Source organism: Saccostrea echinata, unplaced genomic scaffold (assembly GCF_033153115.1).
Source record: "Saccostrea echinata isolate AGI-Se365-2 ecotype Australia unplaced genomic scaffold, CSIRO_AGI_Sech_v1 ptg000022l, whole genome shotgun sequence".
Taxonomy (NCBI): domain Eukaryota; kingdom Metazoa; phylum Mollusca; class Bivalvia; order Ostreida; family Ostreidae; genus Saccostrea; species Saccostrea echinata.
The window spans coordinates 3,539,752-3,668,862 of record NW_026889771.1 but is presented as its reverse complement, the minus strand read 5'-3'; the positions used below and the strand labels follow the sequence as shown (position 1 = coordinate 3,668,862).

The 129,111-nt window shown below is 33.0% G+C and overlaps 6 protein-coding genes and 2 long non-coding RNA genes across 8 annotated transcripts in view; 3 read left to right on the top strand and 5 right to left on the bottom strand.

Annotated features, from left to right (window-relative positions):
* Positions 1-26,476: 26,476 nt before the first annotated feature.
* Positions 26,477-28,218, top strand: LOC133190644 (putative nuclease HARBI1). The gene is made up of 2 exons (XM_061326336.1): positions 26,477-27,201; positions 27,900-28,218. The coding sequence occupies exons 1-2, from the start codon at positions 26,477-26,479 to the stop codon at positions 28,216-28,218; spliced, it is 1,044 nt and encodes a 347-aa protein (XP_061182320.1).
* A 307-nt stretch (positions 28,219-28,525) lies between these two features.
* Positions 28,526-31,525, bottom strand: LOC133190795 (uncharacterized). The gene is made up of 3 exons (XR_009721615.1): positions 31,274-31,525; positions 30,137-30,281; positions 28,526-29,593 (listed from the first exon to the last, which is right to left on the bottom strand). It is a non-coding gene; the product is annotated as an uncharacterized LOC133190795 (long non-coding RNA).
* A 957-nt stretch (positions 31,526-32,482) lies between these two features.
* Positions 32,483-33,871, bottom strand: LOC133190643 (uncharacterized). The gene is made up of 5 exons (XM_061326335.1): positions 33,780-33,871; positions 33,488-33,578; positions 33,036-33,168; positions 32,871-32,940; positions 32,483-32,773 (listed from the first exon to the last, which is right to left on the bottom strand). Exons 1-5 carry the CDS (start codon positions 33,869-33,871, stop codon positions 32,638-32,640), a joined length of 522 nt encoding a protein of 173 aa, XP_061182319.1. The 3' UTR covers positions 32,483-32,637.
* A 2,663-nt stretch (positions 33,872-36,534) lies between these two features.
* LOC133190642 (uncharacterized) lies at positions 36,535-40,137 on the top strand. Its single transcript, XM_061326334.1, has 4 exons — positions 36,535-36,769; positions 36,867-37,037; positions 37,203-37,277; positions 39,833-40,137. The coding sequence occupies exons 1-4, from the start codon at positions 36,535-36,537 to the stop codon at positions 40,135-40,137; spliced, it is 786 nt and encodes a 261-aa protein (XP_061182318.1).
* A 121-nt stretch (positions 40,138-40,258) lies between these two features.
* LOC133190794 (ribosome production factor 1-like) lies at positions 40,259-46,029 on the bottom strand. The gene is made up of 9 exons (XM_061326482.1): positions 45,864-46,029; positions 44,079-44,135; positions 43,698-43,778; positions 43,438-43,533; positions 43,175-43,328; positions 42,869-42,951; positions 42,297-42,475; positions 42,041-42,167; positions 40,259-40,347 (listed from the first exon to the last, which is right to left on the bottom strand). Exons 1-9 carry the CDS (start codon positions 46,026-46,028, stop codon positions 40,306-40,308), a joined length of 984 nt encoding a protein of 327 aa, XP_061182466.1. The 5' UTR covers position 46,029; the 3' UTR covers positions 40,259-40,305.
* A 325-nt stretch (positions 46,030-46,354) lies between these two features.
* LOC133190233 (target of EGR1 protein 1-like) lies at positions 46,355-66,668 on the top strand. Its single transcript, XM_061325744.1, has 8 exons — positions 46,355-46,545; positions 47,154-47,284; positions 47,403-47,443; positions 47,571-47,895; positions 48,342-48,604; positions 51,313-51,499; positions 65,846-66,380; positions 66,444-66,668. Exons 2-7 carry the CDS (start codon positions 47,168-47,170, stop codon positions 66,335-66,337), a joined length of 1,425 nt encoding a protein of 474 aa, XP_061181728.1. The 5' UTR covers positions 46,355-46,545; positions 47,154-47,167; the 3' UTR covers positions 66,338-66,380; positions 66,444-66,668.
* Positions 66,669-69,965: 3,297 nt separating this feature from the next.
* On the bottom strand, positions 69,966-80,526 carry LOC133190232 (midnolin-A-like). The gene is made up of 7 exons (XM_061325743.1): positions 80,001-80,526; positions 75,830-75,917; positions 75,614-75,670; positions 74,618-74,878; positions 73,760-73,877; positions 73,373-73,534; positions 69,966-72,218 (listed from the first exon to the last, which is right to left on the bottom strand). Exons 1-7 carry the CDS (start codon positions 80,150-80,152, stop codon positions 71,959-71,961), a joined length of 1,098 nt encoding a protein of 365 aa, XP_061181727.1. The 5' UTR covers positions 80,153-80,526; the 3' UTR covers positions 69,966-71,958.
* Positions 80,527-126,820: 46,294 nt separating this feature from the next.
* Positions 126,821-129,111, bottom strand: part of LOC133190242 (uncharacterized) — an 11,431-nt gene continuing 9,140 nt past the window's right edge. The window contains exon 3 of the long non-coding RNA XR_009721582.1: positions 126,821-126,955. This is a non-coding gene — a long non-coding RNA (uncharacterized LOC133190242). The remainder of the gene's footprint in view (positions 126,956-129,111) is intronic.

The window sequence follows — 129,111 nt, the reverse complement described above, 5'->3', positions numbered from 1 at the left end:
TCAGAGATTTGTCTTTCCATCATTGTTTTATCAAGGATATGTCGACCACGTGATACCGTTAGCTCAAATACAGCTCCATTATCTCATGACGGGAAAAGGATCGAGATTGTTTAGTCGGCCACCCGTATTATGGCGACAATCGATGGTTTGTTTCAAAGTATAAATTATTTGTTCTTTTTTTCGTGGACAGCTTTCGATCTATTCATCTTTATAATCAGATATACACAAAAGCCCGGTAATTCAAGCTCCGAAACATTAGGACAGGCGCTCGCATTAATTGCCAATTAGTAGAACTGATACAATATCCACCGGAATATCGATCCGACCACGGCCATGTGGCTCCATTCGATTGGCTGCTTTCAGAAGTTTGCTGTTTTGAATAAACAAATGAAAGCATTTCTAATCGATAAAACATGTAATGAGTTAATGAAAATTTTAAAATTTTGTCTTCATTGTTTGTTCATATCTTATTGTTATTCTATTGATTTTGTTTTCTGCAATGGCATTTTATTTTCTTTCGCCCAACGGATGAACTGGGGTGTGAATTTTTATCTTTTATCTGCTAATGCGTGTGTTTAACTGTTTAAGGTTTATGTTGAGTCAAATTCGAACTCTGTTCCAAATATCGTAACAAACAATAATATACAAATAAGATTTAATGAAAAAAATATGTATTAAGTATATTTATTGTATCGTTAAATACAAAGTTTTTTGATAAATAATAAGAGACAAAAAGTGTACTGTGAATGTAAAAGCAAACGGAGACTATGTTTGATACAGACTTGTTTTTTAAGCATCATAAAAGGATATCATTTCGTATCAATAGGTATCAATAGCATGTCTGTTGTTCTGTTGTGGGACTCTTGGTGCTGAATTTGCTTACAGTCAACACTGTCACTTGACAGAATAAAGTTATTCAGTCTTAGAAATTCCGAGCGTGTGTGTTTATTTTATTTTACGCCATTTTCCAGCATATACTAGTAACAAATAAACTTTTTTTATTGAAGATATTGATAGAAAAATGTCGCACAACATAATTAATTCATGGTGATTTCGACAATTATGTATTATTATTCATGAGGTCTACAAGACTCCTGGAAATAGTTCTATAAATAATCGATTTAAAAAATCGTGAATTTGTAAAACTTCAGTGCTATAAAAACTCTCATTCGTTTGCCGTAAACCAGTCATTGCAAGGCAAGATACCCGATACCCATATCAAAGTTTCTGCACCGGTAAAAACCTTACAAACAAAATATTTAAATCCTGAATTATATGATCTTTAAATTTTTTCTTCAGAAAATTGACTTTAAACAGCATCCAAATGAAATATCAACTACATATGTATTTAAATAATTTTCCGTTTTTTTTCGTGGGAATATTGTAAAGAAAGTACAACTTGTACTCATTCGCATACAGTACAAGAACAGACTCTAGGATCATGGAAATAGTACGATATACAAGAACAAATGAGAAAATAAAGAGAGAGGGAGATGGAGAAAGAAACGTATAATTTACAGTCCATTAAATTAGGTGCACCGTGTAGTGTACTCCTGATATAACAAAGGTCGCTAATTAATTTTCATAGTACGTTTATTATCTGACCTTAACATGACCAGGTTTATGAAATGAAATAAAATCTCTTTCACCAGGTGTATTGAAATAAAATCCTACTGACCAGGATATCACAGTGATATAAAATCTAATGACCGGGATTTATGTAATGAGATAATTCCCTCCTGATCAGGATATCACTGTGATATAAAGTCTATTGAACAGGTTTATGTAATGAGATAAAATCCAATGACCAGGATTTATGTATTGAGAAAAAATCCTACTGATCAGGAATTATGTAACGAGATAAAATCCTACTGATCAGGAATTATGTAACGAGATAAAATCCTACTGATCATGCAGGAATTATGTAACGAGATAAAATCCTACTGATCAGGAATTATGTAATGAGATAAAATCCTACTGATCATGCAGGAATTATGTAACGAGATAAAATCCTACTGATCAGGATTTATGTAATGAGATAAAATCCTACTGATCAGGAATTATGCAATGAGATAAAATCCTACTGATCAGGAATTATGTAATGAGATAAAATCCTACTGATCAGGAATTATGTAATGAGATAAAATCCTACTGATCAGGAATTATGTAATGAGATAAAATCCTACTGATCAGGAATTATGTAATGAGATAAAATCCTACTGATCAGGAATTATGTAATGAGATAAAATCCTACTGATCAGGAATTATGTAATGAGATAAAATCCTACTGATCAGGAATTATGTAATGAGATAAAATCCTACTGATCAGGAATTATGTAATGAGATAAAATCCTACTGATCAGGATTTATGTAATGAGATAAAATCCTACTGATCAGGAATTATGCAATGAGATAAAATCCTACTGATCAGGATTTATGTAATGAGATAAAATCCTACTGATCAGGAATTATGTAATGAGATAAAATCCTTCTGATCAGGAATTATGTAATGAGATAAAATCCTTCTGATCAGGAATTATGTAATGAGATAAAATCCTACTGATCAGGAATTATGTAATGAGATAAAATCCCACTGATCAGGAATTATGTAATGAGATAAAATCCTACTGATCAGGAATTATGTAATGAGATAAAATCCCACTGATCAGGAATTATGTAATGAGATAAAATCCTACTGATCAGGAATTATGTAATGAGATAAAATCCTTCTGATCAGGAATTATGTAATGAGATAAAATCCTTCTGATCAGGAATTATGTAATGAGATAAAATCCTACTGATCATGCAGGAATTATGCAATGAGATAAAATCCTACTGATCAGGAATTATGCAATGAGATAAAATCCTACTGATCAGGAATTATGCAATGAGATAAAATCCTACTGATCAGGATATCACAGTGATATAAAATCTATTGGGATTTATGCAATGAGATAAAATCCTACTGACCAGGAAATATGTAATGAGATAAATCCCTCCTGATCAGGATATCACAGTGATATAAAATCCATTGATCAGGTTTATATATAATGAGACGAAATCCATTTGACCAGATAAATACAGTGAGATAAAATTCCCTCTTGATCAAGTTTACACAGAGAGGTAAATCACTTGTGCCAGATTTATGCAGTGAGAAAAAATCCCTCTTGTTCAATATAATTATCCACAGTGAGATAAAATCTCATTGACCAGATTTATGCAGCGAGAAAAAATCCCTCTTGTTCAATATAATTTTCCACAGTGAGATAAAATCTCATTGACCAGATTTATGCAGTGAGAAAAATCCCTCTTCAGGCTCTTGTTCAATTTTCCATAGTGAGATAAAATCTCTTTGATCAGATTTATGTAGTGAGATAAATCCCTCTTCAGGCTCTTGTTCAATTTTCCATGGTGAGATAAAATCTCTTTGATCAGATTTATGTAGTGAGATAAATCCCTCTTCTGGCTCTTGTTCAATTTTCCATGGTGAGATAAAATCTCTTTGATCAGATTTATGTAGTGAGATAAAATCTCTTTCACCAGAATTTTGTAATGAGATAAAAGCCCTCTTGAACATGTTCACACTTAATGAGATAAAATTCCTTTGAACAAGTTTATGTAGTGAGATAAATTTCCTCTTGTTCAATTTTCCATACTGAGATAAAATTTCCTTTGAACAGGTTTAGTAATCAGACAAAATCCCTTGATCAAGTTTACATTATGAAATAACATCCCTTCGACCATATTATTTAGCGATATAAAAGACCCCTTGACCAAATTTACATTTTGAGGTATAATCCCTTTGACCATATTCATGTAAGCGAGATAAAATCCCTCTTGATCAACTTTACTTAGTGAAATGAAATCCTTTGACCAGATTTACAAGGTGAGCTAAAAGATCGCGTCGAGTCACTTGAGACACAGTAATCCCTGAAAAATGTGACATCCCCTAGCTATTACAGAGTACGCAGAACAAAATGAAATCCTCTCGTGAGTATCTACCCTTGCAAACTGCAAGATAGTATCCCAGAATATTTCCTTTTACAATGTGCGATGAAAAATACAGAACTGAGACAATCCATTCGACAGTTCTCTTTACAATGTGGTAAAAAAATCCTTCCAGGCGATCCTTCATGAATTGAGATAAAAAAAAAACTTTGAGGCACTCCTTATAAAATGGGAGATGGAATGTTTCCTTGCATAATATGAAATAGTGTACCCCTACTAGGTACTCCCTATATATATATAATGTAAAATAGTAAACTTGTACCGGGTACCACCTATTAATTCCGAGATATAATATTCTTATCTGACACTCCTTATAAAATGTGAGATAGGATACTCTCCTATCCGATACATTTACATGTACAGGTACATATTTTGACAGAAAATATTCCTACCGATACTTCCTAGTAGGATAATCCTATTGGATATTCCATGTATTATGTGAGATGGAATACTCCTACAGGGTAACCGATCAGGTAACCTAGTAGTAGGGCGTTCGCTTTGTGATCGGGAGGCCAGCGTTCGATTCTCGTTCACCAAAGACGTAAACATATGTAGTGACTGTTCCTTCGCCAAGCGTTAGGAAGTGAAAGTCACAGATCGAGGTCCCTCGTCACGGAAGCGTTGGCACGATAAAGAACCCCTAATTGCTCAATGGTCCTGTTTCCCTTAACAACATAGGAGTCTGAGTGAATTTAAAAACGGGGCAAAATTGTTTGCAAGTGTGGAAGGGCGAAAATAACACGGGGCGAAAATAACGCTGTATACAGTATGTGAAATAGGATAATCCTATCCTTGCTTGTCAGATTTTGGGGGGAAGTTGCCCCCCCCCCCCCCTTTTGAAATCATCGCTACAGACCTGAATATGAGATAGGATATTCCTACATGTATTAAGAACTACCTACATAATATGAGATAGGATACTCCTACCAAGTACTCCTTATATAATGTGAAATCGGATACTCCTGATAGATACACCCTATATAATGTGGCATGATATACTCCTATCGGGTTCTACCTATATAATATGAGATGAGATACTCCTACGGGGTACTCCCTATATAGTGTGAGATAGGATACTCCTACCGGGTAGTCCCTATATAGTGTGAGATAGGATACTTCTACCGGGTACTCCCTATATAGTGTGAGATAGGATACTCCTACCGGTTAGTCCCCATATAGTGTGAGATAGGATACTCCTAACGGTTATTCCCTATATAGTGTGAGATAGGATACTCCTACCGGTTATTCCCTATATAGTGTGAGATAGGATACTCCTACCGGTTATTCCCTATATAGTGTGAGATAGGATACTCCTACTGGGTACTCCCTATATAGTGTGAGATAGGATACTCCTACTGGGTACTCCCTATATAGTGTGAGATAGGATACTCCTACTGGGTACTCCCTATATAGTGTGAGATGCGCATGATACACATAACGGGTACTCATTATGTAGTGTAAGATAAGGTATTCATACCCGGTATATCCTTTATAATGTGAGATGGATATTCCTACCTGATAATCTCTACATGTATTTAATGTTCGATAGGATTCCCCTACTGGGTATTCCTTATGTAATGTGAGATAGGATATTCCTAGACGGTACTCTTTATCACAGTCACTTGTTCCAGTAATAAGTTTTTTAACCCATGTAATAATAGCTATTACTGTTATTATTACACTCTCTGGGTTAAAATTTTATTACCGAATCAAGTGCCTGTACTCCCTATATAGTGTGAGATAGGACAATCCTATGTACAAGTACACATTATGATATAAAAGTCGTATTGAATAGTATTGAATATTTCTACCGGATATTTCTGATCTATCCCAAGCTTAAGAATCTCTATCGATTATAAATGTGAGTTGTATTTAGTAATGCCAGGTACCTCAAACAAATACTAGTAGTTTGAAACTTATGTTGTTTAAATTAGTGTTCCGACAATCATGTACCTTCTGTGCAACATTTTTACCGACAGGTTCACCTAAAACACTTGCAAATTACAATAGTGGAACAAATCAAACAACCATTAAATGAGCACGTGTCCTACCTCAAATGGCACACGTCTAAATTAGAAACAGTCTATAAGACACATCAACCAGAGGAAAATCACCTAGGAGTGAATCATAGAATCTCATGTCAAAAGGTTTAAGATTTTTGTTGGAATTTAATTTTATTGTGTATCTTTTTTTTACAACTGCAACAAACAAATAGAAAAATGGACACTTGAACAATTAGTACATGGCCGTAGGAACCGGGGCGGGGGGGGGGGGTTGCCCCCCCCCTAATTTTGCCGATATATAGATTGCTATAGAAAACGTAGCTACTATATGCTTGGGCCCCGTCAATAAAAACGTCTGATGACCTTTTGTTTTTTGCTAGTTAAGGAATTTTTGGTAGTTGATAGTGCCCCCCCCCCCCCCAACTGGAAATATATGGCTGTGCCCCCCCCCCCCCCCAACTGAAATTGCTTCTTATGGGCCTGTAGTATTTGGTGGTATATGCATATGTAATGATATTATCCGTATATTTACTATTTACATACAATATACCTGCTATAATGCGTAGATTTCAAGCATTTCTCTTTTTCGTTTTACATAGTGATGCAATGTTGGTATACCTCATTTGAACATTGGAGCTAAACAAGCAGATAGCAATCAAATCATAATGGCGCCAAGTAACGGTTAACTAACAGGAATAAAAACCTATTGAGACGACCGAGATGTCCCAACAATCACACAGTATTATTTAATGGAATTATTGATATAATGTAAAATGAAAATATTGACCCGATCCCCCATCATCCCCCCTCTCTCTCTAATTTACTAAATGGAAAAACCTTGGATGGTGGATGGTGTCTACCTTGCTACGGTCTTGCAATGTTTGCATTTTCTAAAAGCACATTGGTTTTCGATCGGGATTTTTTTTTTCAGAAATGGAATTTGAGATGGCAAGAATTTTTGCTTCCCCAATATCATGTATGATAACAGTGAAACAATACGCATTCGCATTTCCCGTGTTAAATATTTCACGCGTGCCCAGCCTACCCGGAGAGCCTTCATTATTATTATATTAGCTTTCTCGATCCTAGATAGGTTTATTTCTAGGCATAAAACTAGTCGTCCAGAAACCAACGATTTAAAATTCAGACGATTTGCTGTTGATTTCTCAGAGAGATGCTGCGGCTGAGTGGAACAGTACACCTATCGTCTCGCACCTGTCCCAGGTACAGCGTCAGGTACAGCGCTGTCACAGGGCAACACACCGACCTGTACACACAGCATGCGGAAGGAACTCCGTATCTTTGACATCGTAGTGAATTAAAGGACTAATTAACTTATTACAGGTAAGATATTAAATTCATCCCAATCAAACAACTGCACGTGTTCTAAAGTATATAACAGCTGCAGATTTTTTTTTTCTTCTCTCGATTGTCTTCAAGAGATTTGTTCACACCTTTTGGGATGCAGATTGCACAATTTTTGTGTAAGTTGTAACCTTGACAAGCTATTTACAAATTTGTTGCATTTCTGTGTGATGATAGAATGCAGTATATATTTACATTGTGGAAGCACCGCGCTGTTCCCTCTTTATAATTCCGACAATCAATACGAAGAAATAGACAGGTATTCGTAGATGGATTTCTACATGAAACATCCATATCACAACCAAGCTTTTATTACAAAGAGAAAATGGAATACATTTTACATTCGGAAGGAAACGGGGGGATCGGAATAACTTTTTCTAGTTCCGGTGTTTGTTTTATCTTTTTGTACCTGTTAATTGATCGTTCCTTTATATTACCATTTTTTCGTCTTGAACAAGGACTATATGAATTGTTTCCCGATAGCCGATAGCATCGTCCCAAAAAGCAATTCAAAAATTGTTCGTAAATTGAAATTAATTTGCTTGTTCGATTCACAAAAATTAAGCTCTTGTGGTTAAATGGTATAAAACGCCGATAAGTATCGAGTGTTTTAACAAATAGCTAAAATTATCAATAAGCAACAGGAAAACCTGTGATATTGAGCTCAAATGAGAAACTAACTGTGGGGCAAGAATTGACATTATGGCTTTTTTTGCCACGCACAACAGATGCTTGGCGGTGACATATGCTCTGAAAGATCAATCAATTTGTATCAAAGATGAATCACTAGAAACAATATCCCCTAAATTAACGTGCACTGAAATATACGCGTCCCGAATACCATGGAGAATGGCCCGTCCGAATTACTGATTAAAATGAGTGGGGATGTCTGTTCAAATTGTGGCTGAGCGAAAATGGAGCGATGTTAATATCGATACGCAAAATTTGCTAATGATACAAGTTGACAACGACCACTGCTGGGACGAATGTTTCCACTAATGGTGAATTAGCATCAATCACACAATTGGAGGTGTACCATTTTTTTCACCTCTGCACAATTTAAAAAATTCGATTTATCCGGTAATTATCGATAATGAAAAAAAAATATGGTCAATACGACAACTTCTGTTGCATAGGTTCGATTAAAAAACTGCAGAGTTAGTTGTTACAAGACTTGAGTATAGATATCTTATTGGGGGGTTGAACACACTCTTTGTTGTTTCCCGTGTGTATATACTCATATATATATATATAAATATCCTTCAGCAAAAATTAATTTATAGTTCAAATAAAAATAAAAATGATTTGAATAATCCATAAATGAATCAGATAATTGATTTTTTAATGGGCTAAGAGCAATTTTCCGAACAACTGTTTAATCTTCTAAAATTAAGCGTTAAAAATCACCTTTCTTTGTCAAACAAGTAAGATATATACAAAGCTCTGGGAGTGCGCAATTTGCATATAAAAAGCCATCTTGCAAAATTTTTTTGGCTGTCAAAAGTAATTGTTAAAGCATTCCGCCGTTTTAGAGTACTTCTGGTTCAATTCACAAAGACACGTTTTCAATATCTACCTATGACGAATCAATGCACTCAGTCGATGGATGAACAAAAAGATCTTTACACGTAATTTACATTCAATTCATTGTCATTCTCAGCAACAGTCCTCTGATCCCCCTTTTTTCCATTTCAAACAATTAACAAATGAAAAATACACCTTGTTACATTTGAATTATACAGTAGAAGTAAATCTCATTAAAGAGTAGGCTATCGATCTAGGAATTTTCACTTACAACAGCCATATAGCACAAAAACGATAAATAAATTTAAAAAAAAAAAAAGTGAATTTGAGACCCTTAAACTAAGCTGAGAGAGAGAGAGAGAGAGAGAGAGAGAGAGAGAGAGAGAGGGAGGATCGTTAATAAATCCACAATTTGCGCATTTCGAAAGATGCAGTGGATTTTAGCACGGTATCCAAGGACAAATTAATGCCACTAAAGCCATTTCTGGTCTCCTTTACCTGAAAACTGTATTATTTCTTCTTCATGCTCACCTTTGATGTGACAGACCAACAAGAACAAGATCTTCTTGTCCACTGCTCAGCTATATTAACCAACATACCACGCAGCTGGAATTATTTTGTATTATCTTGTGTCCATCCTCGAGAATTTTAATTAACAAGAATAGAATTTTTTTTCTTTTTTGATCTAAATTAATCCACAATTAATAGACATTGCTTTAATGGAAAACAACGTGATTATATAAAAAAGAGGTCCATATTAGTTCCAGACCAAAACTTAACTATAAATCAGAGACACGTCATAAAGGGAAAATCATATTAAACCCTGTATTTCAAACGGAAAGAACCCCTTAATTCAAGACAATAAAAGTAATGGGATAATTGTCTAGCCGCTATCTTCGCATATCACATGTTAAAAATCGCACGACAATGAATTTAAAATGAACATTTACTGTATACAACATACAGAGAACTTCAACACATCTGATACGGCATTATGAATAATTGATTCATGATTTATTGAATGAATGTAACATGCCACCCCGATCAATAAAACACGAAGTGCTCTCCCGTCATTTGAAGTACAGTGTAACATGCTCTCCCGCTGTGAGTTCTTTTTCCCGCCACATTTGGACTCGTGTTTGGACTGCCTTGTGTTTTCTGCTACATTGCATTGTCACACACCGATACTCGAAATCAGCTTTCATTTTTGCATTCATTCAATACTGAATCTGGAGCTACTAGCATGCGCGGGCAATTAATTTCTTGCTGCGGATAAGTCGAAATCCTTTTGCTTTTATCCGATATACCTGGGACAAGTCACGTAACCCGGAAAAGGAATTTAGATTCAGTACTCGTATTGGTTTAAACCTAAGAAATATGTTCTCAATAAATATTTCAAAGAAAGAGTGTACTAGAGAAAAAACACAAAAGAATGGATGTCAGAACATAGTAATAATACATGTATAGAATTCTTAAATAAGTCAGGTGCCCGCAGTTAAATTGCGTAAAATATTGCAAAACGGTAATATGCTAATAGTATTTATGACTTTGAGCAATATTGGTACGTTTCTCTGTCAAACCTTTAAAAATTCCAGTAATAGTTTTCCAAAGTTAATACACATACGATATGTAATAATATGTATAATATATATATGCATACAAAGATGGTACAAAATTATTAACAAAGATTTTTTTTTTAATTTCAGATTTTACACATTAGAAATGATTTCGTCAGCATTTCATTTGGCACTTGTGGAATAATCGTAACTATTAAAAAGATTATACATTGGTGCCAAGTAATCTGTGTCGTTATAACAGCCAAGTACTCGCAGGAAACCGTCCTAAACAGAAGCACCATGTCTTCTACCAGGCCAGGGTAACACATACAACATGATCATAAACTTGATGCTTTATTGACAGAAAATCGTTGCTGAAACTGTAAGCAAAACTCACTACATACTATTTTTCAAAAATATAATAAATATAGGTATCTTCCACATTACTGTACATGTACGCATATAACCTTGTTAACATGTGCTTTGATCAATAAAAATATATCTGTCTAAGTAGATTATAAAAACATGCAAGGGATTTAATATATAATAATATGTTGTAATCAATGGTTTTAATTGCTATTGATATGAAAAGATTTAGGGCATCTTCGCCGATAGTTTGGAGTATTGGTGCTGCTGAGAAACAAGATGACGTCATCCTGACCTCTTGACAACAGAGAGTGCCATAAGCACCAGTTACATCCAATGAAATTTAAGAGAAATACAGATTCTGTGTCACTTTTTCACAGTTCGGTGCGACATGAGTATAAGCATGTTAACATCTACTGATTTACAAACATGTATCTAATTGCCCTGTGACCTTGACCTTTGAGGTGTGATCTTGGGTCAAGACAACAGACCTAGCTCTAGGTCAAGGGAAACATACATTTTACTCAGGATTGAATCTATTCTATTCAAAGTTTGTAGACTAACGCCTCGACACAATTTCAATTTCTTATTGCTAAGTTTGAGACATGACCTTGATTGAAGATCTGTTTTGCCATAAAATACATGCAATGAACATTAGCTTATTGAAGTTGGAATCTTATCCATTTCATGGCTTCAGAATTATTGGAGAAGACAATGTAGACATCTATTTCAATCTATTCTATTTTTATGGTATCGATGATCCATGTGTTGAAATTGTCTAACTTACTTAAATATTTTCCATTTGATAATCTGATTAAAGAGGTTTCTTTTTGTTTTTTTTAACGTATCTTAATTTCTTCTTTAGGTTTTGTTTCGTTTTATGCACGAAAAGAATTGCTTTCACGGAATTCTTGTATATTTCCGAGATCCTACCAAAACTATAGTAAACTGAAACAAGCTCATTCAGGGAAGTCAAATTGATTAAAGGTATAAAATTTCATTGCAAAACCTCGACATGAGTTATTACAAGGAATATAGAAGGAAACCATTTAATGGATATGAATTTTTGACCTTGACTTTTGAACCTGAAATTCAATATGATCTTCTTTATGACATTGGGAGTGTTGACATATAACTCCATTGAAAAAGCTTAAAGAAAACTAAAATTATCATCTGGAAACCATTTTTTTGTATTGTTTGGATTCCTGACCTTGAGGCCAAAAATAAAATTAGCTTTGTTTGGCGTTGCCGGCCGACTCACATAAATCGGTGCGGTCCGAAGAATTTTTTCAACAGATACTGATCATAATTTTTATTTCGTTATATTCATCCGGATTTAGGTGTTTGTACGTTTGTGTAATATAAACAGAATGGGAAAGAATCATGTAAACGCTTGATTGATCAAACAGTTTTCATTTATAAGCGTCTATGTGATGTTGAATTAATGCGTATCACGAATCCAAGCATGGCTGTCGAAAGCGGTAAAATGTAAACTCGGTATAACAGAAGTTGATGGCATGACTCTCTGTGGTAATGTGGTTTTAAAAGTAAACTGATGAATAAGATATACCACTTCGAAATAGAAATTTCATGGTACAATGTCCTGTCCAATTTGCTAGTCTAGCTGCCATGCTTGGATTCGTGCACATGATTCGAATTTACAAAAATTTAATGTCAGTGATTTTTAATACTACGTATAATAAAGGTTTAAATCTAATAGGGTTTGAAAATCAATGACAAATCTGAGAATCAATTCGGACTGTGGTTGTTGTTAAACTATCGGAAACCCACGGCGTTCGGATACTAACAACATGTACCATTTCTGAAATTTAAATAAAAAAAATATTTTCCCTACCTACCGACCCAAACGTATAAAGACTAAGTCGGCAACGCCAAACCAACAATATTTTAATTGTGGCCTGACATTGGACTTCAAAATCAGTATGGGTCTTCTTTAGGGAATAAGGAGTTGTGATATAAAATTTCATTTCAAAATCTCGATCAAAGCTTTTTGAGATATCCTCCGGAAACGAAAGTGTTACAAACAGAGAGTGACAGACGGACGAACACACGGACAGACCCAAATTAACATCTCCAACTTTCAATGAAAGCGGGAGACAAAGTAAAAGTTACTCTTCTTTTGCGATGGTAGAAAAATACAGCAAACATCTGAGCTTTTCTAAATTAAGCTAAGTTTAGAACAGGTAAGCTAAAACATGGTCACTCTGGTGAGCATTTAAACCCATGTTTTTTGTTTTTTTTTTAAATTTCTTATGTGCAAAAGAGAACGACACTTGATTTGCAATTTTCCTACGGAATGCTTATTTAAAGTTAAGTACATGTAAATAAAAAGTTACCAAAAATATACAAAGAATATACCTTGCAGTGTCAACAGTGGTCGGAGTTATTTCTCAACAAAACTTATTTTAAAAATGTGTATGAGGGGATCGTTTGCTCTATTGTTGTTGATACATGTCAGGATGTTCTGTGTTGTCTGGACATTTTCATTAGTATTTGACAAATTACAGGCCGACTCAAACCATTTTGACATTTTTCTTCCACATTCAATACTGTAGATGGGTCTGGAAATCCCAATACATATATTATTAACGACCTTGTTAGACAGTAGTATAATTCTAAAATGGTGACATAATATGCATATGCTCATGATAAAAGGTAAATGTGCACTAGTGTTTTTTTTAATGATTTTTTTTTAATAAAATGAGCACACTGGTTTTTGTACCGAGGTATATTTTGACTTGAAATCAGAATATATTTTTTTAATTATTAAAAGTATTTAAAAGAATTTGCTGAAACCTCGCCTTTATGAAGCTGCTTCAGGCCATCAGCGGGAACTGGAATAACCCAGACTAAGGTGGCTTTAAAGAGCATCGGAATACATTTATGCTAGAGGCATTTCATTTTGGAAACGCACAAGACTGTCCCTGCTCTGAACACCTGTGTGTGATGGCAAAACTATTTTTTTCCGGCTTTTCCTTCCACGAAATCGCTTTCTGTCTTGAATTTTAACTGAGAATAAGTTAAAAAAAACCATTTAGATGTCTACGGTCGCGACTCCGAATGATCTAAACATTTACTGCTGCAGAAGATAGAAACATCATTCAACATTAACGCTCGATGCAAGATTGATATTTGGCTATAGTTTTATTCACCGATTATTCAAAGTTTCCATGAATACAACATAGTCTTCGGGGAGCTGCTGTTTTATAGGAAGAACATCCTTTATCAAAGATGGGAATTTAAAAAGAATTTAAATTCGTTGCAGGATATTTACTTATTCAACAACATGTCTTGACCTTAATCCAGTATTGTGGACAACACACTGGGCAACAAGAGAATACCTCATGTTTCAAGTGTTGTTTTACACTTCCTTAGACAACAGTTTCCATGACCTTTCAAACAGTTATGTTTGGAATAAAATGGAACATCGTCTACGTAACTGATTAGTCCCACCTACGTACTGACTGAACAGCGCCAGGAGCTGGTCCAGATACGGGACAATGTTCCACACGCAAACCTCACTGAAAAGAAAATCATGACATCTTAAAGACGTCTTTATCAATATTCCATATTCAAAATACTAACTTTTAGAATCTTTAGAAGCACCCACACTTTCTAAGAAATTCGGGTATATTGTTGGTACTCTGGTCCGTCCGTCTGTCACACTTTCTTCTTCCTGATGCAATGTAAGCTGTAACTAATTTTATCGTTTGGAATATGAAAGTTGGTGTCCTGTAGGTGTGCAATAAGGTTTCGGAATTTTCATTTTCACCCTAGGGTTCAAACGGGGTAAAAAAAAAGACGTCTTTATTATACAGAAACCCCATTCCCAGAAATTCTCACGCATTTTACACAACAGCCAAATTATCTTATGAAAGGTTTTATTGGTGGTTACGAAAGCCGGATAGGCTCATTTTTGACAAGACAAAAAAAATATTTAACTCGTTATAACGAGATAATTATCTCGTAATAACGTGTTAGTATCTCGTTATAACGAGTTAGTATCTCGTTATAACAAGTTAATATCTCGTTATAACGAGTTAGTTATCTCGTTATAACGAGATAATTATCTCGTTATAACGAGTTAGTTATCTCGTTATAACGAGTTAGTATCTCGTTATAACGAGTTAGTTATCTCGCTATAACGAGTTAGTATCTCGTTATAACGAGTTAGTATCTCGTTATAACGAGTTAGTTATCTCGTTATAACGAGTTAGTTATCTCGTTATAACGAGTTAGTAATCTCGTTATAACGAGTTAGTTATCTCGTTATAACGAGTTAGTTATCTCGTTATAACGAGTTAGTTATCTCGTTATAACGAGGTAATTATCTCGTTATAACGAGATAAAAATTGATCTAGAATTGATATATTTAAGTGAAGAATAGACCATTATTTATAGGAAATATACAGAAGCAAGTCGATCAAATTTGTTTGAAGTGTGCGTGATAAAGATTCTATGGAACAGCATACTAGTTTTTTTTGTGTTATGCCTTTGATTAGTATTGTTTATTGGAAAGACCAAAGACAAATATACGGAAACTTGTGACCGCCTCATGTTGTTGTGTTGTACCTTAAAATTGCAAAATAGAATTAGTGTCATCTTCAAATGGAATGTATATAACATCAAAATTTTGTCAACTTGTACAAGGAGATCAGAAAAAAATGTTATACTCTGGCTGATTTAACTGCCCTGTTCAAGCTTTCTTGAATTTGCTAAAATTATAATAATGTTTGCGTAATATTTGTCGCAATAAAAAATGCATAGAAATAATCCCATTATTTTGAATATTCCGAATAAATCATGTGGATATGAAACCATTTGTTAGGCTTTAACGATCATATTTTGATAATTCCTTGCCTGTTAACAAGGAATACCAGTTCAATTTTATCGTCTTAAAGGGGCAAGATCAAAATTCAATGTCTGACAAAAAACTAAATTCACGTTGTTTTTATCATCAATCCCTCCTTCCCCTCAATAATAAATATGATGAATATCAAGAACTAATACTGTACTTATCACTTAATAATTTATATATTTCTTCTGTTTATTAAAAGAAAGAAACATTTTAATTTACCAATTTGGCATGGAATCTTAAATTACAATATGTAATTTTTGCGTTATTATCAATGTGGTAGAATTAAAAAAAACTTTCGGAGCTCTTTATTTAATATCTAAAGTTTACAATATGATAAGCATTACTTAAGGTGTATTTCAAGCATAAATTTTGCCAAGAAATGTGTATTGTATGTTGAGACAGGATTTTTGATATTTTCACTCGTGCTTCGCACTCATGAAAATATAAAAAAAAAATTCCTGTCCCACTCGTGAAATAAATTCCATATCAACTACAAAACATTGAATATCCTCTATTTATTACCCCCCCCCCAAAAAAAAAAAAAAATCATCAATCTCTTTTTGAAATAAAAATTATATGCTTGTAAAGTATACATAATAAATATTGTGATGAGGAAAATAATTAACGTCATTGCTTCAATGTTCTATTAATAATATAAATGTACATATGTAGCATTAGGCCTATTCGTTGATCAATCCTAAGTAAAAAGATTATAAAAGTAAACTGGCTTTGTAAACTCTGTAAACTTTTTTTTTGTTTTGTAAACTCTGGTTTGACGTTCTGACACTATGTGGTAAACATATAGGATCCGCCAAATAGACGTGAATCTCCAATAGGTCTCCGTGAATCTCCACAACTTGGCCCCTCCCCCCCCCCCTGCAAAATATATAAACAGTGAATCATGACAGAATATTAGATAAAATGTCAATATCAGCAGATCAGATTTAACGTCTTATTACTTTAAAAGGATGTAATATCATTTTTGCTTCACCATTCCTCATTATCGTGGACAATATGCATAAGTCACGAAGTTCAAAAGGGGGGGGGGGGGGGTAAACCAAGTAAAATATTTGACAAGTAAAAAGAAAAAAAGATATATTTGATATTCCAACTACGAGTATTCGCCATTATTTTCGGGAGATATATACTCAGGTAAAAAAATATGGAGGAAGGGGCACAAAGATACTCTTGACCGCCCCCTTTTCAAAAGTGGTGGTGTGGACATTAGCCCCTCTATTACTACGCCTATGATCTAACTGCTGATGTCTCACCATCCCCCTTCTTCAAAACATTTCTGAATCTCAGAAGTAACATATGTATAACACTGTAATCTATATACTATATGTTGCATAAACGATATGTTGCACTTATATTGTCTCTGATATTTAATTTTAGCGGTATAGAAATTGATATATGAAAGTGTATACCAGTAAGTCGTCCAAAACATATCGAAATAGTGTCATTCATCAGAAATAGTTGTCATAAATAAATTGCCAAAGTTTGAAGCAAGTATGTTTGGCAATATTATTTTAAGAAAATATCGCGTCCTAATGCAACAATATGAGGAGGACTTCACGAAAATGTGTAAATGTGTTCGCCTTAGAGTTGCTATGATTATTGACAGCGAGATAGTTCAAGATTTAATTATAAGTAAACCCCAGAACAAATTAAATTTTCAACCATTTATCAATTGTTCAAGTTAAATTTGACTGATAATTACTTGCTAAAAATTCAACGGCATTTAAAACTGCAGCCATTTTTATTCCTATATTGCTATTAAGTCTCGAAATAACAAAAAAACTGTCTCGTTATAACGACATAACTAACTCGTTATAACGAGATAATTATCTCGTTATAACGAGATAATTATCTCGTTATAACGAGATAATTATCTCGTTATAACGAGATAACTAACTCGTTATAACGAGATAACTAACTCGTTATAACGAGATACTAACTCGTTATAACGAGATAATTATCTCGTTATAACGAGATAACTAACTCGTTATAACGAGATAACTAACTCGTTATAACGAGATACTAACTCGTTATAACGCGATAATTATCTCGTTATAACGAGATACTGACTCGTTATAACGAGATAACTAACTCGTTATAACGAGATAACTAACTCGTTATAACGAGATACTAACTCGTTATAACGAGATAACTATCTCGTTATAACGAGTTAATTATTTTTTTATCTTGTCAAAAATGAGCCTATCCGGCTTTCGTAGGTGGTACCCGGTGTCCTGTAGAACCTTTCCAAGGAGGGGGCTAATTGAGGCAAATATAGCAGAAAAAACCGAGATGAATTGAATTGGAGATAAAAATATATTTGGGTGATTCCATAGTCATTCGAGGTCACCCTGGTGAGTTTGAAAAGCCCCCCCCCCCCCCCAACCCCCAATATACTGATATAAGTTTGAATGCATGAAATTCATTTTAAAAAAATATCATTTCTGTGTCTAAAATTTTCGATTTCATCAAATTGCCATGCTTTGAAAAATATTATTATCTGGTTGGACAACAAATTCATCAAGTTCCAATTTTGGGCCGATTTTGTTGCATTTTTTTAAACAGAAAAGCATTCTTTCTTAAAATCCCTCTTAGAATAAGAATTTCCTTCATTACAATCTTTCATATCAGAGCGTAATGAATTTATTATTTAAAATACTGAGAGTCTAGTGGTCCATATGATCTCCTGTACATTTTATGCTCAATTTGATAGAAGTATACAATTATAGAACAATTATTGTGGCTTTTTCGCAACCCTAGTACAAGCAAGTAGGTTACATTTAGAGAAAAACACTTAACGTGTGGGTATTACTGTCTTATGACAGCATCTAGTTCTATTTTTAGTGTTATAAAACAATTTATCTAAATAGAGATAGTTACATAACTTCAGTATCCAAATTATGAAGGGATTTTTATTATCCCCCCCCCCCCCTGAATATGGCCGATGTAAAGACAAATAATGAGCCCCGTAGAATAATGACCGGGGTTCATTTTTCGCCGTCGAAAAATGACTCCCGGGCATTATTCGACGTCAAAATTGACCCTGTTTATGCCCCCGTATCGAAGATTCGGGGGTATATAGTTTTTGCCCTGTCCGTCCCTTCAAAAACTGTCTGTCTAGCTGTTTGTCCGCAAAAACTTAAACCTTGCCCATAACTTTTGATTGGTTGGGGCTATGGTTATTATATTTCACATGTGTATTCCTTGTGACAAGACCTTGTTTTGGGTACCACCATATTTGACCTTGACCGTGGAGTTTTACCCAGTTTTGCAAAATTTTACCAAACTTTAACCTTGGCCATAACTTTTGAACAATTGATGCTAGGGCTTTCATACTTCACATGTGTAATTCTTGTGACAATATCTTCCTTTGGATACCAACAACTTTGACCTTTTAAACTTGACCTAGGAGTTTGACCTACTTTTGAAAAACTTTAACCTTGGCCATAACTTTTGAACGGTTGGAGCTAGGGCTTTCATACTTCACACGTGCAATCCTTGTGACAAGACCTTCCTTTGGATACAAACAACTTTGACCCTTTGACCTTGGAGTTTGACCTACTTATGGAAAACTTCAATCGTCGCCATAACTTTTAAACAGTAGGTGCTACGGCTTTCATACTTCACATATGTATTCCTTGTGACAAGACCTTCCTTTGGATATCAACGACTTTGACCTTTTGACATTGGAGTTTGACCTACTTTTGAAAACTTTAACCTTGGTCATAACTTTTGAACGGTTGGTGCTAGGGGTGTCTTACTTCACGTATGTAATATTTGTAACAAGACCTTTCTTTGGATACCAACAACTTTGACCCTTTGACCTTGGAGTTTGACATACTTTTGGAAAACTTTAACCTTGGTCATAACTTTTGAACGGTTGGTGCTTCGGCTTTCATATTTCACCTGTGTATTTTTGAGAGAAGGCCTTTCCTTGGGCACCATTAATTTTGACCATTTGACCTTGGCCTTGATGTTTGACATACTTTAAAAAAATTTAACCTTTTCCATATCTATTCAATGGTTGCTGCTAGGGCTTTCAAATAACACAGGTTTATTCCTCGAGACAAGACCTTACTTTGGGTACCAACATATTTGATTTGCATTTGAGAAAGTTTAACCTTTGCTATAAGTTGCCATACGGGGGCATCAGTGTTTCACAAATACACCTTGTTCTTGTTAAAAAAAAGGGCAAATTGCTCTTAAAATCTCCATACACATGAAGAAAAATGACCCCCTTTGGAATAGTGACCCTTTGTAGATTTTATTAGGGATATATATTTTCCTTTGGTTAAAAAGATTAAGAATCATAAATCAAGAGGCCCGTGGATCCAAATGCTCACCTGAGGTGAATTGGCGATGATCTGTTGTTCTCATTAAATCTTTCAATTGTCCTTTATGATGAATTGACAACTTAATCTATACTTCAATCTACACTTATGTGGAAATTCTTCCATATTGATTTGACTAATGTATCATTGTTTTTTTTTTTATTATTATTTTTATTTTTGCTTATATTAACCAGAGAGAGAGAGAGAGAGGGGAGAGAGAGAGTTGTTAATAACGTCTATCTACAAGATAATTAAGTAGCATCCAAGTGCCTGGTTTTTTTAAGTCAATGATTTAAACAGTGTACATACATGTAATTTTCGGACATATAACAAAAGTATCTCACAATTTGAATAAGATGTTTTAGAGACTTTCATACATTTTCATTAACCGAAAGAGTAAGCATTAATTAACTATCCAGATTATAAGGCAAACAAAAGTTGAGATGCAAGCAATTTTAACCTAAACTGCAAGAAAACTTCCAAGAAACCTTAGAAATCGCAAAAGAATGGAGTCAATAACACCCCACCCCCACCCCCCCACCCCCCAGATATCCATACCTCGTGGCTAACGTGCACTTGATGGACGTGTTTTATACATGTACAATCTTTGATTTTCTGGATGTTCTTCTTTATCGGAGAAAAATCTTGTCCAAAGAAACATCAAATCTGTTCGAACAAATATATAATTGGCTAAATTGTATATTGTAAATATCCAGTTTGTCCGAACAATTACGAACATAAACAATTTAATCTATTTTCTTCTGGCGTACGAGTATACTTAATTCGTCCGAACAAAGAACTTATTTATCCACACAAATATTTTGTTTGCCCCAACGAATAACTAACTTGTCAGAACTATTATCTTCTTTGTCAGAACAAATATCTAATTCGTCCGAACAATTATAATTCTTTTCCGAGCTTCAACGGCACCATATTTTTGCATTATATTCCGTATTTAGAAAAGTTATTGCCTTTCATGGATTTTTTTTTGTAAATTTGTTAAAGTAATCAATATTCTAAAATTAAAAATTGTATTTACTAACAAGGTCATTATAATGATCCATGAATTTTCGAAATGCCCAGTTTGATTGGGGCTGTTGAAAGCCTTGTAACGACAATTTATTCGTCAGTATCCCGCCTCTGTTTTAAAGTTGATTATTGTACTCAAACCATGCTCCGAATAAGTTGCGAGACATAAACACCATATGCAGCTGGCGATAGTGGAATATTGCCACATAAATACATGTTAGAAGCTGGCGATGGAAAAGCCGATTCTGAAGTCATCCCGTTTGTTAGTTGGCCATAAACATTTATAATCATTAATTAGTAAAATATCGAAATATGAAACAAATGATAAAAAAGATTAAGACTAGAATGTATGCTGTTGCAATCATAGACATACAAAATGATCCTTCCGGAAGAAAAAAAACCTCGAACTGTACATGTTATTTAACTCGCTCGTTGTGTGAAAAAGTTTGTCCAACTGTTTCCATGGCAATTAATGGATCAGTTTAAAAAATCGTAAATGTAAATGTGTATTGTGAATTTACAGAAAGACTGTACAAGCCAACCGTGAGAACATTCGTTGACAATTTTTCCCCATGGCAACGGTGCTGAGTTTACAAAAAATCAAAATATTTCATGAACATCTAGAGTTAATGATCCGCATTTCTGAAAAGTTTCATTAAGTTTATCCAAGTCATCTACGATTCGAACTTATTCATCATCTATTATTCGTCTTTACACCCACAGGCACTTGGGGTTTGGACACCCCCCCCCCCCTTTTCCATTTTTTTTCTTTTTAAATCTGGGTTCGAGTCACCTTTTTCCTATTTTTGTATTCTAATATGCACTATATGTTATCAATAATGTAACTCTTTTGTTTCTATAAAAGATTTTTTAAACTGACACATAAAAATTAAATGGAAATATGAAAAGGAAGAAGAAAGTGTAACAAATTTATTGACGTATGCATATTCCATGTGTTCTTATGCTTTAGATAAATAATCAGGCGAAGTTTAAGCGAGGTGAGGCAGACGACGAGAAAAGAGTTGCAAGCCTTCTCTCTTTTTATGTATCAGTCGAAAACGATATATTTAAAAACAGCTTATAGAAACAAAAGAGTTACATTATTGATAACATATAGTGCATATTAGAATACAATAATAGGAAAAAGGTGACTCGAACCCAGATTTAAAAAGAAAAAAATGGAAAAGGGGGGGGTGTCCATACCCCAAGTGCCTGTGTTCCGTCCTTCCATCCTTCCCTCTGTCACACATTGCGTTTGCTCAGTTTCAAAGAAACTAATCAAGATATGTTTATCAAACCTTTCATATCTGACATGTGCATTACCTGTGACAAAGCCTTTTTAAATATACTATGATTTTTAACCCCTTGACCTTGAAGTTTGACCTACTTTTCAAAAATTTTATTTTTGCTTATATCTTTTGATTGAGAAAAGATAGGGCTTTTATATTTGACATGTGCATTACCTGTGACAAGACGTTTCCGAGCATGTTATGATTTTTGACCCCTTGACCTTCATGTATGACCTTATTTTCAAAAATTTGAACTTTGGTCATTACTTTTAAATGTCATATGATAAGGGCGTTCATATTTGAGGAGTGCATTACTTGCGTCGAAATGTTTCAGAATGTGCTAGGATATTTGACTTCGTGACCTTGACTTTCAAATTTGACCTAATTTAGTGTGGCTAACTTTTGAAGGAGCGAAGATACGCATTCATATTTGACACGTGCATTTCCAAATGTACTATGATTTTTAACCCCATTACCTTGAAGTTTTAACCCCATTACCTTGAAGTTTGACCTAATTTTCAAAAATTTTAACATTGCTGATAATTTTTGAATTAGAGAAGATATGGCATTTACATATGACATGTGCATTACCTGTTTCAAGAACTTTCCGATTGTATACTCTGGTTTTTGATTTTATTTTTCACATGTGCATTACTTGTTTCGAGTTGTATTATATTTGACTTCATGACCTGGATCATGAAGTTTGATGTAGTTTTAAGAAGCTATAATCTTTGCAATACCTGTTATTAATTCAATAATTTATGTCTTTTGTATGATGAATAGACAATGCAGGACACACAAACAAGAAAGTTACAATATGGCATAAATAATGACATCCCATCCACTAAGACACCGAAAGCGGGGGACCACAATTCTTTGAATTTGCTTGTTGTGTTTAAAACTTAATTTCAAAGAAACTATTCAAGATATTTTCATCAAACTTCATAAACTAATAAAAATTGGTAAGAGCTATTCAAATGTGTCTTAACCTTTCCTGTGACCTTGACCTCACTTTTCCTCATTTACCCTAAACAAAGAAGCAAGGTGCTTTTCTTTTCATTTTGTATTATTAATAAACCCTGGGCGGGGCATTTATGTACTATGAACATATTTCTAGTTTTTTCTTTAAATTTATGATGGCTATTAACTCATCATTGATATCCTTTTCATGATAACATGATCCAATGTAATCGCATTTGGTTCTTCTGCTGAAATTCATCAAATAAACTTGACATTTCGTCATAAAAGAGATGACCATGAACTACAACATTAGTTTGATTCATATTTATCTAACTCGTATATGTTTATCTAATCCCCATATCACACAAACCCAGACCTTGGTCTTAATCCTAAACTCCAAAAACGGAATGCTTCAGATTTATTTGACAATTTATAGTCTTTTTTATTTTCTATATGAAAGTTTTAAGCCTGTTTTACGTTGAGTTGCTTCCATAAATAATCTGAAGAAAATCCTATTGGAATGTAAAAAAAAAATTATCAGATAACATAACTTACATATATAATCGTTATGGTTAATGTACGAGAGAAAATAATCCGCACATTAAAGATCGATAACTCGTGTTCGCCTTCCCGTACATTGTACCAAATAGCTTAAATCTCCTTATCTTTCAAATGCTATTTATTAAATGAATATAAATTCAAGTCGTTTAGATGTTTAGTCATTTGTTTAAATAAAATTGTGAAAAATAAGATAGTAAACTTACAAATGAGGTACTTGTGCATTCTGATTTTAAATATATACAAATGTGCACGTGTTTAAACGGCAACTCTCTCGGAATTTTGCCTTCCATAGTGTAAGTCATTAGGAAATTATATATTGATGCTGAGAAAGTATATCTAGTTTTACAAAAAGTGGTGTTCTAAATAAAAAAAAAGTTCTATTCATCAGTTTAGTTTAAACATATGACTTTTTAACAAATATATCGATACAGACTGTACTGACAGTGGAGAAAGTATATAGATTTTTCTGACTTAAACTATATTTATGGTGACCACATTTTCTTTTAGGTCATTGCTACTGTAAGCAAGGTAAACTTTGTCCAGTCCCAGTTGTGCTAAAATATCTGTGTTGAACTCGCCCACTGACGACGAGGTCGAAAGGGGTGTAAAAACAAAAAAACAAGCAAGCTAGGAAAAATTTCCCTGTATTCACAACGTCATCTTTCTGTGCGTCTGTTAATTTTAGAAACTATTAAGACTGTAGGGATGTCAATTTTGTCCATAATTCATATTCGAATATTCAATGAAAGTATTCGAATATATTCGAATATTCGATTAAATAAATAAAATCTGTTTTATTTTAAATATGCATCATCCTACTCTCATGAAAGGTTTAGCGTAGGTATACTTATAATGGAAGTAAAATTGTATGAAGACTTTTGTAGGTGTACAATAAGAAATTCCATTTGATATTTGTCAATGTTTGAAATAAATAATTGATTTAAATGTAGAAAAGTATAATTTTAACAAATGAAACGTGTATTTATAGTATCTCCAACTGAGAAACCAGTCGTCTTACATGTACAAAAGGCAAGATAGTCGTAACGGTATACTGTTCGGATTTCAATACGTGTAATAAATTACAATTATCTGCCTGATAAGAGATATTGTTTTAATCTTTGATACAATGTAAACAAATATTTCCATAGACAATTTTCCTAGGTAATTAACTAATTTCCCGATAATGAATATAAAATTCAGGATTATGTACAACCCGAGATAATCAAGTAATTTACACATTTATTCTGAAATTAAGCCCTTTACAATATTAATTACAGATTAATTCTATCTGACATTCATTCAATGATCAATTAATTTTATTTTGATAAGTATACTCTTCACGACTTTTAGACATTCTTAGATTTCATTTGTTGTCCTCGATTCTAGATACGATCGTATCTAACTAATAAAAACTATGAAAGTACGTTTTGTATTATACATAAAGTATTATTGTATAATTCTTTAACACCTTACTCAAAACAAAATACATGTAATTTAGTAGATTTATAAGATAAGAAATAAGTAGAAGAAATGAGGCGATCGAAATTGATCGCTAGTAAATTTCAGCACTGTTCTAATCAAAATTTAGTAATCACAGTACCTCTTCTTATGAAATCTGAAAATCACCGAATATTCGAATCTTAAATTCATATTCGAATATCAACTCATCGAATGAATATTCGAATGTTCGAATATTCGTTGCCATCCCTAATTAAGAGTCTTCTTTTAAACTATTGAACTAATTTCAATCAATTTTATATGGATAAGGAATGAATTGATACCGTTAAGGCCTAAGTTAAATCAAAACCTGAAAAGTTTAAATATTTTTATATCTATACTTCATTACTCTTGCGCATCTTGCAAACTGGTTGCATGATTAATTACAAAGCTCACCTCGACGAATGCTATATACACGTATCTATAGGTAAGAGTAAGCTTCACACCAAGCAAATGTTTTGATAAAGTGCATCCCTAGACACATGTGCACAAGTTGGGTCCAATTTTTAAAGTAGGATCAGTCTATAGTTACTTCAAATTAAAATGGACCAGTACCAAAAACTTTCACTGTATAATAACCTTGTAAATGTAGGTCAGATCCAGCTTCAAACGCATATCTGGTAGAGTGGTCATTCCTAGTAACATACATAATTAATGCAAGATCGGTCCAATAGGGTTGTAGTAACTTGGGAATGAACCTGCTTCACTAAATGTAGCTCAGATTCAGCATCCGAAGCAAGTCTGGTAGTGTGCATCCATAGATGCATCATCCACGCAAGTTTGTCCAGGTAGGGCTTACACTGCTCCAAAAAACTTTAGCGGGAATAATTTTAACACTGTCACTCATCTCTAAAATATAGGTCAGGGCTGGGATTCATAAAACTTCTAAGATTATTCTTAAGTGTAAGAAAATACTTAAGTTATAGATTTTTTACTTAAGTACTCTAAGTATTACTTAAATTTGTTAGAAATACTTAAGCGTGATTCATAAACTAACTTAGTGCTTAAGTATTCACTTAAAGTTAAGGGAAGTAAAGAGGTGTCTTAAGTATATAAGTATTTCTTAAGTTCTTTCTTAATTCTAAACAAAATGGCGGCTCAAAGAAGAAATTTCAGGGAAAGAAGAGATTATTTCAATGAATATTCAGACATGGAGTTGGTTAAAAGGTTCAGACTTGATTCTGCTGGAATAAACTTTGTTGAAGGGTTAATAGGAAATGAAATTAGATCTGCATCCATTAGGAATCATGCACTCACATCTACAGAAAAGGTTTTATTAACCCTAAGATTCCTAGCAACTGGCAAGATGCAGCTTTGTAATGGGGATGATATGGGAGTTTCTCAATCTTCTGTATCGAGAGCCGTGTCTTGCACCATAAGAAGTTTGTCATCAGACCGAATGGTGCGTAGATTTATTAAATTTCCAACATCACCCAATGCAATTCGACGAAATCAGGAACATTTTTTTCAGATCGCAGGGTTCCCTGGGATTGTTGGTGCCATAGATGGCACCCATGTTCAAATAATTGCTCCAAGAAACAATGAGAATGAGTTTGTCAATAGACATCATTACCATAGTTTGAATGTGCAAGTTGTCTTTGATACCCAATACAAACTAATTGACATTGTTGCAAAATGGCCCGGTTCCACCCATGATGCGCGCATATTAAATGAAAGTGGGCTTCGAGTCCTGTTCGAAAATGGCCACATTCCTGTTCACACACATTTGTTGGGTGACAGTGGCTACCCATCTCGTAGATGGCTACTAACACCATTTAGGATTCCTCAGCCTGGGCCACAGACAAATTACAACAAGTATGTATAATACATTGAATATATGAAAAAGCCAAGATAGGGTTAACAAAAACAAATCTTTAGTTTCTCGGGCCCCACAGCATTGGCACTGATCATTGTAAGGGGAATAACTCAATATGCCATTTTTATTTTAAAAGAAAAAAGTTATTTCCCTTGTCACCTATACATTCCCATTCTTGTTATACTTTTATTCGAGTTTTATGAGTAGGTGGAGTATAAAAATGTATAATATCATAACTTTTAACACAAAAAAAAGGAGAAAGCTCTTGTTAAAAAAAAAATTTCTGTCTCCCACATTTAATTTGGAAATTTTTGGCCTGAGACACTAGAGGTTTTTTTTTTCACCAAAAGGCACAATAATATTTATGAATTTAATAGCATAGGGATGCTATGATTGAGCCATAGACTACATTTCTATACACAGCAATATAAAGTAAATGTATAAACGAAGCTATAATTTATGGTTCCAAATTACATGTGTGACCAAATAAAAATTTGCTGTAGCATTCAAAGAAAAAATTTGGTAGTCCACCATTCTGTGTCGGTTTCTTCGTTGTAATCATTTAACATGACTTAAAACAGAGATGAATCAGTACTTAAAACATCGGTAATAAAAAAATACACATAATACATGTACAGTATATATGGCAACATATATCAAATCTCCTTGTGAGTTAAATAGCTTTAATTATTTATAGTGCACATAAAAGGACTAGGAGCATTGTTGAAAGGGGGATAGGCCAGTTAAAATGCCGCTTTCATGTTCTGCATGGAGAGATACGATTGTCGCCTCAGAAGGCATGTCAGGTTGTGATAGCATGCGCGGTCCTCCATAATATTTGTAAAGATCGACAAATTCCAATTCCTGCTGATGATGATGATGATGACAGCAATGATGAAGACGATAGTGATGATTATGCTCAGGATCACATGCAAGCAGGAAATGATGGTGCTGCTCGAGGCAACAACATTAATGGCACATTGTACAGACAGCAGTTTGCTGAAACTCACTTTTGACATCACAAATGAACAAAGTAAACTGTCAACAATTAATATTTAATATTCATGAACACACTTAACATGTGAAGAGCCATTATCTTGACTTATTTCAGGTCAAATATAAAATTTTATATCTTAATAAATATCATTTAAAATCTGATAGGTACAACAATAATATGCACAGTATTTAACAAGAGGCCCATGGGCCACATCACTCACCTGTGGACTTTGGCTAGAGAAAAGCAGAAATCGGTTATTGAATAGATCAAATATATAGTAGTCCAACCCTCACCCCCCCCCCCCCCCCCTTTTCAAAAAAGGGGGCTAGGGATGAGGCATGATTTGAACAAACTTGAATCTACACTATGAAATGAAACCTTCAATGAAGTCTTTTTTCTTCTTATTCTTTTATGGCCCAATGGTTCTTGAGAAGAAAATTTCAAAAAGATGCCTTTAATTTTTCACAAATTCTTAACTATCTCAACTTGAAAGAGGGTGTGCCACTTCACTTAAACAAACTTGAATCCCTTTCACCCATGGATGCTTTGTTGCAAGTTTGGTTGGAATTGGCCTTGTTGTTCTTGAGAAGGAGTCCAAAATGTGAAAAGTTTACAAATGACGGACAGATGCCGGACACTCTTCGATCAGAAACACTCTAGCCTTCAGCTCAAGTGAGATAAAAAGTATGTATAGATTTCTTTATATACTGGAATATAAGAAGGAATACCACACTTGGACTTGGCCCTTTATTTTAACAATTTAAGCTCCCTTTCAGGTAAGTATACTTTGTACCAAGTTTGGTTAAAATTGGCCCAGTGGTTCTTGAGAAGAAGTTGAAAATGTGAAAAGTTTACAGATGGACGGACGGACAGACGACGGACAACAGGTGATCAGAAAAGTTCACTTGAGCTTTCAGCTCAGGTGAGCTAAAATGGTTTGATTACATATAAGATATTTTTAAAATTTGAACCAATCCAGATTGAAATAAAACTGAATTAAAAAGAGAGATAGTGTCTTTAAAGATTCATTATATAACATTTTGGTTCAGTATTCCTCCTTTATTGTAAAAGGTCACTTCAAAATTTTCAATCCTCACTCTTCCAGTTTACGTTGGAGGGCCTTTACTTTCAAATTGAAATATTCTATCTCTAATTTTAGCTTCTTTACAGTCAACTCCTCAATCAAATCTTGCTTGCTTTGAGATGGCTTTCTTGACATTACTGGTGCTATTGTGCGGGGCATCAAAGGTGACTTTTGTGTCACCACAGGCAATGGCGAAGTTGATGTAGGAGTTGGTGATAACAAACCAGGGGATAGTGGCAGAATGCTAGTTGATGCTGATGCTACATGCTGATGATTGTTGGAACTTGCTTCTTGTAAAAACTGAATGGAACTGAAACAATTAAAAGACCATCAACTTTTATAATTATTCACATTGTTTATTTTTTTTTTAAGGAAAGTCTTATGTTCATTGAAAATAATGTTTATGACTTCCAAAACATTTTATTCCTTATTCTCCTAAAAATTTTTTTACCTTATATTCAATTCACAATTTATTTCCTAGAAGAAAGTTATCTTTCTTTCTGCTTTCCCAAACAACCCTAATTTATAACGCTGACCCTAATGTTTTTTACTGCTTTTTTCAGTGAAGATCTGAATTTAAGAAAGGTTTTAAAGAACTATTTCTTTTGTCATCAGTGCTACTTAGAAGTTTTGTTTTTGTAAAGAAGTCCTGGAAATATTTCTTAATTGATTTCCTACTCTTCATTACCATATATTTGTTTTTAGCCTGAAAGCAGAATCAAACACTTTTCTTCTAGACCCTTTTAAAATTTTTAATTTCTCATACCTGCATGCATACTGATCGAGTTGAGAAACTAAAATTGATTATACAATGTATAGTATATGGTAATGGAAGAACATTACTTTTATTTACCAAACATTTTCATCTGTAAAAAGATGTAGAACCTGTGAAGAGTCAATGCCTCCATCTATCCCACTTATTATAGAATTTGTTTCCCCAATTACCATTTGTACTGTCTCTGCTACAGCACTGAGAGGTTTTGAGGGAGGTCCTCCGCCTGTGGTAATACAGAAATTGATAAGCTAATCATGCAAATAACACATTGCCATGCATGTACATCTACAAAAAATATAAATTTATACCAATTGATCCAAATGCCAAGTAATAGTTATTGTATATTTATTATGGTGTATCCTGATTTATTTGGACGAAGGGCGGTGACGAGTGCGAAGCACGAGTCTCCGCCCCTTCGTCCAAATAAATCAGGATACACCATAATAAATATTCAATAACTTTCTTGTATCATGGCCAATCAAAACGTCAATAACTGTTCTGTCCCAAATTTTCAAGCATGATTTTTAATTACACCAATAAAAAAAATTTAGTTTTTGTCAGGTGACCGCATGGATATTCTCTCCTTCCCGCCAGTATTTTTTTTAATTTGCACATTTTATGTGCGTGTTCATGAGAAAGAACGTCGGATTGCAGCTCTCCAACTTAATATAAAAACAGATTGTTAATGAAATTCATAAGAAAACCTTCGGATTTCAAGGATGAAAAATTCAAAGTTGATGAAGGGAAATTCAGGTGTTAATTGAAAGTCAAGGAAAAAAAAGATACCCATTGATCATTTGACATATTCGAGAGCTGTGGCATGAGCAAAAACGCTGTAAAAACATTTTGTATTTTGGGATACATGTGCACTGTAATTTATAATGTGAAAGACCTTTATTTCATTTTCAGAAATTTTGTCTTTGTATATATCAAAGCCTATTTTATTCTGTATTTCTTCAAAATACATGTAGGCCTCATTTAAAATGTTGAAATCGCCTTGGTGTTCAATAATTTATTTACACGGCACAGTTTTGCTGGCTCCGTCCATAGGTGTATCTCCATTGTACACTTTACTTCAAAGGAAAAACACCACAGCCATGATACAAGGCACTTTACATACGTACATCTACACCACTATCTATTCATGTTATTGCGCTTCACATCTGCAAAGTTCGTCAATTAGGTCGAATCATATATAACTTGAATTAGTGTTACCTGTGGCAGTTGCCTCCTTTCTGTAAGAGGAAATCTCAGATTTGGCTGTTGACAAGATATTCTGCCATTTTTTTCCACTTCTTCGACGGTCCTCGGCGTACTTGACGACGCGTTGAGTTGCTCCGTCACCCTCTCCCAAGTGTCTTTTTTCATTTTAGATGTAAGGTTAGGCCCTAATTTGGAACGCAGAATGTGCTTCTTTTCATTTACTAAGGTGGCTAGAATCAAACATTCATCCTGTGTCCAGTTCGCTTTCCTCTTTTTTTCTCGTTTTTCATCGGACGCCATCTCTCGTCTGTATCTAGATCTATTTATAAACTGTATTTGACAAAAAATACCTCCCATCACATAAGAGCGCTCTTTTTTGTTCGGGAATTTCTATGCGTTGCTAGGGTGATTGAACTTAAGTGTTCTAATTTTCTTAGAATTCAAACTTAGCTAAGAATTGTACTTAGAACTTTTATGAATTGATACTTAAGATTTTTTCTTAGCTAAGATTTTTTTTAGTACTTAAGTGCAACTTTTAAGAATAATCTTAGAAGTTTTATGAATCCCAGCCCAGATCCAGCATCTGAAGCATGTCTAAAGCTCATTTACTTGCAGGTGTAAAATTTACATGTATGCAAATTTTATTCTTCGTGTGTAAATGTCATTTTTGCGAAGCATTCACATGCACTATCAACCTGTATGTAAATCAGTATTAAATTGGCAAAGCATGCACGGATCTAGAGGGGGCGGGGGGTCCGGAATCCCCCTGGAATTTGAAGAGTTATTAAATGTATATACTAAACCAACTAAAACTGACCTTGGATCCCCCCCTCGAAAACGCAGACCCCCTAGAAAACGCGGATCCGTGTTTAGTCGGTATGAAAATCAATGGATGAAGCTTTAGAAGACATCAACTAACAACCCCCCATACCATCCCCACGAAATAGGTTTTTCAGGTTTAGGAAAGGACTTTACTTTTTTGTTTTGTGTTTGTCTTTTGCTTTTCAAGATATTTCTTGGTTGGATTTTTTTTTACCGGGGTGACCCCCCCCCCCCCTTAGAAAAAATTTCTGGACCCGCACCTGGCCGCATTGAATAGATAACAAAATTGTCGTGGGCCCTTAAAAATTCTAAGGTTTGTCCTACACCTTCGACATGACATGGTAGTTAATGAGTTAAAGAAAACAAGTTTTCATATATGCAATTAAATTTATTCTTCTTAAATTATATCTAAATACTAGTATCAGCTTTGCTTTATGTTGTAAATAAATAAAAACTCGATAATAAATATCCCTTATACAGTTAACATCAAGATCAATAGATAATTACTTTTTAAATGCTAATACTGCAATAATATACATAACAAAGTCCATTATTTAACGACACCATTTGTTATAGGACAAAACGCACTCCATCTTCTTTTTTTCCGGGGAAAACACAAAAATCTCCTCGCGCAGATCTCCCTCTCTCATCACCATTATAATTTTCCTTTGTTCGTTGGCGTTACGGAAACTACGGGAAAAAATAAAATATTGGTAATCACGACACCCTCATGGTTAATATCATCTAGTTAATCCGATATATGAGACAAATGTTTGGGTATACTCACAAGAAATACTTGTAATTCGAAGAAGTCACCCGACAAGTGTCGGTGGTGGCCTTTTTAAATGGAACACGGTCTTCAGAAGACAAGAGAGAAAAATATCATTAAGATTTACAAGTGTTTATACTTAAAAAAATGCAGACTTAATTAAACATCCGTTACCATGCATACCTATCAGGTACTGGAAACCTCCCTTCATGGTCTGAGTTAGGCGTCCAAATAAAGATGTGGACCAGTACCACATCTTGGATATAGCGGTACAAGCAAGTATAGCCACAGAGGAAACTCCCATTTCTACGGCCATCTGTTTGAAAAATGTGAAAAATTTAATTATTTGAGAAAACATAAAAATGACCATTTAGTTGAAGGTCTGTGCTCGGAAAGGGTGCATGTTACCTAAATAATTTAATGAACTAAAACCTGTGATGCTCAGAAATGCATCAGGGGCTTTACTTTTTTTTAGGAAGGGTGGGTGGGTGTCGTCGATGGACTCCTATGCCATAAGACTGATTAATTTGAAGTCATCAAATATATTCATTTATAGTATGGTACCTATATAAATACGACTTAAATTGGTGCTATAATTCAATGAGTTGTAATTTTATAATTAACCCCATACTCACATTGTAGAGGTCCTCCTGCTCTGGACACGGCTTTGGCTCCTCCACAAAACCAAGCCAGATGCCAAACTTCTCATAAGTACTTATGGCTTTTCTTCACTATATCAATGAAAACGATGAATATAACAAACCAAATTTTGAAGGAAAAAATATTGCTTTAGAAAGGAGTGAAACATACTAGAGCTTATTCAACTCATAATCATTCTCCATCTTAAATATTAAATAGAACATACGTTTCGTCAGTTAAGACATGTGTATTTTTCCTTCTGTAATGCTTACTTACCAACAGAAATACTCTCTGTGCTTGACAGTTATGACGAGCATCACCAAAGCCAATACTGTCAGGATGTATTCTCTTTTAGTCCAGTTGAAGACAAAGAAAGCCATGATTCAATGCTTGAAATACAGTAACTATCAAACGAAATTCACTGTCGCAACTCGCAATGAAATGCCTCTATGCGTCTCTGAGACAATGCAATGACGTCATAGTTTTTAAAAGTTATTATTTCGTCACAATCATTATGATACATATAATATATTATATGTATGAAAAAAATCAATGAAAATGTTAAAATGGTGTTATAATTTATACAATAATGTAAGAATTTATTTTTTAATACAGGTTGTGGAGCACATAAATTGTATACAAAGGGATCATGTACAACATATCAATCTAAAGAATCCAATCACACAACTGTCTGCAAGATAATATAATTTTCTTTGGGTTTCCTTCGAAAAACATCTAAGTCCACTTATAAATGGAGAGTCATACACGCATTAGTTGAATCGATGTTTGACGCTTACTCCTCCTAGGCATCTGGTCTCATGCGCAGATCTAGAGGGGGGGGGGTCCGGACTCCCCCCTGGAATTTGCAGAGCTATTAAATGTATATACTAAACCAACTAAAACTGACCTTCGACCCCCCTCCCTCGAAAACGTGGACCCCCTAGAACCCCCCCCCCCCCCCAACGAAAAAGGTTTTTCGGGTTTTGGAAAGTTTCCGTTTTTTGTTTGCTTGTTTGTTTTTTTTTGTCAAGAAATTTCTCGGATTTTTTTTTTGGACTGGGGTGGACCCCCCCCCCCCCCCGAAAAAAATTCTGGATCCGCGCCTGCAAAGTACAGGTGTAGTATGTAAATACTTGTTTGGGCTTTCTAGTTCACATGACTGAAAATACATCAGGAGTAAATTTACTTAAAAAGTTAATTTGCACCTAGTTTTTTGCACTAGGAGTAAAAATACGTGCAAATCTTGCGTACCCTCGTTCACATGCGCCAAAATACACTCCGGTGCAAAATTTGCATATTAGTAAAATTTGCTCACCGTATGTAAATAGGTGCAAGTGAAGTGCAGGGCCTAAGAGTATCCCTCCTTTATTCCTGTAAGTTTGGTTATCAAATGACATATACAGTTACTTGGGAATGGACCTACTATATGAAAACTTACCCTGGTAACTCATCCAGAAAATGTAGGTCAGATCCAGCATCTAAAGCACATCCATAGATGCGCTGTATATAAAAATCTACATACACAGGGATAGAAATTTTTATAACATGTTTGTTTTAGGTAAATTTTCGAATTAATTTTATTGATTAAATCACAAATGTGTCTTTGAAAGATAATATATGAAAAAAAAATCGAAAAGACTCGAGGATCTATATCGGGAGAGGGTGGGTGGGGGGTCCTGTCCTCAAGCATCTGTGGATTTCCCACGTCGATGTAGCCTGTCCCGGTGCTTATATACCTTTGTTGTATAGAATTGGCACCATTATCAAAGATGTGTCAATAACACAATGTATAGAAAAAGATATATGCATTCCCAAAAATACACCCGGTACTAGTTCATTGTTAATCCTGGACGTACCCGCGATTACCGGAATCTGTCCTGTTGATTAATTACTGCCCAAGAGTTTCAGTAAGATTAACCCTGAGGCAATAAAGAACGCCTTTAGCTATCGTTAATGTAGTCATTAATCTACTGCTCCACAAAAGAATTTACTTAGCACCCGTTATAAGTCCTTAACAAACTAATACTCGATAAAGCTTCTGGCGACCTCCACATGAAGGGAGACAACTTTAAATACTTTATATAAAGACAAAATATAAATTCATAGATGCGAGAACAAAAGACTGACAGCAATGAGAAATAGGCTCTTATCGCATTGTGGAGAACACGTTTTGTATCCTAGAATTGGAGTGACCAAGGTGCTTTTTTAGGAGAAAGGTACATGGTATTTGTTTATTTATTATTTGGATATACAGCTGAATTAATAGCATTTCTATTTTCATGGAAGAATTTGCACTCAGTGATGCTCTTGGATTCTTAATAAAGTATGTGATATGTCTTTTCATTAAAGTAATAAATTAATGAGTACTTAAAGAATATTTGATTTCGTACTTGGTTATTTTTGCTTTTTTAATGCAAAAATCTGTATTTCTATTGTCTTTAATTCGCGGTTTGTATTCCTATACTTATTTATCTAACTTTTAAACTAGAATTTAATTAAATAATTCCACGAAGAAAATATCCAAATAAATAAATAAAAAATAAATACATAAATAAATGAAATAAAAATAGAAAAAAATGTCATGGAAAATAAAGCTGCATACAAAACATGTACAATTATTTATCATGTGACTAAATATTAACTGTGCCTAGTATGGGTGATAATCTACTAGTATTTCAATGAAATATAGTTGACTCCGTCAATTTGACTGTCAATTTTTATGCCCGAAAATCAAATCGGAAATTATTGTGAAGATATTTTGGAAGTCTAAATGTTGTTGGCAACGATGTCCAAGGTTGAAATCTTTTGTCCAGAATGCTAGTGGATTTTTTTCCCTAGCAGCTCTAAAAACTAATAATCAGAGTTAGATTGCAAACGGAAACCTGTTTACTAATTTTTTTTAAGATCATTATCACATTCTTGAAAAACGTTGGAATCTTGAAAATCTGCAACAGAGTCCCCCCCCCCCCTTTTTTTTTTTTTAGAATAAACTAAAACATTTCTTGTAACCAAGAAATTTGAATTTTTAGTGCATGAGAGAACCATGACACGGCATCGTTTTCAACATGTGATTCTTCTGCTCATTCTGATTGGTGGAGTCTCGAGCTGCTCTAACCCAGGAACGGTAAATCTTAACGATAAGACCCATTACTCTGACGTCATAGTTGCCGGTACTATCCAATCCAAGGTACGCGACGGGGTTTATTCAATAGAGGTAAACTGTGTTCTCAAAGACAGTGGGGCAGATATTCCAGTCTCTCTTAATATCACTGGGGTGGGTAAGTTTGAAAATCAATTTTACAGAAGAGCTTTTTTTAGAATCAAATAGAATCAAAGTCGAACACATCTATTTGTACAAGTTGTGTTTCTTTGCAGAGGAAGAAGAGGGTGGCTTGTGCTTTGTGAGCGAGATATCAGTTGGGAACAAGTTTGTGGTCTTCCTGTCCAGTTTCTATTCTATGAGATACAAAGAACAAAACTACGAAGACTACACTAACATAATAAATACAGCTTGTGATCTTGGAGTAAAAAGCAAAGAACCGCTAGGTATAAGTTCATTTTTTCATTATTTGTGATGTATTGTCAATATAATGAATATATCCATAAATAGGTAATGTTTTCTTGTCACAGCAAACCGAGGGCATTGTAACATCATTTATTGTTCAACGATTTGTTATTTGGTTGTATACAAGAAGATTAATTATATTTCAGGTGGTTCTACAGGGGTCTGTAAGGATGTGGTACAGAGAGCTTGTCCTACCACAACACCAGCAGTTCGAACAAAAAGTAAGCCTTAACAAAAAATCATCAAGTGGCATTCAGAAAGTTTCTAATTATTTTATAAAAGTTTTCGATCAGAGTACATAAAACAAACTAAAGTTGGCCTTGCTGTAAACCTTCTTGCAATCAAAAAAAAAAAAAAGATAAAAAAAAATCACCTCAACGATTGGCAATTTGGCCACATAAACTTAATTTTCAGGTTCTCGTCCATTGCTAAATAAAAACATTGAGCCTGTGGGATGATTTTATTTTATATTCTTTGAAATACCTATGTAATGATCATTTAACGAGGCCCAATCTAGTTGAAATTACGAAAACAGACTGGCAAGTATTTTTGAACTATTGACGTATATTTGTTTGTACCTTGCTAAGAAAAATTAGACTGAAATTTTGTTCTTTGCCTTGATTGTAGTGGAATGGGGGCAATTTCAAAATATGGACAATTTATCGTGGTTTTACACACAACTGTATGCTGTAAAAACAATGGAATTGATAAATTAAAAAAAAAAATAAATAAATAGTGAAATATATTGCTTCTCACATTTATTATGCAATATCCATTCCTCATTTAAATCAAAGGCCCGAAGGGCCTGAGAGTCGACTCGCTCGAGTTTATTGAGCTTTTTCATACAAAATGTCACCATGCCTTATATTCAGTTTTTATTGCATCTTAAAAAATTGAATGTCAGGTCTCCATGATTGGTTAAAAAATTGAGGGCTTCAATCCCATCTCACATGAGATTTTTTAAATTTATTTAAAGCTTGGGTTTGTAAATACACAAATAAGATTACATAATGTGACAAAAATAACAACATTTTGAATAGAAATCCAAATACAACTGTTTAAATTTGAACGGGTCTCAATTTACACCCCCCCCCCCCCAAAGTAAATAAGGGTTAAGGGTTTTAATAACTCCCACCTTTTTAAGTCAAATGAGTTCTTTAAAAACTTCTCTTCAGTATTTTTTAATTATAATTATCATAAATCTTACTAGATCTCAGTGTTCTATTAAGAAAAAAAATACAATAAAGTGAAATAAAAACAAGGGGAAAAGGGAAAATCATGTTAAAAAGGGAGAAAAAGTATCATGGAAAAAAATTAACATTTAAACGTAAGATAAATCACTTAAAAAACAACCTCCAGTAATGGAAAACAAACATTAGATATCTATGGGAAATTTTTTTTCAAGATCCGCCTAACTATATACATGCATTCACACAATTTTACTTTAATTAAGCATGATTATGTTTATGTTAAGTAACATATAATAATTTAATATAGCATTGTGGAAAGCAGCACTGCAAACCTGGATTCTAAAAATAAGTTAAGCACACTAGCTGCAGTGGTCTGTGTTATAAAGTAATTAGGTCAATGATTCACACTACAAACCTGGATTCTAAAAATAGATTTTTCAGGCACACTAGCTGCAGTGAATGAGAACAGCAGGTGTGTGTGTTAGGGAGTATTCTAGGTCAATGATAAATAAACTTAAAATGGGAAGATTAGATCTGCCTAACATGCTTGCACATACTAGTATATTCATATGCAGTATTTGTACTTGCATTGTACAGATATTTAATCGAATTTTTCTTTAAAAAAACTGAAGACATACATAAATAATGTTCCAATATGAAATTTTATACTGTTTATACCTCTTAAGTTTAAGCAATCACTCTAACAAAAGCATTTTTGCTAGAACTATCTTATTTGGTGTATGAATCACCTAGATGAATGGGTGATAATTTTTACACTTACAGCTGTGATACCTTTGAGTCGCTCTGCGAGCCGACTCAAAATAGAAAAGAAAAGTGGGGGTAGCCTTGTAGTAAAAAGGGGGCATATCAAAACACATAGGATTTTAAATCATATCTAAAATGCATTAAAAGTCGTGGTTGGTTTACATAATATCAAGAAATGATTGTTGTATTGTATATATTTCTAAAAATTAAATGGTCCTTACATTATGAAAGAATTTCCTCTCCAATCGTTATTTTGTCTAACACAAAACATTGTTTTTCGTGGAAAAAGAAAGGGGGGGGGGGGTAAAAAGGCAATAAAATTTCAGTTTAATATGTAGGAAATTTAAGTATTTCTTCTAGGTTGTACAAAAATGACTCGTAGATTTTCTTCTTTTTTTTTTTTTTTTTTTATAAAAAAGCCAATCTATTGCATGCAGAGTTAAGTTTTCAACAAAATTGGTAAATAAGCATTTTCAAGGAGAAACACTACATATATGTGTTTAAATTGCATTTTTTTTAACTCAAAAAATAAAATAAAATAAAACTTAAAAGTATCTATTAGAAATTCACAATATCTCCAAATAAATTATGTTACAAAGTTGTTTTTAATCAAAACATTTGTTTATTAAAACACATTTTGCATCAGGGTGGAACACTTTGAGAGGACTGTGTGGGGATAGGAATTCAAAACTAATAATTCAGTTTGGCGTAAGATCATAAAAATGAAAACAAAATCCAGTAAATCAGTATCACACACATAATCTGATTAGTAATGTGTTCATCTGTTTCAAATGGTATACATGTATCTTTGATATATATAGGAACAAAGAAGCCAAGGAAAACCACAACCACCACCTCTCTTAGATCCACCACCACCCCTCTTAGAACCACCACCCCTCTTAGATCCACCACCAACCCTCTTAGATCCACCACTACCATTGACAGATCAGGAAGTAGCTCTCCAGACAATGAATCCAAACCATTGGATAAAAATGGACTTGGCAAAATTGACAGTCAAACACAACAGAGGCCCCATACAGGAGGAATGGGGAGTAATAATGGGGGCTCTCATCCTGAATACAGCTATGTGATCCTTTTAGTTGCCACCCTATTTGTTCACTTCTAGACATAATGTTATAACCTAACAAGGAAATGTGCTGCTGAATTGCTTGTTTTCTGTTTGACAACTTGAACAGAATAAACACTACCTGTTCTGTGTGTCTATTTATGATATATCAGAAACAATACAACATTTGACTTTTTTTGTATAAAGAACAAAATATTAACAACCAATTTATAAAGAAAACTTCCTTCTGCTTGTGTCCATTTCTTTCCTCTGAAATCAAATTAAAAATCATAAGTATTTAAAAAAAAATAAAACACAGAATCAGTATCAAGTGTTAAGTATCAAAAAAATAAACACTGTAAGTATTAAAAGAAATCACTGGTTAACATTATATTGAAAACACAGGTACTTGTGGACAGGACCCCCCCCCCCCCCCCCTTCCAATATGCCCCACATGTCAAAAAATATTTTTATGTATTTTTTTCATAAATTATTCTTCTAGTACACATTTACAATGTATTCCATAAGAAAAATCCAAAAAATAACGCAGAATTAACGTTTTACTAAAAAATCATACCCGCGGTATTATAAAATAGAGAAGGTGAGTCACTTCCATTTGTTTACACTGGACCCCTCTTGGATATCAGGCCCGAAATATCATTTACCTAATACATGTCACCGAAATGTGTCATGATATCTTGTTTCGGTAGATATTTTTGTTTTTAATCGTGCTATTTAATTGCCCAGGCATCCCATAATAATCCGAGTATTCATCGTCAAACGTGAAAAATGCTACAAGATTTGGAAATGTCAGAGTAGAAATTACGGAAGTGATGCAAAAATGACACCTAGCGTGTAACTCTCAAGTTCCGAGTGTTATAGAACTAAGGGAAAAGTCAGAGGTCTACGAAAAAGTTCGGGAAAATTTTGATAAAGAAGTCGAAATTGATTCATTAGAATTAAATTCTGCTTAAGATTTTCGAGAAGAGCGAGGGTAGTCGTCAATATTCCCTTTAAAGGATGTTATCATTGATAACATCGGTTTAAAAATCGCTTAAACATTATAAACGTTATCAATTATAACATCCTTTAAAGGGAATATTGACGACTACCCTCGCTCTTCTCGAAAATCTTAAGCAGAATTTAATTCTAATGAATCAATTTCGACTTCTTTATCAAAATTTTCCCGAACTTTTTCGTAGACCTCTGACTTTTCCCTTAGTTCTATAACACTCGGAACTCGAGAGTTACACGCTAGGTGTCGTTTTTGCATCACTTCCGTAATTTCTACTCTGACATTTCCAAATCTTGTAGCATTTTTCACGTTTGACGATGAATACTCGGATTATTATGGGATGCCTGGGCAATTAAATAGCACGATTAAAAACAAAAATATCTACCGAAACAAGATATCATGACACATTTCGGTGACATGTATTAGGTAAATGATATTTCGGGCCTGATATCCAAGAGGGGTCCAGTGTAAACAAATGGAAGTGACTTACCTTCTCTATTTTATAATACCGCGGGTATGATTTTTTAGTAAAACGTTAATTCTGCGTTATTTTTTGGATTTTTCTTATGGAATACATTGTAAATGTGTACTAAAAGAATAATTTATGAAAAAAATACATAAAAATATTTTTTGACATGTGGGGCATATTGGAGGGGGGGGGGGGGGGTCCTGTCCACAAGTACCTGTGATTGAAAATTGAGAATCGTAAGTATTAAATAAGTAAACACCTTAAATATTAAAAAATTAAACATTTTAGTATTAAAAAATAAACACTATATGTAAAAAAAAATTAAACACTGAAAGTATAAAAAATGCACAGTTAAAATTCCTTGCTTTAATTTCCTTAAAAAAAAAATGCACAGTTAAAATTCCTTGCTTTAATTTCCTAAAAAAAAATGCCCAGTTAATATTCCTCTCTTTAATTTCCTACAGATAACCATTACTTACCTTATGAACCCATTCATACTCTCCAAACTTTGAATCAAAAGTTCCCTTCTGTAATGATCGTAACTTCAATGTAAATCTTGGTCCCAGCTCCTTTAATCCAACCTTTTTATTATTTCTAAACACATATCTGTGAAACAAAGCATAGATAACAATGGTGAAATGTAGTAAATAGCTTAATGTTTTATAGATATGACAACTGGTTTTCACTCTATTACTAAAATATTAAACTTTACTTAAAATTCATATTCAAACAAACCTGTGGTGTCTGAAGAAAATGAAGTCCCTTTGGTTATGAAGAGTAACCACACGTCGTCCATGGAATTGTGGGTCGTGAGGAAATAAGGAGGCAAATACCCTCCCTACTGAGTGACCAAGTCGTGTGTTGAAATTATTTAGGATCAGTTCTGGTTTATGTTTACTCATTTCTCCAACTCTCTTGAAAATGAAAAAATATACATGAGTATATTATATAAATGAAACCAACAGACTTTATATTCACTCCACATATGTGGTATCAAATCATATAAATCAGTTCATGCTATGTCTGCAAATCAAATACTTGAGCATTTTTAAATTGTAATTCAAAGTTTGATTCAGATTTATAGCTATATATTAAACATAATTTTCCTGATTGTCTGGAATAGGCATGATAGATATTACATGTATGTGTACAAACTTTATCTCTCAATGAATGAAAACTGATTTCTTATCCCAAACCAGATATCAGAACTAGTCTGTAATCAAAAATATCGGTCATGAAACTAAAAGAACATGAGGCAATAAAATGCAAGGAAAAAAATAAATTCAAGATTGAGAAATTTTCTGTACCTTAATTTCTGTGGTAAGCCTAACACTGCTGAGCTTGAAGTGAAGTGTGGGGCCCTCTGGAAGGTGAGTTATTACTAAACCATCTCACAATGTGTTAAAGAATCTAAGGGAGACAACTAATTTCTACACAACTGACAGAAAAAAACTAACAATTTATGCAGTGAAACTATTATATAAAATTTAAAAAGCCGATATAAATAATCTACAGCTATGAAAACAAAACAAAAAAAAACAAAAAACAAAACTTGGAATCAAGACTTGTTTCTTTTTTTTTTTAAGTATCTTTATATTTTTGAAGAAGGATACTGGGCTCTTTTCTGTCTTCATTCACAATAAGAATGTCTGTAAAGTCCCTTTCAATGGCTTGTGGAATAACCTTCTTTAGATCCAAACCTCTTCTATACTTAATTTCAGAATTTGGAATTGTTAATTTCAGTTCCTTACAAAATTTATTTGTCCTCTGAAAAGAATAAAATTACAAATTCATAGTAAAAAAATTCAAACTTGTATTTGTGTTGCTTTATTTTCTCCATAAAACTAGGTTATTAATATTTAGAAAATATACTTACAAGACATGGTCTATCACAGGTGGTTATTAAAATCTTAGGGGATGTTTCTCTGTTGAAATATGTTGCCATTTCATCCTGGGCTTCATCCATGATAACCTGGGGGTAAAGTTACAGTGACAAACATTTAATAGTAAATTATGTATGAATTTTACCAATCCATGAGCTCTTTATTATGACAAAGATTAAAAATAAGTTTCTGATATACATGTTTAAATGTAATTAAAAAGTATGACAAATTTGAACCAGATTTAACCCCTCACCTCTTCATCCTCAGGGTCAACCATTGTTTCATCCTTTACTCTCATGCTCTCTATTGTTTTGGGTACTTGCTTTGGTGCAGCCTTAAAAATTATTACACGCAATGTATTTAACACAAGAATCTCATTTAATATTTTGCTTATAGAATGAAAAAAAGTTCCGCTATAAATATTCATAGTACTCATAATAATTAATTTCTAATAATTCTTAGTCTATCAAATAAAGTATATCTTAATATAAAATTAAAAAACCAAAAAAAAAAAAAAAAAAAAAAAAAAATAGAAGTATTTGGTATTGCTTGATTTAATACACAAAAAAAGTCCACTCCTTGTAAGATGGTCTCACTTCTACACTCAAATTAAAAGAATCTAATGATGTAGTACCTCTTCTCCATTATCCTCTGCCTCTTTTTTCTTTCTCTGTTTCTCTTTCAGTTTAGCCTATAAAATAAATTTACAATAAAGTTATGTATACTCAATGAGAAAAATAAGGGCTTGAAATCACTTTTAACTTTGGAATATAAAACATTGTTGTCCCTCTCACAATAATTTATATTTTCATACATCATTATCATGGTCCTAAACAATCATTCTGAGAAATCTATTATAATTTGTTTTTAAAAAAATAAATGAGTCTGAAAAGGCATCTAAGGCTCATGTTTTTCAAATATTATATATTATGTAAAATACTGACCCTCTTTTGTGGCCCCACCCTAATCTTGAGGGTAATCTTATGATCAAACTTGAATCTAACTAATGAGGATGCTTGTATATCAAAATGACTCATTACAACCCTGTCATTATTGAGATTCAATTTTTTCCCTATATATTCACAAGTAAACTTTGACCCTCCCCCACCTCACAATTTCCGTCTCAACCTACCTACACCAGGGGCCATGATTTGGACAAAATTGAATCTACACTCAGTATAAAGGAAGGTTTCACAAAAGTTACTCTAAATCTTTTCCTGATCAGTGGTACTTGGGTTGATTTATTTGTAAATGACCCCTAAATATTACTTATTTTAATAGTGAGCACAGCGAGCGTTGCGAAGCTCCGCTAGTCACTGTGAGCTCTAAAAGCAAAACCTGGGCGAAAAGAAAATTCGGACTTTGCAGATTGATCCAAATAATTTTTTTTCCACAGTAACTGTAGTCCCATAATGCTTTGTGAATTGTATCTCGCCGCAGACTACGTTCTCGTGGTACCCAGAAGTCCCCCCCCCCAAAAAAATAATATAAACTCACCTTGATTTAATGAATATATAGCAGATAAATAGTAGATAAACGTTCTTTATCAAAATAAGCACTGTTCAGTCGCTGTTTTGGTAATACAACTTATACATACGATGTTATGTGACATCAGAGTCCAGACGTACCAAATGTCATGTGCGGTTTGAAGAGCCTGAACTAAATTAAAACTGAAAAGGTATCTGTGCTCGCCCTAATGGTCACACCATCAACATACTATTTAACGCGAGCGCAGCGAGCAGCGCAAAGCGCCGCTCGTCACTGCGAGCTCTAACGACAACGCCTGGGCGAAGAAAAAATTCGGACTACTGCACATTCATTCAATAGAATTTTTTTCCGCAGTAATTCTGACCCACAATGCATCGCTTCTTGTTCTCGCTGCTAACTTCATTCACGCGGTGACAACAACTAAAATTTCACAAAAAATAAACTCACCTTAATTTAATGGCTATTGCATGCAGATAGTAAATTAAATGTTCTTTGTTAAAATATTTGCACTTTTTAAACTATGGAAATGCAGCTAACATACGACGTCATGTGAAGTCACAGTTTAGACGTTCCAAATGTCTCGTGCGGTTTGAAGAGGTGGATCTTAAAATGAAGTGAACAAAGAGCTCGCCCCAACGGTTGCACCGTCAACATATTAGGTAAACATTACTACCAATCATGCTAACCAAAAATGAAAATAATTTTTAATTAATATTTTTCAGTCTTGGAGGAAGGCTCCTCCTGCTATATGTTAAAGGGATATCTAGTGAAACACTGCCATTCATCTTACGTTTTGGAATTTTTCGGCTTACACGCCCATCCACAAATCACAGACTAACCAAATCTTGCTAAGAATAAGATTTCATTACACTTGCATATCAGGCACTGTCATAACAATGATTGGTTCTATTTATAAAATGCCATAATTTACCTTCCTTTTCTCAAATTTGAGTTTTTTGTACATTTCATTTCGAAGTATTTTATTCTTTATACGCGAAATATTTGGTTTAGGAATTGTTTGTACAGGTTCAGAGACATCGTCTTGGTTTTCTTCTTCCACGTTTTCCACTTTCATCTTTTTCGTTTTAGGGGCCATTTTGTTAATTAGATAAACCATTCTTCAGACTATTCGCCATAATCAAAATGTACATATAGTATAGACTAACACTTTCATTTAACTTTTTATATCAATCATGATTATTAGAATAACCTTTTTGATTCAAATTGCAATTTATGAATTATGCAATAATAACAAAAAAAGTTTAACTTCTTTAACATGGTACGATCTACCAAAATTTCAAAACGCATGGTAAACTGGTTCTCATTAAACTTGTTTTTGGATGCTGAAAAAAAACTTGAAGATTTTCTTTTACGATTTGGCCATACCTCTGTATTTGATGACCACGGACAGACTGTATTTGATGATCACTGACAAACCGGGCAACCACATCTCATCATATTTTTGAGCTCTGATATTTAAAAAAAAAATTTTTACACAGATGAAACGTAAACAAAAAAGTTTGTTTATTGCTTGATGCCTTGTCAGCTTAGGTTTTAAGTTCATGTTGTGCAGAAGAAAAGAAGAGAGGAGCGGACAGTACTTCTTAGTGAAGGTATCAGTCTCGGTTTTAACAGCTGTTTACACAGGTTTCTTAATTAGACAAATCAGAGGTACTTGGGTCTTGGTTTATAAATATGTATGTACCTTATTGATATGTATTTTTTTTTTTACATATCAATAAGGTACATACATATTTATAAACCAAGACCCAAGTACCTGTGAGACAAATCACAGGAGTCAACAATTTTATCACTCAACTTATAAAAGTGAAAAATGAGAAACAGGCATGAATCCTACTGTCAAGAGGTCTTGATCTAGCTCACTCTCTACCATCGGCTCATACATTCACCTCTGTTGTTGGCTTTCATATATCAAGGTGATAAGCATGAGAAATAGTGCGTTTGTTTTAACACATTATAATTAAATGTCTGGGCTAATATTTGTCCTTTAAGACAGATATTTACTAAATAGATCTAGAACTATTAGTTTAATTTGAAATGATCCTTGGAATATCATGTTTTTACTTTATGTCAAAAATCTTGATGCGAGCCCATTGCAGAGGTGTCTGAGAGAGGAACTTACGACAACTCTGCAAAGGAGATTGGATCTAGCTATTTGGCCTGAAAAGTGAAGGGATGAACATTATGTGAAATTTTACAGGTTCCGTTGACAAGATGGCAGTCCGCTTTGAGTCCATTCCAGTCCTGGATGTGAATATTAATAACCTCCATCATCTCTGGCCATCATTGATGAAAGCAGTAGAGTCAGCCACATTTATTGCTATAGACACAGTAAGATGAAGAGGAAGTCTATAATGAAAAGAAATGTTTAAGATAATGCAATTCATAAAGGAGAATTTAGAAAATTCGGTTATTACTTCGTATTTATGATTTATCCTTTAATTTGTAGGAATTAAGTGGCATAGGAACCAGGAAAACTCTCATGGCTAAGTAAGTGAATAATGTAATTATGTATAGTCTGTGCCAACATAAAATATTAAAATTATGGATTATGAGTACCACTGTGATAAATACATCAGCTGTATGATAGAAAATACAGCCAACTTTTTTTTCACAGGTCTGTTGAAGATCGATACAAAGGAACAGCAGATAATGCCAAATCACGTTCAGTTGTCTCCCTTGGCCTATCATGTTTCCAGCTGACACATGTTGACACAAAGCCTAGAAAACACACTAGTGACATGTCAGATGATTCCTCAGTGGATGATGGCTCCGAGAGTTGTCATGTGTGGAATTTCTTAGTGCAGACCTACAATATCATGGCCCTGTGTCAGGAGGAATACATTGTGGAGCCAGCATCACTCAGATTTCTAGTAGAACATGGATTTGACTTTAACAAGCAGTATTCCTGTGGTGTTGGGTACTACAGGGGCAATGACAAGGTGTGTTTCATAGTTTTCTTGAAGAAATGAATTAAATTCAATTTTGTTTCAGAGTCCAGAAAAAAAAATTATAAAATAATAAAGTAAAAGAATATAAAAGAATAAAACAAGCTCATTAAAAAAAAAACAAAACAAACAAAACAAAAGAATAACTTTGTTAATACATGAAAAGATCTAAGATCCCCTTTCCTAAAATGTTGGAATTAGAGTTGTCTTTCTTTTCTTGTAAGAACCCATTTCATTCAATACTATAGGGACACTCACTCTGCAGTTATTTCTCTTTTCTTCATATCCCCAAAGTGCTGAGATTACAAATTTATGTCTACATTTGAGCACACATAGATCATTTTATAAAAATACATGTACCATTTTGAAATAATGCTATCATATATGGAATATTAACTATCTGATGAATGAGAGAATAGCATTACTATTTTTACTTATAGGTGGAATCTCCATCTGATAACATAAGTTTAAGGTCCCTCTTTACAAATATAGTAAGGAGCAGTAAACCAGTGGTATTTCACAATGCCCTGACAGATCTCGTGTACCTGTATCAAAATTTTTACGCCAACCTTCCAGCCACCATGTCATCATTTATCGCAGACCTGACCGAAATATTTCCTGGTGGTGTGTACGACACAAAGTACATCACAGACTACGTCCACAGAATGCCAGCATCTTACTTGGAATATGTGTTCAGAAAAAGGTAATGTGGAAGTCTTTGTTAGGAACTACTTCTACACATTAAGTTACAGGTATACAGGTAGGTTACAGGTATACAGGTAGGTTACAGGTATACAGGTAGGTTACAGGTATACAGGTAGGTTCCTTACCTTCTTGTTACTTCAGTCTATAAGCACCTAAAGTAATAATTTTAACCAAAATTGTCATAAACTGCACTGAAGTTTAATTGGTTTTTCTTGATGGACAAATGGTTTGGTATTTAAGCATTCATTTGTAATTGATCATTAATTCAATTGATTTGGTTATGAATGATGTTTCATACATCCATTTTGTTTGAGAGTTAATCAGGAAAGATTTGGGTCATTACATGTATTGTGTAATTTTTTGCATCATGCTGTGCAATAATTCACATTAGGTGTGCATACAAATTTTCAGTCACTATTATGTTTGTTGTTTAGTTTGTACATATATATACCAAAAAAATGATCATTCAATGCTTAAATAAATATGTATATATGTCCTAAGGCATGGGGAAGTTTTGTTATGTTTAGGGATGTCAAAATATTTATTTTCCTTAGTCGATTATTCGATTGCATTATTCGAACGATAGTCGAATATTCGGAACATTTTCTGAAAAAAAATATTTTCAAACTTCACTGCTACATGACATATTTATAACTCAAAAACCCTTTTACTTAAATATATCTAAAAAGTACCATCAAAAGTAATACAACGTATCGCGTGGATAGCATGATTATATGAAATAAATTTAGAAACCTAATTCTCCAAAATGTATGATTTCAGCAGAAATCAGTAATCGGTCTGTACAGTCATGCAGTCAGTTTTTATTTTAGTAAGCATTAAAAAATTGACAGCCAATATTTTTTAAAGCTTATTTTGAAATAAATGGGGGGGGGGGTTTAACCTCACACTTTTTACACGTCAGGTGCCTATGAAATTGTTAAACAGTTAGATACTGCTTATTCAATTATTCATTGCTCTGGCTATCAAAATGTCCTTAAACAGTTTAAAATGTAAGCGAATTGTTTTAATAATAATTGTAATAATTATCGAAGTGTCAAAACATGTCACAGCTATGGTTTATTCCTTGCATTTGAGCAATCTTAAGATAACAAAAGATAATTGGTACATGGTATACGTCCATATAATATTCTTACAAACAAAGCCCAGTATATTAGTAATTTATTACAAAAACAACACAGGCCGTTACTGGCAAATACTTCTCGCATTAGTGAAGCACTTATAAGTACATAACAGTATTTCTATACGTACAGGGAAAATCAACTGCTTTTTTGTTTAGAAAAATTATCTTATCGCCTGTCTCTGAGGAAAGACATTTTCTCACTTTTGTGATGAGAATTCCATTTTGATATTACTCATTTATTGCATTTATTGCTAGCGCTTGAGAGGGTTAGTCTATATTTCTGAAATACGCATGCTCGACTTCACCGTCATTCTGGGAAAACTACTGTAGATAGACTGTACGATAACAATTTTGTTTTGTCATACAAAAATAGAAATGATCCGAATTTACACTGGCCTTTCCTGTCTGATATGCACGATATACATTTCTTACGTTAGAGACAAACAATACCAGTCTAGATCCGGATTCTCAATTCTTTTTTAATTTATTGTCTAACCTACACATAAAAGTACAAGAAAAAATTTGGCCATATAATGCCAAGATTCTAGACATCTAGCTTTCCTTACAGTTTTACCATCTTAGTGGATAATTCCGGCAAGCTCGGAAAAAACAACAACAAAAACAAAAATCTTTTTCAGAGTATGTCGGAAAGACATGGCAATTTAGTGTTTATCATCTGAAAATACATATGATCTGAAGTTTCGTGTTCTGTTGTCTAACCTGCACGTAAATGAACAAAAAGTAACAGTAACTCGGGTTTATAAAACCAAGACTGTTATTTCTAAAGTTGTAATGAATACATAGCTTTTCTAATCTACCTTCATAGATCTTTCCGGCAAGCTCGAAAAACAGCGGCAACCTTGGATATGTTTTCCGAGCTTGCCGGAAAGGCCAGAAGGTGCTCATTGGTTCTACTGACCTTTTATTTTTCACAGTAAAATACAGAATGCTTAAAGCACAGTTAGGAGTTGTGCCATTGCCGACGTGAAGCACACTCTTAGATCCACCATTCTGAATTGTGACCCCCCCCCCAAACTCAACCACCAATCTGCCTTCCTATTAATAATTAATCGATTCAGCAAATTTAACAAATGGTTGGGATATCTTCTTCTGTATTTTATTATGCTTTTTAAAGGATAAGCTTGTTTAATTATAATAATATTCGAATGTCGTTTCATTATTCGATCGTCGGTCCATTCGACTGATGGTCTAATAGTCGACTATTCGTTGACATCCCTAGTTATGTTGGTTAGAATTGTTATCTACTAGGTCTTATCTATGAAAACTATTAAATATAGAATTGGGATTGGTCATTGGCATTTGTCTCATTAAGTTTAGTTAGTAATGTTTGTAAAAAAAAAATGTTAATCCTACTGATATTGATTTGTTTACATTTTAACAAATTCTGACTAGTGGTAAAAATACATGTACTAGTTGCTTCTTTCTTTAACATGGTTCCAACTTAAATTTATGATGTCTGTCTTTTTTCCCCAAGCACTAAATGAAATGTACCATGCACATTTACCATAAGACCTATGTAATGATCAAAATTTTAACTTTCCTAGTCAGAGAGACAATCTTCAGCGATATGAGTCAGACCAGTCTTCAGTGACCATAAACATCCTCCCCTACCCCCACAGTGAAACAGTTAACCAGTGTAGGTGTGGGCTTCCCCAGAAAACCCTACAGGACACTGACCCAGACCCAGATACATTCCAGGCCATCAAAGATCACATATGTCAGGGATTTGCTGTAAGATATTATTTATTACAGTTGAACTTCGTTATCTCAAACACGGATATCTCGAATACCATGGATATGTCAAATTCATTTTGAAGTCCCAACTACTTATTCCTTAAGTATTTTACACTGGATATCTCGTATCCTCGATTATCACGAATTATTTTCTCGGTCCCTTCAAGTTCGAGATAACGAGGTTTGACTGTATTTGTATTATTGCCTAGAGAGGACTCTTTAGTTTTTGTTACCAATTTTATTGGGACCCTACCTAATGGTTTCATGTAATCAGTCTGCAAATTCATTATCTTTTTGAGTTTTATTGTCTGTCTTTTTTTTCTGTTCTCTCTCACCCAATCTTGTGTCCAGCATGCAGATGGGAAGGGGATCATATGCAATGACCTTGAAGAAAGGTTCCAACAGAAATTTAAGTTTAAAAGTCACATTTGAGTGTCTGGCAATGTTATTAGAAATCTTTTAAAAAAAAAATTATACAAAAATTGACCTGCATACGTGCATATGAGTGCTCTTGATTTGTGTAATTAAACATGTCAGAAAGAAAAAAAGATATCAAGTAGACTGTGTATGTCATTGTCATTAACACCTTGCACTGTGGGTTATAACTAAGAGTACATTCTTGATTAATACCATGATAATTATCATGGTTTTTAATATATATGTACAAGTCACTGTGTTGCAAGGACATTTAATAACATGGACTTCATAAAAGTTATCGTCATTAACACCTGGCAATGTGGGAGATAAACATGAAGACTTATTTAATTAACACACATTTATGATTCAAATGCTTTATCAGTGACTGTGTCACCAGGACATTTTGTTTGTGTGTGGGAGAGGGTATTACACATATGTCAGTGTGTTAGTGTGTCAGAGAATAATATCGTTTGGAAATATTGAGTAATATGATCCAATCTGTAGAGAAATGTGTTAGGCATTGACACACTTTGTCTAGTCATTTGCGTACAATTCAGTTTTTAGCTCACCTCAACGAAGTTGGGGGAGCTTATGTAATACCCTCGGCGTCGGCGTCCCAGGTTAAGGTTTTTGGAGCAGTTTTCTTTTCAAGTACTTCTATGGCCTATATTAGTCAGACATGCATGGAGGATGCTTCTAGTGTGTTTCATTGTACCAGTCAAGGTTTCAGATCCTGCAATTTCAGCTAAAGAATGACCAGGTTAATGTTTTTGGAGCAGGTTAAAGTTTTTGGAGCAGGTTAAAGTTTTTGGAGCAGGTCTCATTTCCAAGTAACTATAAGCCCTATATTGACCAAACTTGCATGGATGATACATCTAAGGATGCACACTACTGAACTTGCTTCGGATGCTGGATCTGACCTACATTTTCCAGATGAGTGACTTGGTTAAGGTTTTTGGAGTAGATCTCATTTCCAAGTAACTATAAGCCCTATATTGACCAAACTTGAATGGATGATACATCTAAGGATGCACACTACTGGACTTGCTTCGGATGCTGGATCTGACCTATATTTTCCGGATGAGTGACCAGGTTAAGGTTTTTGGAGCAGATCTCATTTCCAAGTAACTAAAAGCCCTATATTGACCAAACTTGCATGGATGATACATTTAAGGATGCACACTACTGGACTTGCTTCAGATGCTGAATCTGACCTATATTTCCTGGATGAGTGACCAGGTTAAAGTTTTTGGAGCAGATGTCATTTCCAAGTATCTATAAGCCCTATATTGACCAAACTTGCATGGATGATACATATAAGGATGTACACTACTGGACTTGCTTCGGATGCTGGATCTGACCTACATTTTCCGGATGAGTAACCAGGTTAAAGTTTTTGGAGCAGATCTCATTTCCAAGTAACTATAAGCCCTATATTGACCAAACTTGCATGGATAATACATTTAAGGATGCACACTACTGGACTTGCTTCGGATGCTGGATCTGACCTATATTTTCCGGATGAGTGACCAGGTTAAAGTTTTTGAAGCAGATGTCATATCCAAGTAACTATAAACCCTGTATTGACCAAACTTGCATGGATGATACATCTAAGGATTCACACTACTGGACTTGCTTCGGATGCTGGATCTGACCTACATTTTCCGGATGAGTGACCAGATTAAAGTTTTTGGAGCAGATCTCATTTCCAAGTAACTATAAGGCCTATCTGAACCAAACTTGCATGGATGAACAAACTCAAAACTTGCTTCAGATGCTGGATTTGACTTACATTTTCTGAATGAGTGACTAGTTTTTCAGTTTTCAGATAAGTCCATTCCCAAGTAACTGCAAGCCCTATCAGACCAAAATTGCATAAATGTTGCATCTAGGGATGCACACTCCTAGATTATTAGTTTAGTGTGGGACTTTGCCTTACTTAAAGACAACATTCGTTGAGGTGAGCTCTGTAATCTCTGATTACCTATGTTTTTTTTTATCAATCTCCATCATTTAGCAGTATACAATATCTAGTGTTTTGCATGTGTTTTTTTAGTGCACCTGAGCTAAAGGCTCCTAAATGTTTCTTAAACTTTTCATGTTTTTGACTTTCAAGAACCACTAGGCCAATTTCAACCAAACTTGCCACAAAGCATCCTTAGGTGAAGGGGATTGAAGTTGTTTAAATGAAGACTCATGCCGTCTTTCAAGAGGAAATTAATACTTAAGAATCAGTGAAAGTTAAATGGCTTCTTTTAAAAATCTTCTTTTATATTAGATAATGTTCTTTACATAGGAATATAAAGGAAAAAACTTTAAAAATCTTCTTTTCAAGAACATGAAAGCCATGATTAATTATACTGTTGAACTTTGGTATCTCGAACACAGATATCTCAAATACCATGGATATGTGGAAGTGAATGGGAAGTCCTTACCATATATTTCTTAAGTATTTTACACTCGATATCTCGAACTCTCTGATATCTCGAAGTTTTTTCTCAGTCCCACTGAGTTCGAGATAAGGAGGTTTGACTGTAACAGTATTTGTATGAAAGCATCTTCAGGTAGTGTAGACTCACACTCATGACCTCTTGGGAAGAGTGGGGACATGATATATGATCATCAAAGTCATGTTTTAAATAATTTATTTGTGCCATAAATGAGACTTTTATATTTCTTGATTTTCTTTTGGATGCAATAAAGTTATGCTGTTTTTTGTACAACTGCATTTTGATAGGCAGGACTAGCTGTTTTATTTTATGATCTTTCCCATCTGTGCATCTGTCCATCTGTTAGGTTTTTCATATCTGGGTCATAATTTTTTCACAGGTAGGGGTCTAGGATTATGAAACTTTGTCAGTGGATGATTCCTTAGGGTAAAGTGGGTCATAACCCAAAAGTAGGTCACCATAGCTTAATTTTGGAATTTCATGATTATGCATAGTCAATTCATGTACAGGTCATATCTTGAACTCTGTGAGACCAAGAACCATCAGCTTGGTCAGTTGGTGAACCTTGGGAGGAAGGTGTGTCGTGACCCAGAAGTGGGTCAATGTGACTCATTTTGTAATTTAATAGCTATTTATAGTCAAATCATATCCAACTGGTCATATCTTTTACACAATGACAATGAATTTATTCTCATAAACTGACATTAAGTACAGTGTAGAGACAGATTACAAATATAGTTAAACATATGTGCACTGTGAAGCCTAGGACCACCAAACCATGAATTCTGTTTTTATCTTTCTTTTTATCTTTCAGTTGATAACAAATTAAATAAAAAAGCTCTTTTATGTTTTTCTATACATCTAGAGAATGTTACAATAATTTGTTGCAAATTGCAGGGTCACAGCTTGTGACTATGATTATGCATAAATAGATAGTCTGATATGCCTCATGTAGTTTCAGATGGGTGTATCATTACCCTAGTGGTGTACTTATAAGCACTACTTGTTGAAGACCAGAAAAGCTCATGCAATGGTAATGTGTCTTTTGGTTTACGTCTTCTGTGTTTTTATGTAAAAATTATGTAATAGGAAAGGAGAAAATGTATGTCTGGACTGGGAATCAAACCCTGAGACCCTGCATCACTAGTCAGCTGCTCTACCAACTGATGTACCCAATACCCAGGCCAACATCCATGGCCCAAACTATTACATTCCTCCCTCCTTAAATTGTCTTCACCATCAAAGCCACAACTCAAGTTTTTGTACCCCCTGGCTGGACTTTTCACCTGCAAGTCCATTTTTTTTTAAAAGGCAACTTTTCCTAAAGTTTTGGGCTGATTTCAATAAAAATTAATTGCTAATAAGTAGACTTTATAAAGATATATTATTTTCTGTATGGAATACATGTATTACCCTCAGTGTAAAGCACAGTTGTATTTGTTAAATAAATGAAACCTTTATTCAATTGGTCATACTTTTTCAACACTTCTTGACTTAAGTTATCATGGTTCAGTCAAGGTGTACAGGATTCGGCCTCAGGGTGTTTGGAGTGCAATTCGTGAAGCCAGCCACAGTCAATGTTTGTAAGAGTAGAATGCTTGAAAGTAAAAAAGAAATTTACCATTAATTTTATTAAAATTATAATAATACTTATATAGAGGTTTGGAGTTATGATGATTGTTTTCTTATATACTTTACTTAATGTATTTCATTTTTTTTTTTACTTTAGAGAGACAATCCATTGTGATGTCACTTTTTTTGTTAATTAATCAAACTAGTGTTACAAGTTACATAGGAAATAATACTTTTTACCCAGTCTCTTCAATGGCCTATCATTGAGGGCTTCTGTTTGTGAAAAATATTTTGTGCAATTGTTAGATTTATATGGAGAAAAAGTGGGGGAATTTAGAAATTATATTTTGTTGATCATTATAAATACATGTATTGTTAATAGATACAAGGTGTGCTCAGGTAAAGCCTGAGACGTGATTAATTGGGATGTGGTCAATAATCGTGGAGGTTGCATTAACACTTTGATGATGATCACATTATCAGAAGAATACCGGGAGACACTCTAACTGTAACATATTGTTGTTTTTTTAATTATCTCTGTTTCATTGTGGGAGTAAGCATGTCAGTGTGTTAGTATGTTGGTAAACAATGTGTGAGAAATGTTGTTTGTATTAATTAACTGTTAAGAATTAAGTCACTGACACAGTTACATAAGGAAAATATTGTGTTATCAATGGCGTACTTTAATGTAACTGATATTTTTTCAAGTGAACAAATAATCAGAAGTTAAATAAGAATACTTAACTTTGATTATAGGATTAAGCTATTTTTATCATTACGTAAGGAAAAAATTATTTTTACCCCCCCCCCCCCCCCCCCCCCCCCCCCCCCGTCCTCTAAAGGTCCCTAAAAAATGAATTTAGCATGATTGTTCTACAATATATGAAAATCCATTTAAAAAATGATAGCATTCAAGTGCTGCATTAATTATGTTATCATTTATGCTGAAAAACTAAGTACATTGTATGTGTATTAGGTACACGTTTAGACGTAAAAAGTACTGCATGAAGAACATTCTTTTAGAAAGATTCATTAAGAGGAGGTAAAGGAACTCAGCCCAAATATCTGCATTTCAATTTTTATTTTACTTGTAAATTATAAACCCCCATACATTTACATCATATGTTACCATCATGATGGTGTATTAGCAGTAAGAAATAATATACACATTAATAATTAATTTTCATGATATTTTTATATATTGATCAGAAATAGTCAATTGAATCAAAATAAACTACATGCATGTACATGTGTATTCATTGACAATATCAAGATGAATTTTTAGACATTCTTCAATCTGTTGATAGAAGCCATTTATGCAAGGTATCTGAAATGATAATGGAATAAGATTGAAAGGTTCTCAAATGGAATAAATGAGGACAATTTTTGGCATTTATCAATTTTGGAAGGTTAGCTTTCTGTCTAGCGGTCCGTCTGTAAAAGATTTCAAATTGTTACTCATGCTTAAATTTTTAGTCTGACTGCAGTAAAACTTGAACATAAGTAATCAAGATACACTATTGGTTTTAAATTCAAGGATCAGTCTTGCAGTTGTTACTTACTAAGAATAGAGTAATTTAAATCTTCCTATAGATCAGTCTGATTTCCACAAAATTCAATAGACAACTAAACAATATAAAAATGTAGAATTCTTTGAATCAGTGTGATAAAATATTTTCTGAGAAATTTCAATATGTTGCTACTATATTTTTCAATTTCCAATTCCAACAAAACCGAGATCAAGTGTTGACAACACATGTACAGAAAGACAGTTATGTTTGAGACAATTGTTGACTACAGGTGTACGGTAAGATAGTGATGTCTGAGAACAAGTGTTGACTACAGGTTTACAGTAAGATAGTGATGTCAGAAAACAAGTGTTGACTAAAGTGTACAGTAAGATAGTGAAGTCTAGATACATGTGTACAGTAAGATAGTGATGTCTATACATGTGTACAGTAAGACAGATGGTTATACATGTGTACAGTACATTAGTGATGTCTAAACATGTATACAGTAAGATTAATTGATTGATTGTGTGTTGTTTTATGTCTCATTTGGGAATTTTTCACTCAATGACATATAGGGACGTTACCATATACCGGTGAAGGGCTTCAAATTCAGACCTTTACTAAGGCACTCAGGTCCATTGAGCAGTGAGGGTTATTTATCATTCCAATGACACGGGGCCTTGGTTTTTTAAGGTCTCATCAGGAAGACCCGCAACTTTCACTCCAAAGTGCCGAGCACTTGGAGAAGGAACAGTTGCTACCTATTTTTTCGACTCAGGTCAGTTGCGGTCATGATTCGAACACACTACCTTCCGATCACGGAGCGAGCTCTCTACCAACTGAGCTTCTTTGATGGTTATACAGTAAAATAGTGATATCTATACATGTGTACAGTAAGGTAGTGATATCTATACATGTGTACAGTAAGGTAGTGATATCTATACATGTGTACAGTAAGGTAGTGATATCTATACATGTGTACAGTAAGGTAGTGATATCTATACATGTGTACAGTAAGGTAGTGATATCTATACATGTGTACAGTAAGGTAGTGATATCTATACATGTGTACAGTAAGTTAGTGATATCTATACATGTGTACAGTAAGGTAGTGATATCTATACATGTGTACAGTAAGATAGTGATATCTATACATGTGTACAGTAAGGTAGTGATATCTATACATGTGTACAGTAAGGTAGTGATATCTATACATGTGTATAGTAAGGTAGTGATATCTATACATGTGTACAGTAAGGTAGTGATATCTATACATGTGTACAGTAAGATAGTGATATCTGTGCATGTGTACATGATTTCATTATTTCCAGTTGCATTTTCTTGGACAGTATGTCATAAGCATCATGGTCTTTCTGGAAATGTAACAATGGATGAAGATTGCTATATAAACTCTGGTTGAGATTATTCCTATTGAGTATTGATTGTTTTTTTTTCAGTTTAATGAATGATGCATATGCCACTCCTACTATTAAATGTTTGAATCCAACGAAATATGTACAAATGGTATATAAATCTTTTTGTATGTGTGAATATAGCTCTACTCTACTGAAACGAGATGAGCTTATGCATTAATTGGTAAGGTGTCCATAATGTAAGCATTTCTTTCTCTGCAGACAATTTCAATGCCACTTCACAAAACATTTAACTCTTACTGTAGATTCCTTATTTTACGCGAGTACTTAATATCGCAAAATAGCCCAAGGGCGTCAAATCGCGAGAACAATAATTCGCAAATGGGTGATTTATCTACAGATTTTACATACATTAAAGAACCATAAAAATAAAAGCGAGTAATTTTATTTCGCGAGTAGTGCTTCTCGCGTAATTACGCGATAATTAATTCCTCGCGTATATTTAGGAATCTACAGTATTTTCTTGTGTTAGGAGTAACAAGACGAATGCTGCAAGTGATTTGTTTTAATTCAATCATTAGTCATATTTAGTAAATCAATTTACTAATTTACAAAGACAAATGAAAATCAAAGAAACATGTTTGTTAGTTTGAACAGCTGTAGTGAAGCAGGGCACATGTCAGGGCACAGGAAATTTCAAAACAAAATTTAAAAAAAGTTAAACATGAGTTTTAAATCATTTATCAAACAACTTTAAATGTGTGGTGGTGGTGGTGGTGGTGGTGGTGGTGGGGGGGGGGGGTTTACAAGTTGAAACAGTTGAGTATTCATGTACATGTATATGTATGTCAATTTTGTAGAAAGATTTAGGTTTTTTGTTACTGTGGTGTGCTGAAAATGAAGTGCATATTCAATTTTTTTAGCATCAAAACTTATGGAGAGAGAGAGAGAGAGAGAGAGAGAGAGAGGAGAGTGACTTTTGTTGAGTACAATATATGCCAGGTTTCAAGGTCATCTATGATGTTCATTGATTTCCTGTTTTCTTCAACATACTTATACTACTACGCCAATATAACAAGTGTATTTATGCAATTATATAAACCCTCAAGTGCAGAATATGTCGTAACAAAAAAAAAAACCCATGGCACTGGACTATCTACTACAGTAGAACTGCATGCAGGGCTAAGAAGTACACTATAGCCATTATTTTTATTAATCATTTTCTTGAGCATTGAACAGGGCCTTTTATCCAAACTGTTAAGGTATAATTGAGGTATAGAGGGTGAGGTATAAAATGAAGAGTATTTTCACAGCCATTGAGGACTTTTCAAAAGTGTCATTTTTACATGATGAAATTTTGCTTACTGTTAAGTTTTAAAAGAAATTAAGAACAAAGGGACTTTTTTTTAAAATGGTAGTTATATTTTTTATCCTCTGCAGTTGAGATTGAATTAACTGACAAAGAAAGGTTGCCAGTGTGCATATTTTATGAATTGTTCCCCAAGTATTCCTAATCTTTAAAGGTTATCTTAACAAGTTCAAAGGCAGGTGCAATATTTACTTGGGCTCCAAAACTACAACAGACGAGTCACTCTGAATATCCAATATATCCTACTGCCTTCTACATATGTAATCAGTATTTCTTATATAAGACTTGACATTTAACATTTTTTCTTCCTGGTGCACTGGATAGATTGATAACCTCTCAGATTTATGAAGTCAGACTTTTGTTTGGTACTGGCTATATTTTATCAAATAATAGCGTGTTTTATACCCCCTTAAATGAAGTTTTGGGGGTATATTGGAATAACCTTATCTGTCCCTCTGTCTGTAGACATTTATTGTCTGAGGATGATCTTTATTTTATAAAAATGAAAGTGTGTTTTTTTTTTACCTGCATAAACAATTTGGGGGGGGGGGGTCTATCAGTACATCTGTCTGTAAACATTTTTTTTGTTTCAGGATGATCTCTGAAAACTGCTTTATATTTTTTTTTTCACAGACTTTGTAGAATGTATTCCTTTTGAACTTATGAATCTCTAAGTTTTAGATTGATTTCTCAAAATTTAAAAGTTGTGACTTTTTTAAATCTTTCATCGTGCTGTTTTTTGACAGGAATAAGAGGAAATTCTTGTCTGGGCATAATTTTGTAATGGAGAAACCCCACAGGCTTATACAAAGGTAGCATGTGTCCAGAAATGTGCCGTGACCCAGTACCAATGTCATTTTGGACAAGGTTAAGGTCACAGGATGCAAAAGTATTATTATTGTGATAGCAACAATTTTGAAATGGAATATCAGTCAAAACTCATGCCTGAGGTAAAGGTTGTTTGTGACTCAAAGGTGTGTACTGGCCCTAACCCTGGGTAATTTGGACAAACCATGGTCACAGATTTTTAGATAACTTTGGTATGGATAAAAAAATGAGATGATTATGCTAGACTCAAAGGATGCTTGTGTCACTAAAGGTGTTTAACGCTTGCACCATGGTCATTCAGACAAGGTCAAGGTTATGGGATTGAAGTGAACAATTCTTATCCACAGCAGAACTGTTTAATGAAATAACTTGCAAAGATCATATTGCCCTAAAGGTTGATTATGATCAATATGAGGTCATGAAGAAAAAGTCAAGGTCACAGAGTTCAGAGAAGTGTATCAGAAATGCAAAATTCTGTAAGAAGAATTTTATTTTTAGCTGGAGGAGCATCAGTAGGTGATACTTGGTATACAGGTGATTGTGACTAAGAGGTCATCATGATTCTGTGCCATATTGGAGAGTGTATAAACTCTCTGTTACACAACTAAGAAGTTAAATGACATTTTGATACCTGTACTGTGGATTAAATTTTGTACTCAACAAAACCCTTTATCTTGACTAGAGGTATTAACAGTAGGGCTGGGTATTGCCTAGAGGTTTCATATTGCAATATTTCTAACTGTATTGTGATATGTATTGCAATATTTTCAACGAAAATTATAGGTTTCCTCTGAGTCTGTCTGTCCGTCTGTCTGTCCCTCTGTATGTCTGTCAGTCTGTCCCACTTGGTTTTCAGCACTTTTTTTCTAAACGCTTGCAGATATTGAGCTGATTTTTGGTATGTGAGTGTACCGGGTATCTTGAAGTTTGCATTTGGTTCCGCTTCAATGATTTTTGGCAAAATAACGACCTTTTCAATTTTTCAGGGCTTTCCGCAATTTTTTTCTAAACGCTTGCAGATATTGAGCTGATTTTTGGTATGTGACTTTACCTTGATGAGTTATAGATCAACTTTGCACTTCATTCCGCTTCATTGAATTTTGACGGAATTATGGCATTTTCAATTTTTAACGGGAACCAGATTACACTTGCCGGTAGGGGACTAGTATTGCTAATGCAATACTCTCAGAATGCTTATTCATTTTGTTTCACATAAAAAATCTGCATTTATATAGCATGTATATCTTTAATTGAAGGTAAATTCTTGTTTTTTATTTTTTAAGACATTTATGCCATAGTTGACCAACTGTCTGATCACCTGACTATGTGTGAGTCAGTTAGTCCTTCACAGATCATATCCAGCACAAATTTTGGAATAAATCTTGACTTCTGCTCATCTTTACTTTTGACCCAAGCTTTATAATTGACAGTCTTAGTATGCTGTTAGCTATGACTTTAAAATATGTCACGATCCTTATTGTCATATGAAAACGAAGGTCAAAGTCATTTGACATTGACGTGCTGAAACTATAGGTACAAGCTTTAAGCTTTGAAATCAGGGCTCTCACACCACTTTTTGGGACTGGGGTCGGGGCCGTAAAAATTGGGAAAATTAATTGAGTAATTTTGGGAAAAGCATAACTAGACATTATACGTTAAATTCATGATATACATGTATTGAGTTTCTGGCGGTTGTTATCAACTTAATTTCTGTTTTGTAATGCAGAGAAATATGAATCACAAGTTTAGTAGCTATATATCTTACTAAATGTTCTTTAATATTTGGGCAGATTGACAGATTGGGAAAATTAACACATTCAATTGGGAAAAAAGGTGCCTTTTTGAATTGGGAATGGGGCCTATGAACGGCCCCAAATATAGAGAATTGAGAGCCCTAGGCCTAGAAATTGATTGTCTCAGTGAATGTAAATACCATATGGTTTATTACCCATGATCCAAAGGAAGGTCATGACCTTGAGATAGGTCATGCTGAAACCATTTAACAAGTCTATAAAAATCTTATCAAGTAATACAATAATTTTGTAACTAATGATGAAAGGTTTTCCAAGCCTTTTGGAAATATAACTTCTTGAATCTAGGACATATCTATAAGATCAATTAGTGATGATCAAGAATAGGGTGAAGGGAAGAGAAAAACAAGTTTTTGTTTAAAAATTAAGTCATTGACCCTTTGATTGGAGAGACAACTTACTATATATGACCATTATTCCTTCAGAAAATTGTAAACTAAAAGGTTATTTTCTGTCCAATTTTACCCTGCAAGGTATGCTGAAATTAAGTGCATTTGAATAATTAATTTCTTTTAGGAAATCATTAGCATTTCAGCAAAATTTTATCTGACTGAACATATGGATGATGACCCTTAATTAATAGATACATTGTACATGAGTTATGAACTGACCTAGCTGACAACCCCCAGTTTATTTATATAGGTTAAACCCAGTAGGTTCAGTAAGGTTTTATTGGGTGAGTTCTGCGGTTTTAAGATTGGCGTGATGATCAGGTGTGAAGATCTCATTTTTCTGCGTGAACAACTAGGACGTGTGGCTAAGACCCATAGGTGAATGGTCTCACTCCTACAGTCGTTATATAGTGGTGCGTAGAGAAAGTACATCCTGATAGCTAATATTGCTGAACCCACACATGGCAATAGATTCTTTTATAATAATCACATGAAAATTATATTGTCATGGTTTTGTTAGAAATTATTATAAAAAGTTATTTGTGATCATTTTTAGATATTTGTTTTCTCTTGTTTTACTAAAGAGGAAGATGATTTGACATTGTAAAACTTGTTCTTGGTAGGTAATGATTACTTAAGAAACAATCTGTTGCTAGTTATTTTCGTCATTTGGTTACCAATGGCTGTGATATGATTGGATGGTGTCATAATAAACATTTAAGTATTTGACATAATTTACATAATTACATTGTAGTTTCACTTTTCCTGTCTTTGTACTATAATTGTTATATGTACGTGCATGTTTAAGCATTTCATTGGATAAAAAGCACTTGAATAAGCACATAGGTGCATCGAATATTTTTTGATGCCCTCATTTTGATAAAGTGATGCAAACCGCTTGCACCAGTAGGATGGTGGGTTGACCAATTGATATCGAGAACCTGTCAAACTTTAGTAAACAAATTGACCTCTATTGATTTTCAGAATAATTTTAAAGGTCTCCAGGTTTTCTGCTAGATGAATATAAATTTAATGTGGTCAAAAAAGTGGTGTTGGGGGAACTATTTTATAAGTGTCACCTAAGTGCTAGCACTAATCAAATCAATAACCTTGACATTAAACAATACATGATCTATTTTAAAGTGGCTTATCCTAATGTCAAAGAATGAGAGGACTTGAGAGTCCTGAAAAAAAAAGCCATAAATTGAAGTTTTACAAAATGTTTTATTATTTCTTTCCATGATATAAATCATTGATATCTTAACTGTGTATTCTTAATTGATACATATATGAATTTAAATGGCTCTTTTCAAGAAAAACCAAATAAATATCGAAGGCATGGAACCTGAAGAAATTCAATAGATAATCAGGGGCAGGCTTTTTTTCTCGTCTTAATACATAGCGCACGTTTGTAGGAAATTGTAGTTGTATATTGAACAAAATAATTTTATATTAAAGTCATATTAAAAAGAGATAAGCCGACAAACATGCACTCAAACTTACTATGAGAAAAAACATTAAAAACGAACTTGTTGCTTCCACTGTTATGACTGTGTTAACCTTGCAGATTTGACCTCGATTAATCTGTTGAATATTGCAATTCATCACGTGTTGTCCAGTTGCCAGTGAACGTGAAAAGTTATTCTAAAATGCAACCTCGATCTAAATCAGGCCTGAAAGCGTGTTTGATTGGTCTGTCATTTGCAGAATTAATTGAGCAGATTAAATCTGTTGTTATAATTTTGCATGTCCTCACAATTATAAATTTACCAGAGAAATCTTTAATTTCATATTAACTTCACTATCACTGCCATACACATATTCAAATTTCTAGAGAGAGAGAAGGAGAGAGATGCTGATCAATAGCCCTGCCTCTTATTAATATTGAGTAGATGACCTAAAAACCACTTCAGGTAGATGTTAAATTCTGGACAGTGACATTAATGTATCATTAATGATTCATGACACTAAGGCATTGCTTTTGTACAAATGTTCTACCTGATATAATCACGTACAGTTGACCTTTGGTACTGTGTTTATGAATTCCAACATCTTGAATACCATGGAGAAGTTGAGTTGACTTGGAAGTCCCAACCACTTACCTGGGTATTCTTTAAGAATTTTACCCTCGATATCTTGAATTCTCCGATATTTCGAAGTTTTTTTTGGTTCCATCGAGATAACGAGGTTTGGCTGTATATGTGTAGATCTTTGATATTGCGTGTAAAATATTTTTGGATTCATTTCATTTACAGCTTGTTAGAGGAATTACAAAAAGACCCAAAATAGTGTCTTAAGTCCATACACTCATACTTTAAAGCTTTGCTCTATTTCAGAACGTCAGCAAAATCTTAAAAATACCCTTAAACAGTTTCCCTTTATGTAGTTTCAAGAGACTAATTCATGTAACCAATGTGGGCAGATATGGTGTTTAAATTGTTTTGATAAATACTAACATTTAGGTGATTTTCTCCTCCCTTTTGGGGTGAAGTGTTTTTGCTCTTAAAAGAAGATAATGATTTTTATAGCTTAATCCAAATACAGATTTTTCATGAAAGTTAATTGCTTTTCAGTGCATTGAGGGAAAATCTCTCATTCTCAGAATCTGTTCTCTTGAAAGGGTCATGGTTGGTGTGGAAATGGCAACAGATGTACCAGGTCACATGACATTGATCTGATTCTAGATCTGGACCAGCTTGTTCAGACCAAAAAGAGTCGTAAGCGAAAACGAAGAATTCACAACCAACAGCAAGAAAATGGAGACAACAGTGATGAAAAGATGGGATCAGTCGGGAACCAGTTTACAAAGGATCAGTTTGAAGAATTCATTGTGAGCCGACATGAAAATCGAGAGATTTGTAAGGCAGGATGTCATAGAGCAGGTTTTGATTCATTTATGACTGGATTTTCATTTGCTGTGTATATCTCCAAATACGGAAACTATAATGATAGTTTTTGTCTTGATAATTGTGGAATGGAGGCATTTAAGAACAATGTGTACTTAAGTGGGAAAGATATGCCTTTGTCTATCGTGAAAAGTGCTTTTTCGAAAACCTCAAAAGATCATAAAGAGAAAATCAAAAGGATCTCAGAAAATGGAGATAACTCATAGATATGATGACCAATTAACAACCAGTGAAAAACAAATAAACCAGGTCACTGACTTAACTCATAGATATGATGACCAATTAACAACCAGTGAAAAACAAATAAACCAGGTCACTGACTTATGTGATGTTTTCCTTGCTTAGATCTATACAGGAAATTTCAACTCTCCTTTAGTATGATTTAGCCTATGTACTTGTACATTGTAGGTGTATCGCAAACTCTGATAGATTGGGATGATCAGGTCAAGCCTATATATTTATGACTGATCATAAGATGTATCTAGATGTACATGTATCTAGATATACATTGTCAGATAAATATATGTACTCATAAAATTTTGCTACAGCACCTGTCAAATAGACAACAATTATTGAAAGATACAGAAAAGTAATCTTAAGCTTCATTTATAAATGTTAAAGGTAAAATTATCATGCAACTATGGGCCATTCATTTTTTATGCACAAGTATTTTCTATTAAACAGAAGATTGAGAGAGAACAAGGGTGTCACAAAAAGGGCAGTTGAGGTGACAGCCACTGACCCAATATTTTTTTCAACAAAAAAAAAATATCAAAAAACATAAAAAAATTAAGAAGTTATAACAGTGATGTGTGTTTATTGGAGATGTACATCTAGATAAGCAGGGGGGTCAACATTAAGATGTTGACATATCTAAGTTTTTGCAAATTATTTATAAAGGAAGCACCACTAGGACTGACCACAGACATTGACATATCCCAGGTTGTCGACATTTACGATGTTGAGATACCGAAGAATAAACATTTTCATTTTAAATTTTATGAGTGTTCTTTTGGCAAGAAAGTCATACGATATGTAAATTAAAAAAAAAAACACATAAAATACAACTTTTATTTTATCATAAAAGTTTTTTTTTTTTTTTATCAGATTGATAACAAAAAAGAAATAATATCAAAATGCTGGTGAAATTCAATCAGATATAAGCCCCCTTCCTCCTTCCCACTCAAATTGACCTACCCAGTGTTAATATACAGTTAAAGTATATCATTGAGGGAGTTAGCAAGATTCCAGTTCCCCAAGGCCAGGACTATTTCCCGAGGTGAAGCCGAGGGAAATAGTCCTGGTCGAGGGGAACTGGAATCTTGCTGACTCCTGCAATGATTTACCTTTAACTGTTTTATTATACCGATACAAACATAAAATTTAGAAGAAGCAGATAGCGTGATTTTATGGAACTAACACACGGGGATTAGACCATTCACATACCAATGTAAAAGTAAAATCTAGAGGATTACGAATAACCGGGAATTAGCTTTTGGTGCGGGGGTTAGCTCACTTGACTAACGCACAGGGATTAATCCATTTATAACGATTTCTAGGGAATAAGTCACATATAACGATCTAATGTTATATAGGGAAAAAATCAGTAGAGGTATAATAAATACCTTCCAACACCACTGAAGAAAGTGGTATCAATCCATTTAAATTTGTATTACCAATAAAGCTTTGTTTTCTCTATGTATTCAGAGTTTTGGAATTCCATTCTTTCCCGTTTAGTTTTTCATGTATTCATTTAGTTTGCTACATAATTCCCACCAGCTAACTATCAGCGTGTCACATGCATATAAATGTACTTCTGATATTCATTTGTACTGTTGTAAAGATAGGGAATGTGAATGGGTAGTTTCTTTGATGTGTAAATTTCTTCTTCCTTTTTTTTTTTTAATCTATTTATATATTTACCTGGTATTTATTTTTATTTCAAACTGCCAAATTTAGAGGAAAAAATTGACCTACAAAATTGATCTGTTATAAGCAGGGACCTGTTATAAGTATCTAGTACATGGATGATCCAATGACTTGGTACTGTAGTTTGATGCAGGCTACTCTGTGGCACTAAATCGGGTCAGTAATTACATTATATATAGTACAAGTAATTTATACACCTCTTTTTTCACTGAAATGCTTTTTTTATATTCATTTTCCTTCAAAAGAAAGAAAATAACAATTGTATTGAAATTATTATTTTGATATAATTAGTAATCAATTGAAAGGAAAGAAAATTCGGGAAATCAAACAGAAAAGGAAGTGGATTTTGCTTTTTAAAAAAAAGCCATGAACAAAAAGCTTTATACAGTATTTCAGTGTGGGGTGACTGATACTAGCAGTGCGTCATTACCAAGAAAGATTTCACAGTGAATGGAACCAGTACTAACGAAAAAAAAAATCACTCATCAAAGGTGAATCATGTTACGCTCAATCAACAGCTGTAGGTTTTCTGTTGTCAAGTGGGCCCTAGGGCTGTTGTAAGGAGTCCTTGATTGACAACTTCAGTATTCAGGCCACACTAACATGGTGATCTCCCTCTCCCACTCGGTAAATGAAAGCCCCCCAATAACCTAACAAGTATGTCAAGGTTTCCCCTCTTCACACTTTAGACAATCTGAACAATGGTTTTTAGCCTTCCCAAATTATTGGAACTAGAATTTTTTTGAAAAATGTTTTTTGTTGCCTTGGCTAGGGAAGATGTCTTTAAACACCCTCTTTCATTAGAGTCATATGAGAATTGAAACTTGAGAAGGTAATTTTTCAAGAAAGAGCCAGTTTGACATTTAAGTAGCTGCATGTAACAAAATGTGAGAATATGTGGGGTTTGTCGTTTTTTATTTTGTCTTGTCATTGTAGATTGATAGCCTGGTAAGGAGGAATTATCCAGTTAAAATCACACTCATCATTCAACATCCTGATCTCGCATGGTTCTAATGGAGTATCATGCACTCTACTTTGAAATCTCTATTGACTTGTAACAGTTAGGATCACATTTGGTTACTCGGTCTTATCAGAAGAAACGTCATTTCAGTTATTTCCATGTCTTAGAAAAGCTGTTTTGACATTTAGAGACACTGGCATTGATTTCCATCAAAGAAATCTGTGTTTTATCTATGCTAATGACTTCTAAAGGGCAACTGTACATAAATTTACTATAGACATGATTACGATATAGATCCTGGAAGTGCACATGGTTTGATAACGTTGTAAATCATTGTTAGGCTGTAATGGGTAATATCTATGAGGTAGGAGGACCTTCCAATATGAGGGACTGTTATAATCCGAGGGTTCATTTAGTTCACTTCATTGTTGACGAGAGACATTTTTTTTACCAGTACAAAAGCAATATTTTTTCCCCATCAAATTACGTTTTTCATGTTTGTAGAAAAGCATTTCAAAAGAAAAACATGAATAAGGTTATCAAGTGCAGTCAATATGCCTTACATGTATTATAAATGTTGATGTGAATAACACATACCTATCAATTGTTGTATTTTTACCAGTCCTTAGACATTTATAGCTTTTAATCACGTTAGATTGAGAGCATTTAATTATCCACCATCTAATTATATTAATTTTTATGCTTTAAATTTCTCAGTTTCAAATTCTTTCCTTTTTTTTTTAGTTATAAACGTCAGTAATCAATACTTATAAGGATACCTGATTCCTACTTCTTTAATAAATCACAGACAATCAAGAAAAGGATGGCTGTTTAGATAGTTATTTATCGTTGTTTTGTTCCTGAAGGTATTTATTTACTTTGATGGAAATACTATGAATGTAGAACATTGGCCTTCTTTCACATGAAACACCAGAAAGAGAGTATTTGTATTCATAACTTTTTTTTTATTTTGTCATCAAAAGAAAAAATATTGGTAGCAAACTGTTATTTTACTAACACCAGATTATGATAACAATCATGAACAAAAAATAATGAATAGATATGGAGGGTAACACTACACAGTCATACATATATTGATATACAAGTATGTATATGAGCCGCCTACAGGATACATGTGGAGGAGTGATTTGATAATCCAATGTCGCGTGAGCCTGCTCAACGGACATTGTAGCAATATAATATTACAATACAAAAAAACATCCTCCATGCAAAATCAACAATCCATGCAAAATTAAATGTCATTTAAGTAATCACTAAGGTCAGTAAGTAATATTATACAAGTTCAATCCATAAGAAAAAAAAAATCATGGAATTTCAATTACTTATATAAAGGTTTGATGTTCAGAGGTGATAGGAACACAAGTCATTTTAATCTGTTGATATTAAGTGGTGAATTATGATACCAGGTCATTGCTACAAGAAGTAACAGGCAATACCTGGAACACTTATAGTCTAGATAAAATCGCCTGATTTTCTGACAATTTCAAACAAGGAAGTCGATGTTTAGGCAAACATTTATGTCTGTGGGTCACAGATTTAAAAAAAAAAATCTCTATGACGTGTAGTCTTTTATTAAAATGAACCAATACAGGCACGTTTATCTGTTCATTGCCCCATAAAAATTCAGTTATTTTATAATGGCATAAGAACCATATTTAAACATCTGAAAATAGTTACTTAATTAGCATATTGTCTACCTGAATAGTTTAAAATGAAGACTGCATGGTGCTCTACGTAATAAGTTTATATACAGGAGACAACTATTTATGTGTGCGTCATAGCAGCTATAGACTAAATCTCGTTTAAAAAAACGTACATGAGATCAACAAAAAATGTCAAATTATTTCTTTCAAAACAAGTTTAAGGGAGTAATAAATATATAGCACTAAATGTACAAACTGAAAAAAAATGAAAATAAAGAAATATGTGCCCTATGGAGTCATTTAGTATTTTTTTCTAAAATAAATAGATAAATATGAAAAATATCGAATCCTTCTCCCTGCTACTCTTCAAGATTTACAAGGTAAAACTCTCCATAGATTATTGCATCAAGAATTTCTCTGATAAATTTGTGTACAATCTCATTAGTTAATACTGAGAAGAGGTTAAATACCTTTACTCTGCAGTTTTTGTGTTTGGCATTCCTGAGCAACGATTTAATAATGCAACTGAAATTTTAAATTTTGGAATTTTTCTTCTTTTTTTTTTTTCATTTGAGGAAATATGGGGAGAAAAAAAGATGAGTCACTCAACAACAATAATCTACTTTGATATGAAGTTTTTGACCTGTATGGAGCCTGAGAAAGGAGTATGTCATGACCTTCAATGACCTTATCATGTACACAAAGGTAAGAAAATAAGCAAAAAACACAACGGAATCAAAGTGAGGAACAATTACTGATATATACTGGCCACAAAAGACAACAATTTTAGGCTTTATAGACAATATGCCTCTACAAAGTGCACACAAAATCCACTACAAGATTATCTATAGATCAAGTATGTTAACTTGTTCCAAGACTGTGTTCTCTAGATAATGAACATGCAGTTGTTCATGACAATGAACCCCTGTTATTATGGGCCTGCATTTTGTTCACAACACCAATTGACTAGCATTTTATTTGTTACATATATCTCCAGCCCTTATAACATATCTAACAACTTGGCCCGATCAATCACATTATCAACAAAAAATACATAATGCTTTAGTGGTAAATGCATATTTGTATCATATCAGCAGTCATATCCAATGCTTCAACAATGGCCAAAGTTGAACAATGTAACATATTTATAAATGCCTTTTCTGTAGTACCAGTGGTTTCTAAAACCACCACAACAGAAAGCTCCCTAAAAACTAACAAACAGATATGTCAGCTTTATGGGGAAAACTGACCCAAAGTCTCAGAGACAATGTGCTCAGACTGCTACAGTTTCTTCTGTCAGATTTTTGTAAGAATCCTGGGGGACCTGGTTTTCAGAATTCAGACAATCTGAACTGGTGTCGGATTTAAAGCTACGATCCTGCTTCCGTGGCCATTGATAAGGAGCCTGTGAGGTTCGTCTGTTTTTTCTGCGCTGTTTTTTCTCTGCCATCATCATTTTAAGATGTCTGACTTTACTGCGGATATTGGCATTGTCCACTTCGTCTGTACAGTTGGGATTATGAGCTCGTCTTTCTGTAAAACAAACCACCCACACATTTTATTACTCAGTATCGATCACAATGACTAAGATGTATTGATTCCTGACTATTACTACATGCTGTGTAGAGACACGTTTAACAAGTATCCCACAAATGTCGGGAAATCTAAATTATTGTCTTTGTTCTGTGGTTATCATATGTTCTTATACCTGGTCAAAATTATAATTGTATGTGATTCACCTATGTCCAGGTGTGCACTAACACCTACAGATTTCCTGAGTTTTACGATGCTAAATGAATTTATAATTGCAACGTACTTAAGTGTAGTGGAAAAAAGTCGTGATAAAGATTTCATCATCCTACTACTGAATTCAGTTCTCGAAATTCTGACTATTTTTAGTAGGTTAATATGCATGATTTGACAGCCTTTCTCCTAAAGTACACTGTACAGGTCACTGCACTCTGTTTAAGAATTCAAAAGTGCATTTCAAAATCCCTTTACAAATGCATATACTTTTTTGTAAGCCTATTTGGTATTTCAAAGTTTTCATTAGATAGATATTTCAATAATTTCTTTTTTTATTTTTTTCATACTAGGAAAATGGTGGAAAAGATGTTAAAATGTAAATCCTTGTTTGATTGATCAATGTTTGTATCTTGGCTACTTCATCTGTAGTTTCTTGGTAAACAAAATACTCTAATTTGTTACTTAACATCTAACTAATATTCCAGCAAAGTGCTGAGTCATTTTTACAGTTTTCTTGCTAAAACAAGTACATTTTACACTTTAATTGCCTTAGTTATGAATAGGACTAAAAGTAATTTAAAAGAGTCTTCCTCTCTAGAAAATATAGATGACCCTTTACATATATTTAATAGATTCCAGTACTTGATCTTAACTTTTGTGCATTTTTTCCTCTAATTACTTGTGTTGATTATGTCACATTTAACTGTTATTTAAGAATCCTACTACTACTCCTTATATGTATTATCAGACACATCCCAAACAAAATTACCTCAATAGAAAGTTAATGTAAAGTTATAATTTCATTAATTCTCACTAAATTGTTTCAGTAAAAAAAAAAATTAAAGTACTGAATTACTTCTATGGCTTACTTACTTCTGAAAAGCCCTAATGATACTAGAAACAGATTACTGTTAATTAAAGTGCATAAACTGTGCACTGACCTTTAAATTGTGAATCGGTGGTTGACTGTTGTGGTTGGTGAAGAAATGAGTGTGGTTTGTAATGGGGGACTGCACTAAGGAGGTCATTCAAAATATGAATGATGGTAGTAAGGTCTCTACGGGGACGGCCTTCCACAGAATAAACTGAGGGGTCAAGAGTCCCTGAAAATAAATGTCAAGATCAAATAAAACATGTAATACTGTCACATCAAACATACTTGTGGTAAGTTGTTTTAGGAGCTTGCAAATGCACTGAATTTCAGTTCAACTCTGATTTGAAGAATTATTCACATACACAGGTTAAAATAAGTGACTTTTTTTTTTACGAAAGGGGGCTTTGTCATAAGAGATGGGGATGAAAGAAGGAAGGATGGATAAGAAGTTTACCTGAGAATGTCCCGGAGTACATGCCCCGACCAAGATTCTCCACACTTTCTATCACAGCTCCTTGACAACCTGAGGTGTTCTCCATTACACCCTGATTAAAGCTAGAGGTTTGGCACTTCTAAAAATAGCAATGAAAATTTATAAAGGTATGTAATCTTATTTTATGTAAGTATATTTATGTTAAATCAAAGGAGTTACTAGTAAGTGATCTATTATACAAGCTAGAGTTGAAATTCCTACTATGGTTATTCACCTTTGCTGCTAGAAATATGAGATTTTCACATGTTTATAAGCATTTATCTGATTTTCACAATTTTTTTAAGTACATGCATTTTCTCGCTTTTCTTTATTATCCCTGACACAGATTCTAAACTTCCTCGATTATAAAAGCTCATTTGACCTAGAAATCGATAGCTAGGCTGATTGAGAAATTGCAGCATCAAACATTTAATTGACATGTGGCAAGTTTGATCAGAGAGAGAGGTTAAAATCGATCGATGATTAGTAATACAGTAAATACTGCTGTGCACCAAGGTGTCCTACAAACAAACAAACACCGTGATCTGCATATTTTTCCTGTGTGGGTTGATTTGGGGAATATTGTGTGTGGGTTTGCCGTATTTTTCCTCAGGCCAGCTTATAATAACAAGATGTTACTGAGACTTGTTGTTTTTCAGATTAACTATGGAATAATTGAAGTTATCTCTTGAATGACATGTATTCCCATTTAAATAATGCATTTATTTATATTTGCAATAAGAAATTAATATGCTCTCCATTCGAGGTGAATCCTGACCTACATGTACATAATTTTTTTGTATAGATATGGCAAACAAATGGTGTGAAAAAATGTCTTACTTTTTCTGAGTCGGGGAAACTCCGGAATTGATGTAAATTATAAGGAATTCCGTTGCTCCCGGTATGTGGTATATAGGTAGGGGAGGGGACGTCTTGATGATCGTGCACGGTCATGTTTTGGGGGGTAGGGAGTTGAACTGGAGAGGGACGGGCTCGCTTGGAACCACTTTGCGTAGAAAGTTGAAGCTGAATAAACATCATGTGGTCTCCCAGTCTCATGGCTAATACCAATGGTGCTCTCCCCGACAGAAACTCGCTTATCTGAAAAAGAGCATACTCTTTTATGGACTGAACTCTCTTATTTGGCAAAGCACGTTTATAGTCATTATGTTATCTACAGCTTCTTGAGATTTCAAAATTTTCTCCCGTCAGCTGTTAAACATTTAAAACTGTTGTGTATGTTTGTTTACTCTGTTTCTTTGTTATTGCTTTTCAGTTTTTATATCATTTTGCAACCAATTTTCATAAATCCCAATTCAGTTGTGTTTTGTTTGATTACAACATCGGAATCGGTAAACGTTGCGCAACTCGGCAGTAGTTCTCGCTGCTCTGTAATCACGAATTACAAAATACACCTTTTTCAACTGATTTATTGCGAAATTAAATCTTGGAATATGACCTTTGTTTTGATATAAAAGGAAATCTTCAGGGAGCTGGAATGATAGTTCTTTTTTTAACACCAAATTTAGACTTCACCTACAGACGGCGTCTCTAACGAGTGAATAAGACACAAACTTAGATTATTATGCAAAGATTTTTAAAGGTCAACAACTTTAATGTCAAATAACAAAAATAGGTTTTTAGAGTGAACCGCATTTTAACACACCATCGAATCGCTGTTCGCTCGATCACGACCTGATGCGTACAATTTATTACAGGGCAAAATTTAAAACGCGCAGATGTTACTTATGTAACTGAGTTTGCTGTGATTGCGCAAATCTGCTGAAATAAGGTTTTCTGTTGATTCTTGAGCATGGGGTGTAATTCGATACTCACCTGTGAATCTGTTAGACTCTCTAAAGCTTGCATAACTCCACTGTCTTTTTTATGAAACTGAAAAATGAGGAGAAATAGTGATTTTTTTTTTTATTAAAATCAATAATCAGTTTTATAAGAGATAAAAGATAAAACCTTTATATTAATTTTTGAAAGTTAGAGTTGAATTTTAGCACATGATCTTTTGTACTTCTAAGGTAGATGATCGAAACTTACAGATAAACCAGTTTCCATGCTTGGTATCAGTGTCAAAGTACTACCGTCTTCAACGTCATAATCTCTCAAAAAACCATGTTTTAGGTGCCTAAAAATAGAATTCAAAAATAATGCATGGATCCAATTACCTTTTTGCAACAGATTCGGTAAGTGGGCTAATGTTCTGGGAGGTTGTAGGGTTAGCGCGTGTCAGGAATTATTTTTGACAGGCAGAAGACAGCACATTCTTTAACTGCCTACTCTAATTTTTTTGCCAGCATTTTCAAGAATCGTCATCTTAATTTGGAAAGATTGTAAATTAGATGAAAACTGCTCGCAAGCAAAACATACTGTACTCGTTAGAAAATTGAATTGCTTGATATATAACTTTGAAAACATGCAATAATACGGTGGAATTTTTCCTTGGAAAAAGAAAAACACAGCCTTTTTAAAAAGCAAATTAATCGGATGATGGGAGTAGTCACTCCATAATTGAGCGATGCAGATTATGGAATGTCAAGTCTTGATTTGGCAAGATTGCAATAAATATCTGGCTGAAAACGGGACCACCGCCCTGCTTAAATGGACCCGATCGTTAATTAAAAAACTGATCAGTGAGCAAACATTTTTTGGTATACTTATTTGAAGGATGAAGGATTGAGGTCGAGGAATCTAGTCAGCGTGCGTCAGAGGAACACGTTACACGAAAATGCAATTCAATTACAGCGCCGTTTTATTTATTGGAGGGACAATCGATAACTTGACAAACTCTGTTATGCCCCGCACGTAATGTGCATTCATTGACTTTTGCTGTACAAGGTTTGAGGATGCATTGACGTCAGAAGCGGGATTAAAGCCGTGTCAGGGATAATTGGCTCAAAGATGTTTTCCCTCTAAACACTTTTGTTCAACAATCTTATCCTTCCCCAATATCTCACTGGACATGAGTCTGTCTATCCCCCATTCTGAGGGAAAGCTATCAATTTCGCTTGTTGCCCTTTTAAGATAGATTCTAAAGCTTCATGTAAGGAGAGTTTTGAATTGTTTGTATGGTTTCTTTATTGAAATGGCCAGTGACCTTTGTCGATCATACACATTTTGCTTTTAGCTTGTGGGCGTCCGGTGCGTGCTGCTAAAAAATCGAGTTTGCAGGCTTCAGTTATTTTGTATGTTCTCGACATTTATGTAGACAACTCTTTTGGCAAGATTGCAGACTTTAATTTTGGTTACTTATGTCAATACATACGTTCGCTTCATTTAATTGAAAAGCAATAAATAATCTAAACAAAAAAAATGCATGATGTATTTTTGGAGAATTTTGAGAGGTGCACACTTGAATGCTTGGTTAGCATGCAAGCTTGATGTAAAGCAAGGACTGACATTTAATGAGCGGCAATCGTGTGGGCGGAATGAAGTCTTTCTTTTTGGAAGCCTGGTCGCTGTTCGACCGATCAGCTGTCCTTCATTTTGAATTTTCTACTCCCATCTCTCCTTCGTATTAAAAAGCCTTTGACCTCAAGTTGTTACAAAGAACACTGTCAGGTGTAGTGCAAGCAGAAAACCCCCAAAAAGTTATGAGGTCGTTAATCTTTCTACCTCTCTTCCGTAAATAAAGGTACGTCAGTTGTGTTGAAGAATGTGCGTAGGAGTCGCATTTTGAAAGCGAAAACATCACTCCTAGTCGACATATTGACTTTTCCTGGTAGTTAAAAATATTAAATCTATACTTCGATATACATACAACTTCCTAATAAACCTTTGCACAACATGAATTCTTTGTGCAATAGCTGCCCAATGCCAAACCTCGTTATTGTCTGAACAGTCGGCTTATCAAGTCTCCCCGGTGTAGATCTTTTTATTTTGCGGTTATTATTTGTTGATCGTTTAAATATGTATGAGACTGCACTTGCGGTTAAAAGTTCAAACCACAATTATGCTTCCAAGCGATCAACAGGCCTGCTTTAGCTATTAAGTTATCTCTCTTCCGTGCATTGAGTTTTGGTAAAAAAGAAAAAAAAATATAGGTTAGTATGTCTATTTGTGAACCACTGTTCAATTATGAAGGACTAAGCAGTGAGAGACCCGGAGATGTGACATTTGGAATAGACGTCACACTGTTGATTAAATGTTTTCCGAAGGCTTTTGTCTGCAATGAGAACTGCAATAATCTCCCACCTAGACAAAGACGCTAGGAACATCAATGCATTAGCTCGCGTACTTTCTATGCAAACAAGATTTTGATATAATTTCATAAATGAATCTCTAGATATTTTACGCTTTTCCAAAGAAGGAAACAATTCATCATTCTGAAAATATTGCACTCTCCTGACAATTTCAGAGAAATAAGCTATTGATCCGCGATTTCTATCGTCATCTGGTTTATCCGTCTTATGCAGGATGGAGATTACATTATCATAGTGTTCATGTACTGTTAAAAACTGTATCCACCAGATACCTTAGTCTCATGAAAATATGTAAAGGAACAGCACAGGCAAGTTTACACTTGAATAATAATCTTTGTTTTAGAGGGATAACTGCTTAATTGAAGCATTTTATCTGATTAATTCAATTTGTCACTGTTTTAAGGGTTTATTGGGAGAGTAAAGTATATTTTTCCATATATGGTAATCATGTACCATCCCGCGCTTCGAGGAGAGGGACCATTTTGACATCAAAATAAGCATATTTGATTAATGCTTTAGGAAAATATTTGACAGTGTAAAGTTGAACGCACTTTGTGTACGACAGATAAAAATGCGATAAACAATTGAAGTTTTAGAATGACGTTTCTATACTTTTTTTTTTTAATCTCAAAAGGACCAGATAGGATCTGTGCTATATTGTGATCAATATATTGTTGAATACTATTATAGTCCGACCAGATCCCTAGCGATCTTCCAGATTCAAAGGTAATTGACTTGGGAGCCATGACCAGAGAAATTGGGTTTGAAGCAAAGTCGATAGAACATGGATCTTCGGACATCAGAAAGATAGCCACCAAGTGGCTAATGACGGAAGGTAAATTGGGACAGGCAATTCGTGAGGAAGTGTGGGCGACTGTGGCGCAACAAAACGCTCCGAATCCTTCTCTAAATAGTAGTTTATCTATTATGCTTCCGGTGACAATCATAGACTATACAGACAGCAAGGTCACTGATAAGGAGAAATTAAGAGAACGGTTTTATTATTGCTGTATCCTGAACACCGAGGTTCAATCAATTAAATCAGTAGTGGTTTCAGTCACAAGGTGCCAGGTATAAGATTTAAATTTCGTAAAAACTCCCCCCATTTTTATAAGGAAGTTGTCAGTTAACAAAGCTACATGTAGCTGATCACCTTCATCAACTCTGTTTAATTGACTAGGGACTCGACCGCCGTGGCTTTGGCAGTTGGTATAGATTATAATTCTACAACCGACTCGGACACGGATCACCTGTTCAGGTTCACGATAGTGCACTGCGTAGGCTTAACTGTGTTGACCTAATGAATATACACTTGACCCACATAATCTCGCTATGTACAGATTATAAACACCTACATAGAACTTCCGCGCCATGTAATTATCTCGCAGCTCCAAATTTTACAGGGGTGTTATATTTAGAATTAGCCTCAGCAAATACTTCCATGTTTTAAAATCTTTGTGGATTTAGCTATTGACATATCTTATTCAGTTATTAGACAAAGGTCACGATTTTGGTTTTGGTCGATTAAGCCTCTGTCATAAAGCATTCTAGAGAACGTGGGTGTAGGGGTACTGTCAAAATCTCGTACAGGGAAAGGATTGATAGGGCTATGTATGTGTAATTAGTTGATATGCAGCTAATAATGCAAGGCGCACGTAAGTTCCCCAACTTTACACCACCTACTAAAAGTGTTGAATTTGCAATGTACGAAAATACAACGTACTTTATGTAGGTGTATTTCATTGTGCTGGTTTAACGTCTCAAACAAAGGACACGAGAGGCAGAAACACAATATAGTATAATGTGCATGTCTTTCAAGCTGAACACTCATTGTAACCTGTACTTTAGGTAATGTCTTTGTCTTCAGAGTCAGGTATACATGGTATAATTCATTGCTATAGTTGATTGGTATCACATGCCATCTTTTTTTGACCTAGTAACTATGCATGCATTTTTTTTTTGTTCTCCCCAAATTTTATGATAAGATGCATTTAATCTACAAAACTTACTTATTCTGATGGAGCAGAGTAATCCGGTCTCTGTGTATATTAAACATCCTGGATAAAGTCCATTGTAGTCCCTGAACAGTTTCATTATGGGGAACCTGAACATCAAAACTCCCCCCTGTTGCAGGTTGAATTAATATTTTATAAGTGTCCATTTTTCTCTGAAAAATTCTGTCACTAAAAATAAAGTTCCGGTCCAATTTTAAGAGTAATAAAATTTGCAGGTTTTTCACAAGAAATTATTATCGCATACCAAACTCTTTGGTGCACACTGATTTGACCTAGTATAATAGTTTCTTGCCTGAGGCAGAAAGAAATTGTCCACAGGACGTGTATACTCCTCAAGTTCTAGTCTTAAACTGTAATATCCTTCATATAAACAAACGTATATAAAGCTGTCTTCCTTCGTAAAAAATGGACTCGCCCGTTACTATCAAACGTGAAAACCGCATTCTCTACGTCAATGAAAGAGTCACGTGCTTCTTTGTTTTTCTCAATGAACACAGTGCTCAGTAGAAATCGATTCAGCTGAGAGCGATGCTGAGTGTCTTTATACTACGGCGAATTCCACCGGACTGTTAAGAGGAGTAGTTGTTCCACGTTTAATTTTCTTGTGGATCAAGTTTCTTTAAGTGTAAAAGAAATGTGAAGGCTGTTAAGAGTTAGACCCTTTAAATAGGATAGGATAAGGGAACGTTTACATTGAAAATACTGATATTGCAACATAGTTGATCAACCCCTTTGATCGACGACACACGCTATAAAGTTTCAAGCCTTATATATACTAAATGGATTCGTTTTTTATTTTTGTATTTCTGAGAAATATGATTTTATTTGTCAAAAGTGTGATTGACATCTATTGTTTATCAAACCAGTCGAGGATAGAAATTCTCTTTCTGTATCAGATAGTAACAGCCTGAGTAAAGAGGCGGAGTCTGGGCAGGAAGCTAATTAATTCATTGGTTACAGATGTGGTGTATAATAAAAAGAGAATTTTTTTTAATATGACTAACCAATCCCTCACAAATATTAACGAATTTCAAACGAAAAGACAATCCTTTAATATAATTGTTACTGGTTTATGAAAAAGTCGTAAAAGCTTTCATCTTTGGAAGAACATCTTGTAAGACTATTGAATGACCTGAGAGATTTTTACCCCTACAAATGTCAATTGTAGGATTGTTTTTATTTGTGGTTACGATGTATGAAGCATAATATAAAAAAAAGCAGCTTCTCATTTTGTTTGATACAAGCACAGATGATTAACAATAAAATATGTATGGTGGTACACTGTGCATTAAAATAAAGGAATCCGATTTTATGTTGTAGAATGTTTCAAAAGTACATGTAGTTTGCTTTGTGCATGGGTCATTCATATGTTTTGATTCAATCAAAAACAAAGCTTGCATTTTAAGTGTCCTGATTACTATGATTTTAATATTTGCTTTACACACTTGATTTATATTATACGAAGCATATGCTTGATATAATGTTTAAAGCATAAAAGAGATCAAGAGAAGTAATAATATACATGTATTTACATACCATGTGATGTCTTTGTTTTAAAAAAAAATCCTTTGAATTAAATTCCAAGTTCACATCCTCAAGACAGCAACTGATGTAAGTAATTATTTTACAGTTAATTACGATTCGGAATCAATTCACATTTAATATATTTTTCAATATGTTCATTTGTTTCATTACTATTATTTATGTTCTTGGTACTGTTTTATATTGTGTTGGGTTAGAGAAGAGTCATCTGATGTCCTCCTTGAACACTAACTATGTTCTTCATGGGGTTTACAGACTTGGAGGCTTGTCTTCTTACTTTGCTGATTAACCAGGATGTGTCAGACTAGAGAGGAGTAAGGTTGTTTGACAAACATTATTTTCAAAGAGATTTTTATGTATAAACATGTTTGATAATTTTCAACCTCTGTAACTATAAACTTTAGTTTATAGCGCCATCATTAGTGCATATACTAAAAGCCTATTTTTATCTAATTAAATACACGAATTTTTGGGGGCATACTCTGTACTTTATTCTAAAATAGTGGCATAACTTTGTGTGACAATTTTGTTTTTATAGATATTGTAGATATTAACACACAGAATCTTGATGGTCGCTGCATCGCTTTGTAAACAGTGCTTTAGAACACTGTAACTATTTGGTTGTTTTTACATGTTGCCGGAAGTTTTTTTTTTTAATCGAGTTTTATCGAGTTTTTTGAAGTTATGTTTTAGCCTTATAAAACAATGCATGTAATTTTTGCTTCCATTTTTTTTAAAGAGAGATAAGATGAAAGCTTTATTTTGTAATTGTCTATACATCCGCAATTATTTTAAAAGTTGTTTCATAAATCGCTAGAGCGGGCTTGAGAGCTGCTTTTGTGGAGACATATTTGATTGAAATAAAACTAAGAAAAGAATGAGCCTTTCAGTATTGTTACTTATCACTGTAGTTACATAAGTTCTAATAAAAAAAACTGTCTTTCTTTTACTTTATTACTCATTATGGTTTATTTTCTGTTTCAAACTTTCTCTTCAGTACTGAAAAATACAATAATGATGTTATGATGATCGGTGTGGGACCTTTTGGAATAGTGACCTTCATTATTTCTGCTAGGATTATCACCTTTTTACTTATGTTTTTGTTTACCACTGGCACAGTATGCATGACCTTTGCCCATTTAATTCACTTCGGAATATATCTAGAAGTTATTGAATACTTTAGTATTTTGATACTTAACACTAAAGATACTATGAAACACTATTCTGTTTTTCTTTTACCCATTCCAACTCCCCGAACGGTAGCAAAAACTCGTATTTAAAGACATGAACGATGATTGACAAAATTAAGTAACATGCCGTGAGTTATTTGTCTTACATGTAGAACTAAGTATTTCATATTTAAATAAACCGTATTTAAATCACTCAAAACGGAGTCCAATCTGATCAAAGAAATATTTTGTATTTGTAAGATCTGGTAGATTGAAATTAAAATTAAAATTAATGATAAAATGTCTAAAAGTATGTCGTAAATATTAATCTGTGACATTTGTCATATGTCTTTAATTGATATTTCTCCCAGTACTAAGGTCTTTCTGATTATGAGCAAAATTTAGCTGAAAATTTTTCGGTGTGAATGGTGTATTTTGTTCTATTTCTATTCAGAATATAGTTGATTATCGAACCTTCTAGAATTGTATATATTTTTTTTTTATTTTCTACATTATGAAAATATTAACTGCCAAGAAATTTTTCAAACAAATTGAAGTAGTTGATATCATATTTCTCTACCAGGATTAATAACGAGCGAACCTGTCTAACCGCAACAAATACATACACCTGTAATTTTCACAATATACAGTTATACACTGTCTGGGAACTCTGTTTTTCAACCTTTTGAGGGTGGGGTTAGGGACAGGGTGTGAGTCTCCACTCAATTCTATTCATTTTTAAATGGAATAGTTAATTAATTTAACCACCCAGAACAGGAAAGGGGAATATTTAGTGATTAATTAATCTAATTTGTGTTCGCCTTGAACAATTTTCCCCTGCTGAGTAAGTGTTAATAGCTGCACCCGTTGTATTATTTCACTTGTTGCAAGGTATCGGTTTAAACGTCTGGCTGCTTATTTGTTACATATCTTACTCTATATTCGATTCTTGGAAATAATGCACCCCCGGTATAACAGCTGTAAAAAAGATCCAATGCTGTTGTCTCTATGTGTTGACAGAAAATAAAATTCTGATTCACTCGGTTTCTGCGAATGCTTACGGAAGAAAAATCACTGAGTTCCCATTGGTTTACAACTTTTGTTGTTAGATAATATAATTAGTTATATACACTATATGTAGATATTGCTCTTTTTGCGATCAAATAGGGCTCTTTTGTTATTTTCAAAATACATGTACATTTTTATGACACTCCCTTATAACCCCCGTATAACTTTGTACAGTTAGAGCCATTTAAATATATGGACATTTTCGTATATTGCTTTTAAATTTGAAATTGATAATTCACACAATGATTGTTCTGACTTTAGATTTTAAATAAACAAACAGCAGTATTTACACCGATTTTGCAAGTGTCTTATACTAATCAGTCCTTTAAAATGTGAATTTTAAAAACCAAACATTATTGCTGTGGAACTTTAAATTTCTGTACAAGTCTTGATCAGATGTAGGAGTTTAGATTAACGATTTGAACATCTATAAATACAAAAATACACTGTAGCTGTTACCAAAATAAGAAATAAAATCGTTAAAGCAGTATGTTTTATAGATAGATACACAAGATAAAGTTGAATTCATTTACTCACAGCATTAATAAAGATAGGTACATATGTTATAAATTCAAAATGTTGAACATACAGTCAGAGGTTAATGGCATATAAAGTGAAAGAATTATGTACTTAAGGTATCGGGTTTTAAGATGTACACTGATTCAGTAACTTTAATTATAAACGTATTAAGTTTTTCCCCAGTGTTTTCTACTTTAAAGTTGAATTAATTTTGAAAATAGTCTATCACAAAATCTCGAGTCTACGTATATTTTTTTAATACTTGAAAAAGCTTTGAATTCCAAATTCAAGTGCATTTCTTCTTCTATTTTTCTTGTATTACAAAAATTGCAACATCTCGGCAACCAGACACTTACGTGTAGGACTACCTGCGTTAGGTGTCTGTATAGCTGGATTAATAATAGCCTGTTGAATTTCACAATTTCGAGACGAAAATCAATGATGAAATCGAATTAATCTTTTGTTCGAATAGAAATTGTTAACCTATTTCTGACAAAGGTAAACTTGAGTAGTGCATGTCGGACATAGGATAAGTGTTGATATTGTGAAATTCTACGAAGGTCATTAGGTCAACAAGATCGTTTACCTTACAAGGCAAACATTGTATACTAGAAAAGGTGAAGAGGAATGCCATATCAAGGGGAATGAAATTGTGAAATGACATCAGGACATTGAACGTTAAAATTTCATTCAAACAGAACGATCATTGTTAGAAACCACAGATCTATTATTGTTAAAAAAAAGTCTAAGAAAAAGAAATGATAATGGAGATGAAGAAATCACACGTTTACATTACCTAAATCAACAGATTTGGTTTACCACAAAAAATATTTGAAGTAATTTAACGAAATTTTGAAAGCCAGATTATATTTCCTAAAAGCTTTACCAAGCATATTTAGCAGGACAGCTGACTGTTAACTCTTTTTTTTTTTTTTGGGGGGGGGGGGGGCTTACCTCCTATTATTATTTTTAAATATATTTTATCTTTAATTTTCAATCTCCAAATAAACATTATTTAAAATAAAAATAACATGTATAAGAATTTAATTAGTACTTTCTCGCGTTTATTTCTTAATCTCCCCGGTTTTTTTCCAGTAAAGAATTAGTCTATGAAAAATTTTGATTAGAACATTAAAAATTGAATGTCTCTAAATGTTCTGAATTTATTGTGTGTAAACTATAGGGAAAAAAACAGAGTGAATCTTATATGTCGTTACAAAGTCTATTTCTTTTAAATTCCTTTTAAATTTGAAAACTTTTTTTAACTTGATTTCAATACCCTGGAAAATTGTACAACAGTTAATGAGAAATTAAGTTAACATAATCATGAACTTTATTAATTTGGCCCATCTTCCAGTGCTGTATTATTAATTTCATCAATTTTTCTATTATTCTTCGACATATGCTTCGATCAAAGATATGCCTTATATATAGAGAGTTTCCTTTTTTTTCAAACTCTATTTGCATCCTTCCTATAATTCTGGTTTTTACTTAAAAGAAAAAATAAAATTAGTTTCTCGGACATCAAACAGCAATTTAATTCACTGCAGCTGATTCCAGAATTGACAGACATGTCTTTTTAACTATAATACGTGTGAGCTAAAAATTTTCCACGGGTTATATACTACTTTTAAAAATACACTTGTCATCCTTAAATTCTCTTCCGAATTGACAAAAATCATGCTACCTTTTTTTCTATTTAGAAAATTATTGGAATGAAAAGCTTTTAATGATTATATTCCTTGACAGTTGTTGTTCATCAGTTACTTGCTGTTTCGTAAAGAAGTCGCCAATAAATCTGAAATCTGGTTTGTGCTTTAAATAGAACATGAAGAATTTGACTAAAAAAACGTCAAGATCGTTATAATTTTTAAACACATTTACAACTGTACTTAATTTCGGTTCAAGCGTTATTGTTTTTAACCAATATGACGATCCCATGACTACCTTATACTTACCTCCAGGAAGGTTAATCTCTTGGAACCCTGGGTGGGTGTTGAGAAGAAAAATGCCAACGGAGAGACAAAACAGGTATTGACGTACTATAGTGAAAATGAAAATTCTTACAGATTCATTGAATTTGTTTAGAATTTGTTTGTTTGTTTGTTGTTTAACGTCCCTCTCGAAAATTTTTCACTCATATGGAGAAGCCACCACTTGCCAGTGGACGGCTGCAAATTTATACCTATACTCGGTACTCAAGGCCATTGAGCAGTGTTTAGAAAAGAAGGAGAAATAGAAAAAATGCTTTCGGAGACAAACAACTTATAATATTGTGAATTCACGCTAAAAAGAATTTGATGATGCAAGGGTGTCCAAATCCGATACCAATCGATGAACTTCTTTCACAGTTATTAAGAAAGATCTACTGATGATACTTAGGTGAATGTTGACTCTCATAATAAAAAATTGACCTTTTAGGAGTTTAAAATAGGTATCTAAAGGCAAAAAATCTTGGTTTTTTTCTCGTCTAGACAGTTCTAACGAATCTCCTACACAATGTATGAAGTGTTCTCATCTGCATAATGGAGTAGAAGAAGAGTTGGAGATCACGAAATGCAACTCATATACGAACATTTAATATATCCTTATAGTGTTGGGAAGAATTTTAATATAATGTAAATTATTTCAATTTGCATTTTCCTTAAGGTTAAATTTGACATAATTTATTCCCCTAATGAGGCAATTCTTCTGTTTAGAAGTATTGTTATCTGACTTTAAGACTTCGCAATTATTTCTTGATCATGGTATGTTTTTAATTCGTTCTTATATCAAGAACGAGTTAAAAATATATCCTCATATTTTGGCAAAATACATGAAAAATTAAATTTAATTATTTACCGTATTAGAAAACGCAATGCATATCAATGTTATCTGACTCACTCGGAGACCTAGTGCTATTTGTTTATGTCCGTCGTCGTCCGTTGGTCGTAAACTTTTAAACATTTTCAGCTTGTCTTGAGCCAATTAAAACCAATTTCGGTATAAGGCATATATTGGACAAAATTATGAATTTCATGTTTTCTGCTTCCCTTGGGCTTGAGGATGTGTGGCCAAAACTATTAATGCAGTCTAAAAAATCTACATGCACTTGAACATTAAACAGTCAAACTAAGCATACTAGTAAACTTTAATAAGCAAAGAACTTTTTTACCAGAATTGTGGAATTCATTCTTCTGAGTCCAGAGTTCAGACTTCAGGATGGGGCGAAATTGGTCATTTATTAAAGATGCATTAAATATCATATTTTTCTTCACTTATGGACTTTAAGCAAGCAAACTGTTTCCATGTTTATAGAAGTGCTCTAACCTTTTACCCATCGTCAATCATCGAAAATCGTCCCTGGATCCACCATTCACGTCTTAAGTTTGGACTGCGCTTTACACCTTCGAAAACCCTCTATCAAAATGTGAAATTCTTGGCTCCTAGGTCAATGGTCCACTAATATTTTTATTGAACAAAAAATAACGGAGTTGTCAATTTTTAATCTTAGTCATAAGATTTTTTGTATAAAGGGCCGCTTGATTCTTTAAAAGAAATTTTGTTAGGTGAAATTCGTGATATTCGGATGACTGTCGAGACCCCGAGGCTGATTCATATCTATTGCATTATTGAATAATCCACAATAGTAGCAGCTGTATTCACTTCGATTTAAATGAACTTTCAGTAACCTTTGAACTAAATATTTGCATTGAAACGGAACCTTTGTTAAGTTTCGAAGTTCATGTACGTACACAAAACAATTAATTTAAAAATATTGAAGTGTATTCAATCAAGTGATTTCCCATATCTCTATTATATCTTGAAAATGAAAAAAAAATCTAGGATAATGCACATAATTATGGTTGATTAAATAATGACAACTAAATTTTCAATAATTTACCAATACCAGGATTTTCCTCATAACTGAAGGTTTAATTCTTCGTTACAATTCATTACAGCAAACTATACTATCTCTGAATGACTTTCATGAAAAACGTTGAATAAGAACTTTCCTTATTAACAGTATTAATAACTTGGTAACATTTTGTTCAGGAGAAAGAAACTCTTGTAGTCATTATAGGCCAATTTACTTGTATTTGTAGTCAGTCCTCTTGTACTCACAGTTCTAATTTACTTGTAGTTGTAGTCAGTGTAGGCTAATTTACTTTATTGGTAGTCAGTGTAGGCTAATATACTTTATTTGTAGTCAGTGTAGGCTAATTTACTTTATTTGTAGTCAGTGTAGGCTAATTTACTTTATTTGTAGTCAGTGTAGGCTAATTTACAGTATTTGTGGTCAGTGTAAGCTAATTTACTTTATTTGTAGTCAGTGTAGACTGATTTACCTGTGTTTATAGTTAATGTAGTCTAATTTACTGTTTTTGTATCTGTGTAGGCTAAATAACTTGCATTTGTAGTCAGTGCAGGCTTATTTATTTGTATTTGTAGTCAGTATAGGCTAATTCACATTAAGTCAGTCTAGGCTAATTTACTTTATTTATAGACACTGTAGGCTAATTTAATTGTAGTGGTAATCGGCCTAGAGTAATTTACTTGTTTGTAGTTAGTGTAGGCTAATTTATTTGCATTTGTAGTCAGTGCATGTAGGTTAATTTACCTGTGTTTGTAGTTAGTGTAAGCTAATTTACTTGTATTTGTAGTTATTTAAGGCTTATTTACTTTTGTTTGTATTCAATGTAAACTAATTTATCTGTTTTTGTAGTCAGTTTAAGGATAAATTAAATATACTTTTGTTTGTAGTCAGTGTACTCTTTCAGTGCACTCTATTCAGAACTTTGTAGAATGTGTATGCTTGTTTACATGTATTTATAATTTTAGTCAGCCAATGTACTTGTGTTTGTAGTCATTGTAAGCTAATGTACTTGTGTTTGTAGTCAATCTAAGCTAATTTATCTGTATTTGTAGTCAGTACATGTATATGATAATTTTTCTGTGTTTGTAGTCTAAGCTAATTTATCTGTGTTTGTAGTCAGTATATGCTAATTTTTCTGTGTTTGTAATCAGTGTATGCCAATTAACATTTACTTGTATTTGTAGTCAATGTATGCTTATTTACAGGCACATGTATTTGTAGTCAATGTATGCTTATTTAGAGGTACATGTATTTGTAATCAATATATGCTTATTTACAGGTACATGTATTTGTAGTCAGTGTATGCTTATTTACAGGTACATTGTACATGTATTCGTAGTCAGTGTATGCTTATTTACAGGTACATGTATTTGTAGTTAGTGTATGCTTATTTATACATGTATTTGTGGTCAGTGTATGCTTATTTACAGGTACATGTATTTGTAGTCAGTGTATGCTTATTTAAAGGTACATGTATTTGTGGTCAGTGTATGCTTATTTACAGGTACATGTATTTGTAGTCACTGTACACTAATTTACTTGAGTTGTTATTTGTATAAAACATTTAAGTTTCATATTTATATATGTGTAAAACTTTTGTTTCCATCATACTATGATTCTTAAAGAGATTTTTTAATGGGATCACAATGAATATCGGTAAAATTTTAAGAATATTTATTGGTCCTTGTATTCAAAGTCAAACTCCCACTTAGAACCTGTTTTAAACACTATATATAAATCACCTCTTTATATTAAGTATTTATGTAAGCAAAAACTTACCAATGGGCTTTCTTGGCGTTAAAAGCACGTGATTTGTAACTTCGAGGAAATGTCTTGAGATACATTAATTAAACTGTACTTTTATTTCTTTTTCTTACAATTTTTTTTATGTTTTGTACATAGTATTGTAGTTGCACTACAAGTACTTATATATATATATATATATATATATATATATATATATATATATATATATATATATATATATATATATATATATATATATATGAGGAAGTTAACGGTTCTTGAAAATGTGGATCGATCTTGAGGTCGTTGAAATATGTATGATGCATATCGGCTTTCCTTTCATCCAGTTTACATCCTGCTGTGTATAAAACGATTGGTTGTGTAATATTCAATGTTTATGAGTACAGCTCTATCCCATAATGTTGAACCTAACTACAGCTTGCAAATAAAAAAAAAGAAAAAAAACCGAATGTGTATTTGCTGAAAAATTGCTTCATTTGACTTTTTTTTAATGATGATTTTGCATTCCTTGTTCCCTATCTCAAAATTAACATACAGATTTCAGTTACACTTACCTTACCTTTCAACATAATGCAGGTACAGTACACTTAAACAAAGAAAAGCATATAAGTGGAGATTATACGACTTAATGATTTTCTCTTTTTTTCATGTATACTGCAAAGCAGGGAGAAAAAAAAAATGAGATCACTTAACCAAGCGTCTGTCCGTCAGTCTGTTTTATGTCTGTTTCGAGATGTTTTATTTAATCATGATTTCTGTCTTGTATACAAGTAAATATGTCTGTGATTTTGTTGAGGAAGAGAACAAACTAATTTATCAATCAAATTGGAGGACATGATTATAGTTACAGATAAAAATGATTCAATGGAGAACTGTCATATGTGTATTTAACCATATGGACATAAGTTGACCTTTCAATTAAACTGCCAATTATTAGATGTTTTTACTAGAATTAACACTTTGACTGGGCAAACATTGTTAGTTCACTATTATTATTACAGAAGTGACCCATCTTAGTTACACCTGTGTTTGATTGCTAATTGATTCACATATTTTTTTTCTTTTGTAAATCAAAGTTTTGATTTTTAGAATACACATCACAAATGTTCATTTGATAAAAAAAATTATTTGTATATTCAAAGTTTTTTTTTTTTACAGAAAACGAAACGTTGCAAAGCATACATGTTAATATTGAAACAAATAAAGTCACACTATAAAATGACCCTGCAGTAATTTTTCTACGAATATATATCTACCCACACAAGGCAAATTGCTAAGCTACCTGCTAAATTATTCTAAAAATGACCAGGGAATATAGCTAGTAACTGAGAAGATTCATTCACTGACTGGCCAATGGACCTGATTATAAACATTTTTGAACGCAAAAAAGGAAGATATAGCTATATATAGCCTATAATTTTTATAAAAATTTTCCTTATAAACAAATTTGCATACTAAAAATATTCCCTAAATTTTAATTATATCATCAACGACCATGATTATATGCATTTTTAAATCATTGTAATCATAAAGTAATCAAAAAGTAATGATTACAACATTTTTCTTTCAGAGAAATCGATTAAATTATGATTACTTGGGATGATTACTGATTACTCATGATTAAACAGCAAACTGTAGTCGATTACAGCTGATTACAATTACTGATTACGATTGCCCTATCCCTGCTATAAATGTACTTATTTTAGCGGTTATAATATTTTGGCGCCTTCGCTGCTTCTTGTCCGCTAATTTATGTACAATCTAAGATATGAACACTAATACATGTCGTTGCTAAAATTCTTGTGCGTTAATTTACAATGATGGGCATGGAACTGGTAAAATTTTTCGTTTGAATGGACCGTTTGCGTTTTTGTTATTGAATGTCAATTATTATATAATGACACGCCCATTTATTTAAAATTAAGAAACCAATATTCGTCTCAATGTTTTAAGACACCCCATAATCTGAGACAAGGGACTCGAGTTTTGCTGAAATGTGCAGGCCTTGTCACATTAATTGCTATTTTCTACATTTCTGAAATTTCTGAAAATGTCTTCACAATGACTTTGTCCTGTATGCAGCAATGCAATATGTGCAAGCCTTGGCACATTAATTGCTATTTTCCACATTTCTTATTACAATATAAGGTTTACGTTCACAGAATACAAAGTTCCAAAATAATGATAACCAACAAAGGTACTATTATACCAAATTAGAAAAAAATCAGTCTTATCAAACTCTGAAAACTACTTTTACTACTACTACTTCAATTGCTACCGGTACTTCCAAAACAACAACTACTAATTGACTACTACTACTACTACTACTACTACTACTACTAGAACTACTTCTACTACTGTTTTTTTTTTTTTAAATTAAAATCTCTCTTTATATAAATTCATTTTCATTTTGATGATTTTTAAGAATATTTTTATTACATAAAGTACATTTAAAAACGGCAAAATAGAAACAAAACTAAACTGTCAAAATCTGAATTGTTCTTGTCTGTTCCAATTTTTCATGGTAGGTGGGTCCCAATTTCACGAATTGCAAAAACGTGAGGCGATGTCTTGAAAAGAAGTACGTCCGTCTTATTTCTCTTTCAATAGAAAACCACAAATGGCTATTTGTACAGATTTTTAACACTATGCTTTATTGTCACATTATTAAGTTAGTTAATGTTCAACCACTTTTATGTAAGGGTTATCGTTCAATTATTGTCAGTCACGATTAACGCCATAACAGATTAATGATTACTGGTGTGTAATTCTCAGTAAAGACGCAAGTGTTACTAAATATTACGAGGTATGTAAACCTACACACTAGCTCCTACTTCTTGTATCGCGCCAGATTCGAGGACGCTTTGACGTAGATCGTTGTCAATGTATCATACGTTAGTATAAATATCAAAAGATAATGAAGGTTGCCAGGGCATATTAGAAAGGTCGACTTTCGTTATTTCAATGTAATTTTTTTCCTTTTGAAAAAAAAAATTATTGTTCTCTTCTGGTTAGAAACGGACATTAGTGTATTTATATGTTTTTATGATTTATTGTAAATGTCAACAATGACAGATTGATATAAATCTTTTCTATGTTTAGGCGATAGAAAATACCACTTAGCAGAAAATTTTAAGAAAGATTAATGCAGTAATTACAGTGTGTTTTTTCTTTCATGTGAAATCTTCAATAAAGAAAGAAAGAACCCATTATCTTTAAAATAGACTCATGGTAAATTTTTGCATCTTTTATGTCTAAGGATCTGATATCTTACTCGAAATATGTACATAATTATTTCATCGAACGGAAAAACAAATATAACAGGCTGTGAAGAATTTAGTTCAGATGTGATATTCCACAACCCTTTTAAATGAAAGAATTTTTTTTTAAATTTAAAAAACTTTCATTCTATCCAATACTATAGATAATAATTTATCTAAGATTTTTCATTTTACTTTACCACGTATCCAACAATTGTATATATATATATATATATATATATATATATATATATATATATATATATATATATATATATATATATATATATATATATATATATATATATATAAAATTTATCAACAAAATTAAATAGGAAAAGAGCAGTTCTTCAAATTTTTATTTTTTCCACATTCTCTTATTTATTACAGGCATAATTACCTGGATAATGTTTGCTTGCATATATCTGATATAATGCCATTTAAATAATTTTATCCAAAATATGAATGTTGCTAATGATAATATTATAAATTATTTGCTATTGAAAAAAATACCAAAAAAATTTTTTTTTTGTAAATTTTAAATACTAATTGAGAGTTATTACATAAAGAAGCCGGGTTATTTTTTCAAGTTTTATATTCCCCCCTTTTCTCAATTCTTGAGGATAACTTTTCTGTATGTTTTGCTGCATATCACAGATAAATATTAAAATATACATTGTATACACAGAGAAAGAAAGACACACGAAGTAACTTCACAATACTGATTTCATGATCGTGTGGAAAAAATAAGAAAAATATATTCAAGTTCAATAAGAATAGAAGGTTGTGGTTAATGTTCTCTTGATATTTTTGAAGTAATTATATTGCTTCAACCTTTTACCATGCATATATTTAACCATTATAAATATATATACCTGTTTTGTGGCTTGATAGAGGCTTGTAGAACTCACATACATATGGCTTTATTTTTAGCTTTATATAAGTTTTTGTTATTTTTTGTTTATATCATTGTACATTTTTTTACTTTCACAGAATACAAAGTTTGCCTTTTTTTAATTTTCTATTTATTAATTTTTTATGATCTTGACCTTTATTTTTTGATCATTTTATGTATATGCCCCTCAAAACTTTTGACAATTACCTTTTCCCTTTGTAATCATCAGGCGAGGTATTGAAGACCTTTCGCTTTAGTTTGCTAATGTTGATAATGATAAGATATATATAGCATAGGTATTTCTGAAAAATCATGAAATGAATTGTTCTGATTTTTAAAGTTATTATCGGAGAAAATGCATGTATAAAATCTAGTGAAGCTGTGTTAGTTCTACTTGGTAGAAAATATTGTGGCGAAAACAATAACCATCTATCTTTAGTTCTCTAAATTCAAATTAATTCTAAAATCAAATTTCAAAGGAAAAACAAGAAAAACAGAATGGGATACTTTTGTCACAATAAGCAAAAATTAACACACTTTTGCTTTGTATCATTGTCTTAAAAAGAGAACTCTATTTTAAGAAGCTTAAATATACTTGAAAAACACAAACTTAAATGCCACAAGACAGTTATGAAATGTCAAGCGCTATAAATAAAAGTGCCTGACAATTTTTTTTTTGATATTTTAAAATTTGTTTTAAATTTACATAATCAAATACAGAATGTTGAATTTTTATTTAAAAAATTTTGGGATTTGGTCTTCAATCATAATGATGATTCTTAATCTTATACTGTTTCTTGAAGGTCAAGAATTAACTATTATGATTGAGATCTAAGCATCCGTGTCTCCTCATGCAAACTGTTAAAAAATTAACCTTTTAATCTTCAAAAATATGCTACATCAAAACGTCAGAGAAACGAAATTTTTCAAGTATTGATTTACCATTGTTGAAAGAATAAGACGGTAATTTAATAAGTGAAATCTAACCATTAATAATAATAAAAAAATTTTAAAAAGGAATTAGAGTATCCATTAATAAGCTAAACTTTGTTCAAGCACTGAGAGACAATATTGAACGTTGTCTCCAAGACTTTACTTCTAATAGTATTTAGCTTAATTTGAGAGTCTTTGTATATTTTCAATAGAAATTCTCAAGATGAATCATTTTTAATGTACACATTATGATCTATTTGAATATTACTTACCTGAGGCTGAAGCGCATTGCTTCAAAATGTAGATGTCTTTGTATGCAAGCTAGAAAATAAAGGTATAACAAAAAACAAGAATATAGGTTATCCTGTATTTCATTTTTTCCTCAGACGGAGATTCGTTTCTGCTTTGAAAACGAAATTGTTGGTTTGAAGGTATATTACTAAATGTTTTTGTTTTGATGTCCCTCTTTAATATCGTAACAAAGTTCAAGTAAAAGTTGAACTAGTTTGATTTTATAAAAGGAACAGTAAATATGAATTTAGTACACATACGAAAGACTTCTGAATAATGATAGGTCTCACTGTGTTCTAACCATGACCCTAAGACCTGAATGGTGTTCGTGCAGAATTTTTATGTAAGTGCATTTAAAAAAAAAAAAAAAATATGACCCTGTAATGGAAGATTCGGGGACAGTTACAAGGTAAAGATTTACATTGGGATACTGAATGCATCATGTAGAATTTTTTTTTTCTTATACGTTTTTTCCAGAGGAAAAATCAGCTTTGATTACATGCATGTTCATATTAAGTTTATTCAGATTTTGGTTAGTATCAAAATAGATTTCCCAAGACATGTAAAGAAAGAATAACTCTTTTTTTCAACAATATTTTTATCAAATATTGGATTTTGAATACGTTGTTAAAACTCAGGAAAGCAGAAAAATAAGATGCAAGATTGGGAGTAAAAAACTTAATAATTTATATACAGTTAGCAAATTTGCACAAATATGCTGCTGTTCTTTAAACACACAGTAAGATGCTCCCCCTCTCTCTCTGTGAATTTATGGATGATTAAGCAGTGCTAACGATCGTTGCCAGATAATGATTTTACGTACTGTGCAGATTACTGTTCAATTACATGGCACCCATTAGCTGACAAGATATCGAGCTTGACAACGTAGGGGCTACTTTAACCGATCAATCCCACAGTATCAACTTCTTAAACGGTTCAAGCTGCACGTGACGTCAGGATGACGTAGGCATTTCCCAAAAAGATAATTTGTCCAAATGTCCAATAACATAAATTTAGCTCGTTAAACTACTTGGAAGTACCATTAAAGTTGATTTGTGTTGTATCGAGTGCTTTGAAACCTAACACTATATGGATCCTCAAACATGAAATCCATTTTCACATTGTTCTTAATCTACTTAAGAAAAGCACTGAATTAAAAAGCTATAAAACCTTTAAGTAATGTTACATGTCTGTCTAAGACCCCCTACGTCAATTCTTTAATATTGAATAACCTATTTTAGGTAGATTATAGCATAATAGCAACTCTGAAACTTTTTTTATAAGTGTTTTTTGGTATTTTTAAGCGGCGCGGCGAACGAGAAGCGAACCTGGGCCTCTCGATCACGAAGCCAACGTCCAACCACTAGGGTACCGTGACCGGTTAACTGTTATAACATTGAATCTTTAAAATGTGTCTTTTTTATAAAAAACCTATTAATGATACATCCTCGAAGATAGTATCTTCAAACTCATGTTATTTTCCGGACGGTGAGTGACCTGTCAAAACGTAATGGCGGCTTATGTTGACGGCCCATTTTTGTTAAAAAAATGGCATTGGATACCTGAATCATCGTAGCTCTTTGTACATTAATTTCTTTTACAATACAGATCTATTCAGTGAAATTTCTGAAACTTTCTGAAGGGTGTGTTTAATACGAATCCCTCGACATAATTAGATGTACTGTGAGCACTGACCTCACAAATTGATACCCCGCCTCCAATATGATCAAAGTCCACGTTTTGCTCTGAGAGACCCAAAATATATACTATGTTAGTGTCAGATCAAAAAGTAAAATAGGAGGTCACAACGTCATTATGTAATAAAGATTCTGTAGAATTATCATTAAATTTCATTCAGTGATATAAGAGAAGTTGCGGATAAGAAATGGGTATTCCAAAGAGTAACGGACGTACAGACAAACGGACGGACGAACGGACACCCCAATACTATACATCCCGACTTTTCAAGCGGGGGCGGGGTATAAAAAAAATGAAGATTAAATCATGTAAAGTATAATAAATTACGTACACTTCATATGTCAATAAAATATAAACGTAATATAACTTTTTCATAATTTAGTTACATCTCATTAAGAGAGCCATAGGCCTTGACGGTGACCAGAGTATGAAGACCTTCTCGGGCTATTTTAGCTCCACCTGGAAGAGGAACTCTGAGTTTAAGTGACCACTTCTTTACAAAAACAGCGTTTGATGATTCCATAGTCACTATCATATTCATGCAGTTTGTCTCCTTGAGGTTAGGTGAAAAGAAAATAATGTTGTCCATGAGTAATGAAGTTTTTCAAAGAGCTAATGCATTTTCATTATACGCCCTACCCTGGGGTCAGGAATTTGACAAATTTCGTAGAGATCTATAAGTTAATTATAATCATGCCAACAGTTTGTGTTCTAAATAAGCAGGTTTTCAAAGGTATGATGTATTTTCAATAAAAAAAAGACTATATGTGGTCTTTCTAATTCTTTTATCACCTCCAATTTAGTGAAAACAGAAGAATAGATGGTTTGCATAGTGCTTTTTAACTTTCTAACAGGATTCTTCAATATCTTTTCAAAATACTTCATCTTTTTCTGACAAACCTTTCAGGTCTTCCCTTTCATATTTAGCCCAACGTTTGGCATAATCTCCGACATAATTCGTAATAAAAATGAAGTTCTGTCGCCAACTGAAAGATCGGGAATCCCTGTATTTAGGACCTTTTTACATGATTGCTTTCGGGTCGTCATTGGAACTAAATTTACATTACCAATAATGACGTGTCCAGCGGGACTATAGCTTAAAGAGGAGAAATAGCAAGAACACTAAAGAGGATTATGTTTTAGATCTTCAATATCTAGGCACTATGAGGTTTGTTTATAATAGAGACGTTTGGAATTAGTAGTTTGGGAATATCTGTAGGAAATGCAAGGTGTAGATTTCAACTCAATATATTGTGGAATTCAAGAATATTATTAATGTTTGCACGTCTATTCCTTTGTTGACAACTTTAGAATTAAGGAACCGACGGGTTGAACCTGTATTTTCTTCCTACTCAAGTGGTGGCTTAAAAAGCCTGTGCAAGACATCATCCATAATCGCAAACACTAGCTGTGTAGCTTATTTTCTGCATTCGAAGAATCTGAGTATGGACTTGCTTTAGGTTCTTCAAATAGTCCATTCAAAAATTTAAGGGATCCTGGTAAAGTTTAGTGTCGAATATGATGAAGACCCAACTGTCTATTGACTTACGGTAAACGTAAATCAAAAATCTAAAGACACATCATGTATATTTGGTCTATTGTATGATCGGTGTCCGTAACTAAGCCTACATACACGTCTTAAGGTACATTTAAAAATATCATCACAATCCCAAATTATTTATGTGGTCATTGCAACCTAAGGAAATGCACTGCCTAGTTTCCTGGTCCAGTATTTTTGTCTATGGAATGGGGTACTTAATGTGGGACTATTAGTTGGATGATATACTTAGTATCCCCCTCCAAATTTAACCCTCATTTAAAGGATAGAGTTGTCAGGTAAATTTAAATGTTCATACTATTAAAAGTACTTCTTATCAAAATATCATAAGTTTTGGAATTTTTAACAGAACATTTGGAAATGGAACACATGGGATCAGAAAAGGAATTGTCAAAAAGATCTCTGATTAAAACGTTACAACGTTACAAATATGACCAATTTAGCCCAGGGGGCATTGATCACGTAATTTCGGTAGAGAGTTCAGTGTTAACCATAATTATTGCAACATTGCCTGCAAAATGCCGACGAGTAGAGAAGTATTTTCAATATATGAATTAAGTAATTTAGCCCAACGTAGATGTATGCCAAAGACCTAAGGGCCTTTGATTTCACGATTTTGGAAAGATTTTAAAATTCAGCACAATTTCCATATAAAACCAACTTAACTTCATTTTGGAGCTTGAACCAAGGACCATGGATTTCAGAATTTTGGTAGGAGTATCATTGCTTACTAGCATTATAATCACACTAACAGTTTGCCTGTTAAATGTCTAGAATATGATTTTTGAAGATTGCGCTAATTTTGATATTTTTGCCTCTCCCCTTAAAATTCACAGTTATTGTTTCTGCTTACTTACAGATGTTATATACCAAAATTGGTTAAAATTGGTTCAGCAGTTCCACAGAAAAAGCTGAAAATGTTAAGAAGTTTACGATCGATGGACATCGTACGACAGCAGGCGCATGTAGCCTGAGTGACGCAGATGACCTAAAAAGCTGAGAAAACAATTGTTTTTTGAATGTAAAATACTTGTTTGTGTGTGTTTTACGGTGATAAGTAATATTGCAGCCATAATTTTAATAATGTTTAAATTTTGTTAGTTGTCAGGAGTCTAAATGAATGTGTTTTACATCATTACATTTTATATTTCAGAAATATATGCCTAAAATAATTTAAACACGTATAATCAACGCGTGTTTGGATTTGTATGTGCATACATGGAATCTGCAGTTAGACAAAATCATCCAATTTTACTTAAACAATACCGTTTTAGTATATAAGTTAAAGGTATTGTTGCGGGAGGAAAATAGTTTGTTACGTCATTTGTTTTAATTTTAAATTACTCCTTTTCCCAATATTTCTAATTGTTTTTTTAGCGACAAGGACAAGCATATTAAATGCGGCTTGAGTTTCAATAACTAACTGTACAATTTCTGAATAAGCTCATAAAACTCTATAAGTCGGTGGATGTTCAATAAGCATCTTAGGAAATTTGAGATATATAGTCTGAAATGCAATCTCTCGTCTATAATGTCCTTGTGCGTGGTGCCTTACGTACAGATGCACCTCGCAAATCGAACAAAAAAGGGAGCAAGTAACTATGAAACTGATAGGAGAATGATAAATATTATCTTCACGCATATATCTTACACGCTTAACGCTCCATTCTGACTATATCCAATGTTTGTCTACCCTTTCGTGCTGGTAAGTGAACACAAATGAATATCTGGTGTGACTTGTCATGTACTTTTCAGGTCAGTTAAGAAAATAAAACTATTATCTATAATACAATGGTCTTAAAAGATTTGTTCTTTCCTTGAAAAAAAAATGCTTTCGTGCAGAGTTGTGTAGATTCAAATGCTGAAAGATTATTTACGTTGATACATGTAGCTAATACTGCATGGAAACCTGATCACGCCTAAGGCATAAATGTCCAGTTCGTATACGTGGGAGGACAAATCAAAACAGAGAGCTGATAACTTGTTGCCAAAAACATTGTATCTTCAGCATTACTGGATAGCTTCACAATGACTCGGTCAAATTTGTTACCAGTATGCATGTTTAACTAAAATGACATGCAATGAAAACTTTTGGAATTAGCTTTTTTGTACACAGGATCAAAGTCCATTGATGTCGGTAAGATTATTGTGAAAAGGTAAAAGTATAAGATAAGAACACTTTTTTCAAATTGCAGAGATAAAATGCTAACATTTAGACATTTACTAAATGGTACTTAAACATTAGATAATATCTTGCACAGCTCGATATCTTTTTTTTGTTGGTATTTTTGGTCTATAGAATTTCTACAATATTTGTGATTCTTGACAACCAGTTCTGATGCAGTGTTTGGCAGAAAGAAAACTACATTTCCATTTACTCTTATCTGCTTATACGAATGTTCGGACTCAAGCTCATACATTGTATATAGATACTGAAACAACTGTTGTACTACGCAGATGGTTTCAGAAAAATATGACAATAACATGTTTGAGAAAAATTCGAACGAAGTGTTGTCCTAAAATGACATATCCAAATTGGATATTGGAATTTTAAAAGTATCAAAAATACATGTAATCCAACTTATACCCATAGCTACCTTTCTAAGGAGGAAATTTTTTAAAACTATATGTCAGTTTTAAATAGTTTTGATATTCCCAGCAATCAAAATGAATTTGAATTACCATACATTTACTGGATTGCAAAACTTTATAAAATTACTTACAAACCGATATACATAAAGATACATAGCAGGTTCCGGTAAATGTTCTACCAAGCCTCTTTCTGTACTCCTCACTAAATATTTTCAGTAGTGAAGGAGAAACTTCAGGAGTACTGTAAAACAGTAATGTGAAATCATAAAATTTAAACAAAATCAATAACATCAAAACGTTCGACATTTCAACACTTTATACAACCATTCCCCAGGATAAATTGGTTAAAGTCCAGGCTTTTGGACATCATTGACAGCTGCTTTTGCAATAAAAATAGAATTCGTAAATATACTAACCTTGTCATTGGTCATTTGCAAAATTAGTTTGTTTAAAAGCAGTCTGATTGTGCACGCAAGTACTCTGAAGTTGATATTAAAAAGATGATTGGGTTTCTGATTGACAATATCTATGTGGTTTTTGGAGATCAGGTCTTTCAACAATCTGTTGGAATTTCCATGGGTACCAATCCCCCCCCCCCCCCTTGTTAGCAGACCTATTTTTCATATGAAGCAGAATTTATTCAAAAACTTCTACATGAGAAGAACAAAACACTTGCTGTGGCCTTCAACTCGACATTTAAACATATCGACGACGTATTATCGATTAACAATATTTACTTCTATTCATACGTCGATTCGATATATCCCAGTGAGCTTGAAATAAAAGATATAACAGAGTCTGACACATTTGTTTCATATTTGGATATTTTACTAGGAAAAGACGTTAATGGTAGCCTAACGACAACGCTCTATGAAAAACGTAATGACTTTAATTTTTCAATCGTAAACTTCCCTTACTTTTGTAGCAATATACCCTTATCACCTGTATATGGAGTTTTTGTCTTCCAGTTGATTCGATAAGCAAAAGCATGCTCTACGTATGTACAATTTCTAAAACGAGGCAAGCTATTAACAAGTTGATGAAACAAGGATTTCAACAGTCTCATTTGAAGTCATCATTTTGCAAGTTTTATGGTCGATATCGATACAATGACCTTGTCAAATACAATCTATCGTTAAGTCAAATACTGACTGACGTTTTTCATACTAATTGTTAAGCCATTATTTCCCGATCATGACAAAGAGCACACGGCGGATGTGACTTGTCGACAGCGGATGCTCACTCCTCCATGGCACCTGACCCACCCCTGATTTTTCGGGGTCCGTGTTTGCTCTGCTCCCGATTTGTGTTGTCTAAATGGACTTTGAGCTTGAATACTGTTCGTTTTCTCCATATTTCACTTTACATGGTGAAAGAAAAACTAAGACACGCCTCTAGACACTTGATTCAGCTTTTGCGGAGTGCAGAGCAAAACTTATTTACAATTTTATTTCCTAGTAAATTTAGTAGTTAAAGCTTGTCAATTCCTAATAAACTCAGAGGTCGGAAAAATCAACCTGCACATGCAATTTATGATTCTATATGTACCAGCAATTTATGTAACAAATCGTTCTCTGAAGGTTTTTTTTAAAAGGCTATGAATTTTGCATGTGCAGTTGCGACATGGTCGCCGCCATTGAATATGGATTAAGCCATTACATAGCCCAAATAACGAAGTGCAAGGGATCATGGGACAAGACTATAGTAAACTAGCCATTGAGACGGATATTGAGAAAACATCCAAGGGTGCATTCATTATTTTAGTTCTATTTATTTATATATTTTCTGCTATAAAAATCATTTAATTAAAAATAATCGAACGCATTTTTGATAATATACGCTAAAACACAATATCATAAAAGTTTTTCAATCTTCTGGGTTTATTAACTTCGATTGGATACAAATATTAGTAAATAGCAAAGTCAATTATCAGCAATGAACGTGCATTAAAAGATTAAAAGATTACAATACTATTCATAATTGTGGAATATCAAAGTAATAGCAATCTTTTTGTTATGTCTGAAAGTTATTTTTTCCATTGCTCTAATTACAATAGAATTATAAAATCGCATTTACAAACACTTTTACACCCTCTCTCTGATTTAATATGCTTAATTACGCTCTATAGTTGCTCTTCCCTACCAACAAAGAAGAACAACTGAGTACAAGGTTTATTTATTTTGTTAACTTTCCATGACAATCTAAATACGTATAAATAATTTTTATGAACACTTTCGACAAATGTAGACTTGCATTTTATTGTGAGGAGGGAGACTTTCATTGTTTAAGGGGAGAAGAAAATTGCAGGATTACAAGAAATGTAACCATTGGCCAGAGGGGTAATAACGAACGACCAGAGGTGTGAAAAATACCAACCAGAAGGCAGAGGTGTGAAAAACTGCAAATGACCTCGTAGGGTTTTCTATGGTTTACCTGGGTTGTGAAGGAGTAGCCATATATACTCGCCTATAAGTCGGTCCGCCTATAAGTCGGTTGTATTTTTAAGCTTATATTAGAGGGATTGACCCGCTAAAATAACAATCTTTTTATAACTCGCCTATAAGTCGGACAAAGATTTTTGGACCAAAGTTTAACTCCCAAAAAACCGACTTATAGGCGAGTATATACGGTAGTCATCATGCCAGGCTTCTTAAGTAGCCGGTCAAAGTTGTGATCACATGATTAAGCTTCATGAATTAACAAAATATCAAATAACTATTGAATCAATAAAATATAAAACACGTAATGAATAAGCAAATTATCTCGCGCCATGTTGCATCATACTTTTACATAGACATAAGAATTTGACACTAAAAAAATAAAAAAGCTGAGACAAAAATCAATAATGTTAATCAAAATATATATTTCATGATTAAAAGAACAGAAATTTTGCTCAGAGATATTATTATTTACTTTTTACTAAAGTACAAACAAATTTATTAATGACGTAAGCAATAGGCGGTTAGGAGATGGGGTATTTTTTGCAAATGACTAAGAAAAGTACCTTTCCATCTTTTTTTTCTGTTCTTATTTTAGAATTATTCTTAAGAAAATCAAAAGGTTTGTTGAAATTATCCTTACTAATAGAATATTTTACATGAATTGGAATATTAAACCTTTGGTATACGTTAGGTACCTGCCGATTATATTTCACATGTTGAGCCATAACCATATAAGAAGCCAATTTTATATCTCTCCTAGCATCTGGCAGATAATTCCACAAGTAATGATACAGTTTATATATATTTCTAAATTAAATCATACTCAAAATTACTTAGCTTGAAAAGTTGTTTATATTGTTTACAACATTAACCATAAACGCTTCATTTATATTGTAATTCTACAAGTACTGTAAGCCTGCAATTCTTCAGTATGCTAAGTTCACAGTAAACCGGCCACCCCTCTAGTCCGGCCATTTTATGCAGTCCGGCAACTGGCCGGTTTAGAGAATTTTTACTGTATATATATATATATATATATATATATATATATATATATATATATATATATATATATATATATATATATATATATATATATATATATATATATATATATATATATATATATATATTTATATATTTCTTTGGTGCTGACATTGTGACGTTTTCTATGTTAATCTCTGCAAAATTTTGCACACATGTTTTAACATTATTACAAAATCTTACCCCAAAAAAACTTATCCTGGTAAATGTTATTCATATTACTTATATGAAAATAAATCTGTGAGATATATTGCTAATTTCTGAAAAAAGTTTTGTGTTATCCTAAACTGAATGAATTTAGTGAAAAGATTGTAAAGATATGTCCTGAAAATATGAGATCATAAATCATTCTATATCATCAAAAATTTTAGAGAAATTTACTCTTTCATAATGATTTATAAAGAGACCAGATTTTAAAAATTAAAATAGATTTATGATAGCTTCATTAAAAAAAAGATTTTCTTTATAAACGTATCCAATCTATTCTATCCTTCATTGTGATAATTTAATGGCTGAGAACAAAGATTACATTAAAAGTATTTGGCATAAAACATTCCAAATGCTGCGTTTTTATGAACTTATATTCGATCAATCATTTGCAGTTTTAAAATTTCTTTAAAAATCTTTAAAACTGATTGCCATTAGAACAATACCTGATTAAAAATTTCATGAATGATAAAAATATTTAGCATTCATTCTTCAAAGTGCAACTTCATGTTTAAAGATAATTGAATCCAACATAATCAATCTCAGCTAATGCTCTACAGCATTTGGAATCCGATACATAGACAATATTCGTAAAATCCTGCATATAAACGATCCCTTGCAGGAGGCATGGAATGCTTATAATTCAATTTTCTAAAAGATGGATGGGCCTAAAGTCACGAAAATGACGGAATACTTTATTAAAAACGTGTGGTATAATCCTGAAGGACGTCCAGACTATTTGTAGTAACTCGATTTTAGGGTTTGATTAGGTGATAAACTCCTGTACTTAACGTAAACCACAGTCGCTTATCTCAGACATCGGTCTACCATATACTATATTAGGATTTTCTCACACATGTGACGTCAAATAGTTCATAAATGTACACCATTATACGTAGTGCATGCATACTTCAAGATTTTTTTTTTTTTTTTGCAAACTTCAGGAAATTACTTTTTATGTTGATTATATATGAATAAGGAATTATTTATCTACGTATGTATATATGTATAATAAAATCCCATGCTTTACAATGGCTTTAGAGCAATTTTCACGTAAATAGAAAAAAGTATTCAGATTATCCTTATTTTGAATTATACTTCTAGTATTTGAAAGGTTAAGATAACGAACAGTAATCTCATCAATCCAGTAAACAAAACTAATCGTAAAGGGGCCAAAAAATGGACCCCTGGAAACACTAGAGGCGCGGGATCAGGTGCCTAGGAGGAGTAAACATCCCCTGTTGATCGGTCACACCGGCCTTGAGCCCTATGTATTGAACAGGTTACGGAGTTCTAGTAGAAAAGCAATGGTATGAAATATGGTAGAAAAACGACAGGTTGTATTTACAGAAAAGGTCATTATTACCACTGTAGAATTTGCAAATAGCTGACTTTAAGCAGGATTGTTGAAATCCTTTTTACATCAACATATTTGTCAGTGGCTTGCCTAGGTTTAAAAATTGATCGTAGTCAGAGCATTTTGTTGCGTTTTGAATCATTTTGGAGACATAAATGCAGGTAATGTTGCAATATTACTATATAAATAAGGGAAGTTGACGCTCGAAAAAGCCAAAGTCACCCCATTTGTCATACAGTTTTGTTATTAGATGCCCGTTATCGTCTATAGTCAGTAAAACATCCAAATACGAAACAGATGTAGTGTTCTTCATTTGGAGTTCACTGAGCTATATCGAGTCGACATTTGAATTATATGAAAAAGCCTATTGGTAAATGATAAAACGTCATCGATATATAAGTAAATGTCCAGTTGAAGGCAACAAGAAGTGATTTCGTCTTCTAACGTAGAAGTTTTTGAATAAATTCTGCTTCATAGGAATCTAAAAACAGATCGGCTAATAAAAAAAAACAATAAGTTCCCTTGGAATTCTAACAGATTGTTCGAAGACTTACTCCCAAAAGACTAATAGAAATTGACAATGAGGCACTCCGGCATCTTTTGAATACTTCAGAGTACTTGTATTTAGAATTATAATGGTTTTTAACAAATTAAATTTGTAGGTGACCAATCACAAAAAATGGTAAAATTCCGAGTTCCAATTTTATTAAAGAGGCATGATTTATTGAAGAGGCAAATCTATGATTTGAGAAAGCCTAGTCTTAATTTATATTGAGGAATGATTGTATAAAACATAGAAATGTTACAAGTTTTGATGATATTGATGTTTGAAACGTTTTAAGATTTCAAATTTTCTAAAAGCTCTTTGGAGATTTTTGGAATCTACATTTGATTTACACCACTTTTTGAATATGTTGTTGCACAATGTGTCTGAATTTTGTCTTTTACAGCAATTATTATTTTGTAGGACTAAGGATAAGAGCTTGATTGAAAATTTACTGGGCCCTGCAATTTATCCTTGTTGATAAGAATTTTTTATAAAGTTCTGGAATCCAAGATAGGTACGGTAAATCAATTTCACTTCCATTGACCGGAATGTTTAAAGTATATTTAAAACTAACAGATGATTTAAAACAATTTCATCTTTAGAAAGGAAACTGTGAGTATAGATGGATTACCAGATGTGGAATAAAAACCGAGTTCGTTGTAATAAAGAGCCTTACAAAGACTACTGGTATATTGTTACAAGCTTTGTCATCTGGAACCAAACGCATTTTTTTCATGTAGACTTTCTAATTCTTTTAACTCTTCCAGTATAATCAAAAAGGAAGGATAGATAGTTCGATTTTTGTCCTTTATTTAAGAAATCTAAGATTTCTTCTTCATATTTAGCCCATCGTCCAGCATACTCCCCGACGAATTTCATAAAAGAGATAACTTTCTGTCGCAATTTGAAAGACCTGGGCTCCCTGAATTTAGGATATATTGAAATGATAACTTATATGTCGTCACTTTGAACTATACTTACATCACCAGTAATGCTATGTCAAACTAGAATATAGCTGAAAGAAGAGGAAGAACGGGGACACTTAAAAGGATTTTGTGTTAGTTGATCAATGTTTACACACTGTAAAGTTTGTTAATAATTGAAAATTTTGGATGCAATTGTTGGGGAATATCTGTAGGAAATACAAAAGGTAGTAGACTTAAGCTTAAAAAATGGTGGAAACAAGACTGAAGACTTTCATGAATAAGAATATTGCTAATGTTTACCTTTTTTTTAAATTTAAGCATAAGAAGTCGATGGGTTGATTATCTTCCGCAATGCATGGAGGTTCAAAGAACATGCATTGAGGAACATCCGTAATCACAAGCATTAGTCTGAATTCTGGTTTTGAAGAATCTATAGACTTACTTTAGCTTCTTACAATAATCCATTTAAGGTACAAGGACACACAGTAAAGTTTAGTGCGAATGTGATGTAGACCTGATTGTTTATTAACGAGAGGTAATACAATATAGCGAATCAAATGAAAAATCGTGTATATTTGGCTTGTTGTATGAACGATATACACGACTAATCACATTCACACTGGCACACTGAAAGATTTTCTACATTATTGATGTGATCATTGCAAACATATGGAATTGCAGTACCGAGTTTTCTAATCCAGTATTCTCTCGTTGTCCTCGTTGTCTAGGGAAGGAAGTAATTAAAGTAGGGCTATTTGTGAGACTTGTGATATTTTTTTTTTTATCTAAAATTCATACCCTCGTGGAAAGAATAGAATGGTCGGGTGAGGGGGGAGTTTGAATCTAATATACGTATCCTCCTCAAATCTTCAACCTTTAAATAATTTGCGGATTTTTTAGCAAATAATTTACCTTAACACCTCTTTTTAAGCCACATCACCATGAATTTTCATTGTTGTTTATTACATGGCTTAACTTACCAAATTCGGAGATGCTCAATTTAATGAAAACGTAGAATCCATTCATTTTTCATCATATAAATACTGATGTTGTAATGTCAACCATTTTGTTTATAAAATTTGTATCATAAATAGAGAGATTTATCAAAATACGAGTCTAAAGTTTTGACAAACTCGGTCCTGTAAGCAAGCAAACAATGCAATATATACATGTTAAGTACCAGGAATCAACCGCATGCACCATTAATAACAGTTACCCTTGACACTTTGGAACTTCAGGCATGGTAACTTGTTTATAGTTTCTGGATACGCGCATAAGAGCAAATGAAATTAATGTGTTGGGTCAAAGAATAAGATTTTAGGTTCTGAAACTTCCAATTTTATGAAACCTTGAATTTGCATGAACCACACAAAAAAAATTTTCTACTCATTTTCCCTTTTTGCGTCTCTCAGTTTGTCTGTTTTTGCGTCATCGTTTCTCTTCAGACATCAAGAAGCCATAAGTAAACAAAAGTGCATCAGATATTTGGAAACACTGAATCAATATCTTAAATTATTTGGCGCAATAAGAGCACTATTTTTCATAAGTCGTAGGGTTAATTTGATACTTTCTTAAATATTCTTGTACACTAAATTTACGCATGTATTCTTAATCTGTTAATAAAAAAAATCGCTGCGGGGATAAAAGCAATTTTCTAAGTTTAGAAATGTTCATCAAAGTTTCGACAGATCAATAGAAGTAAATACCTCACAGAAATCTCTGATAATATGAACTTTAAAATTTCATAAAAAGATTTTGTTAGATAGATAAGAAATAATTAGACAATAAGGGGAAATAAATATCCTCATTTTGAGTTTCAGGCAAAATGAAACAGCTTTCAAACAACTAATTATCAGTAGGTAAAATGTAATTGAACCGAAAAGAAAAAATGAACTTATAAAAATGCCGCATACAAAGCAAAATTATTTGAAGCAGCAAAGACTCAAAGTTGATTGTGATTATTATTTATATGCAACAAACAATGTTTTCAGAAATTAACATAATATTTATTATTCCTATTTCAATGTCAAAACAGGTTATACTAATTAAATCTTTATGGCATCAAAAGCTTTCAAGAAAAATTCATGTTACATATTCAATTCTTATTAGTATCATAAAGGCTATCAGTGATTTAAGTACATGACCACGTACATGCATCTGTGACGTAAAAGTGTGGATATGTCACACATCACAAATCTAACCTAAAGGTGGCTGTGACGTATATAATGGTTTGGAGTCTGGCGTCCAATAATGGCCACACGTGCGTAGTTAATGAGGCACTACAGCAAACTGCTGTGATAAATGCTTCAGTCTGAAAATTGGGCAATCAATTGATTTTGCAGACATAGTTATTTTATGTCGGAAAAAAGTGCAAAACTGGATGAACAGTTTACATTTAACAGTTAAAATTCCGCTTGAATAACTTTCGATGACATGGATACTAGTATATAGTCAAAACAGTACACACGTGCATTATATTATGCAAATGAAGCGAAAAATGCAAAATCAATCAACGTTTTAAATAAACACACGTATTCTCATCAATATCATCAATTTAAATAAAATCAAAATAAAAGGTTTCCTTTTTATCAATCCTTATCATTTTTATTTTGATGAGAATTTTAGTAATATTATACATTAAGAAAATATCATATCATATACTAAACGAAATAAAAATGAAGTAAATACAGTTATTTATACTCTATATAACAAACTGCATTTCATTATATATATCTTTATGTGATACGTCAACAACATTCAAAAATCAAAGCCTAAAATAGCTTTGACATATCACAGAGTTTAAAGCATTGTCGACATGAGGTATTACAGAGGCATAGTAAAACAAATGCGTCAAACGATACTTGGTCAATACAATATGATTTAAAATGAAGATGAATTTCGTGAAGAACTGAAATAGAAAATTGCCCCAAAAATAACAGATAAGAACAAATCCGATATTTAAAACGTACGTATATAAATTATATATATATATATATATATATATATATATATATATATATATATATATATATATATATATATATACACTAGACTTTGACCCGTGCCTGCACGGGTTGACATTGTTATGAATGCATCCATGTGCATATCGGACACTTACAAAATAGATACATCGACACATTGATATTGTAAGGTACTTATGAGATAAACAATGAATGTGAATATAATTCTGGGGGGGGGGGTTGTTTTTGTTTGTTTGTTTGTTTTTTTTTTTTTTTGGAAAATTGTTGCGTAACGGCGTAGCGCAGAATGGCTTTGACCACCAGTTAGCTATAAATCAAGTCATGAGTTAGAATCACGCCGGAGCTTACATAAATTTCACCTTTCCAAACAAATTTAATAAAAGAAATTATGGATATTTATTGAAAATATGACAACAACAAAGAGTTCAGCACTGCTGATACCTATAAAGCGTAGTTACCATGACAACCTTTACATATTTAGAAGAACAGGCTGTCCCTTCTATATAACGTACTGAAGATCAATAACAATAATTTACATATTTCACCCACTTTTTTTGAAAGTTAAAGAAATTTTTAGAGGTGAATTTAGATATAAACAATAAAATGCTTTCTTTGATGGTTCACGTGGGAAATGCACGGCGCAAGCATTGCAGGGGGTGTTCACCGTAGTGTTGACAGACCAGGGTCAGAGGTCATTACATGTATTTACATAACAAAGCTATAAACCTACAATAATGCTATTGATTTTACTGCACTTCTAAGAAATATAATGTGAATTTTTTGCATGGAATCAAATATTTCTTTGCCCTTAGTTTATGTTTCATATTTACCGCGTTATAAATTCAGCAGTGAAGGTAATAGTAAACATGCCGAACAAATTCAAGTTGCAATCATTTAGAAACATTTCAAATTGAAAATATCGGTTATATTGACGTTATTTAATTTCTTCGATTTATTTCAAAGTTAAGAAATGAAAATAATGTTATTTTAATTTTTGGCGGGAAAAAGAATGCTTACTTCACTAAGATGTGATTCTAGCTGGAGCTGTAACACCCCCATCCCCCTCCCCTCAATAAAGCATAAAAGAAAGGAAGGATAAAATAAAATCGGGTAGTAACATTAATATTGCTCCTACGATCATGAGCTTTTTGCCCCCGTTGAGATGGCCAGAGACATAAATAACATATAATAAATGTGTCCCCGAGATGGCGAATGATTACCCACGTGGCCACAATATCACATTTGTATGGATAAACTCAGAAAGATAATACAAATACGTGTAAATTTTCATTGGAAATTTGCTATATATTCTGTTCATATATATTTATGATTTCTTATATATATTTATGATTTCTTATTTTCTTATTTCTTATAAGAGAAATTATAAAATAACAAATATATAATTATCTACTTAGTACTTCTTTTGTCTTCTCTGATTTGAACACTGTGATTTAGCATGAATGTAATGCGCCCGCGCAAGATTGTAAAATCCAAAAAAATCCAGATGATTTCCGGAATTTTTTGTGGAATTTTCGTTGATTTTTAATTAGCGAAGTCTAATTGAGAAAAAATAAAAACAAATTGGTAATCTTCAAGTACCAATTATGTTTAAAATATATATAACAAAAGACAGTACTCTTCCGATTTATCGGTATTAAAGGCCAAAAATTCGATTATTATTCGTCTATTATTTTAATATAGTAGTATATATATATATATATATATATATATATATATATATATATATATATATATATATATATATATATATATATATATATATATATATATATATATATATATATGAGAGAGAGATTCAATGTTTTGTAGTTGGACAAGAGATTTATTTCACGAGTGGGACAGGATTTTTTTAAATTTTCATGTGTGCGAAGCACGTGTGAAAATATCAAAAATTACTGTCTCACGTGTGAAATAAATTCCATATCCAACTACAAAACATTGAATTTTCTGCTTATTACATTTTCTTTGATTTTCCCTTTGCCTGTCTTTTCTTTACACAGTGTCATATAGGCTGTTACGTCATAGCTGAGCAGTTGAAACGTCATGGCTTAGTAGTTGTGAGATTGGAAACATTCTAACATGCATACTTGGGAAGAAATTGGCATCTTTAGTCCCTATTAAAATGGTTAAGTTACTATCTCTATCTTAATACAGGCCAGAAATTATTTTTATACTTACTTTGATATCCTTTCACACTGTGAGAGAATATCACTCCGGTATCCTTTCACGCGGTGTAGGAACATCACTTTTATTCAATAAATAAATCTCAGTATTTCACTGTTGAAAATATAATTATATATATAAGCACTGAAAATGACCAAAGACACGAACAATAGAAATCGTCAAATTTTTGGGACGCCCTGTCCCTTCCTCAGGACAAAGAAAAAAGTTAAGAAGTCATAAAAACAAAGGACACAGAAAAAAAAAAACAACTAGCACTACTACTAAACTACCAAACACTATGTATTTACAACGTTTGTTTAATTTGAAGTTTATAACCGGTTGTAAAAAAGGAATCCGGACCGCTATAAAATACGCCCGGTCTCTCTCTCTCTCTCTCGAGAGAGAGATGGATGGGGGTTAGCAAGCACACAATCCTGTGTATTCTAATCGTGGTTAAAAATTCAAATTTTCAATTTTAAAAACAACATTAGAAAACATGAGTGTCTTTCTTTTCTGAAGGAAGAAAATGCTGTATGGATATAAATTAGCTGTAGAACTGGTTGAGAAAATTCGGACAGTCAAAGCAGAGATCTGACATTGTAAAAACTTTCGATTGACGGCGCCGCGTTTTTTGTCACACGCTTTTGGTTTAAATTCTTGTATTGTTTGCGTTCCTCCACCAGAAAGCATGGTATAAAAAGTGAAGATAACGAACAGTGATCGAACTAAAAAATTCCTAAAGCAATACAAATCTGTGAACAGGATATAAAACAGCGGTCCCCGGAAATTCAACGTGGGATCGGCTTGAGACCTAGGTACTGATCAGATGGACGGAATATTCATCAGTCATATTTAGTATTAAAAGAGAGGCCTAACAATTGTTTGAAAAATATCAGCCAAAATACGACCCAATGATAGGTTATATTTTCAAACAAGGTCATTATAACGACCAAAGAATTTAGAAAATGCTGACTTTAAAAGAGGATGTTGAAATCCTTGTAACATCAACATATCTGTCAGTAGCCTGCCTCGGTTTAAAAATTGATTGTACTGAGAGCATGCTCTTGAATATAGATTAGGATGGAAGACGTTAATACCATATATGAGTTATAGGAAAGGAAAGTTTTTATGGATAAGCAGAAGTCATCTCGTATATCATACAATTTAGTTGTTAGTTGGCACTTATCGTCTATAGTTAGTAAAACATCCAAATCTAAAACAGATATGGCCACTCTGAGCTGCCTTTTATTATTTCGAGTTCACTGGGATGAATTGAATCGACATATAAACGGAAATAACGATTGTTAATTGATAAAACGTCGACAAAATATCTGAATGTCGAGTTTTTTCATGTAGAATTTTTTGAATAAATCTGCTTCATAGGAATATAAAAACAGGTCGGCTAATAAAGGAGCACAATTAGCGTCCATCGCACTTCCAACAGTTTATTAGAAGACCTAGTCTTCAAAGACTACATAAATGTTGTCAATGAGGAACTCCAACAAGCTTTTAATATCAACTCAAGCGCACAGTGCAGGAAACTAATTTTGTTACCGAATCGATGCTGAGTTGAATGCTTCCTTCGCTTGCTCATTTGAATGCTTCCTTTGTTTGCTAATTTAATTCTAGTTATCCTTATCCTGATGCTACCTTTGCTGTTTTATAATGAGGTCAGTGCTACCGAAAGTAGCATCATGCTACGGAAATAGTTAACTGAATTTCAGCATGTAGTTTAAAGCAATAAAAGTGCCTTAAATAATCATTGAATCATAATATTTCATTATATATTGATAATTTGAATAATTTAACCACTTTTCATTCTGTTTTCAATTTTTTTGAGAAAAAAAATCATTGATTTTCTGATGTTAGTAGGACAATGCTGATTGTAAGTAGGTCAATGCTAGTTTTGCTAGTGCTATCCATTGCTTGCTGATGCCGATCCAGGCAATGCTGTTTTTTAAATGCTGATCCTGATGCTAGCTGGATGCTGATGCTTATTTTGCTTATGCTGATGTTGACTTATGTAATAAAATTAGCTCCCTGCACTGTACTTGTGTATAGAATCAGTGTGATTTTCAAGGAAGTAGTTATGTTGATGGACGAAGGTATTTTTGCTTGGATCTGTAGCTTTCTTATTTGTCTGCGGGAATTTTCTCATCGACAGTTCTGCAGCTATGGTAAACATGTACATTACATTCAGGAACTAAATGCGGGGAAGCGTTTTACTAAAAAGATTTGAATTTTCTAATTTTAGAGGTACTGTTTTGCAAAGAACTCAATACCGACAAAGAAAAGAAAGAAGCGCATAACAAGTTGACAAAGTATAAATTCATAATGCCAATTTCTTCCAAAACTAATTCCCGCAAATCTACAGTTTGAGGGTTCACAGAATGGTCACTGCATTACAATCACCCACGCAGGACCTTGACTGAAACATCTCTGGGAGCAGATCGATAATTCAGGGGATTTTTCTACATTGTGTTTTGTCAAGAGAATAAAGCTGAAAATCGGATTCTCTTCCTATCTTAGAAATTGGGTGCGTTTTTTAAAGGAATTTGAAAGAATAGAATAGTTAAGTATATAATCTATTTATCTCACACGGTTGAGAGTTACATATACATACTTGTATATGTAATAATGGAATTTTGCGAATAGCGCTGACTTTTACAATCGACGACTTACTTTTACACTAGGACAATATACGGAAGCCCATTTGTGATATAAATATTAAGCTTAAGAGTTAATCAAACAATAAATATGTGCCATTTCAAAGCACATATCACGTTGTCTAGGAAGGGAACGGCATCCACCCTATCCTAAACCCCTCCCTTTCCATATTGTTGCTTCTTTTCGCTCCGGAAAGTTTTTTCTTCCTTATTTCATTCCTTCAGAAAATATGATTGAAAGGAAAAACTATCCCTCACGAGTAATGTAATTTAAGCTATATAATTCTGCCTCCCATCATCTCTTGCATTAATTGCATACCAGTTAATTATGTTAGTGCCCCTTACACCGAACCTATAACCATTATTAAGGTTTTCTTGTCTATTATCAATTCCGTACCTCCGTACATAACACAGGTTTAAATGTCATAGTAAGCCGTCGACTGTAAAAGTCAGTGCTTCTCGCAAAATTCCAATAATAGATATTCTATATATAGAATGAAATAGAAAACATTGATCTTGGGTGTCTTCTTAAAGGTCGAAATTTATTTTTGCAGAGAAAGAGGGAAGCTTGCTAAACATCTTGTTTGTACAGTTAATCAAAGCCCCAAACTCTAAAATCAAGTAAATCAAGTAACAGGGTTAATGTAAAGCACTGAACAGAACATTTCTGTCATCAGAATCAGCTTTCTTTTCAATAGTAATTTTTTTTTACAAATAGTAGACATTAAGTCATAAACTGCAATTTTTCTTTCAAATTAAAAAGCACTGTTACAACGCAGATGTAATATTGACACAAAATCTAATAACATACTTATTGGATTGTTACATTTTGCGTTATTACATGTTGCGGCGAGATTAATGACCAATGCAATAACACAAAATGAAATAACATTTTTTTTGATTGTTACATTTGCGTAGTTACATTTTGCTTCGCGCTTGATATAGAATGTTATAACGCAAAATGTTAAGAACGCTTTTTATCTCCAAAAATATACGCTTTTTTCATAGAAAGTGGGAAATGTATTGCAATCAATAAAAGTTTCTCAATGTTAATTAAATTTGACTCCACTATTCAGAATAATGATATATTTCCTGTTGATATGCATTTGTATTGATTCCAAAGCAAAGTTTATCAATACAAAATGTCATAACTCTATTAGTTGACTTAACAATAATAACCGTACTTTCGGAATTTTCTTGTTAATTCTTCTTTTGAATGTGTTCTTGTAATTACATACCTCCAAATATTTTTCATACAAATCGAATAGCTTTTCTTATAAACAAATATATGTTATATGTATTATATAACCACTTTTTCTGTTATATTTTATTGTCCCTGTTAACAAAAATTATTTAACTCGTTGTGCCTAGGGAAATGGGTTCACCCTGAATAAGGGTAGAAACTTTTTATCTCCAATAATACTTGTACTTATTTTATTTTTACTTTTGTATAATTTGAATGGATCTCCACACAGAAATCAGTCAAATCAGTCAGCAATGGTTGTCAAACCTTAATTTGAAATCCAGTTACAATTGCGTAAATATCGACGCAAAATGGTTTATTTCCCGTTTTGCACACATTTAAAAATTAAGTGTAAGAAAAATGTATGCAAAATACTATAATACTATAAAATAAGCTGCTGATAAGGGAAACGTAAAGAAAAAAAACCAAATACATTTTAAATCCTGCAACTTTTAACAAGATAAAGAATCCCATTATGATCTTCACCTTGATCATCTAATCATCCAATAGATACAAATATTTACTTAATTCTCAGGTTCCACCACTTGTGTTCACTTGCTTTGTGTTGCATAAGTTAGCTTATCAATTGATTCATTTATGGATGCTGAGAGTTAAAGAGCATAATTTGGGGGGGGAGGGGGGCTCTAATATATCAGTAAAATAAGAAAGACATATTTATCAAAATATCTTTTTTTAACAACACATTGGTTAAATACAGCTTAATCAAAGACAGAAAGCAGATTATACAAACCTATTTCATACTTACTGTTCTATTCCTAATTACCAAATGTGTGCAAAACGGGAAAACACTTGTAAAACGTAAAAATGCAAAATGTAATTATCCTGTCCCAGTTAATTACATTTTGCGTCGATATTTTTTGCGTTTTCAACACAGCACACCTATAATTTAAACAATTTATTAAGTCATTTTAAAAATAAGATATATATGTATATATATATAAAAAATTCGGTAGCACGGATTCTATATATGATCACCTCTTACACTCATTGATCAAAATATTTATATTATTGTTGGTCATGATTGTCATAGAACCTTATTAATATAATGTACTTTTCTTTTGCAAAGAATCACGAATCATTGTTAAGAAGTATGGAAAGCTCAATATACATAAGAGCTGTTACCTCTTATTTTCATCATCGAGAACATTTATGTCGACTGTTATTATTATATTAATCAGAATTCCTCCTGCATATTTGAAAATCACGACTTCTAATTTTTCAAGTAATTTTATTTAAATCGAAATACATATAAGGTTGTCCTGTTTGATTTCTTTCCTTTTTATTAGAACTATCATAAATTCGTCTTGTCATCTTGGTTTTGTTTTTTTAACGCTTTCAACATAATATATTAATTATGTTATTTATTATTTATTATATTATGAATTATATTAATTATTGCAGATAAGCGGGAAGCCCGCTACATATTTGTTCTAAGAAAGAATTGTACAAAATATATAAAAAGCTAATCAATTTGTAGTCCATATATATTTAATATGACTTGTTTAAGTTTAGAATAGAAGGAATAAGCATGCATCTAAAATGCTGTATTCAATTATGCCAAGTTCTTTATTTATTCCCTCTCCATATCATTATAATTATCATTGTATAAATGATGATTTTAAAATGATAATACTTTCCTTAATAATACCACAAACAACTACATTGATGATAAAATGTTCACTCTCATTTCTTTAAGTTTAAAGATATGAAAGTGATTTTTTCCCCAAGTGATGGGAGCAAAAATAATTTATATCTGTCAATGAAAATTATTCATCTGTACATCTGTATCTTTTTAAAAACTGCATGAATGGCAGCTATGTTTCAACAAAGACGATGAACATTGTATAAGCAAGTAGATGATTTCATAAGAAAGAATTATCATTGACATTAATACAAAACACATCTTAATACATGCAAATAAATACTAAATTATCATTTTTAATATAAAGGATATTTTTGCGAACACCTACATGTATTATGTACTTAACAATAATAAAGTTGTTTTGAATAGAAAAATGTATTTTAATAGCACGTGAATCACGAACGAAAACACCACGATTCAATCATAAAAAAGACACGAGTCAATTAATTCAAACACATACAAATTTTGATAGACATAAATAGATAGCTGAATATCAATCATAATATAACTGGTATTGGTACCTAATGACAATTTAAATTTGAAAGTATTTATTAAAGGTCAGAAATGAAAACATTTTTCCAAATATTCAAATGTGAAGAAGACGTTTCGCAATTTTATATCCTGATCATCATGCTAATAAATTTTTATTTATTTAATCATGCTAAAAGAAAAAAAAAATCTGTCGGTAGAAATACAGTCTGTAAATATGAAATATGTTTAATCAATAGACAATCGCACCACACTGTATTATAAACAGAATTATAAATGGAAAAAGATAGTGAAATAATTGCTCCAAAAATTTTAAATAATGGCTTAAATTCCACTTACAGATAGATGACACAAACAAAAAAAAAAATAGATGCCTGGATTGATATATATATATTAGGCATGTTTTGGTTGTAAATGATCCAGATATCAATTTTTTATTAAATATTAAGAATATGTAAACTTTCTATGATGTTTAGAATTCTTCCTTTCTGCAATAATCCATATAAATCTATGCCACTTTTTATCCCTTTATAGGACATAATTCTGAAACATTGAATGATAGATTAAAAATCTACGCGTTTAAAGTTATTCATTTTACTTATATAAAGATGACTTGAGTTGTTATTTTTATGGTATTTGTATAAAGAAAAGTTTGTATCATCTGTCCTTAAGGTTTTCAGACACACACTATTTAACAAAGTCTCTGAGGAAATACTTGGAAATACTATTTCTTTGGATGTATATAATATGTTTTATGTTGTCTTATGTTTAAAAAAAACCTATATTATTATAAAACAGTTCACGAATTTTTAATCTGTCGTCAAACATAAGGTCATTGAAAAAAAAAAACAACTATATTTTGATGAGAAGAAGAATAAGCACATGATTTTAATAAGTTTTCTTTCAGTTATATATATATATATATATATATAACTCAACAGAAGTTAGAAATTTTTAAAGCTCACACCTGAAGAAAATATTACCCAATAAATGAAAATACTATTGGTCTTCAGATGTTATGTAGAATGCTCTCTCTTTCTTTCACTCTGAACATATTGTCATTTTAAATGTTTTATTGATTGATTGATTGTAGTTTTGCGTCCCTTGCAGGATTATTTCAATGAGACATGACCATATACCGTTGAAGGGCTTCAAATTTAGATCTTTAGTCGGCAATCAAGGCCATTGAGCAGTGAAGGATCTCTATCGCGCCAACGCCAGCCATGACACAGGACATCGATTTTTTGAGGTCTCATTCGAAAGGCCGCAACTTTTACTTCAAAGTACCGAGTACTTGGCGAAGGAACAGTTGCTACCTATTTTTTGTCGACTTAGGTCTGCTGGAGCCCACGATTTTCCGGTCACAGAGCGAGTGCTCTACCGACTGAGCAAACCTTAAGGTCTTATATTTTTTTAAAGCATATGAAAATATCAGTATAACTTAACAAGAATAGATGATGATTTTTCGTTAAAACAATTTATTATACTTTCATGTTAAATACTAAAATCTGATTGGTTTAGACGCATTTAACAATCCGTAATGTTACCCTCAGCGTTAGCAACACACTTGACAACGGGTAACATTACGAAAATATCACATGCGTTCAAATCATGCGCGTACGGTTCACCGTAGAATTCTCAAAACGTCAGTTGTGCGTTTGAAAGAAGCCGAATAAACGAGGTCAATAAAAGCTTGCGTCCGATGTAGCTTACTTGAAAACAACAAACGACAGACGAAACATCCTTGCGAGTGCAAACTTTAGATGATAAAGGACTTTTTGAGTAGCAAACAAACAATAAAGAGGTTGGTAAATCTTTTCCGAAGCTTTCTTATTGAGAAAAATAGAAGCGGGGAGTTTGAAAGCTTTCTAATCGTGAACTTAACGACGATCTCCGATTTTTTTTTTATGACATCCGAAATCAATAAGACATTCAGTATAATAAAATAAATAGTGCACGTTTTTGAGGGTAACAGTTGAAATTGACACCCCTCGGAAAACCATTGTCAACCTCCGCTGACGCGTCGGTTGACAATGGTTTTCCTTGGGGTGTCAATTTCAACTGTTACCCCCAAAAACGTGCACTATTTATATAATATTGTATCATGCTGTTTGACTATTTATGCGATATTTTATATTCTAGCGACTCACTTTTTGAAAAAAAAAGAGGGCAAGTAAATTCATTTTTTTAAGTATTCATGCTCTTGCAAAACAAATAAGTTAGGAAAAGAAAAAGAAATATACAGGTAACAGTGAAATATTATAGCATAAATAAAACGATGGATGATGGAGAAGCTAAAGTCATACCGTTTGTCATATAGTGTAGATGTAAGTTAGCCATTAACGCCCTAAGTCAGTATCATATTCAGCCTGACTGTGGAAGACGAGGTAAAGGCGTCCTGTACATTCCCTATTGTAACGAACAATCAACCTGAAAGTTACTTCATTATGACAAAAGTGATTTTTTTTCAAACATATGTTATCTTTCCTAATACCTTCAATATTTATTTGGGTCGCATGCAGTACATTATAACAAAAATAAATAAATAAATACGTAAAGGAATACAAATAAAAAAAAAAACAATAATTAAAAACAAAACCACTGAAAAAAATATCAGGTTTGTTGAGATTTACTATATCTCACTTTATTTGATTACTGAGTCTCAGTGATTTTAAAACAGATTTTTAAGAACACTGAAATAGTAGTGCATCACGTAAGAAAAGAATTCTTACCTAAATTCTTTATGAATTCAAGTTTATCTGATTTTGATTCATCAACTGCATTCGTAAAAGAATGAAATTTCCGAAATTATGATAATATTTTAAAAAAAAGCTATTCCTGAATAAACATGCTCTCTATATTATCCAACATAAAATAACAAATCATTAACATTTACATTCAGATTAAAGTCGGTACGTGATCAAATCTACTATAAAGCCCTTCGGGTGTTACAGAATTTGATCACGAGACCGACTTCATATCATATCCCAATGAAACTCTAAAATTGATATCTTATTTCTTAATTAATCCTTTTGAAAAAAGCCAATAATGTCTATATCCTAATATTTTAATGAAGATTCCATATATTTTAAATGTGATAGATATTGAATACCTTTACAAATGTTGGAGTTACAAAAACAAAACACATACTGACCTTGAGTTCTACCCAATTTGATTTTTTCGGAACACTGCCCTCTCAACATCTTCTGAGTTTTACAGCACCATATATGTACCTCTTTTGTCTTTCATGTGGATTATTTCAGTATAAATATCGTACTTATCCTTAAGAAATGGCACTTCCGGATATTTTTTTTTAAATTTAAGAATGTATCTTGAAATGCAGCTTCAATGATTTGTCCCTACTATAAGTCTCATTAAAGCCCATATTCTTTTTCATAAAGTGGATTAAATTGACCTTCGATTTATATATTGCATCAACATGGCTGCGTTGTAACACGTTGGGTAGGCGATACCTATATCATTTAAATTACTTTTGACACAATTATTGAAACTCTTAATGTTTTTCAATAAAATGAGTGTGCATAAGGAACTATCTTAATAAAATTAATCAGTTGTACAAATGGAACTATCTTAATAAACTTAATCAGTTGTACAAATGGAACTATCTTAATAAACTTAATCAGTTCTACAAATAATACATACATCAGATATATGTTACATTAATTATATAATGTACATTGTTTTTACTTCCTTGTAAATAGGTGGCTGTGTATTGATGTATTTCAGGGCCAAACAATCGGTTTTCGAAAAGCCAAAAATCAATTCCTGGAATTTCTGTCAATTCTGCACCACATCCAGGTTAATAAGATTCAAATACTGCTTTTTTTCTACACATTTTAATAATGCATTATTATAGAGAAAAACGTTTAGTGGAGGTTTAATACAAGTAGAAAATATAATTGTTTTCGATATGTTATATCATTTCTATTAAGTAATAGATTAGTAATTGTATGGCTTGTATATACAAAGATTGGCGAGGTGTGAGCAATCCAAAATTGAATGCATGTTGCCACAAAACTGTATGTCTTCTATCTCGCCAGGTGGATGTACTTTTACCTGCAATTCGGTTAGCTTAATATTTGTTGTCACGCTCAGGTTTATTGTATTCATGTGCTATAAAAATCTTTTGTATTAAGCATGTTCTGCACAGAAATAGAGTGCAATAATCACATTTAGCTGTAGAATGGAGAAGGCAGACAATTTTCTGGGAAATGCATTCTTCCTCAAATTGCAAACACGTTTATGCTGACGTGCAGTCTTTGAATAGTGGTTGTAACTAATTTATCTTACAAATTCCTTTTGCCTCGTAACATTTGTATTTTGTTCCTACGTCTTAAATTTGACATTCACCTCGGATATAGAGTACTTTGTAAAAATAAAGGAAAAAAAAAGAAACATTTGGCAATTTTTTTCCAATTATTAATTAAATGGTTTGGAATTCAGTCATACGACTTTTGCTAAGAGAAGTGTTTCAATAAAACTAAGATGAATAGAATTGACTGACTTGAGCCATAAAAAATCTTATCTATTCCATTCATTAAAGAATATATGATTAGAATATATCATTATATTTTTATTAAGAGCTGTTCGAATAACTTAATGTATGCCTATTGATCTGATTGCGTAGGAAATAATGCACGCTTAATTTTTCTTAAGAGGCCTGGGCACAGTTGCATTGTTTACAATATTAAATGTCTATTTTTATTCAAAAAATTACTACAGTCTAGTGAATTGAACTTACATGTATATTCGAAGAATTTAATATCAACGACGTTCTCCATAACATCACGTCAAACACCTGTGTTTATAAACAGGACACGAGCTCTATTATTGTAAGTGTTTACTTTTTACCGGGTGTGTTTGATTGTTTAGTCTGCACACATCACTGAGCACGGTCTGACATTTCAGGTGAGTTGGATTTGCTTTCTCGCATTTCTACTCTGAACTTTCTTGATTTTAGTATTTATATTTTTCATTAATAGACAACAAAATCTCTACTTTATATAAGTATTATGAATAGAATTTACTTTGTGAAAGTGCAAGGGTATGTGTCAAACGCTTCCCGAAATCCGTACTTTTAATAATTTTCAGGTAAAAGAAGTTTCTAAATCCGCGTTTAATATATTTCGCTGTGAAATGCTGTAGTAACATGTAAGTCATGATATTATTTAGAAAATTTTTAGAAAATATGAGCTTCAAATCTGTGTCCCGGTCCTTTAAGGTTATATGAAGTTTTGTCTTGCTGTGGGTTATATTGTGGATTTTCCCATACAATCGTAAGTCCGGTGTATAAGCGAAAGGACCAAGCACAGAAGTTCTCTATCATCAATGTTCAGACACTTGTGGAGTGTTAGCTTTTTAAATCCACTTTCTGGAACGACTAGTAAAAATTTCTTGTATTTAAATAAAACGTTATTTTCAAACGGTATTCCTTGACAAATAGACGAAGAGCCAAAACTATAAACAATGAAGATTATGTTCCCGAAATAATTTTATTGTTTTGCTTATATATCATATAATGTACAACATTTTAGTACAATATCCTTCATGCTAATGTATTGAGAAGATAAAATTAGGAAGCACAATTTCTGAAGAACCATATTCATTTCCGGAAGGGGGTTACGCCCTCTTAAAAGCCCTACTTTAAAGTAATCAGGGATGTATGATGGCCTTTATGTTAACTTGTCAGATCTTTGTTTTGTGCCTTGTCACTTATTTGCGTGTTTAAAATTCCAAATGAAAACGTGTTCATCCCAAGTTTGTGCCATCCAGTTGACAACAAATTTTTGTGACAAGTCTACATAAAGATCTGTCAAGTTGACATAAAGGTCTAACAGCTCAACATAAACATCTGACAAGTCGTCATCACTTTCTAGCATTTTGTCATGATTATCTGACAAGTCGACATAAATATCGTACAAACCAACACAAGTTTCTTATAAGTCGATCTAATCTCTTACAAGTCGATTTTATTATTTTTCACAAGTCGACATAACATATGACAATTCAATTCAATTCAATTTATTCACTCAAAAACCAAGTAAATGGGACAAGAGGTACATAAACAAAAAAACAAACAAACATATATACATATAATACAGTGGGTCAAGCAAAAGGTGAGATTAATTCAGCTAGCTAGGGAGAAAAGACTATACTATTAATCTTAGTAATAAATGTACATAATTTTTTCAAAGAATCAACATCATTTTGGCACATAACTTCACAAAACTTCATAGTGTTTGGCTTAGAACAAAATTTTTGGTTCAAAAATTTTTTTCTCGGTTGGTTTAAAGCACTACATTCTAAAATATAATGATATTCATCTCCTATCTGATTACTATCACATAAGCTACAAAATCTTTCATTTCTTTGAGTACCATTCCATCTACCTATTTCAATTGGAAGATGATGGTTTGTGGTTCTAAATTTAACTAAAGTCTACATCATTATCTTACAAGTTATTATCTCGACTTGTCAGATAATTCTGATGATTTGCTAGAATTTTTTTGACTTGTTAGATAAATATGGTCGAAATGTCAGATAATTGTTTCAACTTGTAAGATAATTATGTCTTCTTGTCAGGGAATTATGTCGATTTGTCAGAGATGTCAATTAGTGTCATTAACACGCTTCAGTCACGTAGTTCCTAATCATGATAATTATTATCTGACATGTTGACATAAAGATCTGACACGTTGAAATAAACATTTGACAAGTGGTTGCAAAAATATGCCACAAGAAGGATAAAGAAATAAAAATTGAAGAAATGTACCTCTACTCTTACTGAATATCACATGAATGATAGTGCAATCAATTCGTCAACTGTGTTCTAAAAGCAAAACACAAGTGAAATTGTAAAGTAAATAGATAAGCAATTTATACAAGGGACATTAGGAATGCTCATACATTTTTAATTTGCTCATCCAAAATTTCCATAATTACAGACCCCCCCCCCCCCCCACACACTTACATTTTCTCATACCGTGCTACAGTGGACTACAATGAATGAATACATTTATGAAGAACTACTAATTCATTTCAGCATCTTTACCAGCAGAAAAACACAATTAATGAACTAGGATATTTCTTTCATTATTTTGCCATTTGTAACTGTAATTTTTAATAATGAAATGTGAAAATAACGAATAATAATCATGATAAAAAGTCAAGTGAAACAGTATTGTGAGCAGACCAAATACGGACCTCTGAAAATGCCAGAGGCGGGATCAAGTGCCAGTCAGGAGTTAGCATCCCCTGTCGACGGTCACATCCGCTGTGTGCCCTTTGCCATGGTCGAGTAAATTAAATTAAAATTCGCAGTCAATTGAGTATGAAAAATAATGGCCTAACAATTCGCATCGCTTAAAAGACTTGTATTTTATTATGAAAGAGTTGCATAAAAAGAGGGTATATGAATGAAGAACAAAAAAAATTATATACTGGGACGTTCCTAGTCAGTTGTAACTTAAGTTCCTGTTCAGCAAAAATTTAAATACATTCAATCCTGGGTTATATTTTGATAAATTAATATTGATATAGTATATTTTTTTAACTTAATAAACCAGAATGGGGACAATTTGTGATTCGATTTTAACAATATCTCAGTTTTCAAAAGCATTTTGCTATCTTATATAACCTTTTGAAGAAAGTACAAATCTATTTTTTCTTGCATTATGCGTGATTGATGGTGAGTGTGATTAACGATTGATTGAAAAAAATAGTTACATATGATTATATTCTGTCAGGAATATACTAATAGTAAGTTGTTGGAAACTCATCTGACAGATGTCTCTTTCAGAATATCAAGGATAAAGACGGACAAATATTTTCTTATATAGGTTTGTCCGTCCTTTTGTCTGTTTGTCCGAATGTTATTATTCTGCAGGTGAGCCTCACATCTTCGACATTCGTTGCATTTTCTCAATATCCACAACACAGTTTAACCATCTAGCATTGAAAGAAACATAGGTAATCAGAGATTACAGAGCTCACCTCAACGAATGTTGTCTTTAAGGAGGAGAAGGACCTTGAGCTGAAAAAAATACTTGTCATTCATTTTTTTTTTCATATTTTGTATATTTCTAATTAAGTATGTCCCACATATCTTAAAGCAATTATATCATTAGGTTTCTTACCTTATTTTGGAGATATTGATTGACAAATACTATGCCCTACCGTATCTAAGTGGAGTTTTAATTCTCCATGTTTCCGGGCCCATTACTCTATCTATAATGGGATTTTTTAAGCATATATAAAAAAATATCAAAGTGGACATGTATCTTTTAAATTATTTCAGAGTATAACTAGGATTTAAAATTCGAAAAAGGAAGTTTTGTCTATCACACTGCATCTGGATAGGGAAAATTACGCACTTTTTAAGACAACTTAAACAATAAAAAACGTAATTTACAAAAAATTCTATCATTCAATATTTTTTATTTTACGTTGAAATACAAATCCTTCAAATTATTGATTAACTGTTAAAATTTCGAGCGATGAAGCTGACCTCATTATTTCACAGGACATCGTTAAAGAGGACATAAGCATGACAAAAACTTGTCATGTTACATTTCTCGAGTACGGGAAAAACCAACTATGACGTCACATGTAAGCTAAATAAGCGAAGTAAGATATACCTAAATATGATTTCCGTCATCAGCCATGCAAAAATAATTTTTGTGTTCCCCGTTTCTCAAAATATATCATCATATACTGATTATGACCTGTTATTACATAATAATACCGCCCCTGTGTTCACCGGGTATGATCTTCTGTACTAACAGATCGTGTATGACGTCACCGACTTGTTGGAGGCGCAGTTAAGGGAAACAGAGGAGTGGATCAATCTCTTTTATAATTTGTTAATGTTTACAAGAACGTTAAAACTTTTTTACTTTTTTATATAAGATGGTAATTAAAGTTAAAAAAATTGTCAAAAAATTATACAAGAATTGATACTTTACACGTTTTGCACTATTATAAAGGGAGACTATGACGTAGTTAAACAGAGTCATGTGACCATGTGTCCTTCATCCCCTTAAGTAAGGCAAAGTCTCAAACTAATAATCTAGTAGTGTGCAATCCTAGATGTAACATTTATGCAATTTTGGTCCGATAGGGCTTGCAGTTACTTGGGAATGGACTTACCTAAAGACTTTAAACTAGTCACTCATCCAGAAAATGTAAATCATATCCAGCATCTGAAGCGAGTTTGAGAGTGTTCATCCCGTGATGCATCATCCATGCAAGTTTGGTTCAGAAAACCCTTATAGTTTACTTTAACCTGGTCACTCATCCGGAAAATGTCGGTCAGATACAGCATCCGAAGCAAGTCCAGTAGTGTGCATCTTCAGATGTATTATCCATGCAAGTTTGGTCAACATAGGGCTTAAAGTTACTTGGAAATGAGACCTGCTCCAAAAACTTTAACCTGGTCACTCATCCAGAAAATGTATGTCATATCCAGCATCTGAAGCAAGTCCAGTAGTGTGCATCCTTAGATGCATCATCCATGCAAGTTTGGTCAATATAGGGCTTATAGTTACTTGGAAATGAAACCTGCTCTGAAAACTTTAACCTGGTCACTCATCCGAAAAATGTAGGTCAGATCCAGCATCCGAAGCAAGCTTGGTAGTGTGCATCATTAGATGTATCATCCATGCAAGTTTAGTCAATATAGGGCTTATAGTAACTTGGAAATGAGACCTGCTCCAAAAACATTAACCTGGTCATTCTTCTGCTGAAATTGCAGTATCTGAAACCTTGACTGGTACAATGAAACATACTAGAAGCATCCCCCATGCATCTCTGATTAATATAGGGCACAGAAGTACTTGAAAAGAAAACTGCACCAAAAACTTTAACCTGGGACGCCGACACCGACGCCGAGGGTATTTCATAAGCTCACCCAACTTCGTTGAGGTGAGCTAAAAAATGAAATCAAAAGATAGTGATTTGTACAGTTGCTATCTTAGAGCCCGGATTTTAATAAGAATAATGCATCAAATTTTGCAAAATTATATACAACGTATTTTCTATTTAAGAACTTTAAGAAATTTAAGAATGTCAGTCATACCATTGATAATAAGATTTATTTTTTAAGGATTTTTAAACTTGTCATCATAGGGATATACAATGTAAATAATGATCTTTGGCAGAATTATTGCCACAAACCATCATATTTGGTCG

What these genes read in the sequence shown, in the direction of transcription:
- LOC133190643 (XM_061326335.1), bottom strand. Translation starts at nt 33,871, where the DNA reads ATGGCTTTCTTTGTCTTCAACTGGACTAAAAGAGAATACATCCTGACA. An exon ending in ATAACTGTCAAGCACAGAGA is followed by an intron (nt 33,579 to 33,779) that starts GTATTTCTGTTG and finishes GATATAGTGAAG; the next exon opens with AAAAGCCATAAGTACTTATG. An exon ending in AGCAGGAGGACCTCTACAAT is followed by an intron (nt 33,169 to 33,487) that starts GTGAGTATGGGG and finishes TTTTTCAAACAG; the next exon opens with ATGGCCGTAGAAATGGGAGT.
- LOC133190233 (XM_061325744.1), top strand. Translation starts at nt 47,168, where the DNA reads ATGGCAGTCCGCTTTGAGTCCATTCCAGTCCTGGATGTGAATATTAAT. An exon ending in AGGAAAACTCTCATGGCTAA is followed by an intron (nt 47,444 to 47,570) that starts GTAAGTGAATAA and finishes TTTTTTTCACAG; the next exon opens with GTCTGTTGAAGATCGATACA. An exon ending in ACTACAGGGGCAATGACAAG is followed by an intron (nt 47,896 to 48,341) that starts GTGTGTTTCATA and finishes TTTTACTTATAG; the next exon opens with GTGGAATCTCCATCTGATAA.
- LOC133190642 (XM_061326334.1), top strand. Translation starts at nt 36,535, where the DNA reads ATGACACGGCATCGTTTTCAACATGTGATTCTTCTGCTCATTCTGATT. An exon ending in AAAAAGCAAAGAACCGCTAG is followed by an intron (nt 37,038 to 37,202) that starts GTATAAGTTCAT and finishes ATTATATTTCAG; the next exon opens with GTGGTTCTACAGGGGTCTGT. An exon ending in ACCAGCAGTTCGAACAAAAA is followed by an intron (nt 37,278 to 39,832) that starts GTAAGCCTTAAC and finishes TGATATATATAG; the next exon opens with GAACAAAGAAGCCAAGGAAA.
- LOC133190232 (XM_061325743.1), bottom strand. Translation starts at nt 80,152, where the DNA reads ATGGACACTTATAAAATATTAATTCAACCTGCAACAGGGGGGAGTTTT. An exon ending in AGAGTCTAACAGATTCACAG is followed by an intron (nt 74,879 to 75,613) that starts GTGAGTATCGAA and finishes GCTCTTTTTCAG; the next exon opens with ATAAGCGAGTTTCTGTCGGG. An exon ending in CACCGATTCACAATTTAAAG is followed by an intron (nt 72,219 to 73,372) that starts GTCAGTGCACAG and finishes TTTGTTTTACAG; the next exon opens with AAAGACGAGCTCATAATCCC.
- LOC133190644 (XM_061326336.1), top strand. Translation starts at nt 26,477, where the DNA reads ATGGCGGCTCAAAGAAGAAATTTCAGGGAAAGAAGAGATTATTTCAAT. An exon ending in CCACAGACAAATTACAACAA is followed by an intron (nt 27,202 to 27,899) that starts GTATGTATAATA and finishes AATTATTTATAG; the next exon opens with TGCACATAAAAGGACTAGGA.
- LOC133190794 (XM_061326482.1), bottom strand. Translation starts at nt 46,028, where the DNA reads ATGGCCCCTAAAACGAAAAAGATGAAAGTGGAAAACGTGGAAGAAGAA. An exon ending in TCAAATTTGAGAAAAGGAAG is followed by an intron (nt 44,136 to 45,863) that starts GTAAATTATGGC and finishes TTTATTTTATAG; the next exon opens with GCTAAACTGAAAGAGAAACA. An exon ending in TTGACCCTGAGGATGAAGAG is followed by an intron (nt 43,534 to 43,697) that starts GTGAGGGGTTAA and finishes CTTTACCCCCAG; the next exon opens with GTTATCATGGATGAAGCCCA.